Raw genomic sequence first — 121,896 nt, 5'->3', positions numbered from 1 at the left:
AGGCTGAAGAAAAAGGAATAGAGCAGGTAGGTGGAAAGTAGGGGGCGGGACAAAGAGCGCCTAGAGTAGAATCCAAGAGTCCCAGCGGTGTGTGTGTGTAGGGGGGAGGGGGAGGCGGAGCGAAGGCTGGCCAGGGGCGTCGTCCGCGCTCTGGCTCCCCAGCGTCTCTGGCGCACCTGTTGCGGAGCCGGGAAGGGGCATCCTGGTCCCCGAGCGAAGTCCAGAGGGGCTGACTTCCAAGAGGCCTCCTCCCATTAGCGGTCAAAGACGGGCAAGTGAAGGGGCGTGACCCTGGTGCTCAGGTTTCTTCCTCTATACCTGGGAGAGGAGGGGTGGGGGCCAGGACTTCCGGCCCAGGTGAGTGTCCCTTCGGTGACGTCAGGTCACCCTTGGCCGCCCCTCCAGTTCCGCTCCCTCTGGCGCTCCTAGTGCCCGCGGGGGCGCGCCCCCGACGCCCTACATATACTCAGGTGCGCCGCACCTGTCCGCCCGCATCTACCCGCTCACCGCTGCCTCCACTTCAGCCTCGGGCCGACAGCCCAGGGTACTTTGGGGACTTCCAGCACCCAGGACCGCCCATACGGTCCCTCCACCTTTTGTTTGGGAAGCGTCGCCGAGAGCGCCGAAGGGAACGGCCTGGACTTCGGGAATCGCCTTTGTCGACAAGCAGTCCTCCGGGAGTAACCTGTTCCCTCTGCTGTGAAACCCTCGCCCCGCCGGAGGGGCGATTTGTGTTTATTTTGGGTGATAAGAAATTTGCAGTTACTCTACCAAAACCTTTTTTTTTTTTTTCACTTTGGGCGACTTATAACTCCAACTCAAGTTGTCTTGTGGGGTTGCCCCTCAAAGTTTGTTTGTTCTACTGCTGAGGCACCCGCCTGCGCCCCCAGTCTTTTCTGAGGGCGGAATGGCCAATTCGGGCCTGCAGCTGCTGGGCTTTTCCATGGCCTTGCTGGGTTGGGTGGGCCTGATCGTGTGCACCGCCATTCCGCAATGGCAGATGAGCTCGTACGCGGGCGACAACATCATCACGGCCCAGGCCATGTACAAAGGGCTGTGGATGGACTGCGTCACGCAGAGCACGGGAGTGATAAGCTGCAAAATGTACGATTCGGTGCTCGCCCTGCCGGGTAAGGCCGTAAGACAGACGGGGCGAACGCGCCCAGGGCCGAGGTCACGGGGTGGGTTGCGAGGCAGGGCCGGGGCCCCGCGGTCTGATGCCCTAGGTTGCCTGGGAGCCGTCGGGGAGAGGAGGGAGTGGAAGAGGTCGGGACGGGACAGTGGGGCTGGCCGGAGTTCCAGCGGCTACACGTGGGCCTGCAGCCCATCGGCTGTATCCTTCTTCTACCCCCAGCTCCTCAAGGGGTAGCTGGGTCCTGGGCCAGGGTCTCTTCCTCACCGCACTAGGCGGGCAATGGCCTCACCCACTCCCGCCCTTTTCTTTCGGACAAAGGGTGGTTCGGGGTCAGGCGAAGGAGCCGTGCGCTCTTGTCAGACGTGGGCAGGCGCCTGCGGCCTCTAATCTTATCGACCAGTTAGACGAAGTCACAAACCCCGTGACCTCGATAGTGGGGTCAGAACTGGGATGCGGGCCGTCTTCTGTGGCCCGTTTGGAGTCTTCAGCCCCCGCCTCCACTGTCCCCTTTCACCCTTCCCCCTACCGGGGATAGTTTCATCGAAACCTGGGCGCCCCGGGCGGGTCCGAGAGCCGAGATAGGGCGGGGCGGAGCTGGAAGGCCGCAGCACGGGGATCCACCCAAAACCAGCCCGGGACTTGGTCGCCGAGGGTATCTCAGACCGGTGCAGACCGGCTCCAGGGCTAGAGCCATCCGAAGGCTGCCAGCACTTCCAGCAATGAAAGTCCTTCCTCCTTCCTCACAGCGGCCCTTCAAGCCACTAGAGCCCTGATGGTGGTATCCCTAGTGCTGGGCTTCCTAGCCATGTTCGTGGCCACGATGGGCATGAAGTGCACACGCTGTGGGGGAGATGACAAAGTTAAGAAGGCCCGTATAGCCATGACTGGAGGCATCATCTTCATCGTGGCAGGTGAGTCACAGGTCCAAGGTAACCTCAAGGGCTCTGAGGAGCGAGGGTGGGCATGGTGCTGGTTTTGGGGGGGTGGGTCTCACAACATCTAAATTCTCATTGTCTTTCTAGGTCTTGCAGCTTTGACAGCTTGCTCCTGGTATGGTCACATGATTATCACAGACTTTTATAACCCTTTGGTCCCCATGAATATTAAGTAAGTATGGGAATCCTGCCTCCTAAGGGGACAGGTCTGGGGTGGTGAGAGGCAGGCCAGGGTTTTTGACCCCAATCCCCTCTCTCCACAGATATGAGTTTGGTCCTGCCATCTTCATTGGCTGGGCAGGGTCTGCTCTGACTCTCTTGGGAGGTGCACTGCTCTCTTGCTCCTGTCCTGGGAGTGAAAGCAAAGTTGGGTACCATGCACCCCGCTCCTACTCGAAGCCCAATTCTGCCAAGGAATATGTGTGAGCTGGGACTCCCTTGCCCCAACCTGGCAGCCTAGACACTTGAAAGGACCTGGGGCAGAGAGCTCAGCCCGTGGGCAGGATGTGCAGAAGCCACAGGTCACTGCAGTCCTGCACACCATGTACAGTTCCCTGGGGGCTGGGTGGGGGAGAACAAGAGGGGCGATGTGCTTTTTGTACAGTAATAAAAAGTATGTTTTGGAAAGTAGGTGTCTTTCTCCCCCCTTCAGGGCCTGTTTTCTTCCTACCGAGATCCTTGCAGGGAGCCCAGAACCTCAAATATACCTACTTCAGCAAAAATACACTGGGCACCAGCTATGTCCCCAGCACTTGTTATTCAGACCCCAATACTATTAACTCCAGAAGACTCAGGTGCTTGGTTTCCTTCATCTATTCCCATCCCTTTCCCTTCCACTCCCAACTCTTGTTTAAATAGCTACCAAAGTTTATTTTTTAATGAAAAGGTATTTTATTAGGCTGGGGGGGGGGGTAGATCTCCTAGTCTCTCTTTTTCCCCTCTGCCCCCACCCCAGTTTTTGTCCTGACTGGACGCTGCTCCCTGGCTCATGGGTCATAGGGTAGGGCATCCAGAGAGACAGGAAACAAAGATGGGTCAGGGATGAGGTAAGGTCAACTTGAACAATGGAACGATGGTTATGGACCCAAGGTCTTCCCAGAGCCCCCTTCAATTACAGTCTAGTCAAATATCTAGGTCATCATCTGGGTCCTCTTGGTCCAGGTCATCATAAGCATCTGGCTCATAGAAGATGTGACTGGTGGCCTGGCCTAGACCATGGCACAGTAGAGCCTGCTGTCTGAGAGATAAGAGAAGAATTGGTGCTGGTGAGGGTGGGTAACGGGTCCTGTCTTAATACTCTGTACCTGCTGACTGTGACTCTCTTTTTCCTCCATGCTTTCTTGGTCCAAGTCCCTTTCTCTGACCTGGTTTAATTAGTACTGAAGCACCATTTGATACTGGAAGTAGATACTCTAATACCTCTCTCCTAATAATACTCCACAAATTTTTATTCTTAGTGGCTTAAGGGCAAGGATCCTGACACAGTCTTGCTTCATCCACCCACACACAGGGCACAGAACAAGTATCTACTAAGCCCTTATTAACCTGCCTTTGCCCTCCCCATCTAGCTTCCTGTCCTAGCACTGCCATTTTCCCAGGGTCTAGTCTAGAGAGAAGGCCAGTTCCCCAGGGTTTGGTCTGGCTCAGCTTAGACCTAGATTGCTCTGGGGACAATTGTGGAGCTGGGACCCAAGGCTGTAATGGAGAAAAAAAAGAGACAAAGGCTTTTTGTTGGGGTATGGGTGGGTAGAGAACCACTCCCCAGACTTGGCTCTGGAGATGGACTTCAACCCTTATAAAGTCTGAGAGGTTAATCAATAACCTGCTGTCACCCCACCTCCTGGGCCCAGATGCTGGGCTTTATTCAAGGACTCAGACACATAGGCCAAAACCTTACTTTTCAGAGCTGAACTGGAAGGGCAGGGTCAAGCTATCTTTGGCTTCCTTCTCTTTCTTGGACAGCTGAAGGTTAAAGGTCAAGTGTGTAGTGGGATCCATCTGTAAGTACAAAGGATGCTGCCACTATGCCCCATCCTTGTAATCTGACCCCACCCCCAACCTCTGCAGTTTTTATTCTTTTTGCCAGACCCCACATCCTTTCTCTTGTTCTGGCCCTGGAACTTAGATACCCGGGGTATGTGAGGATCTGAGTGGGGCTGGGATTTTAGGGGAGACTCCCCTTGGAGATCCAGGCTGAAGTCAGGCAGGATGGAGAACCACTGAGTCTGGGGAAAAGAAAGGAGAGTATTAAAGTTGTTTTCAATCTTCCTGAATAAACCAGAGAGAGCTAAAGACCTAATACCTCTAGCCGCAATCAGCTATGCAACTGGCTGCTTTCTGTTCTTGCTCTCCACCTCTCACCCCTCCTTCAAACCTCTCCATATGGACTTGTTCCTTCTCCTCCCTAGTAACCACTCCCAGTCTTTTCTCTCATTCCATTTCCTGGAAGGCAGTAGCTTTTATTGGTTAAGCTCACGTGATCTGTCTCTCAGGCTGCAAAAAGGGGAAAATAAAACTATCTCACAATGAAACGAAAGCACAGAGAAGTGCTCCATTGTATCAGCTTTTTGTTGTTCTTCCCCTCTCCCTGACCCCAACCTCTAGCCCTCCCATGCTTCTCCTGACCTTATGTGTTGGGTGCTGTTGGGGCCTCCGATAGAGAATGTGAGCCAAGGTATGGCCCCCTGTACCACTCAGGGTCACCTCAGTCTGAGCAAGGGTGCTCAATGCTTCCACGGGGCCTGGGCCATGAAGCTCTTCATGTAGCAGGCCCAGCACATGCATGTGTTCTACTGGGGAGCTGTCATCTGGAGAGGAACAAGAAATGTAGGATACATAGGACAGTAGGGAGGCCTGAGATCAAATAGTGAAGAGGAGAAAAGGAGAGGCAGGCCCACATTCCATCACAGTTCTGCCACACTCCTGACTTGCTTGTTTCATGGTCCTGCACTGACCCTCTTTCAGCTCTCACCTTCTATGTACTTTTTAATTCTAATGTAAATCTGATCAAGGCACCACTCTGACTACAACCCTCAGAAACAACTCATGGCCTTAAAGATGAATCAACACTTTTATCACTTGGTCCCTGTTTCATCTCTTACATATTGAATTACTTGCAGGTTTTGGAACTTGCCAAGTTCCCAGTCAGTGCCTTTGATTCCCTCCCTTTTGGGGAACATTTACAGAGCGTCAGGCACTGCACTAAACACTTTAATATAACATCTCAATCCTTACAAAGGTCAACATTTTTAGATTGAACCATTTTATATAGTTCATATAAATGTCATATTTGACATTTGACTATACCTGAACTATATAAAATGGCAATTTCACACTTTTACAGAGGAAACCAGTGGTTCTCAACCTTCCTAATGCCGTGACCCTTTAATACAGTTCCTCATGTTATGGTGACCCCCAACCATAAAATTATTTTCGTTGCTACTTCAAAACTGTAATTTTACTACTGTTATGAATTGCCATTAGAAATATGTGTTTTCCACCCTGGCCGGTTTGGCTCAGCGGTTAGAGCTTCGGCCTGCGGTACAGAGAGACCCGGGTTCGGTTCCCACTAAGGGCACGTACCTCGGTTGCAGTTTGTCCCCGACCCTGGTTGGTCGTGCGGGTGGCAACCAATGTATCCCTTCACATCGATGTTTCTCTCTATCTCTCTTCCTCTCTCTCCCTCCCGCTCTGTCTGAACAAAAAAATGCAAAAATGTCCTCGGGTGAGGATAAAAAAAAAAAAAAAAAAGAAATGTGTGTTTTCCGATGGTCTTAGGTGGCCCGTGAAAGGGTCGTTCCACCCCTCAAGAGGTCGCGACCCACAGGTTGAGAACCGCTGGAGGAAACTGAAACACTGAGATATCAACTACCTTAATATAAACCTATGTTATCTTACTCCAAAGCCCATGCTAGTACCCACAGGGTGAAGCAAAATAGGTTTACAGTTGTTTGTATATGGAAAAGAATATAATAAATTAATAATACAGAAATAAACTCGTTTCATTTACTTACAACTATAAACCTACTTTTGCCCTACCATGTATTTCAAGGCTAGTCCTAGTGCCATGGGCCTGTCCAAATTTGCCAGGCTGACCCCTTGTTCCAAGACAGTTCCTTCCTTAAGGTATTCTTTACATATTCCTTTATCATCATGGCTCTTATCAGAGTATCTTGTAACTGCTTGTTTACTTGTCTGTATCCTTGATGAACTTTGAGTTCCTAGAAGACAAGGACATGACTACAGTTAGTCTTTACTTTCCCAGTATCTAAAATTGTATCTGACACAATGTATGTATTTAGCATTTGTTGAATGAATAAGTAAAATAGATTAGTAAAAAAGAACTTGGAAAAAGAAAGAAATGATTGGTAGGTGGCAATACAGAGAAATCAAGAACTGGTATAAAGGTTAAAGAGATGAAAGAAGACCCACTTGGAGATCCCTGATACTTTATTTTTAAAATCCTCACCCGAGGATATTTTTCCCTTTATCTTCAGACAGAGCAGGAGGAAGAGAGAGAAACATTGATGTCATCGATTTGGTTGCCTCTAACATGACCCCAACCAGGGCAGGGACAAACTGCAACTGAGGTGTGTGCCCTTGGCCAGAATCGAACCCGGGACTCTGATCCGTAGGTTGACGCTCTAACTGCTGAGCCAAACTGGCCAGGGCCCTGATGTTTTTTTAGGGTAGAAAGGGGCATGTTCCTTGGCAGGGGCGATGTAGGAGGGTTAAGTAATGAAGGAGGGGTCTCACCATGGCGGGAGTCCTGATGGCTCAGAGCATGCAAGGTCTGGCAGAGTATGGTGCAGGGAAGGTGAAGCAGCAGCCAGCTAAGTGAATCAAGAGCAATGGTAACAGGACCAGAACCTGTCCTCCTGCACATGGCTCTTAAGACTCCCAGGGCCCCTCCAGGAAGGGCTTCCCCAGTGTTTGACCAGTTAAGAGGGTCTCTGAAGAGGTCATGGTAAACCAGCCTGCAAAGAGAAAATAGGAGACAACATAATACTGTCCCCTCCCCCCAAACTTGAAATTCATCCTCTGATCTTCATTGCTCTGTTTTCTCAATTTTCACTAACATCTTTTTTTGTTGTTACAATTTTTTTTTTTTAATCCTCACCTGAGGACATTTTTCAATATTTTGTTCAGATAGAGTGGGAGGGAGAGAGAGAGAGAGAAACATCGACGTGAAAGGGACACATTGAGTGGTTGCCACCCACATGACCCAACCAGGGCCGGGGACAAACTTCAACTGAGGTACATGCCCTTAGCGGGAACCGAACCCGGGTCTCTCTGGACCGCAGGCCGAGCCAAAACGTTGTTACAATTTTTATTAATTCTATTTTCTTTTATCCTCACCCGAGGACATTTTTTTCGTTTTTTGTTCAGATAGAGTGGGAGGGAGAGAGAGCAAGACAGAGAGAGACATCGAGGTGAAAGGGACACATTGAGTGGTTGCCACCCACACGATCCAACTAGGACTGGAAACAAACTGCAACGGAGGTACATGCCCTTAGCGGGAACCAAACATGGGTCTCTCTGGACCGCAGGCTGATGCTCTAACTGCTAAGCCAAACTGGGCAGGGCTATTAATATATTTTTGTTACAGACGTTTCTCCCTTTTCCCCCATTGACACCCTCCTTCCCATCCTGCTCCCCACCCCCGCATTGCTTTCTATGTCCACTGGTTATGCATACAGGCATATAAATTCTGTGGTTTCTCTCTCTCCTCCCTCCTATCCCCCTCTTCTGAGGTTTGTCAGTCTGTACCCTACTTCTATGTCTCTGGGTCTATTTTGTTCATCAGCTTGTACTATTTGTTCATTATATTCCACAAATGAGTGAGATCATGTGATATTTGTCTTTCTCTGAATGGCTTATTTCGCTTAGCATAATACCCTCCAGATCCCTCCATGTCATCTCAAAGGATAAGAGATCTCTCTTGCTTACAGCTGCATAGTATTCCACTGTCCCCTTTTCTTCACACCCTCACCAACACTCGTTTGATGATTTGTTGTCAATTTTCACTAATATCTTAAATACCAGTGAAAGGTAATGACTAAGTAGAATATAGTGAATGAGTGCACAGACTTTGGCATCAGACAGCCTTGAGCTCAAAGCTTGGGTTTGCTAATTGCCCAAGGTCACCTAATTGATAAATTAGGTAATCTAAGACTCAGTTTCTTCATTTGTAAAACAGGAATACAAATATCTTGACGTTTAGCACAGTGCTTGAGACATACTAAATACTTCATAAATGTTACCTATCATTACTGTCAAATATGTTTTGAGTGGTGCCTAAAGTGTTTCATTCTCTGGATAAAAAGAAAGAACTCAGACATGGTTCCAGCCTGTAGAACAGCTTAGCAAAGGTCAAGAATTAAGTTATGTGGTAGTAACTACAAATAAAATAGTAATTTAGCCCTGGCCGGTTTGGCTCAGCTGTTAGAGCATCGGCCTGCGGTCCAGAGAGACCCGGGTTCGGTTCCCTTTAAGGACACGTAGCTTGGTTGTGGTTTGTCCCCGGCCCTGGTTGGGTTGTGCAGGTGGCAGCCACTCGACGTGTCCCTTTCACGTCGATGTTTCTCTCTCTCTCTCTCCCTCCCACTCTATCTGAACAAAAAATGGAAAAAATGTCCTCGGGTGAGGATAAAAAAACCTTTACTCTCTATTTCTCTCTCATTCTATCTCTGCTTTGGATTTTCCACATACTCAACACTCCTTATCATTCCTCTTACTAATTCTCACCCCCTGAAACTCATATCCATTCATTCAATGAACAAGTAGCTGCTACTACATACCAGGTTCTACTCTTGTTACTGTAAGGAAAATGTCTTAGCAACAGAGGTCCAACATCCAATTAACTCTTTTCCAATTTGTACTTACTGGCTGTTGATACTGGAGTCAAAACCTTCACGAAACTCTTCCTCGCTCACTTCACAGCCTAGTATATGGATCTGTTCTCCACTGAGGTACATATGAAGCAGAGTGTCAAAGAGTGGGGCCAGGCTTCCTTCCAGAATAGGGCGGGAAAATGCTGCGGGATACTCACCACAGCGCCGATTTCTTGATAAGCGCCTTCAAGAGACTGCGCCCCTCCCACTCCACAGAGTCTGGGGAGAGTGACGGGCGGATAAACAGCGTGAGAACGAAGGTTTCCGCCGTCACGAACCCGTCGCAACCGCCACCCCTAGCCTGTGACCCACAGCCCTTCCTCTCCACTTCCGCTCCTTGAGCCTGGTTCCGATGCCCCTGTGCCTGTGACCCTCACCCCGAAGCAGCACCAGGCCGCCAAGAGCCAACAGCGACTCCAACATCTCCAAGTGCCGTCCCGTCTCTTCTCCGACGCCCTCTGATGGCGTCACGGCCTGCTGCCCTAGCCCCTCCAGGGGAAAGGGGCGGGGCATCCATGATTCCTCCCACCACTGAGGCCATGTCTGCAATGAGAGGTCACATTATGTTCAATAATCTCAGGTCACAATATGTTCAGCTCACTCGGAGGGGACCCTCCCGTGCCTGGCGCACATAAGTACGGACGACGCCCCTCTCTACCTTTTTACCGTGACTAGGGCGGGAAAAGCGGTTGGGGCAGTTGTTAATGAGAGCCGGAGAGGGCCGTACAAGCCCGTCCGACCGCCCGAACTTGAGGTCAACTGGAGTCACTCCGCCCCGTTCACCCCGTTAGAGGCGGGGCCTGCTTCGCCACAGTTCCCGCCCCACCGCCAACTTCCGCGCGTGCGCGATACTGCGGCCTTGTTCGGGGCTCACACCGCTTTCCTTATCCCCACCCCCATAGACCGAGTGGGGAGTATTAGTCCGGGTGAAGCGAATACACGTCATCACCGGAAGTAGTGTCAAAGGGGAAGAGGAGGGGGGAAGAAAGGAGGAGGGAGCCCTCTGGGTGATAAAATGGCGCCTGTCAGAGTAGGAAATCCAGCTGCAGAAATTGCAGCCCCGCTTTTCAGCGGCTAAGGCGCCCCCGACCTCGGGGAGGGGGAGGCCGCTCTGGTTCAGGCATCCGCGCCCTTCGGCTCCCCCTCCCCCTCCTTCGCTCAGCTGGCCCGTTCTCCCGGGCCGCGGCCCTTCGCGCGCCGCTGCCCCCGCCCGCCCCTTTCCCGCGGGCAGCCCCCTAGCGCGCCTGCGCAGCGGGCCACCCTCCGCTTCCTCCTTCCCCTCCCCCTTCTTTCTCCCTAGCCCCCTCCCCCACTGCCCCCTCCCCCAATTCTCCATCCCCTTCCCTCCTGGTCTCGGAGGACCCCGTCCTACCCCGGTCTATCTCGCCCGTAATCTCCGCGAAGCCGTCGGTGCCACTCCCTGCCCATGTGGGCCCCTGCGGGCTGCCCACGCTTGTCCCCCAGCTCCTGGTTCCTCTGGGCTTTCCCCTCGCCGGGGGTGGCTTTCTGAGCCGCCCGCTCCGTGCCCCTCTCTGCAGCCTCTCCTGCCATTAGGGGCCCCCGTTTCCCCTCCCGGCGGCGGGGGGCTGCCCCCGGGGGGCTGGCGGAGCTGGGCCGCGGGGGCCCCGGGGCCGGCGGTGCCGGGGTCATCGGGATGATGCGGACGCAGTGTCTGCTGGGGCTGCGCACGTTCGTGGCCTTCGCCGCCAAGCTGTGGAGCTTCTTCATTTACCTTTTGCGGAGGCAGATCCGCACGGTGAGCCTGGGTGGGCGCTGGTCGTGATGGGGGACCTCTGTCAGCGGTGCTCACGGGTTTTCGGAAAGGGTCGGGCCTCTGTTTCGTCCTGGCGGCGGATTCTTCCTTTAGAGAATTAGGGCATCTTTAGCAGGGCATGGGGTGGAATGGGGAGGAGGGAGATCCTTGTAGCAGAACCGAGACCGGGGGTCTTAGACGGCGACAGGATTTGGCAACTCTTGGGGGCTAGGGTGGTGGGTGGGGCACTCCTAAGAAAGCTAGAGTTGCTGTTAAAGGAACCGACAGGCGGGGAACACCTGTTTGATGGCAGCAGATCTGTTAATGTGGACTTATGAAAGACCCCCCCTGTTATTAGGGAACTCCGTGTGTTTTTAGTCTTATAACAAGGGAGAGACAGGTTTGTGTGTCAAGAGTGGAGGTGGGTGGGAGGATATATGTGACAAACAAGATGGGAACTTGGGAAAGGTCCTGGGTATGAAGGAGAATCCCCTGCGGTTTGTATTAAGGGAACTCCTCCAAAAAGGCCCAGAAAACTTACTTCACAGTGTGAGTTTGAGTATCTGGATTTATTGAGGTCCTGGGACTAAGATGCTTTTTTATGTTGGGCTTCTTTATTTGTGGAAGGGAGCACATTAAAGTTTGGGTGTTCCTATCAGTAGACTGTGTTTGTCAGTTGTAGGCTTCAATCCTAGCGCCATTCACCCTTATTTCTCATGGAGACCCTGACATTGTGAGGGATACTGTGGGCAGTGGAGACTGTGCATGTATCCTGAGTATCTCCGGGTTCCCTCTCCAATAGCTTTTCTGCAAAGTCAAAGTTACTTAGGCTAACAACATTTAATGAATGGGCTCTTGTGTTCTCATCACCAGTGGGGAGAGTCCTCTGAAGGAGTCTGGGGAGAATTAAGTGAGCTGGGGTGCAGAGGTTTTGTGGTCTGTATTCTTTGACATACCTCAATAAAACTTGAAAGAATAAAACCAGGTAGGAGCTACCTAGGTCAAGAAATTTCTAGAAGACCCTGGGTGGTAGTGGTGGTAGACTTTATTGATTTGGGGGAATGGGCCTGGACTTTCATTTAGTGTCTCCTTTACCATTCTACTCCTTCCACTTTTGATTTAGAATGAGGATTGTTCTGGGTGTTCATGATTGTAGGCAGGACTGTTTCCCTGAGATAAGAGATGCCAAGAAGAATTTGGAATCAGAGATGCTAGGATGTGTGTGGGTCCAGCACCTGTGGTTTTCTTTACATGTTAACTGCCATTCCTCTGCCTGGCATTGCTCTAAGCATCCCACCTTCTTCCCCTAACACATCAGTTTTTGTTCTGGGTGCAGGGAGTAGTGCTTCAGCCCATCCAGAGGCTAGTTGCTTTCCTCTGAGTGGCACTGACCCCATAGCCTTTTGTCTTGTCTTCCTTTCCAACCTGGTCTTTTCCCCCACCCCCTTCCTGGCAGATAATTGGAGCAGTCCCTACATGCCCAGCATGTGCAACCCGAGATAGCAGGGCAGGACACCCGAGCTGTTGTGGCCCTCATGATGGCCCAGGGAGAAAAGAAGGGCAGATGCCTTGGGATTAGGGGTGAGGGCCCTTTGGTTTGCAAGGGGGGAACCTGGTTCTGGTGAGGCTTAGGGCCTGTGGATGGACTGAAGAGCATTTGTGCCTTAAAAGAGCAGAGGAGGGAATTGCCAGGCATTGCATGGGGGAGATTCGAGTGTTAGAAATAGGAGCTTCTGGAGAAGGCTTGGAGAAGCTGGAAGGCTGAGGTGGTCATGTCCTTGTTCCATCTTCACCTCTTACAGCCCTTACTTCACTCTGGCCTTCTCTACACCCTATCAGCCGGCTTGGCGGGTGGGGTTTTCCAATGTCCTCTGCTTTGCCCTGGGTATCAGGAAAAGGAGGTTGTTCAGAGGGCTGAGGTTCTTTGCAACTTGTGACTTGGCTCGTAGAGACAGAAATGGACAGGTGGCTGGTTAAAATAGGCCTGGTGGCCCCTCGCCAGAGGAACTTAGCTGACCTGACAACCCCTGGATTCCCTCATCCTCTGTTCCCTCTAGGGACCCAAGGACCTCCCTTCTTGACTCCTACTGCATGTCCACTAAGGAATCTAAGGCTGATGGAAATTGTCACAAAGAATCTTGGATGGTGGTGGGAAGAGCTGTGAATTTCTTTGTTCAGTGTAGCAAGATGATATCATGGTTAAGTGGGCAGGTTCTTGCATTGGACTGCATAGGTACAATCCTGCCTCCACCACTTCATCAATTCTAATATTAACTGACCACATTCTAATATTAACTGACCACCCCTGCTACAGTGTTCTAGGAATACAGCCATAGTGGAGACAAAATCCATGCTCTCATGGAGTTTGCATTCTAATTGGAACAAACAACTAAATAAGATAATTCCTAGCTGTGTAGCCTTAGGCAACATATTTAACCTCTCCAACTTCAGTTTCTTTAGTCTTGAAACAGAGATTATATTATTATTATTATTATTATTATTATTATTATTATTAGGGTTGTTTTGAGAAATAAGTGAAATAATCCTTAATCACATGGTGCCCAACATATGGTAAATGTTCATCATGTGCTACATATTGTTACTAGGGAAGATTTCCTTGTTAAGAGTTTTAATCCTCTCTTTTGTTCTCAGGTAATTCAGTACCAAACTGTTCGATATGATATCCTTCCGTTATCTCCTGTGTCCCGGAATCGGCTAGGTGAGTATCCTGGCTGGGAAGATCCTTTAAGGTGAGGTAGGGTTCAAGGTCTGTACTGGAGGTTGGTTGGTGTTATTCCTTCCTTTTGTGGTTTAGGCCAGGTGAAGAGGAAGATCCTGGTGCTGGATCTGGATGAGACACTTATTCACTCCCATCATGATGGGGTTCTGAGGCCTACAGTCCGACCTGGAACACCTCCTGACTTCATCCTCAAGGTGTGTGGGGTGGGAAGTGATGGAATGGTTATGTTTGTTGTTCTACTTAGACCTTTCCCAATCCCAAAATGTGTTATCCCCATCCCCATCTCCTGGTACTAGTGTCAGCCTGAAAGAGGGAAGCAGGCAGTAAGAGGGTGAGGGGTGTCTTTCAAACGGTGTTGTGGTCCTCAGGACTTCCCCCAGCCCTTCCCTGTTCCTCTACAGGTGGTAATAGACAAACATCCTGTCCGGTTTTTTGTACATAAGAGGCCCCATGTGGATTTCTTCTTAGAAGTGGTGAGTTTACAGAAGCCAAAGGGAGCTCTGTGATGAAGGAATGGATTTCAGGGCTCTGGTAATTTAGAGGATTTGGAGGCAGTAAGGGGAAAAGAGAAATGGGGAAGGGCAATTTTCGGGAAGGGAGGTTGTGGGATGGTTGGAGAACGGCTTTTGGTAGTTTGGGTTAATTTGTTTTGCTGGTATAATTCTATTCTTCCACAGGCTTTCTGCTTTTCTTGTTCTTGCATCTCTGACTCTTAAGGGTGTATGGTGTCTAAGACTCTGAGTTTGGAGGCACTCAGAATTTTGTGCTCTCAGAGATATTTAATATTGTTGAAAGTTTAGAAGGACTAGGTTGGAGTCCTAGTGAAAGGGAACTGTGTGTCTAAGTGAAGGATCATCTCTTCTGACACCCCCTTCTCCCCCTATCTATTTCAGGTGAGCCAGTGGTACGAGTTGGTAGTGTTCACAGCAAGCATGGAGATTTATGGCTCTGCTGTGGCAGATAAACTGGACAATAGCAGAAGCATTCTCAAGAGGAGATACTACAGACAGGTAAGGGGCTAGAATCCAGGTCTAAGAGTGAAGCTCTGGAGGTTGACCTCCAAGGAGGGATTTGAGTCTGAGGCAATTGCCCTGGAATGAGACCTTCTGGGGACATGAGGGAGGCATATTGCATGATCCCCTTTGTGGGAGTTTGGCTGCCCATGGTGTTGTTGGGATTGGGGAAACAATCACAGAGGGTGAGTCTCCTTTTGATACCCAGCTCACCCTGCCTTCCAGCACTGCACTTTGGAATTGGGCAGCTACATCAAGGACCTCTCTGTGGTCCACAGTGACCTCTCTAGCATTGTGATCCTGGATAACTCCCCAGGGGCTTACAGGAGCCATCCAGGTATGGGGGAATGTGAATCTGGCAGGACCAGGAAGTGGTTCTGAGGAGGTATTTTGAATGCATGGAGCTGGGATGCTTTACTGTAGGTTGAGATGCAAGTAGTTTCTCCCTCCCCCACATATCCATTTCATAAATCAGATTTTTCATAGCAGATTTGCTTTAGATGAAACAATGGCAATAAGTTTGATTGGAAGCCTCATACTAATATGAGATACAGTGATGGAAATTTAATTTTATTTTGGAGTATAAATCAGGAAGGTTTTTACTTAGGTTATTGATTTTGAGTGGGTGGGTGGTAGCGAGATATATACATGTATTTTAAAGTAATGATAATCCTACACTCAAAAGAAAAAACACCTTTTCCCTCTTGAATCCTTCATTTCTTCTAATGTGCATTTTCCACTCAACCTAGACAATGCCATCCCCATCAAGTCCTGGTTCAGTGATCCCAGTGACACCGCCCTTCTTAACCTGCTCCCGATGCTGGATGCCCTCAGGTAAGGGAAGCTAGACACTTAGATTCCTGAGGAAAGGGGGCGGTAGAGGAATCCCAAGAGGGAATAAAAGGTTGTCCTGTTTTACTTATTTCTCTCTCTCTTCCCTTAAGCATTTAGCATTTGAACCCAGGTCTTATATTAAAGCTGATCACTTTTAGCCATTGGGTTTTGGGCAGACTGAACCTCAGTCTCATGTGAAGTTGGTGACTGCCCCATGTCTCCAGTGAGGCTGCCTCACACTAGTGCTGTGGGGATATCAACTATAAGGACTCTACCAACGCAAATTATTGTCATCCCAGGTTCACCGCTGATGTTCGCTCTGTGCTAAGCCGAAACCTTCACCAACATAGGCTCTGGTGACAGCTGCTCCCCCTCCACCTGAATTGGGGTGGGGGGGAAAGGGAGGGTGAGCCCTCGGGATGCCGTCTGATGCCCTGTCCAGTGGTGAGGACTGCCTGGGCAGGGTCTGCCCCTCCCTCCCCTCTCTGCCCTTGGAGCCCTGCACTCCCTGTGGAGTCTGGATGGACACATGGGCCAAACTCTGAAGCAGCCTCTCTCTAACTTCGTCTTCGCAATCCCTGGAAACCCCAGACTGGAGGCCTAGGAGAGCCGAAACTGTCTGTGGTGGAGAGAGAGGACTGGCCAGAGTGAGACAGACATTCGATAATCCGGGAGGCTCAGAGAGAAGCCAAGCCAGCTTTGTTGTGATTTGATTTTTTAAAAAACTGTTGTACAAAACTGATCTAATTCTTCACTCCAAGGTCTGGGTTGTGGGTGGGAAACTGGGATTTGGGTCACTGGATTTCCCCCAAACTTGTCCCCCCCTTACTTTTCTCTATATTTTCCTTTCCTAGATTCCCTCAGACCTGTAACCAGCTTTCTCTCTCTGTTTTTCCTCACCTCTCCTCTCTTTTAAACCATGTATTATAACTTTAAAACCAAAGCTGCCCCAGGTCCTTCTCTGGGGTTTTGGGACATGAAGGGCAGAGGGGAGAGACTGCTGCTGGTCCTAGGGGTAGGGTGAAAAGGTGGGAGAGTGAACATCTACATCAAATGCTTTTGCGGGAAGCATCTTAGTGACAAGATGGGAGTCCTGGCTAGGAGTGGAAGGACAACTGTATGTCCTGAGGGAACCTGAGCTTCAGAGCAATAGGACACAGATGTATGAAAGGAGAAACCTAAACACCAGAAAAAGCATGTAGCTGGAGAAAGACCGGGCTGGGGGACTGAGGGACTTGACTAGACAAACTCAATGGGCTTTGCCCCCAGGCGCCTGGTGCCCTCGGGCCCTCCTTCCGCTCTCCCGGGTGGGCTGGGCCGGGCCAGCCTCCCATCTCCTGCTCCAGCAGTTGTGAGCTCCACCTCCCAGTGCCCTCCTCCCAGGAGCCGGCTCTACTTCCTTGGCACCCGCCACGTGACGCTCCGCCCTGCCCTTAGATCACATGATTTTGACGATACAAAGCTGAAAGTGTTCTTCCGCGCCGACGTAGTCCCCACCTTTCGGGCCTACTTCCAGTCGCTATTGGTCCACTCTCCTCAAACCCAAGCTTTCTGTGCTTCTCTCCAAACATGTTTAGTTTCTGCTGTCTATTTCAGACAATCTCCACTCGGGTGCTACTTTGTTTTGGTGTCAACGACCGCCTTGAGTGTACCAACACATTTCGTGAATAGCTGTCCTTGTAATTATTTCTGCTTTTCCTTTACGTTATGTCCAGAAAGAATTTAGGGGGAAACCGAGTCTCAAATTATGGTTACTGTATCCTAGCTTCTTTTACGTCCCAGCTTCGAAGGAGAAGGTCGGGGAATGGGTTTTCAGTTATTTTTGACGGTAGTAAAAACCAACCACCTTTGCTACGTCGCTTGCGTAGGCCACAAATTGATTCCAAAGAGATTACGCTGAGGGGGGGGGGGGGGGCACGGTCAATAGGTGGTACTAAGCGATCCGCGTTAGGGCTGCTGCGCTGGTGGCGTAATATAGCAAGCAGGGCGGCCCTTGATGGGCGGGGGCGGGGTTGGCGAATAGGGAAGTAGCGCAAGGCCTGGGATCGCTCCGCTGAATCCGCCTGCGCGTCGCCACCGTCGCTGCCGGCCCCCGTCCCGGCCCCCCCTCCCTGGGTTCCCTCATCCCAGTCCGGTCCAACCCGGATCCCGGATCCCGGGAGGATGAAGTTCGTGTATAAAGAGGAGCATCCGTTCGAGAAGCGCCGCTCTGAGGGCGAGAAGATCCGAAAGAAATACCCGGACCGGGTCCCGGTGAGGACGGTAGCCAGGGCCGAGGGAGCGGGGCGCTGGCACTGACGCCACAGCTCGGGTTTGGGTCCGGAATGGGCAGCGCGGCCATCAAGCTGCCGGCTGTGGTGGGGTTGGGAAGGAGCCTGAAACTGCTGTCTCTGGGACTGGAGGTGAAAGGAGGGGTAGTGGTGCTGGCTGGGGGTGAAGGGGTGTAGATGGGGGAAAATAGACCTTGGGATTTGTGTCGGAGGCAGTAGGGAGTTTGACAATCTGAATGTCACATGGTCATTCCCCGCAGCTAGCCAGGCTTTTGAGATTGAAGCTGTAGTGAGCCCAAATAAGTCAGCCCCGTCTGATTAATATAGTTGTTTATTATGACGCTGTCTATTCAGGAACGTGGATGTTTAGGCGAGTTGAGTCAGTGGGGTCCCGGGTCTCTACTCAGGCTGCACCACGTGTTCAGAAACAAAGAGAAATGAGTCTGGGGTAGGTTTGGGTGCTAGAAATATCGTTAAGCTTTAGTTCCTAACAGATGGACCTGTGGGGCTGTAATATTTAATGTCTTCTAATTTTCATCTTCCCTTTATCAGGTGATAGTAGAAAAGGCTCCCAAAGCTCGGATAGGAGACCTGGACAAAAAGAAATACCTGGTGCCTTCTGATCTCACAGGTGGGAACCTTACGGGATACCCAGGTTTGCTACCTGTGGGAGGAGGCTCCATATAGTAGTTGTTCTTTTGAGGGCATTTGTGATATCTGTAACTTTATCACATCTCATATTTTTGGCAGTTGGTCAGTTCTATTTCTTGATCCGGAAGCGAATTCATCTCCGTGCTGAGGATGCCTTGTTTTTCTTCGTCAACAATGTCATTCCACCCACCAGTGCCACCATGGGTCAGCTGTATCAGGTATGGTGATTGGAAAGTAGTGGTGGCTTTGGAAAGGAGTTGGAAGACCTTGAGGGGAAGGGAAGAAAGTTTTAGGTCAGCAGTTCTTGGATTAGCCGGGTAGTCCTGGGTTGGGGATTTGGACAGGGCAGTGGGAGTAGACAAGAAGGGAGAGAACAGTGAACTGGAGCAGCTGTTTTGATAAGAATCTTCCCCTATCCCCTCTTCATTCCAAGGCAGCAGAGAACAGTGTGAGTTGCACTCCCCACCCCAGGGGCTGCTTTTAGGGATAATCCTGTTAGGCTGTTAAGTCTTGGAACAGTGAGGGAGAGAATCAAGGCAGTGGTTTGGGGGGTCTTCAAAAAATGGTTTTTGAAGAATCTGTTTGGGTGGTGGATGGTTCAAGTAACTAAAGGCCAGATGCCTGAGCACCATTATTTTCTGCTTTCACCCCAGGAACACCATGAGGAAGACTTCTTTCTATACATTGCCTACAGTGATGAAAGCGTCTATGGCCTGTGAAGCTGCTGCGCCTGTGGTGGGGGGTCCCATTCTACAAAGAGAGAGGTGGCCCCCCCTTCCTTGACCTCCCTTCAGGACCTGCATTTCCTAATATTGGGGGCTCTTCTCCAGATCCTCTTAACAGGAGAGTTAATGGGGGAGATGGTCTCTAGTACCTCTCCTTTCTCCATTTTTCCCCCTTCTCTGCCATCTTTCCCACTCTGCTTTAGACTTCTTGATTGTTGATCTCTGTCACATCCAGTGATTGTTTTGGTTTCTGTTCCCTTTCTAACTGCCCAAGGGGCTCAGAACCCCAACAGTCTTTTCCTTTCACTACCTTTTTTGGGGGTAGGTGGAAGGGACTGAAATTGTGGGGGGAAGGTAGGAGGCACATCAATAAAGAGGAAACCATCAAGCTGAACTGGATTTTGCTTTATGTTGCTACCTTCCCCCTTCTGTTTTTTAGTGGTTGGTGGGAAAAGATGAGGTTGGAGGGGTAGTAATTATTTCGTTTTTTTGTGTTATGTTGGGTTTTTCCTTGTACATAAAAACGGTGCCTTTGTTGTGATGGATGGGATACTCTTGAGTATTGTTTCTTGAAACTTCAGTTGCATATATGTGTATGGGGTCCTGATATAAACAGTAACTTCTTTATTGTGGGTTCTTGTGGAGAAAGTTTGAAAGTACCTGCTTTAGATAAATACATCCAAGTTTGTTATAACCTTTTGGATTAGGGAACAGATTTTCCTATGTGGAGGCTCAATCCTCAGTTGCATGTAACTAGGCCAGACTTTGTGCGGTCATGTGGGATGTAGTGGAGTGGAATCCAAGGGAGGGAGAAGACTAGGAGGAGGGATCCATTATCCAGAAGAACTTCATCTCCCAGCAACGACTTCTCCGGCCGGAAGTGGGGCGGTCCCCTGGGGCAGAAAGAAGGTGCAAAATGAGGCAGTATGGTGGCCGAGAGGTCTAATCCCTTCTTTCCCCTTCCTTCTTAGTCCCGCCCAGCCTACGTTTCCCAGGAACCTGCGGGCGCTCTTCCGCTCTACCCTCTGCTCCCAATCTCCCCGCCACTCCCCGGAGGAGGGGAACGTTTTGGTGCGCCTGCGCGAGTCCGTAGCTTGCTGGGAAATGAAGTTCCCAAGGCTTATGCACTCCCCTTCTCGCTGCCCCCAGGTGGACTACAAGCCCCTTGATGCATTGCGCGTCAGCGCCCGCGAAGGGAGGGGAGGAGGGAGTGGAGAGGAGGAGGAGGAGGGAGCAGGCGGCCGGCGGCGCGGGGGGAGGGGGCTCGGTCCGGGAGTGCGGGAGGCAGTGGTAGAGGGAGGTGGCGGCAGCGGCTAGCGGACTCGAGTCATAGCCAGGCCGAAGCAGACAGCTCTGTAGAGCGAGGCAACAGGAACACCGAGCACCGGAGGCGGCACCGGGAATCCCGGCTCGGGAGGGGGCTCCGGACCGGGAGGAGGGGAGGGGGCGATGCTGGAAGCCATGGCGGAGCCCAGTCCCGAAGGTAAGCTCTCGACCGGCATTGAGCACTAATCCGGAGGGCGGCAGGCAAGGAATCAATTGGCAAACTTGGAGGTCGAGCCCCGGAGCCCAGCGAGGGAGCGTGGGGAGGGGTTCGGTGGCCTGCCCCTGGAGGTGGGAGAACGACGAGTTGAGAGACCTTGGAGAAAGAGGAGTGGGAGACTGAGCGGGGGGTAGTTGGAGATCAGATGCTGTGTATTGCGGGGTGGGGTTGGGGGGAAGCTGGAAATCGGCTTCGGGGGTTAGGGGCCGAGAGGGCCTCAGGCAGGTTGGGGCCCTGGAGCTGGGTGGCTGGGGGAATCTGGGGGCCGGAGAGTTGTTGAGAGAGGAGGTAGAAGAGGACTGAGTGAGGAGCTCAGTAGTTCACCGATGTGGGGAGTTTGTGGCGGTGGTGCCGGAGCTCCCGGTAGTTACCGCTGGAGATAGCCCGGTATTTGTTGGAGGGGTGGGAAGATAGTTGTGAGGAAAAGAGGGAGTCTGGGTATTGTCTGCAGTAGAGGGACCTGTACCGGGGGATAGTTGTGAGGAGAGAGAGCCCGCCGGGAAGCGAGGAGAGCTGGGTAGTTGAGGGGCGGTGGGGCGGGGTGGGGGGGATTAAGACCGGCGAGTTGTGAGGTGGAGTGGGGGAGTTGGTCCGCGAGGGTTAAAACCTCGGAGTTGCGGAGGGTGAGGGGGGCAGCGGCGGCTGCAGCTGGGGTGGCTGTGGAGGGAGAGAGTAGCTGAGTGGGGGGCTAGAGTTTAGGGGTCCGTAGCCTAGAGACTTGATGGTGAGTATGGGGGGGGCGGCTGGAGAGAGCTCCGAATTGGGCCTGGGGGCCCGGCGGGGAGCCCGAGAAGCTCGAGGCGGGGAGGGGCCAAATCCCCGGATGGGGGCGGAGGGACAGCGAAATTGTGGGGAGCGCGGTATGTGGGGGCAGGTGGGGCCGCGTCCGGGCGAGAGCTCTCTGGTCTGTCCCGGACGCAAAGTGGCGTTGGATGTCTGAGTCTGTGTGTGTTTAAGGTGGGGGTGAGGGGCGCGCCGGGCCTCGTGCTCGAGTAGAAGGGGCCGGAGGGCGGGGAGCGGTTCAGCGTGGTCATCCTGGACCCTGGGGGCCGGCGGGCGGAGTGTTCAGTTTCGGAGGGACCGAAGCGGTAAAGCGCGGCCGGACAGGAACTCGGGACACTGGACGCCTGCGAAGGATAGAGGCAGGCGGCAGCCCGGCACGGTCCCGGGAGCGCGGTATGGCGGGGTGGGGCGCTGAGAGATCGGAGTAGACAAGTCTAGAGAAACCGTGAGGGGGGCGGGGCGCTAGGCCTTCGGTTGGGGGAAGGGGAGCGCTATATCGAGGCCGGAGCGGGCGCCGCGCCCAGGCTCCGCCCCTCGCGGGGCGGAAGGGGGAGCAGGGGCGGGCCTGCACAGCAGGGGCTTGCTGGCGGGGCTCGGGGGGGACCTGGGAGAGCCGGGGGTTCGCTTAGGATCTCCAAGATTTAGAGGTGGGGTTTTACCCAGACTCTTTCCTAGTGCCTTGACTCAGCTTTTATTGCTTTCACAGATCCACCTCCGACCCTTAAGCCAGAGACTCAGGTAAGGTTTCCCTGACTTTTGCAGCCTAGTATTATTGTTCAACTATCTCCTCTCTTTTCTCTTTCCCGCTCCCTCCTACCTTTTCCAGATTCCTTATTCCTGGGACTATGCCTTTGGAAATGTCCTTCTTAAATTCCATGTGATATAAGTCTCCTTCCTTTCAGCCACCTGAGAAACGTCGGAGAACAATTGAGGATTTCAACAAATTCTGCAGTTTTGTCTTGGCCTATGCTGGTTACATCCCCCCTAGCAAAGAGGTAGGAACAGGAGATTAACCGACTTGAGGGTAGTGGCCAACAGTTGAGCAACTGGAACAGTACTTATTTATAGGAGAAGCCTACCAGAAATTATATGTAAAATTAAGGCAGTTAGAAACTTTAGTAGGAAAACTAATGTCTGGGGTGGAGGTAGGATTAGTAGAGATAGGAGGCTTGAGCAGAAGTGAATGGTCTTAGGGTGCTGTTAAAGGAAAGCACTTGGATAAATTTTTGGAAGCTGAAAATGGTAACCAATGAGGTTGTTCAGAAACAAAGCTAAAGAAATATGGCTCTTGTTGGGGGGCTTACAATGTTGCAAAGGCAGTGGGGATTGGGGAGATGGCTAGAATTTAAGGGCAGAAGTAACATGGAGGTGCTCAAGAGGAGATGCCAGTGGGAATTGAGGTAGGGATAAATTTTTGAGTACAGTGAGATTTGGTGATTTTGGCAGGGTATTTAGGGGTAGATTAGTTCCTAGTTTTTAAGCTGGGTTTGTAGACGAACTGAGAGAGATGATATTGGGCCCCCTCTGACCCTGGTCTTGTCCTCCTTTTAAGGAAAGTGACTGGCCTGCCTCCGGCTCCAGCTCTCCATTACGAGGTGAGAGTGCGGCAGACAGTGATGGCTGGGACTCGGCCCCCTCAGATCTCCGAACCATCCAGACCTTTGTTAAGAAGGCAAAGTCATCCAAGAGACGGGCCGCTCAGGCAGGTCCCACCCAACCAGGACCCCCAAGGTCCACTTTCTCTCGACTGCAGGCCCCTGACAGTGCCACCCTGCTTGAGAAGATGAAGCTCAAGGACTCTCTCTTTGATTTAGATGGTCCCAAAATGGCATCTCCACTGTCTCCCTCATCCCTCACACATGCCTCCCGGCCCTCTGCTGCTCTCACCCCAGTACCCCTTTCTCAGGGGGACCTCTCCCAGCCTCCTCGAAAGAAGGACCGAAAGAACCGAAAGCTGGGGCCAGGAGCAGGGGCTGGCTTTGGGGTGCTTCGGAGGCCTCGACCAGCCCCTGGGGATGGGGAAAAGAGGTCTCGAATCAAGAAGAGCAAGAAGCGGAAGTTGAAAAAGTCAGAGCGGGTGGATAGACTCCCACCTCCTGGGCCTCCCCGGGCACCTCCCAGTGATACAGACTCTGAAGAAGAGGAGGAAGAAGAGGAAGAAGAGGAGGAAGAAGAGATGACAGCAATGGTAGGGGGTGACACCCCAGCCCCTGTGCTGCCAACACCCCCTGAGGCTCCTAGGCCCCCTGCCACAGTGCACCCTGAGGGAGTCCCCCCTACTGACAGTGAAAGCAAGGAGGTTGGCAGCACTGAAACAAGCCAAGATGGAGATGCCAGCTCCAGTGAAGGGGAGATGCGGGTCATGGATGAGGACATCATGGTAGAATCAGGTGAGAAGGTTGGGGCTGTCCAGGGGCAGCTGGGATAATGGGTATGGGGCTATTGTGGATGCAACAGCTCAGGCACACCACCAAACTAACCTTTTTTCCCCCAGGTGATGACTCATGGGACCTGATCACGTGTTACTGCCGAAAGCCCTTTGCTGGGCGGCCCATGATTGAATGCAGCCTCTGTGGAACATGGATCCACCTCTCCTGTGCTAAGATTAAGAAGACAAATGTCCCTGACTTCTTTTACTGCCAGAAGTGCAAGGAACTGCGGCCAGAGGCCCGGCGATTAGGGGGTCCTCCCAAATCTGGAGAGCCCTGACATCACTGTCTCTAGGCTGGAACTTCCAAATGACAACATGACTTGGGAATTGAGCCTCAGGGTCCTCAGCCTATACCCTGAAGCTTGGATATTGTCCCACTTCAAGGCAGGAATTTCCAAGGGAGACTGGTTTGGAAATGAGTTCCTACTCTACTCTTCTTTCCGACCTTGTGGACTTGAACTGGGACCCACTACAGTTGGGGGTGGGAGGCTGTCTGGGTCCTTAGACACTTAATCTCTGTCCCTTGGACCTGCCACCTCTCACTTTCTGGGCCAGGGTTGGAATTGAGATGGAATGGGACAGTTGTCTATAAAACCCTAGTGTAAATATAGCACTTCCCTCCCTCATCTTTTCTTCTCTCTCTCTCCCCATTTATTCTACACTGGTTTTATTTTTAATTCTGGACTTCCCCCTTTGGGCATGGCAGCTCAGAGGTGGAGTACCAACCAGAGCCTGGCTGAGGGAGGAAAGAAAAAAGGTGACCATTCTCTCACCTCTTGTTTTTAATAATATTGGCCAGCTGTTTGTGCAGGCAGCCTGCGTGTTGTAAATAAAGCAGAGTGGGCTCTTTTGTGTTTATAGCCCTCACTGACTATCCTGTTTGGGAGGGAGGTTTTAGAAAAGCTGGCGAAGATGGCTGGCTGGAGGTGGTGCTGAAACCCACCTCTTTGAAGTCCCAGCTGAAAAATGACTGGGCTCTGTCTTGCCCATCAACTATGGCGTCAATTGGGCTTGCCCCATCTCATCTTCAGTGTAGGACCCCCACAACCCCATCTTCACTCCCCACCCTCCTGCATCCTCCAGCGGATCAGAAGTGCTTGCAGCTCCCCGCCTGAGGGGTTAAGAGGGGTGGGAGTGTGTTGCCTGCCCCCTGAGGGCAGACGCCAACTTGGCCCGGGTATTCGGAGGGTATGGGTGGAGATATATTTTGGGGGCGGGGCTACCGAGGGGAGACCGTTGCTGAACGTGGTCACATGGTGGGTTTGGTCACGTGGTGTGGGCGTCGCGACAGTGGGTGGGCCTGGCCTAGATCACGTGACATGGTGAGAGGTGGGCGGGGCGCTGGAGGGTGTTCGCAGCGGTGGCGGCCGAGTCCGCGGTTTTGGGTCGTGTCCCACGGCCCGCCCCCTCCCGCACCGATACCCCTTGGACCTCCACCTTCTCGCATCTTTCTTGCACCGGGGCGGTCCAGTCCGAGCTCGCGCGTTGGTTTGCGGGTGTGCGCAGGCGCGGTGGGGGCGTCTAGCCCCGTTGGGTGGGCGGTGGAGCCCGAGAGCGCGCGGGCGAGACCATGGCGGGCGGCGGCGCGGGGGGCGGTGGTGTCGGGGAGACGAAGGTGATTTACCACCTGGATGAAGAAGAGACTCCGTACCTGGTGAAGATCCCCGTCCCCGCCGAGCGCATCACCCTCGGCGACTTCAAGAGCGTCCTGCAGCGGCCGGCGGGCGCTAAGTACTTTTTCAAGTCTATGGATCAGGATTTTGGGTGAGCTCAAGGCCTAGACTGGGACAGATGGGGGCTCTGCTGGAATTGATTGGGCAGTATTGAGGGGAACAGGTCAGTCTGGGCCATACTGGGATTTTCTGGGCAATCTGGAGCAGATTGTACTATGTTGGGGTAGATTGGATACCCAGGACGGACAAGGTTATGCTTGAACAGATTGAGGAGCACAGAGTTGTAGGAGAAGGGCTGGGATATACTAAACCATAAACCAGATTAGAGAAGATTAGGTTATACTGGAATACAGTGGGGGCACATTCGTCTATTTTGAGATCTGGATTGTACTGAGGTAGATCCATCGATATGATAGTTCATTCTGAGCAGCCCTGTATCACATGGGATATTGTGAAATCTGATGTAGATTGGGCTATATTGGGGCAACTTGAGACATTCTGACCTATACTAGGACAACCAGGATTGTTTTGGGACATTCTAATATGCACTGATGCAGAGAGTGCTGTATTGAGGGTGTTCTAGGCTGCCCCATTGGGCTATTCAGGAGAAAGTTAGGCCATTCTGGTCTTGATTGGGTTGTATTGGTTGATCTTCATTTATATTGGGGCCTAGTTTTTATTGAGACATTCAATACAGTGCTCTTAGTGTCTATGCTAATACAGACAGCTGTATGAGGATATTCTAGTCTGTATTGGTGCAGACAGCTGCATGTGGGGACATTCTAGGCTGTGCTAGAATAGATTGGGCTATCCTGGGGTAATTTAGGACATTCTGGGCTAAACTGGACTTTAAATAAGAGTAAGCCCAGCCAGTGTAGCTCAGTGGTTGAGCATTGACCCATGCACCAGGAGGTCACTGGTTCGATTCCAGGTCAGGGTAAATGCCTAGGTTGTGGGCCAAATCCCTAGTGGGGGGCATGCAGGAGGTGGCCAGTTGATATTCTCTCATTGATGTTTCTCTCTCTCCCTCTCCCTTCTTCTTTCTCTAAAATCAATAAAGAAAAAAAATGAAATAATACAGAGTAAGCCCTTGTGTGTTTATAATTTTTGGTACTGAACCCTATGGGTCTTCAACCCCAGCTCTCTCTCTCTCTCTTTTTTTTTTTTTTGTCCTGACTGGTTTGGCTCAGTGGTTAGAGTGTCTGATGGAAGGGTTGCAGGTTTGATTCTTGGTCAAGAGTTCTGGATTTCAGGTTCAATTCCTGGCCCCTGTTGGGGTTGTGTGGGAGGCAACCAATAGATGTGTTTCTCTCACATGGATGTTTCTCTCTCTCTCTCTCTCCCTCCCTCCCTCCCTCCCTCCCTCTCCTTCCCTCCCTCCCTCCCTCCCTGCCTTTCACTTTATCTAAAAATTCAATAAAAAAATATCCAACGGTGAGGATTAACAACAACAAAAAACTCTTTTTAAAAAATCCTTACTCAAGGCCCTGGCCAGTTTGGCTAAGTGGTTGAGCGTTGGCCCATGGACCAAAGAGTCTTGGGTTTGATTTTGGCCAAGAGCATGTTCCTTGGTTGCAGTTAGTTCCTGGCCCTGGTCGGGGTTGTGGGGGAGGGAACCAATCAATGTGCCCATCTCACATCGATGTTTCCCCTCTCTCTTTTAACCCCCCACTGTATCTGAAGAAATCTGAGAAAATATCCTCAGGTGAGGAATAAAAAAATGAGCCCTGCCTCTGTGGCTCAGTGGTTGAGCATGGACCCATGCACCAAGAGGTTGCCAGTTTGATTCCCAGTCAGCACACATGCCCACATTGTGGGCCAAGTCCCCAGTGGGGGGCATGCAGGAGGTGGCCAGTTGATGTTCTCTCTCATCGATGATTCTATAAAAAGATATAATAATAAAATAAAATCCTCACTCAAGGATATATTTTTATTGATTTTAGAGAGAGAGGAGGGTGGAGAAATAGATGTCAATGTGAAAGAGAAACATTGATCAGTTGCCTTCCAGATGCACCCCAACCAGGGATTGAACCTGCAACTTTTGGTCCATGGGGTGACGCTCCAGCCAACTGAACTACCCAGCCAGGGCTCAACCTTAGCTCTTGAAGACATGCTAAATTAGGCTGGGATAGCCTGGGTCCTAGGAGAGCCGAATCAGCTGGGCTCTATCTAGAAAGATGGTTGGCCATTTGGGAAAGTGGTACTGTCTTGGGAGTTACCTTGGATTTAAATCAAGGTTCTTCTATTTGTCAGCAGTGTAACTGGGCAATTTAAAAAACCTTTGTGTCTTCATCTCATCTGTGAAAAGAAGATAGAGTAAAAATGCTTGGTACAGGTGCATGGCACACAGTAAATTCTTGGTCAGTGGTAATTGGCAGTATTGAGTCTGACTAGTCCATAAACTAGGTTATGGTAATACAGAATACAATAATTTGCTAGGCTGGGCTATGCTGAGACAGATTGGTATTTTGTTGTGAAGAATACTGCATTATGCTGAGACAGATTGGTAGTGACTGGGCTGTGTTTGTCACATTGAAAGGAAATGAGATGAAGTTGGCATGTATTCAGGCTTCTAGAACCATACTAGGCTAAAGGGTTAATCAGACAGGATGTTCTCATTTGGGGGTGAGGGTGTGTGTGTGTATGTGTGTGTGTGTGGGGGGGGAGAGATTCTGTTCAGGACAGAGAGCCTCATAGTTCATATAACTATTGGACAAGAATTCATTGATGTTTACAAAGTGTCAGGTACTTTGCTGTGTGGCCAGGACATGGTGTTGAATATTACTGATTTCATATGGTGGTTGACAAGAAGGGGCAAGTCCAGTCCATTGCTAGGAACCCATGGGAGAGGTGACCCCCAGGGTTGGTCATTGGAGTCTGTCAGGTGGAGCAGATGGTATAGTTCAGAGTTTTGTGCCAGGTAAGGCACAGGGGAATGGGAAGCTGAGCCTCCCCTCCCCTTGGGAGCTCTCAGCCTAGTGAGGAAGTACCATTCTTTGGTCTAATGGGTATTTTTACTTAGGCAAAGACAGTACACTTGAATAGTTCTCAGGAAGTGAGTTAGAGTAAACTAAAGAAAGCATAAAAGTAGATTCTTAGATGAGGACCAAAGACTTTTTTGGGGAAAGTGTGTGAGGAATAGGGTGGAGGTTAGGGGAGGGTGCCAGCAAGATTTCTAAGGTTAGCCCTGGCCGGTTTGGCTCAGCGGTTAGAGCGTCGGCCTGCGGTCCTGAGAGACCCGGGTTCGGTTCCTGCTGAGGGCGCATACCTCAGTTGCAGTTTGTCCCTGGCCCTGGTCGGTTGTGAGGGTGGCAGCCACTCGATGTGTTCCTTTCACATCGATGTTTCTCTCTCTCTCTCTGTTCCTCTCTCTCCCTCCCACTCTACCTGAACAAAAAATGGAAAAATGTCCTCGGGTGAGGATAAAAAAAAAAAAAAGACTTCTAAGGTTAGGTAGATTTGGGGCAGTTGGGGTAACCTTAGGGTATGGCCTTTTAAATTGGACCAAGAGGTTTGAATCAGACTCAAGAAGATCTTTGGAGCAGCATTGAGACCCTGAGGATGAGTTGGGGAGGGAAGGAAAAATGAGGAAAGGAAATTGAGTTTGGAGGTATTTTAGGTGTAAGAGCCAAGTGTTTTAGTGTGAGAGAAGAGAACTTGGACAGGGTGGCAGAAAATCTACATCCTTGTGCTGGATGAAGACTGGAAGAGCCTTTCTGGATCTCTCAGCAATACCATGGCGTTGTGCAAGAACAAGCACCTTACAAAAGGCTGCAAAAAGAGAGCCAAGAAGAAAGGGGCGGATCCATCTTCTTTTTTTTGCTTGTTAATCCTCACCCGAGGATATTTTCCCCCTTGATTTCTAGAGAGAGTGGAAGGAAGGGAGGGAAAGGGGGGGAGAGAGAAACATTGATGTGCAAGAGACACATTATTTGGTTGCTTCCCGAATGTGCCCCGTAGGGTGTAGGGTGTGTGGTGTGTGTGTGTGGGGGGATCGAACCTACAACCTAGATACATGCCCTTGACCAGAAATCAAACCCACAACCCTCTGGTTCAAGGCACAGGCTGACGCTTTACCCACTAAACCACACTATTTTCTAAGAAAGATTGGTATGATGTGAAAGCACCAGCTATGTTCAACCAAGGCACCAAAATCACATCTAATGGTCTCAAGGGTTGTTTTTTTTGAAGCAAGTGTAGCTGATCTGTAGAATGAAGCTGCATTTTGAAAACTCAAGCTAGCCCTGTCTGGTTTAGCTCAGCAGTTAGAGCGTTGGCCAGTGGGCCAGAGTCACAGGTTCGATTCTGGTCAAGGGCATGTACCTCGGTGCAGTTTGGTCCCCAGCCCTGGTCAGGGTTGTGCGGGAGGCAAACAATTGATGTCTCTCTTACATCGATGTTTCTTTCTCTCTCTCCCTCCTACTCTATCTGAGGATGACTGGAAAAATATCCTCCAGTGAGGATTTAAAAGAAAAAGGAAATTCAAGCTAATTACTGAGGATATTCAGGGCAAAAACTGCCTAATTTTTATGGCATAGATCTTAGCATGGAGACAAAATGTGCTCCATGGGGGAAAAAATGGCACATCATGATTGAAGCTCATGTTAATGTCAAGACTACTGATGGTTATTTGCTTTGTGTAGTCTGTGTTGATTTTCCAAAAAAAAAAACCCACAACAATTAGATTTGGAACACCTCTTATGCTCAGCATCAACAGGTCCGCCAAATCTGGAAGAATATGATGGAAATCATGACCTGAGAGGTGCAGACAGATGACTTGAAAAAAGTAGTCAATAAATTGATTCCAGATAGCATTGGAAAAGACTTGCCGCCCTGGCCAGTTTGGCTCAGTGATTAGAGCATCTGCCTGTGGACTGAAGAGTCTCGGGTTCAATTCCGGCCAAGGGCATGTACCTTGGTTGCAGTTCCTTCCCGGCCCTGATCGGGTTGTGTGGGAGGCGGCCAGTTGATGTGTCTCTCTCACATTGATGTTTCTCTTTCTCTCCCTCTCTCCCACTCTATCTGAAGATAAATAGAAAAATAGCCTTGGGTGAGGATTAAAATTTAAAAAAAGGCCCTGGCCAGTTTGTCTCAGCGGTTAGAGCGGCGGCCTGCGGTCCAGAGAGACCTGGGTTCAGTTCCCGCTAAGGGCATGTACCTTGGTTGCAGTTTGTCCCTGGCCCTGGTTGGGTTGTGTGGTAGGCGGCCACTCGATGTGTCCTTTCATGTCGATGTTTCTCTCTTTCCCTCCCACTTTGTCTGAACAAAAAATGGAAAAATGTCCTCTGGTGAGGATTAAAAAAAAAAAGACTTGCCAGTCTATCTGTTTTATAATGTCTTTGTTAGAAAGTCAAAATATTCAAGAAGCTAAAGTTTGAATTAGGAAAACTTCATGGTGAAGGTAGCTCTGGAAAAGTTATTGGGGATGAGACAGGTGCTAAAGTTGAATGGACTGATGGGTAGGAGCCCCCAGGCTAAGAATCTATTTAAATGCAGACTTTTAATGATGATGAATAAAAAAGTCCTATTTGTGATTTTAAAAAAAAAAGGGCTCTGGTGGTTTTGCTCAGCGGTTAGAGTGTTGGCCTGCGGACCAGAGAGTTCCAGGTTCAGTTCCCGCTAAGGGCACATACCTCCGTTACAGTTTGTCCCTGGCCCCCACCCCCCACCCCCCGTCGGGTTGTACGGGTAGCAGCCACTCAATTTCTCACACATCGATGTTTCTCTCTCTCTTTCTCCCACTCTATCTGAAGATAAATGCAAAACAAGTCCTCGGGTGAGGATAAAAAAAAAAAAAAACATTGGGAGAAACTTTAAATGGGGATGGGAGTGGAGGGAACTAGTCTAGTCTTGCTGACTTTCATCCCGTCTCTCGGCAGGGTGGTGAAGGAAGAAATTTCAGATGACAATGCCCGCCTTCCTTGCTTTAACGGAAGGGTAGTCTCCTGGGTAAGGAGTCCTGGTTGTGAAGGCCCAGTCCCTCCTGTATCACCAAGCCCCTCCAAGCCTTAGTCTGGCCTTGTAACCCAACCCCTGATTACTTGTTGGAGGCCCTGGTTCTTTGCTTCCCTACCTGTTTGGAGAGCCAGCTGGAACCCCTCAGTCTTCTCTTTCTGGAGGCTTTAATGCTTGCTACTGCTTTTTTGTGCTTTTCTCCAGGCTCTCTCAGACCCTGTCCCCTTTTAGTCCTTTTCCTTACTCCCATTTCATATGCCTCAGTTCCCCAGTAGAGCCTTTTTTTTTTTTAATCACTTGTACCCTTGTAGCTTGTGTCATCAGATAACCCTCAACCCGAGATAGCACCCCCAGCCCAAGAGCCTCGGACAGAACTGGCGCCTCCAACCCCACCATTACCCCCTTTGCCACCAGAGAGGACCAGTGGCATTGGGGACTCCAGACCTCCATCCTTCCAGTGAGTCTTTGGGATTCTTGAGTCCAGGGGAGGGAGAGGAGGAGGGAATCCAAGCCTCTTGGGAGGGGAAGCCAACGATTTGGAGCTCTGTCCCAGTGACTCGGGTTGGCACCATCTCTGCCCATCTAGCCCTAATGTGTCCAGCAGCCGGGAAAATCTGGAGCCTGAGACCGAAACAGAGTCAGTAGTGTCTCTGCGGCGGGAACGGCCTCGCAGGAGAGACAGCAGTGAGCATGGCGGTGAGGGGGGTCGGGCCCTGAGGCTGGGTAGAGTGGAGTCAGGAAGGGGTTGGGTCAGAATCAAGCCTTGATGAGGGTAAGGAGCATGAGGCTTGGTTCCTGAAATGGCTATTCATACTCAGCTGGGGGCCACAGGCCTAGTGGCCCCTCAAGGCTGGAGCGACACCTGGCTGGGTACGAGAGTTCCTCAACCCTCATGACCAGCGAGCTGGAGAGCACCAGCTTGGGGGACTCCGATGAGGACGACACCATGAGTAGGTATGGCTCCACAGATCTCTCCCCAGGGCACCAGCCCCTTCTCCTTCCTCCTCCAGCCAATCCTCTCAGTTTTTTTTTTTTTGACCCCATGACCACCTCAGCCTGTAAGTACTCCCTTCCCAACCCCCTGACAGGTTCAGCAGCTCCACAGAGCAGAGCAGTGCCTCTCGCCTCCTCAAGCGCCACCGGCGGCGGAGGAAACAGCGACCGCCTCGCCTGGAGAGGGTGAGGGGGTCTCATGAGACAACTGGATCTTGGGGAAGTTAGGGGCCTGGGCCTTGGTTTAGTGGGTCCAAGGGCACAGACAATCCCAGGCTTGTCCCTGGGTTGTTGAAGGCAGTCTAGCTTCTTCTTTTTTCCCACCACAGACATCATCATTCAGCAGTGTTACCGATTCCACCATGTCTCTCAACATCATCACCGTCACACTCAACATGGGTATGGAGGGAGCTGGGACTGGGGGGATCTGGGGACCTGGTCTCCAGGGCTTGGGATTATGTGGCTTGGGCTTCCCTCATCACATGGACTCCTTCCACAGAGAAGTACAACTTCCTGGGCATCTCCATTGTGGGCCAGAGCAATGAGCGGGGAGACGGGGGCATCTACATCGGCTCCATCATGAAGGGTGGGGCCGTGGCAGCTGACGGGCGCATCGAGCCAGGGGACATGCTTTTGCAGGTGTGCTGGGGCAGGGCACTCAGGCAGGGGCTCTCAGCCTCTTCCATCTTGCCTGCCTCTGACCACCTTCCTCTCACTTTCAGGTTAATGACATGAACTTTGAGAACATGAGCAATGATGATGCGGTGCGGGTGCTGAGAGACATTGTGCATAAGCCAGGGTGAGCCTCTGAGCTGGTCTTGGGTCCTCAGTCCTCTTGTCTTTGCCTTTTCACTTTTTAGTTTCATAATTTTAACATGTAGTGAAATAACACTTATCTAAAAAGTACATAAAATAAAAGATGTGTAATGTAATGAGTAATTCTAGAGTGGATGAGTACCCGTGTCACCACTGCCTAGATCATGAAATAGAAGATAGCTGATACCCCAAAAGTTCCCCCCAGTGCCCCTTCCGCTCCCACCCTCCACAGTGCCCCTAGGGGGGTCATCACTCTCCCGATTCTTTGGTCATCATTGTGGCAAAATCTTCCTTTCATTTGGTAGTTTTACCACCCATGCATGTATCCTTGAACAACATGGTTTAGTTTTACCTGTTTGGGGGCTTCCTCTGAATGGAACTGTACAGTGTGTACTCACTTGTCTGACTCAGTATGTTTTTAAGAGTTATCCATGTTGGTGAGTCACCCACATTGTGGATGGAGCCTTCCACCCTCACCTTCTCAGGTCCAGCCATGTCTGTGCTCTCTCCTTCTCTCCCCATTTCTGTCCCTCAACCCATTCTCATTTTAGGCCTCCACCCTCCTGAGGCCTCTCTTCCACATCCTGCTTGACTGGCCTTCTCTTCCCCACAGCCCCATCGTGCTGACTGTGGCCAAGTGCTGGGATCCCTCACCCCAGGCCTATTTCACTCTCCCCCGAAGTGAGTGATGCTCAAGAGGGCCTGTAGCTGAGAGGATGGGAGAGCTGGGGCTGGGTCCCAAGGCTATTGGGAATGGGTGGGGGAAGGTCAAATCTGAGTCAGGGAGGGACAGGAATGGCTCTCTGGGACTAGAAAGTGGTCATCTTGGTGGCTTTCTCTGTCCTAGATGAGCCCATCCAGCCAATTGACCCCGCTGCCTGGGTCTCACACTCAGCTGCACTGACTGGCACCTTCCCAGCCTATCCCGGCTCCTCGTCCATGAGCACCATTACATCGGGGTCCTCTTTGCCTGATGGTGAGCCCCTAGGCCCACCTCATCCCCCCTTCCCAGAAAACTGCAGCATTGTGACCCCATCGCTTCTTGGGAGTGGGCTCTGCCTCTGATTCCCTACTTCTCCTCTGTCAGGCTGTGAGGGTCGGGGTCTCTCCATCCATACAGACATGGCGTCTGTGACCAAGGCCATGGCATCTCCAGAGTCTGGACTGGAAGTTCGGGACCGCATGTGGCTCAAGATCACCATCCCTAATGCCTTTCTGGGTATGGCTAGACCCTGGGCAGGTGGCATGGAAAGGGGAGGAGGAGGAGGAGGAGGTGGCCAAAGCCCAGGGTGAAACAGAAGTCGGAAAGAACCTGAGGCTTTTGTCTGCTCTGGGTGAACCCAGGTTCGGATGTGGTTGACTGGCTCTACCATCACGTGGAGGGCTTTCCTGAGCGGCGGGAGGCCCGAAAGTATGCCAGTGGACTGCTCAAGGCGGGCCTTATCCGGCACACAGTAAATAAGATCACCTTCTCTGAGCAGTGCTATTACGTCTTTGGAGACCTCAGTGGCGGCTGTGAAAGTTGTGAGTGCCTCTCACTAACCCCAGACCTTGCCCAGAAACCAGCCCTGCACTAGGCCCCGCACTGGCTGCAATGGTGGGGGCTAACGTCCCCCAGTGTTCTGCTGGACAAGCTGTGCACCATGCACAGGGCTATGTCTGCTGGGGGCAGGGGTACCTTTTCCTGAATCTCTTAAAATCATATGGGACTTGTGGTGGCCCTGGCTGATTTCCTGCCCTGATAGCAGTGGTAGGTGGGGAATTTCCTGTCCGAGGCCCTTGTTATAACCCCCATTGTGGATGGTTCTGGGGAAATGGTTCCCAGTTCCCCTTCATTCAATGTCTTGGTGTCCTGGTCCCTTGAAGCAGTGACTGTTAGTCTCTTCTCTTTCCAGACCTAGTCAATTTGTCGCTGAATGATAATGATGGCTCCAGTGGGGCTTCGGACCAGGATACCTTGGCACCTCTGCCTGGGGCCACCCCCTGGCCCCTGCTGCCCACCTTCCCTTACCAGTACCCAGCCCCACATCCGTACAGCCCCCAGCCCCCACCCTATCATGAGCTTTCATCCTATACCTATGGTGGAGGCAGTGCCAGCAGCCAGCATAGTGAAGGTAAGTAACTGCCAGAACCAATACAGTTGTGGGGGGGCGGGCAAGGGGGAAACCAGGGAGGAGAGGCAGGAGCAGGGGCTAGGGAGGCTGAAGGACCCTAGGCTAGGGCTCAGTTGCCCCCCTTCCTTCTCCTCCAACAGGGAGCCGGAGCAGTGGGTCCACACGAAGTGATGGGGGGCCAGGGCGCACAGGGAGGCCTGAGGAGCGGGCCCCCGACTCCAAGTCTGGCAGCGGCAGTGAGTCCGAGCCCTCCAGCCGTGGGGGCAGCCTTCGACGGGGTGGGGAACCAGGGGGGACTGGTGATGGGGGCCCTCCCCCTTCCAGGAGCTCATCAGGGGGTGCTCCCAATCTCCGAACCCACCCAGGACTTCATCCCTATGGACCACCCCCTGGTATGGCCCTCCCCTATAACCCCATGATGGTGGTCATGATGCCCCCACCTCCCCCACCTGTCCCTCCAGCAGTGCAGCCTCCAGGAGCCCCTCCAGTCAGAGACCTAGGCTCAGTGCCCCCAGAGCTGACAGCCAGCCGCCAAAGCTTCCACATGGCCATGGGCAACCCCAGTGAGTTCTTTGTGGATGTCATGTAGAGCCAACAGTGTGGTATGTTGGATCTCTACCCTTGGCCTGTCCAGTCAGTGCCTTGTGCTCCTGTCCTGTGATTGGTGTCCTGTCAGTCACGTGCTCATTACTCCTCCAGTGGTGCCTGGGTGCCTGGGCTCAGCCTGTCCTGTGGGCTGCTGCCTACTGTGAGGTTACCACTGTGACTCTTACCAGCAGTGCCTGGTTCCTCCCCCTTCCCTCAGGGGTGTACAAGGGACCTTTGGTTACTTTTAGTTTGTTTTTTTGTAAGCTTTTTTGGGGGTTAAAATAGATTTAACATTTTTTAGACTGTTTTTTAGTAGGTATTTCCTCTTTTATATGAAGAATCCCTGTCTCCCAGGCCCCTTTTTAACCCCAAAATGTGACCTCATTCAGCCAGTCAGCTCTGTCCTACTACCCTTGGAGGAGAAGGGGGGTTGGTCACCCTTGACAGCAGTCAAAGGAAGCTGGGGTATTTGTTATTTGGGGGTATGTAGCTGCTTTTGTCACTCTATTTATTTTGGTCACTTATATAAAATACCAAATAAAGCAATAGGGGCAAACTCCCTACGCCTTTGGCTCCTTTCTTTGGGAGGGAGGCAGATAGCGAGGGAAAGGACTCAGTAGCAAAGCATGGCTTGCTAGAGACTTTATTTGTAAGGTAGTGAATGCTTCCTCTGAGCAGGCACAGTACTGGGGTGAGGCCACTTCAAGGGAGAACCAGGGCCCACAGGAAAGGAAGGGGCCTAGGCTTTGGCTTAAGAGAAGGCACATTACTGGCCAGGCCTTGGCTGGGAGTATTCAGAAGCCGAGGGGGTTGTTGGTGACCACGCCACCCTGCTCCACCAAGGCCTTGGAGATGCTTCTGAAATTACGGAAGAGCTCCTGTTGCTGGCGGTCAGACTGCAGAGCAGCCATGTTCTCCCGGATCCGGGCTGCAGCCTGGGGACAGGGAAAGAGGGATTCAGAACTGTGCCTTGAGCCCCCCACCTGCTCTTGGCAACCCCGAATCTCACCTCAATACACCAGCTGTCACAGAGCATTTTCTCATACTGGGCTGTGGGGTGGCCCTCACTCAGGGATTTTGAGGCCCTGGTGGGAAGCAGGAGGAGACAAAAAAATCAGGGCTCTGACCCTGGCCCAGGACCCCCCTGCAGCTCAGGCTTCTCACACTGCCTCTTCACCTGGAAAGCACCACCACCATGGCATAGAGGTCAATGGCACTGTCTGCCAGACGTTGAAGCACAAGCTGTTCATCTGTCAGGTAGATGGGATTGAGGGGAGGGGTGTTAGTTTGAGGGAGAGGGAAAGGAGGGGGTGGGAATGAGGTAGGGCTCACTCACTGACAATGTCCTTCTTGTGTTTTATCAGCTTGGCCTCCACCACAGTGGCAAACTGCTCCAGAGCCTGCACTGCCTAAAGAGATGAAGAAGGCGCCCAGGGCTCAGAGAGGGACACAGCCCCATCAGCTCTTGACACAGGCTGCCCCCCACCCACCCAAGCTTTGATGTCTTACCAGTTCACCGCTCCGACTCAACTCCGGATGGGTGGTGCCACTGAGACTCAGGCCACTGCCCAGCCCTGCCCGCCTTGGAAGAAAGGGGAAAGTGATTGGTTAGTTGCCATACACTGCCCTCCCTGCTCTGGCCCTTAAGCTTACCGCCTCAGCTGTTTGCCTGCCTCTCCTAGCAGGAGGCCGGCATTCCCAAAAGGATTCTTCAGAGCTTTGCCAAGCCCAGAGAGCTCCTTTCCTTTGTCCTGTAGGGAAGAGGGTCCAATAGTCAGGATTCCCTGTCTTTTCCACCTCCTCCCCTCAATTCTCCTCCTTACCATACAGCCCTGCAGAGCCACAAACAGCCGGAGAATATCATTCGTCCCCTCAAAGATCCGGAATATGCGAAGATCACGGAGCACGCGCTCTACCCCAGGCTCCTAACACGGGAAGATAAATCATACACTCCTGTTGAGTGAGGTGTGTTTGCCTACTCCTCCCAGCCCAACTGCAGCTAGCAGGAACAGAGAACTATCTTGTACCTTCATGAAGCCCATGCCCCCCATGATTTGGATGCACTCGTCTGTCACCTTCCAGGCTGCCTCCTAGGGACAAAGAACTGTATTAGATTGGTTTTGGAGCCAAGCTTCCGAACTGGGCTCTCCCTCCCTGCAGGCCTGGAATCTCACCGAGCCAAAGATTTTGCTGATGGCGGCCTCTATCTGGAAGTCCGTGGATCCCTGATCCATGTTGGCACTCACCATGTAAGCCATGGACTGAGGTTGTGTGGTTGAGATATGAGAATGATAAAGGGCTGCATCAGAATCAACCTGATCACCCAAATCTCCAAGACCAGATCTGCCCCAGCTCCCTGTAGCCCTGGCCTTCACCTTCTAACTCCACATGTCAGGCATATTGAGATATTTGGTCCCTGGAGTCAGTTCATCAGGGACTTTCTAGGCATTTGACTGGAAAAGGGTGATGAGGTAAGCGTGGGTGTGGGTGGGAGTAGAATAACCTTCAGGTACCTCTGGAAACCTCTGGAAAGCACCTCAGCAGAACAGTGTGGCTCTCCCTGTTCTGCAGTTGGCTATGCCTCCCCGCATCCCCTAGGGCATTGGTGTAAAGCTGGAGACCCACTGCCCCAGGTGCTGCTGGGGGTTGTAGTCTGACTCGACTGGGATGAAGGCCACAGGAGAAGCACATGGGAGGACCCTCACCTCGGTCACATACTGCAGCATAGCCATCCGGGCCAGCTTCTCCTGGATCAGCCCAAAGTTGTGAATTTTCTCCCCAAACTGGGTACGATTAGCAGCATGATCCACCTGGAAGAGGGCACATGTGTCCCACTGTGGTTCTCTAGTCCTTCCAGGAGAGGGGCTGGGCTGAGCTTGGAAGACTAGGCTTTGGCCACAGCCAAGAAGAGTTTAGGCTTGCTGGAGACTAAGCTATCGGGTCTGGAACTCTTGGTGGGGGAGGAGTCTTTGGTGGAGGGAGTGCTTGCACGCAGAAAGGAGGACAAAGTGACTTAGATTTAGGCTATCTAGGGACTCAGTCAGGGTACTCACCGCCTTAGCAATGATGCCCTTCATGGTGCCTGCAAGAGCTGCAGCCATGCCAAACCTTCCATTGTTGAGAATGTGCATGGCGACCTTGAAGCCGCCCCCCACCTCACCCAGCACATTCTCTGCTGGCACCCGTACTCCATCAAAGTACACCTCTGCTGTGTTGGAGGCCTTGATGCCCATTTTCTTCTCAGGGGGCCCACTGTGACAGGGCAGAGAAGCAGAGGTGTTTTCAACAAGTTGCAAGGAAAAGTGCCCCTTCATTCCCTATGAACCACGGAGGAACTACAACTCCTAGTCTGCAGACAACAATTCCCTGCATACCCAGAGTGCTATAGAGGCCTGGATCTGTCCTGCTGCCCTATACTGGGCTCACTGTGTTTTAGTCCCAAAGGAACACCCTGTCCAGCTGCGTTGACTTTTGCACACATCCCCAGGGTGACCTCTAACAGCCATCTGCCCCAGAGCTCAGTACTGCCCTCCTCCCTGGCTCAACCTTTTTCTTCCTCCCAAATCCACTCACTGGGTAACACCTCCAAACTGCCTCTCCACCACAAAAGCTGTGATCTTCTCCTTCACGGCCCCTGTGGCTGCATCTGTAACTGGTGTCTTGGCAAAGACTGTGAAGACATCTGCCAAGCCCCCATTACTGTGGAAAAACGAGGGCAGTCAGGGCATGGAAGATAGCAGTGTAGCCTGGAATTGGGCACAGGAGGGGAGAAATAGGAGAAAGATTGCCTGATCCAAATCTTGCTTCCGTTGAGGGTATAATATTTTCCACAGGGACTGGGTACAGCTGAGGTTCGGATGGAGGCTGCATCTGACCCACTCGAGGGCTCAGTTAGACAGAAAGCTGCTATAGTCTCCCCTGTTGGGCAGAAAGCTCTTTTATACTGAGCCCATTGCTGGGTCTTGAGAGCACTGAAGATTCCTCAGTGCACCACCCTGCCCCCCTAAGTCACCATTTAACACCTTGGGTAATACTCAGTTTCTTCCCGTTTCCCTATGAACACCCTGTCATGTCTTCCCCAAATCTCCCTCAACCAATATGCCCAACTATGTGGAGATCTAAATAGCACCTAATTTATGTCAACCCCAAAGCACCCCTAATCCCTGGGGCTACTAGGCCTGCCTTACCTGATGCCAGTTTGGGGAGGTATTTTTCTTTCTGGGCCTTTGTGCCAAAGAGCAGGATGCCTTTGAAACCAATGCTCTGATGGGCCCCCAGGGTGATGCCCACACCAAGGTCGTGCATGCCTACGATCTCCACCAAGCGGGCGTACTAGAGAGGAAGCAGGCATCTAGAGCTGTAACTGGCCATGCATACCTGCCCTTAGTAAAAAAGGTGGGCAGCAGGGCAGGGCCTGACCTGGGCATTCCCGGGAGAGAGAAAGTGGAGCCATGGCAGAGGACACTGGCTGGCTAGTGTCCATCCCAGGTCTTGATGGCTTCTTATCCCTGTCAGGTGGTCCCCACTTAGAGATTCATTAGGATTTGGAAACCTGGCTGAGGTCCATGGCCCTAGGGCACTGTATGTAGCTGTGGTGTGCTTGGAAACTGTATATATCCTAAGAGTCAATGTTCTATGGGCTTCCAGGGCAGATTCTTAGTGACCCTAACACCAGAAGTGAGGGAGAAACTGAACCTGCCAAGCTGAGTAAACTGCAGACCTGGATACTGGGAAGTGAATGAGGGGATCACTCACCTGGGTATTGCAGAGGCCCACGCCACCCAGTTCACTAGGCACTTGCAGACCAAAGGCCCCCAGCTCCTTGAGGCCCTGTATAGTGGTCTCCTCCACCCGCTCCAGCATGTCATTCTTGGCAGGATCATTCACCTCCTGGGGAAGGCACAGGATTCCACATGCAGTCCCCTTTAAAGGTCCTTAACATCTCTCCCACCCCATTAGGAGCTAAGCCCTATATTCCCCAGGACCAGTTATTCCTTACCTCAAAGAAACGGGACACAGGCCCCACCAGCTCTTTGAGAAACTGTGTCTGCTCCTCGTTGAGCACTGCAGGGCAGCAGAGACAGGCAGGTCAGGCCAGGTGATCAGGGCAATCTGCTCTACCCCTGCCCAGCTCTGACTACCCCTTCCCTTACCTGATGGGTAAGGGAACACCTGATCTGTAGTGAGCTGGCCCTTGAACATCCCCACAGCAAAGGACTTAGATTCCTGCGACAGGAGAAGGGGGTTTCAGGGAGCTGGCTGGGGTGGGTCCGTCCCTGGCTTGCTCCTCCCAGACTCAGGGCTACATACCGCCTTCGCCGGTTTTTCCTTCGTTGAAACCTCAGAGGACAGCGAATCTGACTTGTCCAGAACCGCCTAGGAAAAGGGAGAGTTAGCATGGCAGGGGAAGGGGCTGCCGAAATGCCAAGGAGAAGAGCTAGGTGCCAGGAAGGTCAAATCTGGTGACCTTTCGACTAGTTTCAAAAATAGGGCACCGTGACCTGACCTTTTCCCTACATTCATGCCAGGCCGGTCGGCAGGCAACTGGCACCAAGAGGGAGACCCCTGTCGGCGGCGGCAGGAAGGTGGGAGCCCTGGAGGACGCCCCCCCCACCCCCGACAAGGCCGCCGTCACTTACCTGACCGGTCACACTGGCATAGGGTCGTCGGGCAGGGCAGAGACAGGGCTGTCCGCGGAAAGCACAGGGCCACGAGCTGTGGGGAGTGGAGGGTCAGTCCTGGCCGAGTCCCTATGCCCGCTGCCCCCATCCCTCCTGACGTACACACACCCTTCGACTCCCAACCTCAGCAGCTGCCGCCCCACGCTCGGGGCTCTCCTCGCCGCCTGCATCTCTGAACCACTCCAGCCGCGCTGCCTTGGGCGCTGACCTCGCACTCTGGTTTGGTCGGTCTAAGTGTAGGTCTCCCAACGCCTGACTCATCCTCCACAATGCACTGGGAGGCGGGCGGAGCTTCCTGCCGCTGGGGCATGCTGGGAGCTGTAGTTTCCGAGCGGCCCCTCCCCCCTCGCCCCAGCTCTGCATTCTGGTTGACCTAGGGTGATCACCAAACGTCCATTGTCTCCCCCAAACTCCTTCATCCCGCCAGTCCAAACTAGAGAGTATCCCTCAGAAGGGGTGATGGGATGGGCCGGGACTGAAGAGGGAGGAGCTAAGGCAACTGCCGCCAGAGGGATGGAGGGGGGACTGAAAAGAGGACTTCCCAGGTGGAGTTAGAAAGGGTAGATGGGGCCCAGCAGGTGTGGCTCAGTGGATTGAGCATCGACCCATGCCCAAGAGGTCACCGGTTCGATTCCTAGTCAGGGCACATGACCAGGTTGAGGCATGTAGAAGGCGGCCAATCTCTCTGCTCTCATCGATGTTTCTCTCTTTCCCTCTCACGTCCTCTCTAAAATCGATGAAGAAAAAAAACATTTATTTTTAAAGAAAGGGGAGGTGGGAAGAGAGAAGGGTAAGATAGATGCCAGAGGCAGGAGCCATGGAACAATGACTCTTTGGTGTCCCTGGTGAATTTTACAAAAGGGAGGGAAATGGTGGGGTGGGGAACTCAAGCTGGGGTGTGAGTGTCCCAAGCATATTCTCCTAATACCTAGGAAGTGTTACTAACTTGGAAAACACCAAAATTTTCACAGTAAGAAGGACCTCCTCTTCTCTCCTGGAGTTAACTGCCTCCCCTTTAGGCCTCTGAGACCTTCCTCAACATCAACCTCTCTCTGCCTGTCTTCTGTTTCTTCCTGAGACATGTGCTCAGACTAGACCTCTGGACAGATGGAGCTTTCCCAGGCCTGAGATGAACTGTAGCAATTCTCATGTCTCTTCCCTCTCCCACACTTCTCTAGCCCTGGGTCAAGAAGTTCCAAGCAGCCCTGGGCAGTGTGGCTGTTGTGTGGAGCATCATTCTGTGCACCAAAGCTGTGGCAGGTTTGCTTCTTGGTTGGGGTGGGGTGTGAGAGGAGGCCCATTGATATTTTTCTCTCTCCCTTCCTCTCTAAAAATTAAATTGAAAAAAGTCCCAGGTAATTTATGCCCCTCTTTCTGCCATTCACAATGGGGACAGGCCCAAGAGGAGAGAGAGAGCTGTGCTCAGCTTCCTTTATTTTTGAGCTATCAGAGCCTCTTTGGGAGTAACCCTCTTCCTAAGTTCCTTAGGAAACTAGCTAAATTGTGCTTGGCTTTGGGGAGAAGGGGCCAGGGTGTGTAGAGCAAGGTGATGGTGGTGGTACCTGGAGACCTGGAGAAGAATGGGATATCTGGTTGCTTTGGAGTGTGCCCGCTTTACCTAACAGCTAGAATTGGGTAGGGAGAAGACAGCTCAGCTCCAATCCTGGAGGATTAGGGAGATTAAAGTGAGAGAAGAGAGAGATATCTGAGAGACCAAGAGGTGAAAAACAGGAGTCCTTGTGGAGGAGAAGCCTGGGGGTGGAATGAGGGGCTGAAACTCTGGGGATCCTTCTCCCTGAACCTTTCTACAGAGTCTAGGATGAAAGGGCAAAGGCTGGGAAGACCAGGTAAGTGAGTGTGTTGGTCTCTCAGTCTCTTTTAAAAAAAAATTTTTTTTCTCTATTGATTTTAGAGAGAGAGGAAGGGAGAGGGAGAGAGAGAGAGAAACATCAATGAGAGAAAACATCAATTGGCCGCCTCCTGCATGCCCCCCACTGGGGTTTGGCCCACAACCTGGGCATGTGCCCTGACCAGGAGTCTAACCCGTGACTTGGTGCATGGGTCAATGCTCAACCAGTGAGCCACACCAGCCAGGCTCTCTGTTTGCCTCTTGTCCCAATCCACCCTCACTTGGATTTCAATAGTTCCCAGGTCAGCCCTCTGGCTCCTGGCACCCCCACTATTGCAATGGGCACCTCCTCTCCTCACGGTACTACACAGTGACCTTTTCCAGGCCTTGTTGGGTGAGTAGTCTCCCAATTTCCTGATGAACAATGGTGGAAAGGGCTGGCCTGAGCCTGTGAGGGCAATTCCTGAACCTGGGGGCTGGTTGGGAGCCTGGAGATCATGTGGTCCAAGCAGGAGCCTCATACAGGGGTTATCCCCACAGTGCACCTCCATAGTGTCCACCAGCTTTGGCTGGAGGAGCTCCTCACTTACCAGACAGCAGGAGGCAAGGTGATGGCTGGGGTGGCCAGGGAGGCACAGGGTGGGGGAGAGTAACTCAGTGCTGTTCCTGTGACAGACATCCTGGACTATTATGAGGCTTCCATCTCAGAGAATCAGGTAGGTAAGGGGGTGGAGAATGGGGATCTAACTTCCTGAGGGACAGAGCAAAGCTGGAGGGCTGAACAAAGTACTGCTGATACTGAACTGAGACGTGGGAACCCTGGGGACAAAATCCGGAGTCAGGGGCACAGAGAATGCTCTCTTCTGCCCTTAAGCCCCTTTTCCCTCTTGCTTCCCCCTTTTCTTTGCCTGCCCCAATTTCAGACACTAAAGAGTTTAAGATATAGTTATTTTTCAGGCTTCCTCTTGTGAATCCTGAGGCAGAATTAGGCCCCTGGGATTCCCTTCTGCCAGCCCCTCCCTCAGTCCTACCCCTGCTATAGCCTCTACAGTATTTAAACAACCATGGGTGCTCCCAGCCCAACTATGGTGCTTCCTCCTCTAAGAAATTAAATCTATCCTTATTGTGTCTACTGTCATCTCTGGTGACTGGCCAGGTCTCCATGTTTGCTTCCGGGCCTCTCTGCTTCTGCTTCCATCTCCTTTCCCATTATCCGGGTTCCTGCCAGGACTGAAGGAGTTAACTCTGCCAAGGCACCCCCCCTTTCTGGCTCCTCGCTCTCTCCCTCCCCCTGCTTCCTCTCTCCTCCTCTCTCCCCTTCCCTCCTCTGGCTCCACGGCTCCCTCGGCCGCTGCCGCCTCCGGCCCCCCCACCCCACTCCTCCCACCAAGGCCCCTAGCCCCTGGCCAGTAGACAAGACACCCCCCCACCCCGGGGCTCCCCGAAATCCAGTTCCCCTCCCCCACCTCAGCTCATGCCCCAGCCCCCGAACTCCGGGGCTGCTAGCCCCCGGTGCCCCCGCCCCTCCTGAGAACTGGGGTGTGCTCCCCAGGCCCCCCCTCCATTGGGGACTCCCTTGTAGGGCCCCCTTTCCCTTCCTCCCACGCTCCTCTACCCTTCCCTTCTCCAACCCCCTCTTTCCCCTCTCACCCCTCCCCCCATCCTGGCCACCCCTGCAAAAGTGGGGTGCGGAGGGGGGAGGGGTGAGAACCCACGGAGGGGAGGAACGAAACTCCGATGAAGTCAGAGCCCCTTACCCGCTGCCGCGGCCAGGCCCCCCAACATGGACTGTCTCTGTATAGTGACAACCAAGGTAAGCATAACGGGGGGGTTCTAAACTGGGGGGTGGGTGTGAGTTTGTGTGGAGGGATTAGGCAGGCCTAATCTGGGGCTGGGGGCCCTGGAGTGAGAGCCTCAGATGTATTTGGGGTCCTAATTTAGTTTTGGGGTTCACATTTGAGAAAATGCTGGGTTTGGCCACAGGTGCCCCCTGGAGTCATCCCTTTGTACTTGTAGAGAAATAGAAAATTTGGGGTACTCTGGTTTGGGGGGTCTGGTAGGTTTTGGGGTTCACCAATCATGTTTGAGAGAGACTTATTTAAAGAGAAGCCTGGCTCACATGGGAGTCCTGCTCCTGTATGGTAGAAGGTGGACTATGTGGGGGGTTCTCTTTCCTTTTGGGGGACAACTGGCCTCCAGGTGCCTTGTCCAATTTAAGGGGGCTTCTGGCATGAGGTTCTGTAGAAGGTTATTGGTTGTGAGTGCCTGACTGCTCTGGGGGTGTCAGCCGGTGGGAAGGGGTGGGCCTTCAGGGTATAGAACCAGTGTCTTTTGGTAGATACATTTGGGGGTGATCTCTCAATTAGAGGGAACTGTTAATTTAGGGTTTGATCATGATCATATGGGATGGGGAGAGTTGGGAGTTGTCCGAGGGCTGGGGCCTGACATAGGATCACCTGAGGAAATGGACCAGGTAAGGTTAAGATCTGGGGTACTCCCATGAGAGGCAGGTTACAGCAGCTGAGGTTGCCAGTTCCTGAGGAGGAGAATGAGAGAGATTTTGGAAGAGAGGGGATTTGAGGAGGGGGACCAGGTGGGTGGTACAAAATTTGGGGGTGGCCCAGGCAGGTTCCCAATATCCCTCTCTCCTCTCACACTATACCTTCTCCTAGTTGAGAAAAAGGGAGAAGAGTAGATGGAGGGGAATGTTCCTGTTACCCCCTGACACTTTGGATCAAGGTGGGGGAGAATACCTGGATTTAAGGTGACTGGGGTGAAAAGGAGTAGGAGGAGGGCAGGGCTGGCAGCAGTGAGGATCTGTACCAGGATGTCCCTGTGGTTGGAGTCTGAAAAGGGCAGAAGATCTTAGATGGGGAGCACAAGCAAGCTCCTGGTGGATACAGAATACCTAGGTCTTCGCTGTGAGACTTTGGGATTGGAAAGCAGGATGCCTGGTGTGTAGAGGGAGGCATGGGCTGGTGGCAGGCAGCTGGGGGTTGGGGGGTGGGACAGGAAGTGGGGGCTGGGGAGGCGGGGTCTGGTGAGTCACGGGCTGAGGAGGGGGTTATATTTAGTGGGAACTGCTGCTTTTCAGGGGAGGGAGCTGAGGACACACATGTTCCCTGTCACAAACTCACACATGTGTGTACACATGCATCGTGGGTGTGTGTGCATGGATGGAAGAGATTGGGGCTGAATACCTTTATGTCTGGAGCCCCCACCCCCTCTTCAGGGCTACTTGCTTGTTCCTCTTTTTCTGAGCTTCTCCCACGCTACTTCTGCCCCCCCCCCCCCCCGTAGTTTCAGTAGATTTTTGGGGCCTCAGTTTCTCTGGCCTGCTCTCCTTTAATGTTCTCTAGTCCTTTGGTCCTCAGCTTCTCCTGTCTCCTGTTCTTAGCCTGCCTCTTAGTCTTAGGCTCCCTGACTGTGATCCTATGTACAGGTGTACACAGAAAGCCATGGAATGTGTGGGCTCTGCTTCCAACACATGAACATATATATGAGCGAGGGTGAGGGGCTTGCTAGCACTGGCAGCTATTCTGGGAGTGGAGAGCTTATCCATCTCCGTTCCAGACTCCTACTTCTTTCATGGAGCCCAGGGTTGAAAATACCTGAAGAAAGGAGCCTTGAGCAGAGAGGATCATGCATTTGGGGTTTGGGGTTTTACAGAGGCGTGGAGACTCAGGCTTGCCACATTCCTTGGCCAGAAAACTTGTCAGTTGCGGGATGGCGAGGACTCCAACTCCCATAAGGCCTTGAAGCACAAGATTCCCTCAGTGTTAGAGGACTGCTGTCATGGGGCTGTTGGGAGTTGTGGTTCATCTCTATCCAGGGCAGCAGAGGGTATCCCTGAAGGAGCCAGTAGGGGGCACATGGCTCTTGTCCCCCCAAAATGCTGCGTGGGGTAGGGGGTGCTCAGGTAGTTGTGCTTCCCAGCACCATCCGAGAGTACTCCATCTTCCATTGCCTATATTTAGACACCTGCTGCAGTGATTTAAGGAACGTTTATTGAATGTCTACCATGTGCCAGGCCCTGTGCTTTGTGTTAACTCTGCATTTATTTTTCTTTATTGTTGAAAGTATTACAGTACCCCCTAACTCTGCTTTTATAGTTATCACTTATTCTTACTCTGTGCCTCTCTCTGCAGGAGTCTCGGTCTCTGAGCATCTCTTTCTCCCACTCCACCCCCGTCCCTCCCCCTTATCCCCGCACTGCTGCCGCCGTTGCCATGGTAACCGGCGACGACTGAAGTTGCGTGGCGGACTTGAGGGCTGGGCGAAGGTGGCGGAGGGCGGAGCAGAACAAGTGAGGGAGGTGGGTGGTGAGGAAAGACCAGGGGTATTTGACCACTCGGAGGCGAAGCGGTTAATCCCTCCGGGTGGTCCTTATTGGGCAAAGCTAAAACGACGGGGGCGGGGCAGTTTGGCCAACGGCCTCATTCATTGGCAGACAGGGGCGTGGCGAAGGGACAGTATGGGCGAGGCCGGGGTAGCAAATGGGCGGGGAGTGGACGAAGGCGTGGTCTTCTGGAGGCAGGTGGGCGAGGTCTGGCTTACTCTATGTTGGCGGGCAAAAGTCCTCGGAAAGGGGCGGGGCCTTAGGGCTGGGTAACCTGACTGAAGTGAGGGCGGAGTTGACCTGGCAGGGGTGTGGCGTGGTCCCATGTGCCAAAATGAGACAGGGTTTGAGGAATTTGTCCAAGTAACTGTGGGGCGTGGGGGTCTTTGGAAAGGAGAATCCGGGGGTTGGGCCATCTGACGTCTCAATTTTCCTAAGATGGAGGCCTGTTCAGATTTCATCAGAGCACAACCTCCTACCTCAGCTCTGTTCCAAAGAGACGGTTACTAGGCGACAGCAAAGTCCTTGATAGCTGCGTTGCTAGGCAACCGGGAAACGGAAAATGGAGGGAAAAAGGAAATGGGGGTGGGGGAGGGTCTTAATGGGTCATAGCGCCCACTGGTGGAGAACTGTGATTTTTTTTATTTTAGAAGAAATTTCGAGTCCAGCTCCTTCCGCACTGGTTTCCTTTGAGGATCCAAGCATTCTATCCACATATGAAACTAGGGCATTGGGGGTCATCTTGGGGGCGCATCTAATAGGCTCCGGTCAACAGGAAAGAGGGGGCATAAGCGAGATTCTAGGGAAGTTTGTCCTTTGTGCCATGTGTGAGCAATTTAGAGGAGTCAGAGGAGCAGATTTGAGGAGACTGCTCACTGGGCTTTGAGTTAGAAAGGTGGGTGTTCAATGGCAGAATATTTGGAAAGAGATGCTTTCAGGTCCAGTTGTTTGGTAGAAAATGGAAGCCTCTGAAGAGACTTGAGGCCGTCGGTTTGGGGTGTTCTGGAAGATTAGTGGGTCAGTGCAAATTGGACCATATGTGCAAATTGGACCATATCTTACTTTGGTGAATATTTTTTGAGGCTGGGTGTAGGACAGATTGATGTATTTAGAAGCAATCTTCCATCGCAGTTGGACTTCGGAATCACAAAGGGGATGCTGAGATGTAGGAAGGGCATTCAGAAAAGGGAATAATGTATTAAAAGGAGGGGTAAAGAAAAGGAATAGCGCCCAGCCAGTGTGGCTCAGTGGATTGAGCGTCAGTCCCCATGGACTGAAAGGTCCTGGTTCGGTTCCTGGTCTGGGTACATGCCCAGGTTTCGGGCTCGATCCCCACAGGGAGGGAGGGGTGTGTGGTGGCGTGCAGCAGGCAGCCGATTGATGTTTCTCTCTCCCATCGATGTTCTTGTCTCTCTTTCCCTTCTTCTCTCTCTAAAAAAATCAATAAAAACATATTTTTAAAAAGAAAAAGAATAGGAAAATATCTCTTAATTTAAGAGCTTGGGAATGAATTGAAGAGGTTGCAATTTAACTTGAAGGGTACATTAAGTATTCTCTAAAGTTGGGGTCTGGTGGTATTGGGGATTGGTATATTAGAAAATCATAAGTATTTTATTAGATTTGGGGATTTGGATAGGGAACCAGAAAGGAATTTGAGAACTGCTTATTTGGATGTTTACATTAGAGCAAGGGTAATATTTGCACTAATTTCAAGGTTTCTGTTGGTGGATGGAGGGATAGATATGATTTTGAAAGGGATGATCTAAGGGAAAGATTAATTTGAGGGCACGACAAGGATCTGTGGTTCTTAAACTCCTGAAAAGCATTGTTTGGCTACCAGGTGGGGCTGGACTGCGGGTTAGAATAGGAGATGTCTTTGTATCTGATGGGATGCTGTCCACTTTAACAATCTTTGGGGGTGTGGGGGGAGGGGCTTGTGGGAGACAGTTTAGATTCCTTAGGGGTCCTAATGTGAGAGAAGTGCTGCTTCCTTCCCTGCACCCTTAGAGTCCAGTAATGATGAGCAGTCCGGTGAGGTTTTGGAATAGTTAGGAGTCTGGTGATTTTAGGGGTGGGAGATTAGGTAGAATAAAGGGTCCCTGAGAACCAGAACGGTAAATAGATAAATTTTTGAAGCGTCTCTACTTGTAGAGGGGTTGGAATAGGAGTAGACTGTGGAAGTTCGACCACAAGAAACAGCTAGAACCAGGAAAGTTAATAGCCAAGAGGGTCTCCCCTCACCCTCTCTCTCCCATCGTGACGCTCTTCCGCACTGCGCAGGCGCTGTCCCCCACCCTCCCCATTTCGGGCCGCAGCCTCCAGTTGCCGCGGCCGCCGCAGCCCCCGCCCCTCTGCCCCTCCCCCTCCCCAACCCTGGGACCCTTGCTCTCCCACCCATCCCCTCCCCTCTGTCCCCCTCCCCTTCTTCATGTCGGCTCGGAACAGAATCGCCTCCATGTGTCTCTGCGTGGTACGTGCCGCGATACGGGCTCCGGCCCGCTCCCCTCTTCCCGGACCCTCCAAATCAGGGTGCAAGCTTCAAGCGCTGTCGCTGTTCCTTCTGCTTGGCGCGGGGTCTCTGGGTTGCAATGTTTCGCGGACAAGAGCAGTGGGTTATCCTTCTTGTCATCATACACTTTCACTCACACCCCTCTATTTTGGGGGTGCAAGCCTCGGTTCCAGGTTATTTTGTGCAGCTGGGGCTACAGTGAGGAGGGGGCCAAGGGAGGAGGAACAACAGTGATCCTCAAAGCCTTTTACTTGTTTTATGTTCTAATATATTGGGGGATTTAGACTTGGTCCCAATAGCATTCAAGCTGTCGCGGGTCTGGGCCCTGAGTCCTAGTAGGGTAAAAGAGGGGATCCTCCTTTTCTGCCTGTCCTGCTCTAGTTGTCCTAATCTAGGACTGAGAGGTGTTGGCCCCAACCCCCACCACCTAGTTTGCAGTTTCAGAATTACTCTCCCCTACCCCCACCCCTCCAGTCCTGCCCCCCCCCCCCCCTTCCCCTTACTACAAGTACTTAGAAAATTTCCAAGGGCTGAACATATGCCCTAACCTCCTTCAGCCACATTCTGGGAACTTCAGATCCTTACCTTGTTCCTATTTCTGTCTCGTTGTCTCCCAATTTGGAGGAACTTTTCCCCCAGTCCTGGACCTCTTCTCCCCCCATGGGGGCAGGGCAGAGAGAGGTGACTGCAGTCTCACTATAATAAAAAATTCACCATTTCCTCTCTAGAATAAATGATGAAATGTCCCTTTCCATGCTTCCATTTTCTTTATGTGCACCTGGCATTTCATCATCAGATTCAGGAATTTTCTCTGAGATGGGGTGAAGATAGAGGGGCATTGGACTCAGACCCTCTCCCAGACTCCAAAACTTGAAGCTGCAACCGTTGGCCCTGCCTTATTTATCAGGGAGTTGGGGCCTTGTGAAGTGAGAGAGGAGAGCTGCCTGACCCTCCAGTTCTGGAACACTGTCCCTTAGCTGTCCAGGCTGAAGATCACCTTTTCAGGATGTGGAATGAACAAGCTCTTTCAATTCACTGAATTCTGTTATTCAAGATGGCTCAGTCTTTGAGGAGGGCTATTTAGCTTATACTCCCCCCTCCTTTTCCTTCTCTGGTTTTTGTGCCTGTGGTATTGAAACCTGGAGCTTAGGATACTACTTTCTTCACATCTGTGGGTCAGAAAACAGAGTATATCTTCATGAGCCCCTATTTTCCTTCTTTAAGGCTTCAAATGTATCAAGGTACTTCTCTGTGTCCTGGGTTTGAGAGTCTTCATGTTGTCAGCACCATTTCCCTCCCATTCTATAGCCAAAGTTGAGTTACATCCTCAACCCTCATCACCCTCAGAAATTTCAAAATTAGACTCTAGTATCAGACATTGACTTTGATAAGCTTCCTTCAGTTGGATCTTGCAACTGTTGCCCTCCAGATTTTGGGGTATACTCAGCTTCTCAGATACTTTTTTGAGATGGAAATTCTTTTTTTGTCCATGTGTATTGGGGACTGCATTCTGTCTTCCTCAGTCCCTGAGGGAGCCCTACATTAATTATCCTTCTCCTTTCCTGAGCCTGGAGTTTGGGAGGATCTGCTTCTGTGGGGGCCAACTCCTGAGGAAGGGAAGCATCATGAGGTCAGAGGCAGATGTGAGAGGACCCAGGCAGGGTTGCTGCCCTTCACTGCTGTCTCCAGCTGCCCTTTTCCTCTGTCTCTGGCCCTTAGTTAATCTCATTTACTGGTGTCCCTATTAAAAGCTAACACAGGAGATCCTTGAGATGGCAGGTGGCTAATTGGGAAGGGAGTTAGGAGTAATATTGGGTCTTTCACTCCTTAAGGCCAGATGGAGACCACAATTTCACCCTGAGGCTCAGCACTCCACCCTTTTCCTGTCAGGGAACCTGGAACCTGACACCCATTCTTGCCCCCTTCCTGAACCCTACTGCCTCTGTCCTCTCCCTTTCTCTCCCATCCTTTCTAGTACATCCGATTAGCTAGCTGAGCTGTGGGCATTTGTTGGGGTGGGGCTGGACTCTTGGGGCCCCTCTGCTGACTTCTTGGCAATCAGTGGGACCTTTGGAGAAAGCTGATCAGGTGTAGCTTTGTCCTGCTTGGAGGGCTGATGCCAAGTACCTGCTAGTTGAAGGGCCTGACTGAGGACCCTGCCTCGGGCATGGAAGGTGCCGGAGAGCCAGTCTTATGAGGTAGAGGCTGCAGTGGGGAGACTGAGGCAATGAAGGTGGGGGTGGGGTGGTAGGATGGAATGAGGAGCAGGATCTACATATGCAACATGGGGAGTGGGATTAAGGCAATGAGGGAAGTGGGATGGAAATGATGAGAGAAGCAAAGAATTTGGGGATGGATGTAGAGAGTGTGGGTACCACTGTCAGAGGAGCTGGAGCTCTGAAAGGATGGAGGGACTTACTATGAACGCCTGGGAAAGGGGTGAAGAAACAGGCCAGAGGAGGGTGTGTGTTGGGTAGAAGGCTGGGGGTTCCTAGCATGGGAGGAGGAGGAGTTGGGGGATGGAGCTGGGATTTGGAAAGAGACGAGAGGTGCCAAGGCCTCGGGCAGGAGAGGGGCTGTGGGGAGGGTGGAGAGAGGGGAACCAATGGGCTGGAGGGGAGGGAGGAGGAGGAGCTGGTCAGGCCCCAGGGCCTTCCGCACTGCACTGGCTTGGGTAAGAGGCGGCGGCGGCGGCGGCGGCGGGGGGGCGGGGGCTGGCTGCCTGGAGCCCTGAGGCACTGGGTCGGCCCCAGTGACACTTCCGTCCCTGTCCCCAGAAATACCGCTACCAAGATGAAGACACGCCCCCTCTGGAGCACAGCCCGGCCCACCTCCCCAACCAGGTAAACGCCCCCGAGTTGGTGCACGTGGCGGAGAGGAGCTTGTCCCACCTCGAGGCTGTCCACGGGGTCGTGGGCCACGCCCATCTCTCCCCCCTCAAGGTAGGAGACTCAGGCAGCAGCCCCTCCCCAGTGCGGCCCGCGGAGCCTCGGAGCTACAGCCACCCCCCAAGGGCCGGTAGGGCTATAGCTGAGCTGTAGGTGGGGGAAGGCTGGGACTGGGGACTGGGGCTTGGGCTTCTGGAGCCTAGGGAAGAAGGCGTTTGGGGGGCTGGAAACACCTTGTTCCTACAGAGGAGAAACAGAGGCCAGGCAAGTGGGAGTGGGTGTGGAGCTTAAAGCCAGGATGTGTATGTGCGTGTGCGTGTGCGTGTGCGTGTGCGTGTGTATCTATCTGCCTGCGTGCATGTGTGTTGAGGTGTGCAGGATGCTCACCAAGCCCAGGCCTTCTTCATTCCTTCACATTATCTACCTCTGTCAACGTTTTCTCTTTCCAGACCTCTATTCAGAGCTCCTGCTGCCCTCATTTGCTCTTTTTCCTTCCCTGCCTCCTTCCCCCACTTCCTGCTCCTGGGCTTGGCTCTCCCTGTCCCCCTAGTCTCCAGTCCTTTCCATCTATCTGGCCTGAGACTTCTGTCCCTGGTCCCAGCCTTTGCTCTGCTCCTGTGCTTCCTCCCCTCCTTGCTGCCCTTCCCTCCCTGCTGTCTGGTTCTTGATGCTGTCTCTCTCTTCCTCCCACGCACTCTCCTCCCTCTCCCTCATCCCCAGCTCAGGCCCTCTGTGGCCTGCTCAGTTCTCTTCATAGGTCAGCCAGCCCCTTTGCCCCCCTCCCCCTCACTTACCCCCTTCACTGTTCATCACTTCTCTCCTGTCCACCCATGCCTACCCTCTCATCCTCTAGGGCTCTCACCTCTGCCCAGATATTTTCTCTGTACCCTGTCTGTTCTCCATTATTATTTATGACCACCTGTTTCCCCTTCTATGTGCTCACCTCTGATTTTCCTTCTCCAGTCCTGGGGTGGCCTTGTTTCTTAGATTTTTCATTCTCCAGGCCACTTTCCATCTTCTTCCCCCTCAATCTCCTCTTTCAGGAGCACAGGATGGGGAGGAATGGAGAGCACCAGGCAAGCTGGGAGATTGAGGGTAACATTGTGGGGTCAGGGCTGGGTTTCAGGATTTTGTGGGATGCCCTTGGAAGGGGAAGGTTGCTGATAGCCCACTAAGAAGATGGGGATGAGGTTTCTGAGCTAGGGATGAGAAGCAGGGAGGGGCAGCAGCAGGTTCTGGGGTTAGAAGGAGGTGGCTGGTAGGAGAGGAGTTGGAGAAAAACCATTTTCTGGCTTGCAGCAAAATAGAGAGACAACAGAAGGGTAAGAGGTCCCAGGGCAGGGGACAGACTGGGATGAGACTGAAATCAGGGCAGCAGGGGGAGCTGATTGTAAGGAAGGAAAGACCCTGGTGATGGGGAAGTGGTATGGAATATTCCAGAGAAACTCTGGGGGCTGCGAAGAGTGAAGGAAAGAAGACTAGAGGTGCTTTTTTTGAGACTGGACCATTAAATCCCTGGGAGGGGGAAGATGAGAGAAGGGAGGCTTGAGAGGTGGCAGTTGGTATAGTAATAGCGAGTGCTGCAGTCAGAACTCAGGGAGCACAGGGAAGAGGAAGGAGAGAGTGCTAGAGGCCTAAGTGTGTGTGGGAGGTCTTAGGACCAGGCTTGAGCTGGCAGACAGAAGGAACCCCAATTTTCAGAGGAGATGGGGAGTAGATTGAGAATGAAGGGCTGTGATTTGGGGATAGAATCTTTAGGGTTTGAGGATGAGGTAAGGGGGAGTGTGCTGATCTTTCTGGGCAATCAGAAATTAGGATGGAGGAGAAGGACAGGAGACTAATAAGGGATGGGGCTGGAGGGTGGGATAGGGATAGGGAAGTGGATGGAGAATGGAGGAGGCTGGTGTTGGAAGATTGAAATTGAAGGGTGGGACAGGGATGTAGATGGAGGATGTGGGATGGGATAGAAAGGGAGGAAAGATAGGACCTCAGAAAAGGGGTTTTTGGATGGGGATGGGATTTGAGGACAGGCTACGGGATGGAGGATGGACACGTGGATGAGATTTTGGTGTCAGTGGCTATTGGTTGGATAACAGCATTTGCTGAGATGTGAAGGGTCAGAGAATGGTGTTAATAGATTTATGAGTATGACATTTATAATAGAGCTTGAAAATGGTAATGTGTAGTATTGGGAAACAGCAGTAGGAGAGAGAAGAGACCCTTTTGGAGGGGGAGAAAGGAGCCTGGGGAATTCGTGAAGACTGCCTCGTGTTTGGTAGGCTCCAAATAAATATTTGTTTAAGGAGGCGATAGGTTGGGGATCCCGGAAGAAGGCTCTGGGCAGCCTCACCCCATTGCCATGGAGACGTGACTTCTGTTGCCTTGGCAATTGGGGAAGCCCCTAGGACTGGCCTAAACAGTGGCTCCACCTGGGAGTCCAAAGACCCTGTATTTCGAGGCCACTGATGTCAGGGACCGTGGCACGCCCCACTTTAACTCTTTCTTTAATGAAGTGGGTTGTGGGGGAGGAATAGAAGAGAGGATAGGACCCGCATGTCTTTCACCGCTTTCCCTCCTGATGTCCTTTGCACTGCGTAGGGTGAGGGGCGTAGAGGAGGAAGGAAGGGAGGTTGTTCAGAATGGGCTGCTTCTACAAACCTCTGCAGCCTGGAAGTCTCTGGGCCTGGCTGGGGGGAGGGGGGGGGCAGACAGGAGAGGCGGGGCTAGCTGATTAGCTTAGCTGATCCCTTCTGCGTTGGAGAGTCTGGTCGTCTCTAGGCCACAGGCTCCACCTCCCTCCTGTTGTCCTGACGACAGGGCCTCCTGGCGGTGGGTCTCCTCTGGCCTTGGCTGGGCTTGGATACTCTTACTAGGCAACAGGGTCCCTAGAGGAAGGGGTGGATTAGATGGCTGGTGGGCAACAGGGTGGGAGTGGCCTCCATCTGGGGGAACCTTGAGTTCCCTTGGCCAAGGATTTAGGGTAAATGTATGTAAAGGTGAGAGGCAAATCTGAGGGAGGGTGATGAAGGTATCAGGGTGTATGTGGGCAGATAGGGACAAGGATGGGGGCAAGAAATGGGGAGCAGGACCCGGTGGACATAAGCCCTGGGGTTTATGTGTGTAGCACAAAGGCATGTAACACCCTGTGGTGTTACATCCGGTGAGAGGCTCCCCCCAGCAGTTCCCCCTGCCCCCACTCTTTACCATCTGCTGCTCCCCCGTCTGGCTGTCTCTCCCTTCTGGCTTCTCAAACATTTCCTTCTCCATGCAGGGGGCCTGGGCTCGGCAGAGTTAAGTCCATGCACGTGTGCATGTGTGTGTATGTATTATGGATTGAGGCTGGATCCTTGGTTAAGAGGCTGAAAGGGTAGCCAGTTTGGTGGGACTCTTAATTATGGACTCCCTCTTGAGCCAAGGCTCAGGCAGCTTTTCATCTCATTTTCTCCCCTCACAGGCCAATTCTCCCCCTGTGATTGTCAACACAGACACCCTAGAAGCCCCGGGATATGTGAGTTGTTTAGATTTTGGGGCCATTGCAGAAGGAAGGAGGGAGAGAGGGATAGCCTGGGTTCCAGTAGTAGGGGAGGGGCAGGTTCTCAGGTAGGAATGTCTGTCTCACTGTTTCTGTGTTTCTGGTCCGTGCTGGAGTTGCAGGTGAACGGGACCGAGGGGGAAATGGAATACGAGGAGATCACATTGGAAAGGGTGAGCAGGCTCCTCTGAGGCCCCCTTGCTCCTTGTGTGTGCTTCTCTCTGTGCCCATTTTAACCTTGCCCCTTCCTGCTCCCCAATCCATTTTTCTCCCCACTGGCTTTGCCAAGAGTGGGCAGTGAGGGGAGTTGACCTTCTTCCCCTCCTTCTGCCCAGGGTAACTCAGGTCTGGGCTTCAGCATCGCAGGTGGCACCGACAACCCACACATCGGTGACGACCCATCCATTTTCATCACCAAGATCATTCCTGGTGGGGCTGCGGCCCAGGATGGCCGCCTCAGGTGGGGAGAGGAGACAGGGGTTAGGATGCTGGTTCCCTCAAAAGGGAGGACCAGGGCGGCAGGAAGCTCCTGGCTCAGGCCCACCTTGCTGCCCTCAGGGTCAACGATAGCATCTTATTTGTAAATGAAGTGGATGTTCGGGAGGTGACTCACTCAGCTGCTGTGGAGGCCCTCAAGGAGGCAGGCTCCATAGTTCGCCTCTACGTCATGCGCCGGAAGCCCCCTGCTGAGAAACTCATGGAGATCAAACTCATCAAGGGGCCTAAAGGTAGTAACGTGTTATGACCACCCCTGTATCAACTGTACTTTGCCCAAGGCTTGCTTCCCAGGCACCCACCTCTGCCTTTCCCTCCATCTAGGTCTTGGTTTCAGCATCGCAGGAGGTGTAGGAAACCAACATATTCCCGGAGATAATAGCATCTATGTAACCAAAATTATTGAAGGGGGTGCCGCCCATAAGGACGGGAGGTTGCAGATTGGAGATAAGATATTGGCGGTGAGGACCCCTATTACTTTTCTAGTCCACACTTGGGTCTTGCCTATGGTCCTGCGCAGACCCAGGCTCTCTTATCAGCTCACTCCCAGCGCCTTTGTCTTGAGGCTGTTTCTGGCTCTGTCTGAGCTCTGTTTCCTTTGACCCCAGGTCAACAGTGTGGGACTGGAGGACGTCATGCATGAGGATGCTGTGGCAGCCCTGAAGAACACATATGATGTAGTCTACCTAAAGGTGGCCAAGCCCAGCAATGCCTACCTGAGTGACAGCTATGCTCCCCCAGACATCACAACCTGTGAGAGTCCTCCAAACCCAAAGCTCCCCATGACCCATCCCATTCACCACCATGACATTCCTGGTGACTGTTTCTCTTCAAATGCTCCCCATGAAATAGCTACAACCACTGTCACATCCTATGGTTGGAGAATAAATGGAAAATTGGTCACTATGGAAAACTAAAAAATATTGTCAGAAGTCTCTCCCCCAGAAGGCACAAGACCCAGATTGTTTTATGGATAATTTTATGAAATCCTCGTGGAATGGATTATTCTTATGCTCTCTCTGGGTATGGGAAAAGATAAAAAGTTACACATTTCATTTTATAAGGGCAGTTCAAATGGTCACAAAGATAGTGTAAAAGAAATTACAGGCCAATTTTGCTTCTGAATAGAGATGTAAAAGTTTATAATAACAGAGTAGCAAACCAGACATAACATTATATTAAAGGGAATAATATTGTCACAAAGTAGGGTTTGTTTCAGAAAACTAAAGGTGGTTCCATATTAGGAAACCTCTTAATTTGATTCATTGTATTAAAAAGTTAAGGGAGCCCTGGCTGGTTTGGCTCAGCAGTTGGAGCGTTGGCCTGCGAACCAGAGTCCTAGGTTCGGTTCCCGCTAGGGGCATGTACCAAACCAAACCAAATCCCACCCCACCCCATCCCACCCCCACCCCCACCCTCACCCCCAACCCCAACACCAAACCAAACGTCAAACCAAACAAGTTAAGGGAGCCCAGCTGGTGTGCCCCAGTGGTAGAGCATTGACCCATGCACCAAGAGGTCACTGGTTCGATTCCCAGTTGGGGCACATACCCAGGTTGTGGGCCCGATCCCCAGTGGGGGGCATGCAGGAGGCGGCAAATCTATGTTCTCTCATTGATGTTTCTATTTCTTCCTCTCTCTCTAAAATCAATAAAGATAAATTATTTAAAAAAAAAAAGTTAAGGGAGAGCCCAGCTGGTGTGTCTCAGTAGTTGAACATTGACCCATTGACCAAGAGGTTGCCAGTGGTATTCCTGGTCAGGGTATATGCCTAGGTTTTGGGCTCGATCCCCAGTGGGGGATGTGCAGGAGGCAGCCAGTTGATGTTTCTCTCTCATCGATGTTTCCGTCTCTCTCTTCCTCCCCCTTCCTATTTCTAAAAATCAGTAACAACATTAAAAAAAAGTCAAGGAAGAAAAACTGTAAGGTCATTTTAGATAGATGTGGAAAAGGCATTTGATGAAATTCAATATCTATTTTCTGATGAAAACTTACTAACCTAGGAACAGAGGAATTTTCCTTGATGTGGTGAAGTTATCAGAAACTAACAACCAACATTTCCTAATGATAAAATCTTAGCAGTATGTCCATTCAGTTAGTAACTAGGCAAGGGTGTCTCTCATTGCTACTGTTACTCTACATTGCTTCAGAGCAGGATTTCTCAATGTTGGTACTGTTGACATTTTGGACTCGCTAGTTCTTTACTGTGTGTGTGTGGGGGGGGTTGTTTTGTGCATTGTAGGATGTTTAACAGCATTCCTGGCCTCTGTCAGGTGACAATGGTACTCCTCCCCACTGGTCAGAACAACCAAAAATTCTTTAGACACTGCCAAATGTCCCCTGGGAGGCAAACTTACCCTGCTTGAGAATCACTGCTTTAGAGATTTCAGGTAGTGTAGCAAGGCAGAAAGAATAAATAGATGTTATATTTGAGATGTTTTAAAATTTTTATTTAAAAATATCACCTGAGGATATTTTTCCATGGATTTTTTTACTAAAAAAATGTTTTTTCCTTTATTGATATTAGAGAGAGAGAGAGAAACATTGATGAGAGAGAACATCGATGAGAGAGAGAGAGAGAAATATTGATTTGTTGTTCCACTTATTTATGCATTCATTGGTTGGTTTAGAAAAAATTTGTAGAAGAAATGGGCTTAGGAAACAAGTTATAGAGATAAAAGGAAGGACCCTTCATGCTTGGGAGAGGGAGGATGATAATGGTAACTTGCCAGTTGCAAAGGGGCAGGTTGAAGGGTAGAAGAGCAGGCAGAAGGGAAAGGGAAGGGCGAGGGTGCGCTCCCAGTACAGAGAGCATGCTGGGTCCTCAGTCTTAAGGTTTTCTTTTTGTTGTTGTTCTTAATCCTCACCTGAGGATATTTTTCCATGGATTTTTTTACTAAAGAAATGTTTTTTCCTTTATTGATATTAGAGAGAGAGAGAGAGAAACATCGATGAGAGAGAACATTGATTGGCCGCCTCCTGCATGCCCCCCACTGGGGATCAGGCCCACAACCTGGGCATATGCCCTGATGGGGAATTGAACTGGTGACCTCTCGGTGCACGGGTTGATGCTCAACCACAGAGCCACACTGGCTCCACTGATTTTTTAGATAGAGTGGAAGGGAGGGAGGGAGAGAGAGAAGGGGAGAGGGGGAGAGAGAAAGAGAAAGAAAGAAACATCAATGTCATATCAATTGGTTGCTTCCTGAACTACCCTTACCAGGGCCTGGGATTGAACTTGCAACCTAGGTATGTGCCCTTGACCTGGAATCAAATCTGTGACCCTTTGGTCCCCAGGCCAACACTCTAGCTGCTGAGCCAAACCAGCCAGGGCCATTGGTTGATTTATTTATTTTTTTATCCTCACCTGAGGATATTTTTTTCGATGTTTTGTTCAGATAGAGTGGGAGGGAGGGAGAGAGAAAGAACATTGAAGTGAAAGGGACACGTCGAGTGGTTGCCACCCACACGACCCAACCAGGGCCAGGGACAAACTGTAACCAAGGTATGGGCCCTTAGTGGGAACCGAACCCAGGTCTCTCCAGACCACAGGCCAATGCTCCAACCGCTGGGCCAAACAGGCCAGGGCCGGTTGATTCTTTCTTTTTTTTTTTTTTTAATCCTCACCCGAGGATATTTTTCCATTTTTTGTACAGATAAGAGAGAGGAAGGGAGAGAGAGACAGAAACATCGACGTGAAGGGACACATCGAGTGGCTGCCACCCGCATGACCAACCAGGGCCGGGGACAAACTGCAACCGAAGTACATGCCCTTAGTGGGAACTGAACCTGGGTCTCTCCGGACCGCAGGCTGACGCTCTAACCGCTGAGCCAAACTGGCCAGGGCGCTGGTTGATTCTTATATATGCTCTGCCCAAGGATCAAACCCACAACCTTGGCATATCGGGACAATACTCTAACCAACTGAGTTACTCAGCCAGAGCAATAGATGCTATATCTGAGAAGGGGAAAACAAACTTATCCTCATTTGTAAATTACACTATTGTCTGTCTGTGTTAAAATCTAAGTGAATTAACTGAAAAACTTAGAAATAATATGGAAGTTTAAGAATATGGCCATATGTATGACAAATGACAAAGAGTTAGTAACTTCTCAGCAGTAAGAAAATGTAATGGGCAAAAGATTCCTTTCATCATAGAAAAGATTCTATAAAATTCTTAGAAATATGAACTTGACAAGAAGTATGTAAGATTTTTATCCTCACCTGAGGACATTTTTGCATTTATCTTCAGATAGAGCGGGAGGGAGAGGAGGAGGAAGACAGAGAGAAACATCGATATGAGAGAGACACATTGACTGGTTGCCACCCACACAACCCCAACCGGGGCCAGGAACAAACTACAACCGAGGTACGTGTCCTTAGCCTGAACCAAACCTGAGACTCCCTGGTCCGCAGGCCGACGCTCTAATCACTGAGCAAAACCATCCAGGGCAGATTTAAAAAAAATATATGTTTTTATTGATTTTTTAGAGAGAGAGGAAGGGAGAGAGAGATAGAAACATCGATTGGCTGCCTCCTGCACGGCCCCTACTGGGGATCAAGCCCGCAACCCGGGTATGTGCCCTGACCAGGAATTGAACCGCGACCTCTCAGTCCATGAGACAGTGCTCAATCCACTGAGCCATACCGGCCAGACAAAGTGTGTAAGATTTATATGAAGAAAATGAGTGCACTTTACTGAAGGACATAAAAGAAGACTAAAAAATGGAGAGTCACACCATGTTTCCGAATGGAAAAACTTAATATGTTAAAGATCTCAACCCTCTCTAAATTAATTTATACATTTTATGCAATTCTAATCAGAATTTTAATGTTCTACCCCCACTTCCCTGGAAACTCGGCAGGAAAATTCAACTGGAAAGAACATTTGGGAGAATAAGAAATTTTGGAAAAGGATGAGGCATGACTGACCTACCAAATATGAAATCATATTGTATAACTATATTAAAACCACGTGGTAGTATTTCTACATACCATGACCTACCAAAAGGAACTTTGCTTGACTACTTGGAGAAAGGGCTGATTTCAAATCTTGGACAAGAAATGTAGAAGATGAACTCATAAGATTTTCATACTAGAAAGCAAGGGAGGTATCTAAGGCTGCTAGGGTCATGTCAAAGACACAGGAGCCAAATCGAAGGGGCTTCTACCGGCCATGTAACTAAAACTCATTGAATGTGTGAAAATCTGTGTCATAATGGTACTTCAAAACGATTGGGTACCTTTGGAGGATGCTAGGAATCCATTTTTTTAAATGAAAACTGGCAAATAAAGAGAGTCAAGCATTTATTCTCTCTTGTACAAACTGCACCTTAGGGTAATCAAAAGGTTGGTATGAGACAATTCTTTTTATTTTAAAAAAATTTTTATTTATGTATTTATTTGTTTAATGGGTGACAGTATTACAGATGTCCCCCATTTCCTCCCCCCCTTTTCCCCCTCCACCCAACCCCCACCCCACCTTAGGTCTTCCCCACACTATTGTCTGTGTCCATGAGTTATGCATATATGGCCCTTGGGCTGGGATGTTCCCTACCCCTGCTAGGGGAACTGATCCCTGATGTTACCTGGGAATTCCTGCCCCTGACATTGCTATGACCTGATTCCCAACCACCCTAGTATCTCTGGCAGAATAACTTCCCCTTCACCTGAGTCTGGCTCTCCTGGCTCCCTAGGGAGAAGGTGGGGTGGTGGGTACTGTCTCCCTTCATGCATTTCATGTCATCCTTTATTCCGTGTCTTCCCTCAGCTTATTCCCAGCACCTGGACAATGAGATCAGTCACAGCAGCTACCTGGGCACTGACTACCCCACAGCCATGACCCCCACTTCCCCTCGGCGCTACTCCCCCGTAGCCAAGGACCTGCTAGGGGAGGAAGACATTCCCCGAGAACCAAGGCGGATTGTCATTCACCGAGGCTCCACGGGCCTGGGCTTCAACATCGTTGGGGGCGAGGATGGTGAAGGCATCTTCATCTCCTTTATCCTGGCTGGGGGCCCTGCAGACCTCAGTGGGGAGCTGCGGAAGGGGGACCAGATCCTTTCGGTGAGAGAAGGCCAGCCCCTGCCCGCACCACCCTCTCCCCTCATGGCAGGGCTCAGGGATCTTGGGCAGGGGCTTGGGTAGGCTGGAGCCTGGTCCTCATCTCCAGTGACTCAGCCTCTCCTCCTTCCTCTAGGTCAATGGTGTTGACCTCCGCAATGCCAGCCATGAGCAGGCTGCCATTGCCCTGAAGAATGCGGGTCAGACAGTTACGATCATCGCTCAGTATAAGCCAGAAGGTACCAGGCCTGAAGTTCCCCTTCTTGGGGGCCAAGATGATCCTCAGGACTCTGTTTCCTCAGCTCTGGCTTTAGTGGGGACAGAGGGAGGGTGGCATTAGGATTGGGCCAGAGCTCAGGAACCTTCTTGTCCTTCCTCAGAGTACAGCCGATTCGAGGCCAAAATCCATGATCTTCGGGAACAGCTCATGAACAGCAGCCTGGGCTCAGGGACCGCCTCCCTGCGGAGCAATCCCAAAAGGGGTTTCTATATCAGGTTGGATGATTCCTGGACTGGGCTCCTCTTCATTCTGTGACCCCTCCACCCCAGACAACTCTTCCTCTAAACCCTGCCTAGCTTCCACTCCCCATCCAGTCCTGACACTCAGCTGGTGTTCATGGGCTTAGCTGCACAGATTAGCATTTTGAAATATTCTGTGTCAATTGGAAAAGAGTCTCAGCTGCAAGTATCCTTACTGCCTTATAGCCCCTGGTTACCCTGGCACTTTTCTTAGGACCTCCCCCCCTTCCCGCCAGTTACCCAACAATTTGGCAACTCAAAAGTTAATACCTGCCAGAACAGGGGGCCCCTAGGCTATTCAGAACATTGCCCGGGCCTGCACGTCCCTCTGGGATGATGTAGACCAGGAAAGGCAAGCTACAGCTCTCTGTCACTCCTTGTCTCTAGTGGCATTTACTTCCTTCTCAGGGCTCCTTCTCCCATCCTTCTCTCTTGCTTGCCCTCCCCAGGTGTCTTATACTTCTTTTTCTTCTCTCTCTCTGGCCTCCTGGCCACCTGGCCACCTGGCCACGCACTTGGTCTAGTCTGCTGCTCTACTCTGTAGGTTTCTCTCGGAGCTGTCAGCTGTGGCCTGACCTCTTCCCAGAGGTTCAGACCTGTGTTCTGGTCATCTGCTTTCTGGACATGTCCCCTGGGATGTCCCACAGGCATCTCACATTCAACATGTCCCAAACTGAGTGCATCTCTCTCTCCTGTGCACTTGTGCTCTCTGTCCTGCCGAATCAGTGTTTTGTCTCTCGTTGAATGGCACCACCATTCACCCAGACACCCAACTCAAACAGAGCCTTGCTCAGCCCTTCCCTCCTTGCTGGGGTCCAGTTGGCTCCCAGGGTTGGTCAGTTCTAACTCACAGACAATGCCAGATGACACTGGCGTCTCCTCTTTTCCTGTCCCGCTGTCTTGCCCTTCATCTTTGCTCTCTCAGTGGTCATTTCTCCCTTGTCCTGACCCCAGGGGTTGGGGCTTATTGACAGGAATTTGATGCTGTTAGGGTAACCAGAGTTTGCAAAGAGTGTTTTTTGTTGTTGTTGTTAATCCTCACCCGAGGATATTTTTCCATTTATTTTTTAGATAGAGGGGAAGGAAGGGAGGGGCAGAGAGAGAGAGAGAAACATCCATGTGAGAGAGAGACATTGATTAATTGCCTCCTGCACGACCTCGAGCATAACCTCGACCCAGGTACGTGCCCTTGTCCCGAATCAAACCCAAGACCTTTCAGTCCGAGGGCCCACGCTCGAAACGCTGAGCCAAACCGGCCAGGGCAACAAAGAGTGTTCTTTTTCCGATGAATGTGAGCAGATTGCAGGTTACCTCTGTGACTGTGACATGCATGTTACTGCAGACTGCTTTCCCGAGAGGGTGGTGTTCTAGGTCTTACTCTAGAAATTGCACTGAATGTATGGCTCGCCTGATTGCTGACACAGCACTGACTGAATGACAGTTAATAGTTGTGGCAGTTTTAACAGTAGAGCTTTTGGTTCCCACACAGTTGTTGGGTTCCTCAGAGTCCATGGCCCCTGTGGCAGTGCCATCAGCAGCTGTGCTTTGCTGTAGACCCCGGACCCTGAACCTCTGAGCTGGGTCTCAGGGTGGCTGGAGTCCTCAGCCAGGCTCTGACTGATGGCCATCTGTCCTCCAGGGCCCTGTTTGACTATGACAAGACCAAGGACTGTGGCTTCCTGAGCCAGGCCCTCAGCTTCCACTTTGGGGACGTGCTGCATGTAATCGACGCCAGCGATGAGGAATGGTGGCAGGCACGGCGGGTACACTCTGACAGCGAGACCGATGACATTGGCTTTATTCCCAGCAAACGGCGGTGAGGCTCCCAGGGCCTTCAGCCTTCCTGCCACAGGCATCAAATCTTCCAAGGCCAGTAGGGCATGGGTCTGTCCTTGGACTTCTTGGGGATCTGTCTGCTGGCCCTCTTGGGCACTATAACTCCTGTGAGCCTTTGGGGCAAATGTCTCATTTAGGACCACAGGCATCCAGGGGCTGCTGGGAGATGGGGTTGTCAGCTGGTCTAGTGGGTGGGGGTTATAGGGCCCCTCAGTGGACATTTCCCTATGCCCCCTTCCTCCATGTTTTCCATAGGGTTGAGCGACGGGAGTGGTCAAGGTTAAAGGCCAAGGTAGGTAGAAGAGGCGGGGGAGCTTGGGTGGAAGAGTCAGGGCCTCACGGGGTGAACTCTTAACCAACCGCATGGCCTGCTCTTTCTTCCTAGGATTGGGGCTCCAGCTCTGGATCACAGGGTAGGTGGGGTCAGTTTGGGAAGACCTGGGTGAGAGGAGTCCTGAGCTTCTCTTGATATTCTCAGGAAGGCAATGTGGTGCCCCAAGTCCCCTGTCTTAGAGCCCCTCACAGATGACCTACCTCTCATTAGGCCGAGAAGACTCGGTTCTGAGCTACGAAACGGTGACGCAGATGGAAGGTAAGCCTTGCCCCATGCTTAGGCCCCAGCCCTTCCTGCTCCCTGGCTCTGTTCTCCTCCTGAGCCAGCTCTTTCTCCTCAGTACACTATGCTCGCCCCATCATCATCCTCGGGCCCACCAAGGACCGTGCCAATGATGATCTTCTCTCCGAGTTCCCCGACAAGTTTGGATCCTGTGTTCCCCGTGAGTGTGGGGGGCCTGGGATGAAGGAGGGAGATGGGGGGGGGTGGGGCCCATGGATGGGAGGTGGGGGCTGAGCCACTTTTGGGTATTGGGGTGCAGGAGGACATTGGGATTCTCAGAGAAGGGGTGCTTCTCAGCCACTGTCATATTCCATGCATGTCACCATTTGAGGCCAGAGACTTGGAGGACAGCCCAGAGGGTACTGGGAGGGTCGTTCTGTCCCTCTCAGTCTTGGTCTCCCCCAGCAACCCCTTTTTACTGAAGCTGAGCACTTTGAGGGGCTGACATAGACAGTTTTTGAGCTAGAGGGATGGTGGTTAGATCTTTGGGGGGTGGGGTGACTTCCTGGCAGATACAACACGGCCCAAGCGGGAGTATGAGATAGATGGCCGGGATTACCACTTTGTGTCGTCCCGGGAGAAAATGGAGAAGGACATTCAAGCGCACAAGTTCATTGAGGCCGGCCAGTACAACAGCCACCTGTATGGAACCAGTGTCCAGTCTGTGCGAGAGGTGGCAGAGCAGGTAGGACCCGGTGGGCACCTCGTACTCTTCCTCCTCCCTTCTCCCCACCCCATGGCCTTCCTCCAGCTCTCTCTAACTCTCTTTCTCTCTGTCTCTTTCCCTGCTGGGTCTCGACTCCACTCCACCTCCTTCTCCTCTTGGGCAACTCTGTCTGACCGCCTGCTCTCTTGTACCCTGCTCCCTCTGCCGGCCTTCCTTGCTTCCTGACCCCAAACTCGGCGCTGCCATCTGGCCCTTCTTTTTTCCCCTTCCCTCCTCCTTGCCCCATTTCTCCTCTCTTCCTGTGGCCTGCCCTTGGTGGCTTGGCTTCCTCCATCTCGGTCCCCGCTTCTGCCTGACCCCTTTGGCCCTATACCCTCCTCTCGCCTGTTCCTGGGGTCTCTACCTCCCTCTCCCACCCTCTGCTACCTCCTTTTCCCTGCTGCCCCCACCCTGCCCTCTCTCCCTCCACGGATCCTTTCTCCATCTGCCTCTCCTCCCTCCCATCTGTCTCTCCTTGTTCCTTCCATCTGTCTGTCCTCTGTCTGTCCTCCCCTCCCTCCTCCCTCTATCCTACTTCCTTTCTCCCTTTCCTTTGCTTTCTTGCCCCATCTGTCCTATCCTGCCTTCCGTCCCCCCACTCTGTTCTGCCTGTCTCGCCTTGTGCTGCCTCTTTTTTTGGGTCTCCTCCCTGCCTGTTCCTCATCCCCCTCCATCTCTCCAATGCCCTCCTGTGCTGGCCCCTTCCCTTGCTCTCTGTCTGTCCCTTCCCTTTTTCTCTCTGTCTTTCACTCTGCTATACCCTCTTCTCACCTTGACTCTCTGCCAACATGTCTTTTGATATCCATATCACTTCCCTTTTGGTCAACGTCCTGTTCCCCACCTTTCCATGTACTGTGTCCTGTCCTGGTACCTCTGTCTGTCCTTTTCCTGCCACCTGCTGGCCCCCCTCCGCCCACCCTGCCTGCCCCCAGGGGAAGCACTGCATCCTTGATGTCTCAGCCAATGCTGTGCGGCGGCTGCAGGCGGCCCACCTGCACCCTATCGCCATCTTCATCCGCCCCCGCTCCCTGGAGAATGTGCTGTGAGTATGGTCCCAGGGGGCCTCCCCTCCACTCCCCCACACCTGTGGCCCTGGGCCTCAGAGGCCTCTGTGTTCAACTCTCCCCTCATATCCCTGGGCAGTGGCTCCAGCAGCCCTCGAGGGGGATCTGCACAGAGAGCTGGAACCCAGAGGATGCAGGAAATCTCAGGCCTCTCCCTTCTTCTTCCTTGGGCTAGGCAGGACTACAACTCCTAGCAGCCCCTGGGGCACACACCTGCTGGGGCGAGCCAGTGCCTCCAGGGCTGTTGGGAGTTAGAGTCTGAATCCTTTCACTGGGGCTGAAGGCTGGGAGGATGAGGCTCTGGAGAGGTCCCTGGAGTGGCCATACCCGGCTGGTGGGTTGCGGGTAGGGGCGGTCATCTGTGACCCCAGAGGATACTGGGAATTATTATTTTTTTTGCCTCATGCTCTAAATAAGAAAGTACCATTTGCAATTTAACATCTCTGGATGGAGGAGGTAAAAGGCAGAGGGTACCCACCGTCAGGTCTGTATCTCTCACTCTCCACAGAGAGATTAATAAGCGGATCACAGAGGAGCAAGCCCGCAAAGCCTTCGACAGAGCCACCAAGCTGGAGCAGGAATTCACAGAGTGCTTCTCAGGTGAGGCTGCAGCCAGCCCATTACCAGCACGTGATGCGCCTTTGCTCAGATTCAAAAAAGGAAAATAAGGTGGCAGAGGAGTGGGAGAGGGGAGTAGGGACCACTGGGTGGATGATTTAGAAACAGGTCCTCCTTTGGGTGGTTGCAACCCCAAGGCTCATGGCCTAGAGAACTAGAAGAAGGTGCTCCTTTCTCGGGGCTGTTGCCAACCCTCTGGCCAGGCATTGGGCCTCACTCACTGTTCCACCCCCCCCCCCCCCCAGCCATCGTGGAGGGCGACAGCTTTGAGGAGATTTACCACAAGGTGAAGCGCGTCATCGAGGACCTCTCAGGTCCCTATATCTGGGTCCCAGCCCGAGAGAGACTCTGATTCCTGCCCTGACTTGGCCTGGATTCGCCCTGCCTCCATCGCCTGGGCCCTTGGTCTGGACTGAATTGCCCAAGCCCTTCGCATTCCCCAGCCTCCCTCCCACCCCTTCTTATTTATTTCCTTTCTAACTGGATCCAGCCCATTAGAGGGGGGACACTCCTCTGCATGTATCCTCGCACCCCAGAACTGGGTTCCTGAACCCCAGGAACCTGGGGTCTGGGGGGAGCCAGGCTCCTGGCCCCCGGCCCTTGCTCCTTAGGATTCCTTGCCTCTGCCCCCCCTAACGCACACACGAACCCACCGGGGGCCACCCTTCCCCCATCTTCTCCCACACACATTCCAGAAGTCAGGCTTCCCCCTCAAGGAGCACCCTGCTGCAGGGATGCAGGGCCACAGGCCTCCACTCTCTCCTGAGGCAGGCGCTGGGGTCACCCCTGCTCACATCATAACTCCCCATGTCCCTTGATTTCTCATTTATTTTTTCCTTTTTTTTCTTCTCAAAGGTGGTTTTTGGGGGGATAAGTAGGGGACTCCACTGTGGGCCCCCTGCCTTCCACATGCCCCCCACCTTTTTTCTTTGCTGGTTTGCATGAGTGGAAGGTCTAACTGTGGCTTTTTTTTTCCCCTGGGATTTTTTTTTTTTTTTTTGGGGGGGGAAAGGGAGGGATGGGTCTAGGGAGTGGGAATGTGGGAGGGAGGGTGGGGGGCAGGGGTTGGGGGTTGGGTGTCCAGGGGAAGACTGGAAATGCTGCCGCCTTCTGCAATTTATTTATTTTTTCTTTTGAGAGAGTGAAAGGAAGAGACAGATACTTGAAACCTGGTGTGTGGCCTGATTATTTGGGACCTGGGTGAGGAGGGAGACAGGGTGGGAGCTCAGGGATAAGCCTGGTAAAGTCAGATCCTTCTCTACGTCCCCCTCTCCCCCTGAGAAGGTAGAGGGGTCTGAAGGGGCCTTGGAGGGAACGTGCAATCAAGAATGCAGGGTCAGTAGTGAGGACTGGGCTTGGAGGGGATGGAGCTCTGTCCAAGGTCACCGATAGACCCACAAAGAGGACAGATTTGGGATAGGTTTCTGAAAACAGCTCAGCCTCGATCACTTCCCTGGGCTGTCTTGGTCCTGTTAGGCAGCATGATGGTCTATAACGGAAAATACAGAGGACACTTTCTTAGTTCATGTTCATGGAGTTGTGGACGTAGCTGGGCTCTGGCTATGATCTTTACAGAAGTTTACTGATAAGAAATGCTGTATAAATACTTTATTTTCATTGGATTTCTTTATGCCTCATCTCTATAGGAAATATTTGAAGTAGTTTTGCAAATAATAAGGTTAGGAAAATAGAACTTAATACCAAAGATAAAAGTAGGAGAAACAGTTGCTATAGCTATGAGGATAAAGATGATTTCTGAGCTTCTTGGTAGACCAGGCAAAAAATAAATGGTTCATTACCTATTATTATTTTTTCGTTAATCCTCACCCGAGGATATTTTTTCCATTGATTTTTAGAGAGAGTGGAAAGGGGGGAGGGATGGAGAGAGACAGAGAGAAACATCGACATGAGAAAGACACATCGATTGGTTGCGTCCCACACAACCCTGACGGGCCAGGGATGGAACCTGCAAACCAGGTAAGTGCCCTTCACCTAGAACTGAACCCAAGACCCTTCAGTGGGTGGGCTGATGCTCTAACCACTGAGAAACACTGGGCAGGGCTCATTGCTTGTTACTATATTTCATATACACACTTTTATTATTAAATATAAAGACAGAATTCTAGTCCTTTAATTTTTTTTTTAGTACGTGCCCCCTAGCGGGAACCGAACCCGGGACTCTCTCGTCCGCAGGCCGAGTCTCCAACCGCTGAGCCAAACCGGCCAGGGCGAGTCCTTTAATTTTTAATTTTTTTATTTTAGAGAGAACATGAGAGAAACATGGATTTGTTGTTCCACTTATTTATGCATTCATTGTTGCCTCTTGTATGTGCCCTGACTGGGGATTGAACCTGTAACCTTAGGGTATTGTAACAATGCTCTAGTCAACTGAGCTACCTGGCCAGGGCCTCTAGTCCTTTCAGGGAGTCAGATTTTCCTGGCCTTAGGTCCTAACAAGCTCCTCAGACACGGCTACGTAGGGTAGTGGTTCTCAGCTTTCCTTCTGCCACTGTTCATAGTTTGACAGGCTCCCACCATGAAGGCCTCAGCTGCAGCATAAATGAGCCATTGCTGGTACCTGCTGTGATACAGCCCCTTTCTCTCTCTGACTCAGGGGCCTTGGGGGAACACTGAGGTAGAGGGTACTAAGCGTTGTAACAGTGCAAAAGGGCAGTTTTTATAGCAACCCGACAGAAGTTGAGAGTTGAAGGCAGAAGACCAACCCTCAGCCTAAAGTGATCCCTGGACAGAGGCGGAGCTCTCCAGAGGTGTGTCATTTAAACCACTGTCCTCTGTGGATTGTCCTGCAGTTTCTGTGCAGTTCTCTCTCCAACAGAACACAATCCTGGGGATGGGGCCCAGCGGTCTGCATTTCAGGAAACCTCCCAGGCAATTGAGAAAGGCTCCCTAGAGGTCTGTAATATTGACCTGGTAGAACAAGTAGAATTTTATCAGTGGGAATAAGCAAGTGACTCTTGGGGAGAGGAAACAACTAGAAGAGAAATGGCCAGATGGGCCTTGAATCTCGGGGTGAGATGTTTTGTGTTTTGTTTCTAAGATTTCTACAAATTGATTTTTGGAGAGAGGAAGGGGAAGAGAGAGAGAGAAACATGGTTGTGAGAGCCCAGCCTCTGTGAATTGCTCTCTGCACACTCCGCATCCTGCAGGGAATGTGCCCAGAGGGGATGGGTTGCTTTGTGTGAAGTATGGTGGGAAGAGTTCTCAAAGTGGCCCCCAAGATTTCATGCTATCGTCCTGGAACTGGTGAATATGATGAGATCTCACTCTCAGAGTTATGATATATATAGTTGATCTTATATATGATTACATATACAGTCGGTCCTTGAATAATGTTTCACTCGGTCATTTTGTTATAACATTGATGAGATAAACTAGGAACTTAACTCTTGTTTATATCAATTAGCCTATGGTAAAACTGGTTTCTTTATACATCATTTAAAGTCACAGAACCTACCGATGATGTTAAGTGAGGACTTACTGTGTATATATATATGCTGTATACACAGTTGGCCATAAGACAGGAAGATTATTCAGGAGGGTCTAATCTCATCACAGGAGCTCCTTTAAAAGTACAGAGGAAGTCAGGGAGATTTGAAGCATGAGAAAGATTCCAATCACTGTTGCTGACTTTGAAGGTGGAGGAGCCATTGATGAGGAATACAGGGCCTCTAAGAGCAGAGTATGGCCCCTGGTTGACAGCTGGCAAGAAAATAGGGACCTCTGGGGCGGTGAACACACAATACAGTGTGCAGATGATGTTTTGTTGAATTATGCACCTGAAACCTGTATAATTTTGTTGACTGGTGTCACACCAATAAATTCAGTAAAACGGGAAAAAATATTGAGAAACACTGGGGGACTACAAGAAAAAATGGGGATCTCAACCCTACAAGCTGCAAGAACTGGATTCTGTCAACAACCTGAGTGGGCTTGGAAGCAGATTCTTCTCATTTGCTTCCAGATATGAATACAGTCCTGCCAGCACCTTGACCTCAGTTGGACTTCTGCCCTACAGAGCTATGAGCTAATGAAGGGTGTGTTAAGGCACTACGCTTGTGGTATGTTGTAATTCAGGCATAGAAAAAGCATGCAAGAGGCTTTGTCCCTGAAGACTTGCATAATTCAAGGTATGCTTTTTTGTTTATTGTTTTGTCTTCTTTTTAATCCTCACCCGAGGATATTTTTCCATTCATTTTTTAGAGGGAGTGGAAGGGAGGGAGGGGAGAGAGAGAGAGAGAGAGAGAGAGAGAGAGAGAGAGAGAGAGAGAAACATTGATGTGAGAGAGACACATCGATGGGTTACCTCCCCACATGACCCCCACTGGAGCCAGGATCAAACCTGCACCCCACGTATGTGCCCTTGACCAGAATCAAACCAGAGGCCCTTCATTCCTCAGGCTGATGTTCTAACAGCTGAGCCAAACTGGCCAGGGCAAGTTTTTAATTTTTTTTAACCCTCACCTGAGGATATGTTTTTTTTTATCCTCACCCGAGGATATTTTTCCATTTTTTGTACAGATAGAGTGGGAGGGAGAGAGAGGAAGGAGAGAGAGAGAGAAACATCGACGTGAAGGGACACATCGAGTGGCTGCCACCCGCACGACCAACCAGGGCCGGGGACAAACTGCAACCGAAGTACGTGCCCTTAGCGGGAACCGAACCTGGGTCTCTTGGGACCGCAGGCCGACGCTCTAACCGCTGAGCCAAACTGGCCAGGGCAAGGTATATGTTCTTAAAGGAATAAATATAAAGGGCAGTTGATTTCTCTGAGTATGTAGATCTGCCACTATTGCGGCATAGTTTTGTTTTTAGCAACTTTTTAGTTTCTGAAGATTATCTTCAGTATTTTAAAGAGGGCTTGCTTGTAAATCAGCAACCTGATGTTCCATGTCTGGTTTTCTTCACAGTGTTTTATCACTTCCAACTCCCATTCTAAAGTTACTGGTTTTTGGGGGCGTTTTTCAGCACTGGTCCAAGAACTGCTCCCTAATTATGGGTTTGGGGAATGTGGTTCTAGGCACTTCTGTCTATGTAAGTATACCGCTTTCTGCAGTTTTACACACTGAACACACTCATGCAACCAGAGTCTAGATCAAGAAGCTAGACATTTCCAGAACCCCAGAATCCCTCTGTGCTCCCTTTCACTCACTGCTCCTGAGGGGTAACCACTATTCTGACCCAAACGGCATGGGTTTATTTGCCTGAATAAACTACATTGTAAGTGATAATATCAGAGATTGCTCAAGCAACAGCCCAATAGCCACCAAAATTACTGGCCATAGTCCCAGGGCATGCAAACAACAGCTTTTCAAGACAGACTGACAAGGGTGTAGCCAAGGCTTACACACTTTGTGCAAGGGACATGTTCTGTTTCTCATCATGTAAAACTCACAACTCAAGTCCAGTGTTTTCAGGAAATAGGTGTAACAGGATTTGCATGACTTCACATTTGGGGCCTAAAATAAGACTTATGAGTGTCTTTAATATTGCCCCAATTTCTAATTTAGCATACTTCAAATTCGCACACTCCTCTCTGAACATAGCCTTCTCTAAACACCCCCCCCCCCCCAGGAGCTGTGAGGGACTGCTCTCTGGGACCTCGGGGCCCAGCTATGGTGGCTGTACAAGGTCCTGGAATCAGGCGGCCCCAATTTCAGTTCCCCCTTTGCTGCTTCCCTGCAGTGTGAACCTGGGTAAGCTCTTACCTTTCAGGGTCTGGATTTCCTCAGCTGCAGAGAAGCTCTGGGGATAATGACAAGAGTTAATGAATAAAGAGCCCCAGGCACACCGTAGGAGTCAATGGAGGATAGTTGGCACCAATCTCTGGTGAGGCAGGGAAAGCATGCTCTTCTGCCTCTCCCCACATCTTGTTTACCATGCTGCTGGGGAACTTGACTTCACAAGAGATTGAAGCCAGTCAGCCTGAGCTGGGGAGTATAGAGGCTGAGCCCCCAAGGAAGCAGGGGCCTAGGCTCAGATGCCAGGGTCACAGGCCCAGGTTGGGCAACAGCAAAGTGTGAACAGGTTCCTCTGATCATAGTCGGGGATATTTGGGGACATCAACAATTCTAGGAATTCAGAGGCAGGAAGTGATAGAGGGGGAGGGGCAGAGGGGAGACTTGGAACTGCACCCTGGCCCTCCAGGCTTCCCTCCCAAACCATGCAATAAGGAGTGAGGTGACCAGCATATAGAGGTAAGGGGGACAGACTTGGAGATTACCCCTCCCTGGAGAGGAAAGCAGAGGCAACCCATCCCCCACACTTCCACCCCCACACATCGCACATCCCGAGTTCCAAATCCATTTCCACCTCTGTTTAAGTCCAAAGTCCCTGGCACTGGAGATGACAGGTTCGGCACATTAGGAACACACAGACAAGCAGACACGCATAAACACAGGGCTTGGGGTCCTTGTATGGACCCTGCCCCTTCCTCTCCCATTGTCTGGGGCTGTCTGCACACCCCAATTCTCCAGGCTTCAGCTTCCTTCTTGGCCTGGGATCTGCACAGCATTGAGGGATCCAGGAGTCACCCTTGAGACCACCAGCAAGTAAAAGGGGAAGAAAGGCAGGGGGACTGACTGGGGGTGGGTTGGGGAAGGGGTGGAGGGGACTAGCTGTCAGGAGAGGAGGAGCTGGGTGGGAAAACTTCAGAGGATGGATTTTGGGTGACAGGCCTGGGAGGGAATAAGGGAAAGAAGAAAGGTCTCCACGTAGCCACTGATCACTAAGAAAGGGAAAGGACCCCATACCCCAACTCTATTCAGTCCCGATCTCAACCCTAATTTCAGCCTTGACCTAGTCCCAGGTCCAGCCAGCCCTACCATGACAAAGATGTATCAAGATCTTCAGTATCTGGACAACGAGGAGGATCATCATCAGATCAGACAAGGTGAGGGGGTGCCTCCCTCTATTTCTGAAAGGCCAGCCTTAGGTGCCTCTGGCTTCCTTGCCTCAGCTCCTCCTTTCTGTGACCCTTGACTGTCTCTGGGTCTGCCCCTGTCACAAGAACATAGTGCCTGAGCTGCCCCTCTTAGGGGAGGTGCAGGGTATGGGGCTGGAGTCCCTTCCTTGGTGATGGGTACCTTCTGCATGCCTCTCGACCCTTGCCATGTCACTCACTTCTCAGGATCTTGGGGACGGGGTGGGCCTGTGGGCATGGGGGTAATGAAAGAACTTAGGCCCCTCTTCCAACACTGGTGAGCCTTTGGCTATGTGTGTGTATGGTCAGTTTGGTCAAGGGGTAAGATTTCTGTGAAGAGGCTGAGGGATCTCTGATCTGAGGAAGTATGAATTCCTCCTACATAAAAACAGAACCCTGTCCTGTCCTTCCCTCCCCCTCCCAGGCACTGAAAAGAACTGCTGCCCTTTTAACTGGGTGGAGCATGAAGGCAGCTGCTATTGGTTCTCTGTGGTGGGGTTCAGTTGGTTGGAGCGTGGGCCCATGCACAGACTGGTCATGGGTTCCATTCCTGGAGGGTTGGATCCCTGGTCAGGGGTGTATAGGAAGCAATCAATTGATATTTCTCTCTCACATTGATGTTTCTCTCTCTCTCTCTCCCCCCCATCCTCTCTCTCCAAAAATCAATAGTAATAAAAAAAAAAAGACCCTCATTTTTTTCTCATGTGAGCAGGGATGTTGTTGGGGCTGAGTGAGGATCCAGCTCTGGGGGGATGGGAGTGGGCTGTGCCCTTTGATGGGGAAAGGGGTTATAGGAGAGGAGAGAATGGAGGGAAGACCTCCCACATTCCAGAGCAACTTGAGGGACCCGAAGTCTGGCTACTCTACCTTTTCTTCCTTCACTCAGCCAAAGAGCAGTGGGATTCATGGAGAGAGAAAGGAACCGCCTTCTCTTGCCCCACCTTCAGGGAGAAGCAGTGATTCCCCAGTTGGTCTCCCACTCCACCCACCAGTTTCCAGCTCACAAACTCCATCTTCAAGGCTCTGATGAAGTTCATCAGCTGCACTGACACATCCAGGCCACTAGGTGTCAGCAAAAGCCCAGGGCCAGGGTAGGGCTAGGGCAAGTCAAAGCTTTTCTTCCATCTGTAACCCTCTTCCCCACTTCGTTACCTCTGGCCCCTCAGTTACCCATTGCCCATATTTCTTTATTTTAAAAAAATACTCACCCGAGGATATACTTTTTATTGATTTAGAGCGAGAGGAAGGGAGAAGGAGAGAGAGAGAGAGAGAGTGAAATATAAGTGTGCAGGTGAGCATGGATTGTGTGCTCGCGCCCCTATTGGGGATCCAACTGCAACCTGGATATGTGCCCTGGCAGAGAATTAACCGGTGACCTTTCAGTGTAGGGGAGGACACTCCAACCGACTGAGTCACACTGGCCGGGACATGCCCATATGTCTTTATGTGATTCCTCTTAGCCGACTAGAGGAACCTTAGCCTGCTCTCCTACTAGGACCCCAGAGCTGCCCTTGTCCCTGAGACCCTGATGCCCTCTCCTCTTGCAGGGCCGCGTCCTCGCCAGCCACTGTTTCAGCGCCTCTGCTCCGGACCCCGCCTCCTCCTGCTCTCCATGGGCCTCAGCCTCCTGCTGCTGGTGGTTGTCTGTGTGATTGGATCCCAGAGTGGGTGCCCCAGGGGGGGCAGGGAAGGGAGCAATGTTGGGGGAGTTGGTGGGAGCAGAGGTGGGGGGACTGTTGGTAGCTGTGATAGTGGACACAGGCCTCTCATTTTGTGTAATCCACACCTTCTCCTGTCCAGACTCCAAGCTGCAGGAGGAGATGCAGGTCCTGAGAGAGACATTCAGCAACTTCACAGTGAGCACAGAGGCCAAGGTCAAGGACCTGCATACCCAGGGTGAGGGGACCAGGGCTGAGGCTGAGGGGGTGGTGCTGTGGACTGCTAGGGATGTTGGGACATTGAACAAGTTTCTTCCCCAGGAGGAAGTGTGGGCAGAAAGGTGAAGTCCCTGGAGTCCCAACTGGAGAAACAGCAGCAAGACCTGAGTGAAGGTCAGAGGGGAGTCTGTGTGCCAGTGCATATGTTAGAACACTGGGCATCTCTCAGGCCAAACCAAAGGGTCTTGACAGCAATTTTCCCCCTGCAATTTTCAAACGTTTTATTTATTGACAGCAATTTTTTTTATCTCCCCAAAACCAAGGGGTCTTGTGGCAAGGTCTTGTGGCAGGATCTGCTGTCCTGCATATAGAAGCAGACCCTTCCCAACACCTAGTGTTCACAGTGACCTCCTTGCCCTCTTCACTCTCATCCTCCCCCACCCCTCTGTCCTCTGTCTCCCCAGAGCACTCCAGCTTGCTGCTCCATGTGAAGACCTTTATGTCTGATTTACGAAGCCTGAACTGTCAGCTAGCCATCCTCCAGGGCAATGGTGAGGAGGCAGGGATGCCCAACCCTGCTTTCCTGCCTACTTCCCCTTCTGGCAGCACCTCAGCCCCTCCACCCACACTCTGCTTCCCTCCCCCCCAGGCACTGAAAAGAACTGCTGCCCTGTTAACTGGGTGGAGCATGAAGGCAGCTGCTATTGGTTCTCTCGTTCTGCAAAGTCCTGGCCCGAGGCTGAGAAGTATTGCCAGCTGGAGAACGGGCACCTGGTGGTGATTGGCTCCAAGGAGGAACAGGTGAGGGCTCTGGAGGGCTCATCTGGGAGTCTGGCTGATCTATGGAGAGGTCACCATCCTCTTCTTTTCCCAGAAATTTGTCCAGCACCACATGGGCTCTATGAACACCTGGATGGGCCTCACAGACCAAAATGGGCCCTGGAGATGGGTGGATGGGACAGACTACGAGAAGGGCTTCAAGTGAGTGTGTACACCTGCACTCTGTCCCTCCAGCCTGGGTCCAGCTGTCCCCGTGGGTGGGTCCAAAGGCAAGAGGAGCTCCTCGGCTTGGCTGAGGGTCTGGCCTCCTGGGGCCCAATCTGTCTGGTCTTCTTAGGAACTGGAGACCAGAGCAGCCGGATGACTGGTTCGGGCATGGGCTTGGGGGAGGCGAGGACTGTGCCCACTTCACAAGTGATGGCCGCTGGAATGATGATGTCTGCCAGAGGTCCTACCGCTGGGTCTGCGAGACAAAGCTGGACAGGGACAGCTAGGGGCCTCCTCTCCCCTAATTTATTTCCTTAATGCCTTCACCTGTCCAAGGGCCCTCCTTTGGGGATCCTCCTATCTGGGGTCCTCCTGCACATTCTTGAGGATTTTTACCTAGGATTTTAAGGGAAGGGAGAGAATGGTGTCTGAGGAATGCAGAATGATATTCGGAGGGGGTGGGGAGATGAAACCCATGTCACTTTCTGCAGTTTGCAGGTTGTTATTGTCAACTGTTTTTAGAGTAAAAAGAGAAATATATGAAACATTCTGAGTTGACTGGTTATGGGGGATTAAGACTGGGGAGTGGGCTTGTTGGCACCAGGAAGCCTTGGGCAGGTAGTGGGTTATCATGAGAACTGTACGGGCTTTGGGCCAGATGGCGGGATTTGTTATTTACAGGTGTGGGATTTAGGGCAGGTTACTCTGCTCTCTGAGTCTCAGCTGGAAAACAGTGTTGTTATTGGGACCATCCTCCTGCCACAACCCCCCAGGAACAGAGCCACCCTTCGGTGTTGAGTGCTTCCTAAACTTCAGATGAAACTCCTTGGTGTCCGTTGTATGTATCGCAGTGAAGAGAAGCAGCGTCCACAGGCAATAAGTGCAATGAATCAGAGCTGAGCCCCAACCAAGAGTCACCAAACACATGAGAAAAACCAGTTCCATGGCAGGGAAGACCCCAGCTAAATAGAATCCACAACCCAGGACAGTGTTAACAGGACAAACAGGTGAAGACTTTACAGACACAGGTCTATCAACAAAAATGTCCAATTAGCCACAAATAAGTCCCCAACTAATTCTAAAAAGGAGCAATGCTCTAATCACAAAACACAGACATGAAAACAAAAGTAGAACCAAAAATGACCTACAATCTATGCTGTTCTCACCATCTTTCTAGATAATTAAAAAAAAAAAATTTTTTTTTAAATGTTTCCCTCCCCCCCCCCCTTTTTTTTTTTGGTACGTGTCCCTAGTGGGAACCGAACCCGGGACTCTCTGGTCCTCAGACTGATGCTCCAACTGCTGAGCCAAACTGGCCAGGGCTGTCTAGATAACTTTAAGAGAAAAATCAAAGTAAACTTCTGTGAATTAGAAATGAACAAGGAGAGCACTGCACGCTGAGGTTGTGGAATGGTTTAAAGCAGTTCGCAGGAGGAACTGTATGGAGCCTGCGGCACGTTTATTAAGAACAAGAAAGGCAGACCTGAAATAAGCTAAGTTTTAACTCAGGAAACTTGAAAAGAATAACAAAAGGAAGGGGTTTATTTTTTTAAAAGCAAAAATTAATGAACTAGAATATGAAAATGTAGATATGAGCAATAAAAGAAAAATCTGACTCTTGGAAAAGGTGAATAAAATAAACAAATATGAAGGAGAGAAAGGAAACACACACATGATGTTTGAAAGGAGAAAGGTCAAAGAAGTACAAATGTGGAGGATGTGATCATAGAACACTTCCAAGTCTGAAACAGCAGAGGAAGGACAGCGTTTCCCCACCATTGTGATTTTTAGGTTAATCCCTTAGAAACAGAGCTGATGCCTCTCAAACTTAGTAAGGGGAAAAAAATGAAGAAAAAATGTTAATTTAAAGGAAGGCAGGAAAGGAGGAAATAAGATATAAAACTGGTAGATAAGCCCTGGCCGGTTTGGCTCAGCGGTTAGAGCCTCAGCCTGTGGTCCCGAGAGACCCGGGTTCGGTTCCCACTAAGGGCACGTACCTCCATTGCAGTTTGTCCCCAGCCCTGGTTGGGTCGTGTGGGTGGCAACTACTCGATGTGTCCCTTTTACGTCAATGTTTCTCTCTTTCTTCTCTCTTCCTCTCTCTCCCTCCCACTCTATCTGAACAAAAAATGGAAAAATGTCCTCTGATGAGGATAAAAAAAACAAAAAACAAACAAAAAAAAAACTGGTATATAAGAAAAGGCACAAAGTAAAAGGTTAGTGCTGAATCCAAATATGTTGCTGATCAGATTAACAAGACTAAATTACCTTGTTAAAGGACAAGAACTTCCAGACAGAATAAAAAATAAAGTCCAACCATATGCCCAAGAGACACATCTCAAACAGAGAGGTTGAAAGCAAAAGCATGAAAAAGATATGCTAGGCAAATTCTAACCAAAATAATTATTATACAAAGTACAGCTTATAACAAATATTATTAAAGATAAAGAGTGTTGCCCTGGCTGGTTTGGCTCAGTGGTTAGAGCACAGGCCTGTGGACCAGAGTCCAGGGTTGGAGTCCAGTCAAGGGCAGGTACTTCAGTTCCGATTTGGTCCTCAACCCTGGTCCAGGTCCATTGGGAGGCAACCAATGATGTGTCTCTCTCACATCGATGTCTCTCTCTCTCTTTCTCCCCCTGAAGATAAATGGAAAAATATCCTCGGGTGAGGATTAAAAAAAATAAGTAAAAATAAAAATAAAAGATAGAAGTGGAGGTCCTGAGGAGACCAAATTGGTATGGCATTGGCCTCGGGGCTGTGAGGCAGGTGCTGGCTCGCCCCAGACTGCTTGGCCTTGGGGGCTGTGGGGCCCCCAGGCGCAGGGGGTCCGCTCCACATGGAAGCCCGAGCCTCCTCGCCTGGACAGGGTGTAGGAAATCCCTGGACTGGAGCCCATCACCTACGCAGAGAAGATGCACTTCATGCCCGGGCTGGCGTGGCCGGTCTTCCCACCCTGGGATTGCGGCTGGACGCATCCAAAGTTCCGCCGGATGCCCCTGATTCACGAGCATCACCTGCCACACCTTCCACCAGCGCTGCTGCCTCCTCCAGGGTGTAAAGCAGCCCTCTGGCTTACCAAGGCCAAGTTAAGAGAAGGCCTTCCCGAGAAAGTGCTTAGCCTTCTTGATGACCCAAGGAACCACATAGAGAACCAAGATGAACGTGTTCTGACTGTGATCCCTCATGTCTGTCTCTGGCACTCCACTGAAGACATCACCAAGAGACAGACCTATTGCCCAGTCATTGTGAACGGTCTAATGCAGCTGTGTAAATCCCAGATTTTAAAGAATCCTTTTTCTGGCCAGACGTATCTGTGTAGAAAACTACAGGTTACCTACCACCTGGAACCGAGAGTCTATTCTCCTTCAGGTCCATGGTACTAATGGAGTCCCACTGACTGCTGAAGAGCCTCTGCCCACTATCGCCTCCAGAGAGGAAGTTGAAGCTACTAAGAATCATGTTCTTGAGACCTTCTATCCTATACCTCCCACTATTGGTTTTCAGGAAAGCAATATTTATGATGAGAAAGAAGACACAGGATTCCAGGAGGGTTTTCCTTACCTCTATCCCTACATCTTATATTTGATGGAGTCAGCCAATTTCCATCCACACCGCTTTCAACCAGATCAGCTGAGAGCCAAGATGATCCTGTTTGTCTTTAGCAATGCCCTGGCTCAGGCCCGTCTCCTCTATGGGAACGATGCTAAGGTTTTGGAACAGTCGGTAGTTGTCTAGAGTGTGGGCACCGATGGACATGGCTTCCAGTTCCTAGTGTTACAGCTGAACACCACAGATCTGGCCTCTGGTGTGGGCATCAAGAATCTCATCTGGGTGGACTCAGAACAGCTCCTGTATCTGCATTTTTGGTGTCTCTCAGTGATCAAAAAGAAAGTGTTTGTGGAATCTGTTGGGTCAACTGGTTTACAGCCAGAGATGTTCAAGAAGTTTTTAGATCTGGCCCTGGCCGGTTTGGCTCAGCAGTTAGAGCGTCGGCCTGCGGTCCGGAGAGACCCAGGTTCAGTTCCCGCTAAGGGCACGTGCCTCGGTTGCAGTTTGTCCCTGGCCCTGGTTGGTCGTGCGGGTGGCAGGCACTCGATGTGTCCCTTTACATCGATGTTTCTCTCTCTCTCTCTCTCCCTCCCGCTCTATCTGTACAAAAAATGGAAAAATATCCTCGGGTGAGGATAAAAAAAAAAAAAAAGAAAGAAGTTTTTAGATCTGTATTTGTGTGGTGCTGTGTGAGCCAAGGACCTACCTGAGGCCCGAAGTCCCTTGCTGCTCCCCACTGAAGATCCTGCATCCTGGGCTGAGCCCGGGGTCCCACTGAGAATAAAGAGTGCTTCTGTTCCCTGGAAAAAAAATTATATAAGATAAAAAGTGTCACTTTCTACAAGTGCTGGCGAGGGTGTGGAGAAAAGGGGACTCTAGCACAGTGCTGGTGGGAATGCAGACTGGTGCAGCCACTATGGAAATCATTATGGTGTTTCCTCAAAAATTTAAGAATTGAACTTCCATTTGACCCAGTGATCCCAGTTTAGGAATATACCCTAAGAAGCCTGAAACACCAATCAGAAGGAATATATGTACCCTTATGTTCATAGCAGCACTATTTACAATTGCTAAGATCTGGAAACAGCCCAAGTGTCCATCAATAGATGAGTGGATAAAAAAGCTGTGGTACATTTACACAATGGAGTACTATGTAGCTGTAAGAAAGAAAGATCTCGTATCCTTTGAGACGACATGGAGGGACCTGGAGAGTATTATGCTAAGCGAAATAAGCCAATCAGAGAAAGACAAATACCACATGATCTCACTTATTTGTGGAATATAATGAACAAAAAAAGCTGAACAAAATAGACCCAGAGACATAGAAAGGAGTACGGTTCAGACTGACAAACTTCAGAGGAGGGGGTGGCGGGGAGGGATGAGATAAACCAAAGAACTTCTATGCGTAACCAATGGACATAGACAACAATGCTTGTGAGGTGGGGGTGGGGGGTGGGATAGGGAGGAGGGTGTCTGTGGGAGAAAAGGAGAAACGTCTGTAACAAAAATAAGTAATAAAAAAAAAAAAAAGTGTCACTTTCTGCCCAGCCAGTGTAGCTCAGTGGTTGAGCATCTACCCATGCACCAAGAGGTCACCAATTCAATTTCTGGTCAGGGAACATGCCCGGGCTGTGGGTCCAATCCCCAGTGCGGGGCATGTAGGAGGTGGCCAATCGATGTTCTCTCTCATTGATGTTTCTATCTCTCTCTCCCTCTCCCTTTCTTGCTCTCTAAAATCAATAACAACAAAAATTTAAAAAAAAGTGTCACTTTTTTTTTTTTTTTATTATTTTTTTTATTTTTATTTTTATTTTTTTTATCCTCACCCGAGGACATTTTTCCATTTTTTGTTCAGGTAGAGTGGGAGGGAGAGAGAGGAACAGAGAGAGAGAGAGAAACATCGATGTGAAAGAGACACATTGAGTGGCTGCCACCCGCACAACCCAACCAGGGCCGGGGACAAACTGCAACCGAGGTACATGCCCTTAGCGGGAACCGAACCCGGGTCTCTCAGGACCGCAGGCCGACGCTCCAACCGCTGAGCCAAACCGGCCAGGGCAAAAAAAAGTGTCACTTTTTAATGATAAAATGTTTAATTCAACAGGAACATACACCAGTATTAAATGTGTGCACAGAATTACATGACCCCAAAATATATAAAACAAAAACTTTGAAAGTACAAGAATAAACAATTCTTTAATGATAATTAGGAGACTGTAATACATCTCTCTAATAATTGACAGATAAAACAGATAAAAAAATCACTAAATAAACATGTTTTGAACCCCTAGATTGTGGTATTATGATCCAACAGACATATTTAGTACACTGCACTCATTAGCTACAGAATACTCATTCTTTTCAGGAGATATTTTATTTATTTATGTTAATCCTCACCTGAGGATATTTTTCCATTGATTTAAAAACATTTTTTTTTATTTAGATAGAGTGGGAGGGAAGGAGGGGGAGAGAGAGAGAGAGAAAGAGAGAAGGAAACATTGATGTGAGAGAGACATATTGATTGGTTGCCTCCCATGTGACCCTAACTGGGGCTGGGGATAGAACTTGCAACCCAGGTATGTGCCCTTGACTGGGAATCGAACCACAACCCTTTGGTCTGAGGGCCAATGCTCAAACTGCTCAGCCAAACCAGCTAAGGCACATGGGACATTTAAAAAAATGTGAGCAACTACTGGGCCATAAAGCAAGTTTTAACCACTTTCAAATAGAGAATTTTCACTATAATGACTAGAAATGTAAAATTCCTATATAAAACATTAGCTAACTAATCGAATGGTGTATTAAAAGAGATATGTTCAAGTAGCATATATGTCAAGAATTCAAAGATAGTTTAACATCAGAAAACATTTATTAGTAAGGTGGACTTAGGGAGTGCAGAAGACTAGATTAATGGAGTGCAAAAGAAAAAAAATCACTGTGCAGAAAAACCACGTGGCAAAAGTTCAACACCTATTTTTGATAAAATCTTTGAGGATCTTGGCTGCTTCTATTTTGTTGCTCTATTATTTTCTACACATGGATTCTATCATGTTCCAAGATGTCTGCTCCACTCCAGCCACAACACATTCCAGGCAAGAGAAAGGAGAGAAGAGAGGAAAATGGCACGTTCTCCCTCTGTGTGAGGACACTTCGGGAAGTTGTGTGATGTTACATTTGTTTGATCAGAACTAGTCCCAGGGCCACAGTTAGCTGCAAATGTGGCTGAGTAGTGTACCATTTATTCCAGATGGCCAATTTCAGCAAACAATCAAGGCATTCTACTGATGTAGAGCAGAAATCAGCAAACCATGGCTCTCACCTGTTTTTGTAAAGAATGTTTTCTTGGCCCTGGCCGGTTTGGCTCAGTGGTTAGAGCGTCAACCTGCGGTCCAGAGAGACCTGGGTTCAGTTCCCGCTAAGGGCACATATCTCAGTTGCAGTTTGTCCCCGGCCCTGGTTGGGTCGTGTGGGTGGCAGCCACTCGATGTGTACCTTTCATGTCGATGTTTCTCTCTCTCTCTCCCTCTCTCTCCCTCCCACTCTATGTGAACAAAAAATGGAAAAATGTCCTCGGGTGAGGATAAAAAAAAAGAAAAAAGAAGAAAAAAAAGATTGTGTTCTTGGAACACAGCCATGCTCATTTGTTTACATATTGCTTATGACTGCTTTCATGCTGTAAGCAGAGTTGAGTAGTTGCAACAAAATTGGCAAATATTTGTCATGTGGCCCTTTACAGGAAATGTTTGCAACTCCTGGTGTAGAGAAGAGGGGAGAAGGAATATTGGGGTCATTTAGAAGTCTCTGCCACACTGCTATTGCTGCTGCTGTTTAACATCATCCTGGGCATATCGGCGAAACTGCACAAGACAGAAAAAGGCATCGGGGTTGGAAAGGGAGATATAAAACAACATGATCATCTACACAGAAAATCAACACCATCAACAAACAATTAGACCTAATACCAGGCTTCAGGTGCACCAGGCAGCAATCAACACTTTAATGTATAAAGAATATATAAAAATATTAAACTACTTCTAAATTAATACAAAAATTCAATGCAATAAAACATTAACTTCAGTTGGTGTTTAAAAAGCAACTTAAGCCCTGGCTGGTTTGGCTTAGTGGTTAGAGCATCAGACTGCGGACCAAAGGGTCACGGGTTCTATCCCAAAGGGGCACGTACTTCGGTTGCAGTTCTGTCCCGGCCCTGGTTGAGGTTCAGAGGGAGGCAACCAGTCGATGTGTTGCTCTCACATCGATGTTTCGCTCTTCTCTCTCTCTTTCTTTCTCCCTCCCTCCCACTCTATCTGAGATAAATAGAAAAATATCCTTGGGTGAGGATTAAAATAAATAAATAAATAAATAAATAAATAAATAAATAAGCAAACAACTTAAGCTCGGATGATGTGGCTCAGTAGATTGAGCGTCGTTCCATGGACTGAGAGGTCATAGTTCAATTCCCAGTCCGGGAGCATGCCTGGGTTGTGGGCTCAATCCCCAATAGGGGGCATGCGGGGGCAGCTGATCCATGTTTCTCTCTCATATCAACGTTTCTATCTCTTTCTCCCACCCTTTCTCTCTGAAAAATCAATAAAAACATATTTTAAAAAAAGGTGAAAGGTCTAAAAAATAAAATAAACTAAAATAAGAAGCAACTTAATCTACTTAAAAATTTAGATAAGCCCTGGCCAGTTTGGGTCAGTGGTTAGAGCGTCGGCCTGCAGTCCGGAGAGACCTGGGTTCGGTTCCCGCTAAGGGCACGTTCCTCGGTTGCGGTTTGTCCCCTGCCCTGGTTGGGTCATGTGGGTGGTGACCACTCAATATGTCCCTTTCACGTCAATGTTTCTCTTTCTCTCCCCCTCCCACTCTATCTGAACAAAATATCAAAAAATGTCCTTGGGGTGAGGATAAAAAAAGAATTTAGATAAGAAATAAAAGTCAATTTTTGGAGAAAAAGCTAAAACTGGAAGAATGGGAAAAAAAAGACATTAGAATGTATTACAAAGCCATATTTATAAAAACAGTACAGTGATTATACAATAACAGACTAATAGACAAATGGTATGAAATAGGGAGCTCAGATCAGAACTATGCATACACGAGAACTTAATATACAATTATGGGGCACCATAATATACAAATGGGTGGAGGAAAGATATTGGGAAAACTGGCTCTCCATATGAAAAAAAGAACTCCATGCAAAAACTTTATCACATGCAAAGGTGGGTTGGATAGATTCAAGACCCCAACATAAAAGGTAAAATTATAAAAGTAATAGAAAAAAAGATGAAAAATGAATATTTTCACCTAGAGGTACAGAACGACTTTATAAATAAGGTTTCCAGAGCACATACAAAACAACAACAACAACAAACCAAACCAAACAACAACAACGAAACACACATAAAAAAATAGAGCAACAAAAAAATTAGTAAAACTGACTTCATGAAGATAAAAAAGTTTCAGCTCAATGACAAAGTATCAGTTAGGGTTGTAGCAAGAAATAGCAAACATGAAATGGATAATTGAAGGATATTTAATAAAGGGACAATTTATGACGGTGTGAACAGGATTAGGAAAGCCATAAGAAATAGGGTTTCCCTGAAGTGGGGAGTTGTTCGCACCTCCAGGAACCCAGGGACAGAGAAAGCTTTGTGGAGAGGGTCTCCTGACAGGAGCCTTTGTCAGTCTGCTGTGATGTTGGTTATAGGAGGCAGCTAGCCTGCAGCTACTCTGAAGGGAGGGAGCTGGGGGAGTCAGTGTCCTCACTTCACTCTTCTTTTCCCTCTGATTTCCTGCTAGTGCTGGAAGCCAGATGGAAAACAGCAGTTTGATGCAGCCATACAGCTCTGCCTTTAAGGCCACTGGATCTGGAGGGACACATGGAAGGTATCCAGCAGAGACAAAGAAACACATAAGAAACCTATTAGAGAAGTAGCAAAGGCTATAAAAGGCAGTTCACAGAAGAGGAACCCCTGGGGTCTACTAATGTGCATATGAAGACATGCTTATAATTACTAGTAATGAGAGAAACCCAATTTACAACATCAATGAGACATCTCCTTACACTCATCTGATAGACAAAAATTAGAGAGAAGTCAAGTGCTGGCACGGATGTGGGGAAAATGAGAACCTTATTCCCTGCTGAAGGGAGTATAAAGTGGAATAGCCATTCTACACATGCTAGAATGCCTGAAATCCTACTTCAGGGTATACATACCAGAGAAATTCTCCCATGGGTCCTCTATGGGGCACTGTGAAGATGTTCACTGCAATGCCGTTTGGGAAGCAGGAACTGGAGGCGACTTAGGTGCTTGTTGATAGAAGAATGTGGTGAGCATGCCTAATGGACTGCTGTCCAGCCTTTAGAAATATTGAGTATGGAGTAATCACTATGGAAAATAGGATGGAGGGCCCTCAAAAATTAAAACTAGAGCTACCATATAATCTAGCAAACCCCCTTCTGGGTATATACTCAAAGGAAATGAAATCAGTATCTTGAAGAGATACCTGCACCCTTGTGTTTATTGCAGCATTATTCACAATAGCCTAGATATAGAAACAATTGTCGTAGACCAACGAGACAGATCAGACTCAGACTCCGAACGGGATTCAAATTAAGAGAGCTTTATTAGCTGCGTGGCGACTGTCCCATCCTACACAGAGGATAGAGCAGCTCCAAGCTCAGGGGGTGGGTTGCTTATATAGTTTTATTAGCCCCTGTTAAGAAATTGGGCTAAGGGTCTGCAAGCAAGCAAGCATGTACAGAAGCGGATATCTGCAGTTAGCCATTATGTCTGAGGGGTAAGCAGTTCTGTTTGCACAATGTAGTGGTCAGCTCTGGCTGATGCCTATCTCCTTCCCTCCTACCTAGTTCCTGTAATCCTTTTGGGGTCCAGGGCAAGGTCTACCAAGTGGGAAATTTTTAACTACAAGTTTTCACAGTACTTTAGCTCTATGTTCTTTCTGTTTTATTGCCCTGTTGTCTGTCCTTCACACAACCTAGCTGTCTGTTGATGGATGAGTGGATAAGAAGATGTGGAATATATACACACAAAGGAGATATTATTCAATCTTAGAAGAAGAAGAAGAAGAAGAAGAAGAAGAAGAAGAAGAAGAAGAAGAAGAAGAAGGAGACCCTGCCATTTGCAACAACATGGATGAACCTGGAGGGAATTATGTTAAGTGAAGTACGCCAGACAGAGAAAGACAAATACTGTATGATCTCATTTATATTTGGAATCTAAAAAAGTCAAAGTCTTAGAACCAGAGAGTAGAATGGTGGTTGCCAGGGGCTGGGGGGTGGGAGGGGGGTGAGAGAAATGGAAAGATTGGTCAAAGGTACAAAGTTTCAGTTATTCAGGGTGGAATTCTGGATACCTCATGTACAACATGATGATTATAGTTAATAATACTCTATCATGTACCTGAAATTTGCTAAGAGAGTAAATCTTAAGTGTTCTCACCACACACCAAAAAATAGTAACTGTGTGAAGAATTAACTTGATTGTGGTGATCATTTCATAATGTATATGCATATTAAGTCATCATGTCGTATACCTTAAAAACCGCATCACACAACCTAAATATGTACACTTTTTATTTGTCAATCACACCCCAGTAAAGCCAGAAAAATATAACCAAGTGTATTGTACAGAAAAAAGAGACACAGTGACTACATGTATATACAACAATATGGAAAGACAAAATCAGTGTTGCATGAAGAAAGTAAAAAGTGGAATGCAGTCTAGAACACAATCACACTGATAAAAATCAATAGTTCATACACACAACAGCACCACAGAGTTTTCAAGGATCCATACACTTTCAAGGACATATCAAATCCATTCACATGGTTACTTAAGGGAGGGAGGAGAATACGAGGTACAACCAGCATGAAGGGAAAACATAAAAATGAGAGGAACTTTGAACAGACTGAAACTGAGAGCGTGCCTTGAACTGAGGAGTGGGAGGAAGAAAGGGTGTCTATGCACACGTCAGCCCCCTCCCCCCGCCACCCTTTCCTTAGTGGGGAGAGCTGAGAAACATTCTGCTGGGGACAAGACCAGAGAAGGAGGTGAATCATCCCCTGGATTTCCAGAGTAGAAAATAAGACTAAAATTATTAGAAAGGAGAAGTAAATTAAAAAAATGGCAGACATTAGGTAACTCCATTGTGATGCAGTGGGGTCTACACAGCAAGGACTATGAAAAGTTTTTGTCAGAGAACCTTGACCCTGACCCTGACTCTCATTAAACTTCTAGCATTAACTGCCAGCTTATAGGGAATTCACTGGGGAGAAGAATACACACACAGGTGTGCATTTCTTCAAATCCGGATGTGGAAGATGTTACAGAACCAATTTCTGGCTTATTCAACAAATAAATGAGAAGGGGAAAAAGAGGTAGGGGAAATTTTTCTAGATTAAAGAGCCTTATGAGACCCAGTACATGTGATGTGGGGACTTTTAAATCTGATGTGAACAAATTAAGTGTAAAAAGACATTATAGGAGCCTTGGCCCATGTGGCTTAGTTGATTGGAGCATAGTCCCATACACCAAAAGGTGGTGGATTCCATCCCCAGTCAGTGAACATGTGGGAAGCAACCGATGCTGTTTCTCTCTTCGCTCTCTCCCTTCCTCTCTTTAAAATCAATTTAAGGAAAAAAAAAAAAAAAAGAGATGGGCAAGATGTGTGTGAAAACAGCTGTAAAACTAATGAAGGTAATAAAAAAAACTGAATATAGCTGACTTATTCAAGGCTAGGGAGTCCTAATAGTGAAATAATGTGACCTTTCCTAGATTAATGTATAAATTCAAGGTTATCCAAATCAAAATTCCTTTGTGATGTTTTTTGGAATTTGACAACATGATTCTAAATTTATTTGGAAAAGTAAATGTGTGAGAATAGCCAGCAGAAAATTTAAAAAAGAACAACCATCGGGATTTGTCTTATTAGATATTAAAATACATTATAAAGTAAGTAATTAAAACATACTTGGCACTGGCACAGGAATGGGCAGATGAATCAATGACATGGAATAGACTCCAGATATGGATCCAGGGAATTAATTGGGGCTGTTTTGTTTGTAAGTGATAGAAATCCAATGGAAACCAGCTTAAGTAAAGAGGGGGAGTTTATCGGGATTGTGGAGTATCTGGTGGGATCTCTGGCCAGGGATGCAGCTGGATCTCATGAATTGAAATGGAGACTGGTGTTCTGGAAGGGACATGAGAAGTTCTCTCTGTGTATTAGCTCTACTTTAAAAAAAAATCCTCAAGCCAGAGTGTTTACATGGCTTGCCATGTCTGCATGCAGCTTGCCTTCTCTGCATGCACTGGATTGTAACTCTTACTTTAAAATTAAAAAAAATTTTTAATTGATTTTTTTTTAGAGAGAGAGGAAGGGAGAGGGAGAGAGAGAGATAGAAACATCAATGAGAGAGACACATGGACTGGCTGCCTCCCACAGGGGATTAAACCTGCAAACCAGGCACAGGCCAGGTATGGAACCTGAGATCCTTTAGTGGTGGGGGACGCTCCAACAGCTGAGCCAAACCAGCCAGGGCTCTGCTTTTTTTTTTTTTTTTAATCCTCACCCCGAGTGGCTGCCACCAGCACAACCAACCAGGGCCGGGAACAAACTGCAACGGAGGTACCTGCCCTTAGCGGGAACCGAACCCGGGTCTCTCTGGACTGCAGTCTGACTCTCTAACCACCGAGCCAAACCGGCCAGGGCTGCTTTGTTTTTTAATCAGCTATTCACCAGCAACTGTTGCAGGAGTCCATTAGCATTCAAGAATAAAAACAAACCCAGGATAACATAAGGCTCTCCTAGTAGTCCAACTGATCCATTTCCTAAACACAATTAAAAAAACCTTTCCCCCCCTTTATTGATTTTATAGAGAGAGGAAGGGAGAGGGTGAGAGAGACAGAAACATCAATGGGAGAGTACATCTATTGGCCGCTTCCTGCGTGCCCCCCATTGGGGATCAGGCTCACAGCCTGGGCATGTGCCCTGACCAGGAATCAAACCAGCGACTTCTTAGTGCATGGGTCCACGCTCAACCAGTGAGCCACACTGGCCAGCCTTAACACAATTTTAAAAACCGCAGGACTAGGGGTGTGAAGAGGAGCCTGGTGTGCGTGTGTGTGCGCGCGCGCGCCACAACTTTTCTAAATCCACAATTCCCTTTTTAAGGAAAGGATATATAATAAAAATCTAAAAGAAACCACATTAGAAATCAGAGGTCTGCAAAACAAGAGGTTTCTTTCATTCCAAAACAAAATAACCCAAGGGGAGAGAAATGAATGCAATGGATACGTGTGTGCCAAAGTTTCAATCCTGTCCCACGGAGACACTGCACTGGCACAAATTTTGAAGAGGAAAGTAACGGGGGTTGGGGGGAGAGAAAGCGAGCGCGGGAGTGTGTGGCCTGCAAACTGCAACAATGCAATATCCATTTGAACGATGAACCTCTTTCCTCTGGTAAATCTTTTTTTTTTTTTTTTGGTCACTTGAGCTGTCGCATTTCCCCCTCTGTTGCGGGGAGGTAGGGGTTGGGGAGACCAGAGAGGACAAAGGAGGTGAGGAAGGAGTCTGCAGCAACTGTGCTGGGTGGGTACCTGCAGGGCTGCTATACATACGTGCTGTGAACCCTGAGAAGAAGAAGGAAAAAAAAAGATGCTTACTAAGAAGTGCTTCTGATGGCTCACTGGAGTCAAATAAAACAAAAAAACAAAGCAGAGCCTAGCAGCCATTTCAGCACAGGGGCCTCTCACACAAACTGTACTTTGCCGAGAAGCCACTGCCCGCCTTTCACGAAACTACCTGCCCGCACTGTTCCTTCAGCTGAGCCAGCCTTACAAGGGTTTCCTGGCGTCCCATTCCAACCAATAGGACTGAGGTTTCCCCCAATCGAAGCTGCGCAATTCCGACCAATCAGAGTGGCTCTACTTTGACCAATCAGGACAGTGCCTTTGGACCAATCAAACTCATGAATTCGGTGTCCTTATTTGCATTATGACACACCAATCAGGGACCAGGGGCGGGGACTCCTGTCTATCCGAGCCGGCGCCGCTCTGGCTCCAGAGCGCCTTTTCCTCTCAACGGAAGACTGGAGAGTTCGTTACCCTGGCTGGAGCAGTTGGAGCTGAGACTTCGCAGACGTCTCACCGGAGAGAAGGGGAGCAGATCGGAGCGGACCATCACGGAGCGAAGCTGCCTAGCTGAAGAGGGACGTGCCTATACAGTAGCTCCTTCTCCTAATTGCCCTGAGATGACACTTGACATCCCGAGCAGGTTCAGAGTCGGCATCCACCTGGCAATTACCGTAACTCAGCAACCAGACATCTGGCACAGTTCCTCCCACGGATGAACAGAACGCCGCCACGGCCTGTGTGAGTTCTGCACTTGAAGTGATGAGACGCTGTCGCGCAGTGGTCTCAGCCCCCAGCAGAGGCTGCTGAGCGCCTGTATCAGAGCCCCAAACCGACACTTGTTCTCTGCATCCTGCTTGACGGGGCAGCCTGTTCCTCGAGGTCATCCTGGGCTTTCCTCATTTTCCCTAAACCCGTTGACCGACTGTCTCTTTTTATCTTTTATTAACGATTCCTTATCTAAATTCTTCTCCTTACTGTTGTTCCCCCCTCGCTAGTCTTTTACTTGACCTCTACTCCCTCTACTTTTGCTCCATCCTCTTTACACGTGGTCCTCTCCCCATCTTATTGGCGGTGATACAAGCAAGGGGTTGAGTAGAGATTCTAGAGTCAAAGTGACTGGGTTTGAACTCAGATATGTCATTTATTAGCGTTGGGACTCAATTTTCTCATCCGTATAATGAAAATTATGATAGTTATCTCATAGGATGGTTGTGAGATTTAGGTGAGTTAATATATGTAAAGCACTTTTATCAGTGCTTTATTGACCCTGTAAAATTTATTATTATTACTGGACCCCTCAGTTATGTCCAGAACTCATCTTTGTCCCCTGGCTTTCCATATATATCATCCATTTTGTGCCCAACGCAAGGCTAAATACTGTGGGAGCCACAGAAGTATGACATTGTCTATAAAACATAACAATGATAGGTGGGAAAAAAGGGGGTGTGCATAAAAAGGGAGGTGATATATAATTACGTACTAAAAGAGATGCAGACCAGGGGTACTATAATTCACCAGAATCTGTAGTCACTTGGGTATGGAAGTCAGGGAAAGCTGCATGGGTAAGCTAGAACTTTAGCTGGAACATAAAGGGAGTCTATGATTTGTTAGAGAAAAAATAGTGAGTACAGTCTAGGCAAAGGTGTGGTTGCAGGAATGATCAGGACTTAATAGACCAGTCTGGATGTAAAGAATTGCTTTCGGAAGCAGTGAGAAATATGATTATGAAAACCCTTGGCTGTCAGCTGTAGGGGTTTGGAAGTTACACTGAGATAGGGAGAGCCAGTGAAAGTTTTCAAGTGAGAGAGATGATTAAGAGAATTATTTTAGATTCCATAGGTAGAGTGGAAAGCTTGATTTAGAGAGAGCAAATAGAATACTCTAGCAAAATCTATAAGTAGTGAGAAGGTGCTGATTCAGAGTGGTGGTAATAGTAGAAAGAAAATCCTGGGAACACTATAAAGAAAGAACTGACAAGATTTAGTAACTAACTGAAGTTGGAGGAATGGGATGTACAGGAAAGAGAAAGATCAAATTGACCCTGTAAAATTTCTGTCCTGCAGGATGAGGAGAATGATGGTGGTCTAATAGGTGGATGTATAGCAGTTGGGAAGGAGAGCTAGTTAGTTTGAGGGCTCAGTTGGAAATGTCTACTAAGCAGAGGAACAGACAGGTATTTGTTTGACTTTTTCTGACCTTCCTGAAATGTGTATATAAATGGAATAGGTAATTGTTGCTGAGGGAAGAGGACAAAGCTAAAGCTAAAGATTCAAAGTCATTCACAGAGTTAGTGGTTGAAACTGAACTTCAGGAATTTAGCAGCTTCTTTTAAACACTTGAAATTCATGGATACAGTCTCACTTTTTTTTTTTTTTTTTTTTAATGTCACAGAAGTATATAGGATAAAATGTGAAAATCCTACCCAACTCTTTTTTTAAAAATTCTTTTTCTTTATTGATTTTAGAGAGAGGAAGGGAGAAGGAAAGAGAGATAGAAACATCAATGAGAGAGACCATCAACTGGCTACCACCTCCTGGGCATGTGCCCTGACCAGGAATTGAACTGGTGACCTCTTGGTGCATGGGTCGATGCTCAACCACTGAGCCACACTGGCTGGTCCTACCCAACTCTTTCTACCACTTCTGTTACCATTTTGCTGTGTGTCTATCCTTCCAATTTCTCTCTTTTTCTTTTTCTCTCTTTTTCTTTTTTTTTCTTTTGCATATTTCTCCTAATGAGCCAATACTTGACTCCTTACTCAGTAATCTGTGCTTTTCCCTGTCAGTTATGTCTATCAGAGCTTCCATATTAGTCCTCTAATTTCTAAGTGCCCTTATCATTTTAACACCTGCAGAGATTTCCACGGAGGGCATTGAGCCAAAGCTTTGGTGTGGCCTGGGCATAAGGTTTTTTTAAAAAAATATTAATTTGCTAATAATTATACATTGTCATTTTTCTGTTAAATTATTCTTTTTTTTAATCCTCACCTGAGGATATTTTTCCATTTTTTGTACAGATAGAGTGGGAGAGAGAGAGAGCGAGAGAAACATCGACGTGAAGGGACACATCGAGTGGCTGCCACCCGCACGACCAACCAGGGCCGGGGACAAACTGCAACCGAAGTACGTGCCCTTAGCGGGAACCGAACCCGGGTCTCTCCGGACCGCAGGCCGACGCTCTAACCGCTGAGCCAAACTGGCCAGGGCTCTGTTAAATTATTCTTTTCTCATTGATTTATAGACGTTATTTCAGAAAATTGATTTTGGAAAGAATGCATTCAAAGTAATGAACTGGCATTACCTATCCAAGAGAAGTCTAGGATCTGAGGAGATTCCTCCCTGTGCCAGGGCCCCACCTTATATATATCTTTACTAGTTGTGCAAATGAGAAGCTGATAGCTGTGGAAATTAGAAAGCTGGTATTTTCTGCATTTGAATATTCCTCACAAGGTTGCCATGATTGTTTTACTTATTCTGTTCATTCTTTTTCTGCCTATTCAAGGATATTAACTATGTTTCTTCACAGAAATTTCCAAGGAAACTCTGTTTCTTATATTGTTGAAGGAACATGGATGCCATGACATTTGGCTGAGAAACTGTGAATATATTCTCTTCAAAAATGAATACCAAAAACCTAACTGCATTGTAAGATCCTTCTTAGTCCAGAATTTTGAGGTCAGTTGCTCTGAGAAAAGGTATTTCCCCCTCCATATTCCAAATCAACCTCTATTGATTGCAGCCTTTTTTAGAAATGTTTATTCTAAAAATTAAATTTGTCAGGCCCTCTTTAAAATAAGAGTCAAGCTTTGGTCAGTTTGGCTCAGCGGTTAGAGCGTCGGTCCACAGACCAATGAATCTTGGGTTCGATTCTGGTCAAGGGCACGTACCTTGGTTGCAGTGTGTCCCTGGTCCTGGACGGGAGTTGTGTGGGAGGCAACCAGTCGATGTCTCTCTCTCTTTCTCTCTCTCTCTGTCCCTGCCCCCCCCCCTCTCCCATTTTGAGATAAATGGAAAAATATCCTCAGGTGAGGATTAAAAAAAAAAAAGTCAATTAAAACATTTTTTATTATAATAAGAAATACATGATTATATTCTCAATATATAAAAATGAAATAACTGGTATAGTGGAAACCCTGTTTGTGCCCTCATCCCCTACCCTTAAGGGAACCGCTACTCTGAGTTTACTATATATCCTTCCAGACCTTTCCCCCGCATTTGCCTACATATATATTTACATGTGTGTGGTGTGATTTTCATATCTTTTTTTTTTTTTTTACATAAATGATAACATCCTACAACTTGGTTCTTTCACCTCATGGTATGTCTTAGAATTGTTTTCTTCTTGGAAAATAGAAGGTTACTCAATTCATTTAAACTCCTGCATAATATTCCATAGTATTAATGTATTACAGTTTAATAATCCCCCCTGTTGATGGTGTTTAGATTATATCCAGTTTTCTTGTTATATGTACTGCAATGAACATTTTTGTACATGCATCTTTGGGAACATGGGCGGTATTGCTGCAGAATAGATATTTTGAAATGGAATTGTTATGGTGAAGACTATATTGATATAACATTCTTTTTTTTTTTTTTTTTATCCTCACCCAAGGACATTTTTCCATTTTTTGTACAGACAGAGTGGGAGGGAGAGAGAGGAAGAGAGAGAGAGGGAAACATCGATGTGAAAGGGACACATCGAGTGGCTGCCACCGGCACGACCAACCAGGGCCGGGGACAAACTGCAACCGAGGTACGTGCCCTTAGCGGGAACCGAACCTGGGTCTCTCCGGACCGCAGGTGGACACTCTAACCGCTGAGCCAAACTGGCCAGGGCTGATATAACATTTTAATTGCCCTCAAAGAAGTTGTGGCAACTTACACTCCAGTCAGTAGGCCACAACAGCATTCGCTTCCCTCTACTCTTCCACCACTGCACAGTTTCTGTTATTTGACTGACTTAATGGGTGAATAAAAGGGATCCTGATTTTAATTTTTCTGATTACTTGTGAATTTAAATATCTTTATATATTTATTGAACACTTGCATTTCTTCTCTGAATTTGCCCTGTCCTTTTTTTGCCCATTTTTCTGTTGTTTATCTTTTTTTTTTTTTATCCTCACCAGAGGACATTTTTAAATTTTTTGTTCAGATAGATTGGGAGGGAGGGAGAGGAAGAGAGAGAGAGAGATAGAGATAGAGAGAGAGAGAGAAACATTGACGTGAAAGAGACACATCAAGTGGCTGCCTTCCGCACGACCCAACCAGGGCCAGGGACAAACTGCAACGGAGGTACGTGCCCTTAGCAGGAATCAAACCTGGGTCTCTCTGGACCGCAGGCCGACGCTCTAACCGCTGTGCCAAACCGGCCAGGGCTGTTGTTTACTTTTTAAATTGATTTGTAGAAAAACCAGTTTAGGCACGTAAGTGATTTGGGAAAAAATATTTACATTCAAAGTAATCAACCGGCATTTTTCATGACAGTTTGTGTGTCATATTAGTTCAACGTGAATAGATAAGTCATAAATGAGTTCTGAATTAACAATAAAAAAAATAATAGTCACTGTAATCTAAAAACAGGATTTATGACCACCCTAAAAGACCAAATTAAAAATGCTAGAGCCAGGCGGTTTTCTTTAAATTTATGAATTTCTTTAAAACTATATATAGTTTATATTTTCCATGATAGTATCTGACTTGGAGATTTTATTTCTCAAACTTGTAAGAAAAATGAAAGTCATGCCCTGGCCGGTTTGGCTCAGTGGTTAGAGTGTTGGCCTGCGGTCCAGAGAGACCCAGGTTCGGTTCCCGCTAAGGGCACGTACCCCGGTTGCAGTTTGTCCCTGGCCCTGGCTGGGTCATGCGGGTGGCAACCACTCGATGTGTCTCTTTCATGTTGATGCTTCTCTCTCTCTTTTCCTCCTACTCTATCTGAACAAAATATGGAAAAATGTCCTCGGGTGAGGATTAAAAAAAAAAAAAAAAAAAGTCATTTGGCACAAGAAATAAATTACATTAGTTTCTGTAATGTAGTCTGGAAGATGGTGTAGGAAAAACTTTGGGTTGTGTACGATATACCTTTGGTATTCTGAGCCATGATAATATATATTATATATTTTTAAAGTAAATTGAAATTTAAACATTAATTTTTAAATAGATTGTGTTTAGGAGTTTATCCACAATAACATGAATCTGGCAAGGTTTGAAGATTTCTAAGTCAGCTTGAGATTTATACTTTGTAAGGGAGAGGTTCCTAACTTAGGGTCCATGGACAGGATTTCTTAACCTTTTTTTCCCCATGTCTCTTTGGTGATCTACAGAAGCCTATGTTTTTGAGGACTATGTTTTTAAATGATTTATAAGTTAAAATATATAAGAAACCTATTACTGAAATACAGTTATCAAAATATTAAAAAAAGATTATTGATATAGTAATCTGCTTCTCTTAACATATTAAATAACAAGCTATAGTCGTAGAGCTAATAACTTATAACTTCAAAGTAGTGATGAGAATGAATAAATGATATTTTGAGATATCTGCAACAAATATGTGATATGAAAATATCTGTGATTTTTATTGGGGACAAAATGAACTACTATACTGCTAATCTCCTATGGTTTGTTGCCTACATTCATAATGCAAGGCAATGATAATTTTAGTTAGAGGTTTGTGAAACTAGAGATGTAATTTTATTTCCCATTAAGATTTGGATTCCTGAATTCAATCCATTTAATCCTAGTCATCGACCTCTGCCCTAAAGGGATGATCCACAAATGGAAATTACATGCACACTTTTGCATGTATTCCAGAAAGGGCAGTGTTTTAGGGAAAGTGTCCTTAGCTTTTATGAAATTCTCATAGGGCTCTTATCTCAAAAGACTGAGTCACAAATGTAAGGGATAAGAAAGACATTTCTTTTCCTGTAAAGCTGTACTTAACCCTCATGAGTGATAATAAATGGATGATTTGTTTTAAATAAAACTAGTATATCTGAATATTGATAACTGTCACTTTCTGAATTCATTAAATGACTATTTATGGAGCATCTGCTATGTGCCAGGAACTATTTTACATGCTAGGGTTACAGGCCCAAGAACAAAACAGACAAAATACCTCAGTTCTCAAGGGGTTTGCAAGTATATAATATAAAAAGAAATATCTAAATACGATAAATAGATAGATGTAATTTCAATTATTGGTAAGTTCTTTGGAGAGAAAGCAGGCCGGGGAAGGACAGCAAATCAATTCTAGAATGGCCTATTTTCATTATGTGTAGTGTAGGTACTTGTGGTACATAGGAAAGCTATTGAGGTTTGTATATTGGTCTCTTAATTTCAGACTTAGCCATTTTACTGAATTGTCCTATTACTGCCAATAAAATTTTAGTCAATGCTCTCAGGCTTTTTCAGTTGTGCATCATCCTATGTGCAAATATATTTTGTCTCTTTCTTTCCAATACTTCATTTTGCTTACTAAGTTGATTAGGACCTCCTTAACAAGTATGAATAGTAACAGTAATAACAGACACCCTACTTTTATTCTTGACTTTAAAACAAAGATGTTGTGTAGGTTTCTGGCGGGTAATTTAATTTTATCTTCCTACTTCTAAGAGTTTTTATTAGGAATTATCTGCTAAATGTCATGTAAAACAGTCAATAAAGTGCTTTTCGAGTGAATGCAAGATCCTCATTTAGGGACTATGGAAGAGTCAAAGGACTGTTCTCAAGAAAGTTATCATCTCATTTAAAAGGGAATGAGTAGCGATTTAGAAATAGTGGTCATTGTGATGAATTATCATGATGTTTTCTTCCAAAACAGATTTATTGTCAGAGACCAGCATCAAAAGAAGGTAAAGAAGGAAGTTCAAGGTAAATACAAGTCTGGCAATTTCTAAAACAGAAATTTAGAACTAGAGGAGCTTCCTCTTCCTGTACGCAGCCTGACGTGCCCTCTGAAAATGGTTCACTGTTCATTTTCACCCAGAAAACCCTACAAAATCATGCAAATCAGGGGCTTCAAATCTTCATGTTCACTTTAAGAACACTTGTGAAACTGCCCAGGCCATCAAGGATATGCATGTCCGAAAAGCCACCAAGTATCTGAGGATGTCACTTTACAGAAGCAGTGTGTGCCTTTCCTCGTTACAATGGTGGAGTTTGTAGGTGTGCCCAGGCCAAACAGTGGGGCTGGACTCAGGGTCGGTGGCCCAGAAAGAGTGCTGAATTTTTGCTGCACATGCTTAAAACTGCAGAGAGCAATGCAGAGCTTAAGGGTTTAAATATAGATTCTCTGGTCTGAGCACATCCAGGTGAACAAAGCTCCCAAGATGCTGATCCCAAGATGCGGTACAGAACTTAGAGCTCATGGGCAGATTAACCCACACATGAGCTGTCCCTGCCCATGGAGAGGATCCTACTGAAAAAGAGCAGATTGTTCCTAAATCAGAAGAGGAGGCTGCACAGGAAAAAGGATTATCCCAGAAGAAACTGAAGAAACAAAAACTTATGGCCAGGGAGTAAAAAGGACTAGAGGAGAACTTAGAACTTATCTATTTTAATCTCATTTTATGGTGTGAGGAAACCTCCACATTTTGAAAGAATACTTATTTATCCTGTTTTGCCTGGACTTTGCAAAATTAGCTCCCTAGGCAAAGCTCAGACAGAACGGGACTGGCACAGATGCATCTGCTGTCACTTGTCCTTGAAGGAAATGGTGCAGGAGAGGCATTGGTTGTACCTGTTCCTGCTGATGGTGGAGGCTCTGGGGCAGGGGAAGGGAAGGGCACATGGTGTTAGGGTGCGAGTCTCCTTCAAGGCTGATGAAACGTAGAATATATGAGTCCTTCCTGTAAAGTAGCAAGAAAATTTCTTTCTCACCCTACTGGCTTCTGGGCCCCTGTTCTCTCTGTTCCCTTTATCCAAACTTCATAGAAATTTAACTGGGAGAGACCTTAGACAGTAGTTTGTTTTTTCCTTTAATAATAAGGAAAGCGGAAGGGAAAAGGGAAGATATCGTGCCCCATGGTCACGATGCTAGTGAGGGTCAAAAAGATGGTTCCTTCCCTGTGGGGACTTCTCCATTGATGATACTGTGCCATGGCTGGTAGCTACATTTTATGTCACAACTCAGTACACACATACTATATAGACATTAGTAGTTTAATATATATATTTATTTTTTAAATGTATTTTTTAGAGAGAGAGAAAGGGGGAGAGAGAGAGAAGCATTATCAATGAGAGAGAAACATCCATCGGCCGCCTCCTGCATGCTCCCGACTGGGGATCCAGCCCACAACCTGGGCATGTGCCCTGGCCCGAAATCTAACTGGGATCTCTCAGTCCATGAGACGACGCTCAATCCAGTCAGTGAGCCACACTGACCGGGCATAGATATTAGTAGTTTCTAAAACAAAACTATTATATACTGTGAATTTTTTTCTATTCTGTTTGTATTTAAAAAGAATATTTTGTATTTTGGTGCTGGTTATGACCTTTCAACTGATTTCGCAACTCCCTTGTCAATGACAGCTTGCAGTATGAAGGTCAGCAAGCCAGGTAACTTTGCTAGTTGGGCTCAGGCATTTAGTTGGCTTGATTTAACTTGTAGGATAACGCAGCTAGGAAAATAAAAGCACCCCCCACCTGCGCCGCCCCAGCAAATGATGCATGTGAGATTAAGTCTAAAGGGGACCCATGTGAAATGCTTCTGGAGAGAGTACACTGTTTTGCTCAGTGTGATGGTGTATTTTTCACTGCACGAGGGTACTTGGCCAAGGGCCAAGAAAGTGAGTGGGGCTGAAAATCCTGCCTACACCCTCTGCCAAGACATTGTGGGTATTGTAAATGAACACAGAGAACTTCTGTAACCCAGCATGCAAGGAATCATTTTCAGGGCCCCAAGTCTGTGGTGGTTTTGTCGTGAAAATGGACCCAGGTACCCACTGAGTCCTAATAAGACCAGAGTTTCACATGTGAGAGACATGGAAAATGGCATGAGCACTAATTGCCTATGCGTTTTTCCTTCATGAGGCTCTGCTCTATGTCTTCAGCATAAGATATGCTCACTAGAGTGCGAGGTGGAGATACATTTGAGGAGAAGGCCGTACTGTAGCGGGACAAAGCAGGGGAAGCGCAGAGTTCATGTTTCCCTATTGGTTTTCCAGGATGTTTTCCGGAGAAGGAAGCTGCTTTGGCTGAGGAATATGTTTGGACCTCTCAGTGCCACGTGCATAAGAAACATGGCACAGAAGCTACAGATTCATCTGATGAGGACGAGCTCTTTGACAAAATGTAAATGATTGGGAATAATTTAGAATTCTTGTCCAAAATGAGGAACGGGTGAATAGTTTAATTGTTCTTTTCAAGAGTAAAAGCCTTGGCCATATTCTCATCCCGCGTGCATGATGAATTCACAGAATAGAGAGTCAGTGAAGAGCCAGGTAATCAAGTGAGATGACAACATGTGACACCCCCACCCAGTGAACCCTGTCCTCAGGCTACCTCCAAATTGCATTTGGAAATGTTGGCTCAGTATTGCTGATAAAATACATATTTTTCTCCTATTGAAATGTATAAGTTCATAACCAACTCTACCACGAGTTGAGTATTTATATTCAAATGATAAGGGCCTTAGGCAAGAAAACAGGCTGAAGCTGGAGTCCCTGGGGTGGCCAATACTTCCTCAAGCTGCAGTTTGGTTCAACAAGGGTGCAGAGGGGTTCCTTGTTCCCCCAATATAGTACCTGCAAATGTTATTGAAATGTTGGCTGTGGATCATTGTTTTATCCATTTCATATCATTTAATACTATTTTTACTGAGGTATCAGGCTCAGAAAGCTCTTTCCCACCACCAGATAGGCTTACAGAGAGAAAGTGACTTGCCCAAGGTCTCGGAGACCTGTGACTGCAGGGTTAGGGTTGGCCTGTGGGCCTCCTAAGGCAAAGGGTACATACTCCCCATTTCTTGTCAACACTTCTCCCCAAAGACAAGAAGTGTAAGAGATGTGGGATCCTTAATAAGGGTGAATGAGTCTGTTTTTTATGTATGGAATCAGAGATCCTCAAACTGGTTTTCCAGCACAGTCATGCATGAGACTAATGCTTGCACAGAGGCCTTCATTCTCTGCAGATTCTGCTGTTACTGTGGACAACTTTATGCCAAAAGTTAAACCAGTGAAACAATGGAAATACCACAGTGTGGATACTGACCTTCCTCCAAGTCCACAGGCTTCACTTCCCATTGTTCTCATCCCTGGGTGATCAACTTGAACCTCAGCTAAACCAGCAGCTACCGTCCTTCATCCCCAACAATGACGTGAGAAGGCTCATTTCTCATGTTATCTGGACTTTGAAAATGGATGGCTCTGAGGTCAATGTGCATCTCGCCTGTGCCAACCTCACCTGCAGAACAGGCCTCCTGATGAAGCTTCTAAGTACACAAGAAGAAGTAAATGTTTCTAGGCAGAGTGGAATACAGAACAATGGAAAAGTGAGAGGATGGAAGCCCAGGGTGAACAGAAAGAGCAGGAGTTGAGTGAGGTGAGGACAGCCCCCCAAACACAAGACCTGGACTTCTAGTCAGTCAGGAAATGCCATGAAAGCACCCAGACAGGAAGACCAGGGGCACCTAGTCTAAATCTTATCTTGACCACGTGAACTTTGGCTAAGATAGTGATCTTTCCTCATTTAGAGAATGATGGCATTGTTCCTAGGGTAGACAAGGAGAGGGCCTGACACACAAGGTAAACTGTACAAGAAAATGCTAATGCTAAGATTTCATAACACATTAGAATCAATAAAAAATGTGTAAAAAAACCTGTAAGCTATTCACCTGAAAGAATTTTAAAGTAGTAGTTAAAAATAGTTATTCTTTAGAATAGTCTTAAGAATAGTGTATATCCTTTCCATCTCTCTCTCTTTTTTCTTTTCCAGCTCACAAAAGAAGTTCGAAGATATAGCTATAAAAACAAACTCATCTTGGCAGTACCTGTGAGTGCGGTAGTAATGATTTTTTAAAACATGTATTTTTCTTTATTGATTTTAGAGAGAGAGAAAAAAAGAGGGAAAGAGAGAGAGAGAAACATCGATTGGCCGCCTCCTGCATGCCCCCAGTGGGAACTAGGCCCATAACCTGGGCATGTGCCCTGACCGGGAATTGAACCGATGACCTCTTGGTGCATGGGTTGATGCTTAACGACTGAGCTACACTGGCTGGGCAATAATGATTTTGATTATAATTTTCTGTCTCATTGAGATAAGACAGCAGTTAATTCAGTTGACTGAGACTTGGGTTTCTTTCCTGGAAACAGGAGAGCTGCCCTCAGGGCCAGATCAGTTTGTTGTTCCACATCAGGACATGAATGACAAGTTCACTCAGCACTGAAGGCTTCCAGAGGTGGCCCCGATGCTAAATTAGGATTAGAATCAGGCTATAATTCTGTCTCCTCGACGTAAAAGTAAGATTCAGACTGTAGCTGTAGATCAGGCTATAGATCACAATCATTTGAAATACTCGTTCCATCTCTAGAAAACAGGAGTTAAAAACCAACAAAGCTTATTGTTTCATCCTCAAACCTCAAGCAAAATCTAGCTCACCATGGAAGGCTTGCCAAAATTGCTGAAACTCCAAGCCAATTGGCAAAATCACCTCAGCATCTAGAATGACAGTTGCCAGATGATAATTTCAATCCCAGTATGGATATCCTTTGTGTTGAGGAGAACCTCCCTATGGATGTCTGGGGGGTGGTGGTGGTGGTGGTGGGGGCAGATAAACCTCCTGAGTCCGCTGAGGAGTTTGAAATTTCTTTACTCTGGCAGGAAGCCTGAACTCATCATCCAGTTTCCTAAGGAGACTGAATTTTCACCCCAGCAAGAGGCCTGTCTCAGTATCCACAGACCCCTGAGGAGGTGGAATCATTTTCAGTGGAGGCAGAGGCCCAGGCTCAGCATCCAGAGCACACTGAAGCGATAGAAGCACCTCCACTTTAGCCGGAAGCTCCATCTCAGCCTCCAGAGTTCCCTAAGGAATCTGAAAGTTCTGCTAATCCTCAAGAGGTCCCAGCTATACCTCCAGAGTCCCCTGAGGAATTGAAACTGTTTTTGAACTGGCAAAATTCCCCACCTGAGCCTTCAAATACCTCTGAAGAGGTTGTGTAACCAGAAAGGGACTGGGACCAGGTGGGACTGAGCATCATCTGAAATGTGTGGGTTCTTGATTTTGTACAGAACAATTTTATGACTCGAGTCCAGGTGATTTTTGAGAGTACATTTATTTTTTATTTTTAATCTTCACCCGAGGTTATGTTTTTATTGATTTTAGAGAGAGAGAGAGAAGAAGGGGGAGAGAGAGAGAAACATTTTTGTGAGAAACATTGATTGGTTGCCTCCTGTATGTGCCCCGACCAGGGATTGAACCTGAAACCTAGGTATATGCCCTGACCTGGGAATGGAACATGCAGCCTTCTGGTGTATGGGATGACATTCCAACCAACTGAGCCACCTGGTCAGGGCAAGTACGTTTGTTAAAGCTGGGAACAGTGAAACAAAGGAAGGGCTTAAGATAGAAGAAGCAAGATCATAGCAACAGCGTAGAGCCTAGGCAGAGCTGCCTTGGCCCCTTATAAAGAAAGAAAGAAAGAGGCAAAAGTGAGCCAGCTGGTCTGCATAGACTCAGGAAACTAGTTACAGAGGCAAAAGGAGGGCCCTTGGAAACAGGTTCAGGGGGTTAGCCTGGTATGAGCTGCCGCTGCCAACTGCTCCCTTGGTTGCAAGTCTCCTGGGAATCTTTAGAGTTTAGGAGAAAGCAAAGATATATGCCTGAGGAAAGAAAGAAGGGGGAAACCAGGGGTGTGCTCAAAGTAGAGTGCACATTGGGTCTTTTCTCTCTTTTTTTAAATTTTTTATTCTTCACCCAAGGCTATTTCTCCACTTATTATCAGATAGAGTGGAGGGAGGGAGAGAGAGACAGACAGAGAGAAACATCGATGTGATAGAGCCTCATTGCTGTCTGCCTCTCGCATGACCCCACCAGGGCTGGAGAAGAACTGCAAGCGAGGTACGTGCCCTGGATTGGAATTGAACCCATAACTCATTGGTCCAAGGGTCGATGCTCTAACTGCTGAGCTAAACCGGCCAGGACTGGGTCCTTTATCTTAAGGAATTTTTTCTGAATCCTCACCTGAGTATATGCTTTTATTTATTTTAGAGAGAGGGAGGGAGAGAGAGAGAGAAAAAAAAAACACATTGATATGATTGGTTGCCTCCTGCACATGCCTTGTCTGGGGATCGAACCCACAACCTAGGTATGTGCCGTGACCGGGAATCAAACTCGTATATAGGATGATGCTCCAACCAATTGAGCCACGCTAGCCAGGGCTGTTTAAAGCAGGGATTTTAGGGGAAGTCTCAATCAGAACATTCACCAGCTTTCCAGGTGCGTTGTTTGATATGCTGATGTGTCAACATGAGCATATAGAGGAGTCAGTTGCACCTTCAATGAATGTCACGGGAAAGGGACCGGGAGAGGTGGGTCCTCCCCAGCGTGGTCTGGAATGGGTAAACCATTTGCTCCTAAGTGTACTTGGTTAGGAAAGACAAGATCTTGTGATTTATTAGCTGGCTGTAAATTGCTCAACCCGTTTGTTCAGTTATCCATTTCAGTTTCCCCATTCCACTTGCCAAGGAATTTTCCTAGCGTCTTACTAACCTGCCTCATTGAGATGAAGTGAGGTGAAAGATGTAGGCAATATAGTGTTAGGCTATATTGATCTTAGATGATGTGATAGGAGGAGGATCATTTGCTTCTGGTGATCCTGGATCATCAAGCCATGATGATGTGGATGAGAGAAATCTAAAATTTTTGGACTGTGGTTGACACAGGTAAACCGAAACCACAGAAAGTGTAACCTTGGATTAAGGGAGGCTACTGTAATCAGAAAGAGTGTAGGATTTGAACTAGAATAAATTAATAATAGTTAATAAAAGAAAAATATAAGAGGAAAAAGTTGCCAAATTGCTTTTAGAATTTTATTTGTCCAAAAATTATTTTACAAAATGAAACAAAAGTTTGTTTTTTGCAATACCTCCAGTAAATTACAAAGGAAAATGCTAAACTATAGCATATAACTTTTCAATATTTAACCAGAGTACTTGTAATAAATATGCAACCTGAAACAAGATAAGAGACTACATTTTGTCAAGCATCCTACAAAATATGTCCAGTTTTCTGCAACGTTTCTGTGTGGGGCAGGGGGCAGGGGGCAGTGTAGGAAGAGGTTATTGTATGTTTTCTTAAGTGATGTGACAAAAATTTCTTTTACATTTTTTGGGGAGCATTTTTGAAATTGCTTAACTGTACAAATTAATAAAAGTGTGTCTATGTAAGAAATATCCAAATCTGTAAAGAATTTTTATGAATTTATTTGAGTCAAACTGATGACAATTGCCATGAAGAAAATCTCAATAGATTGAGAAAATGCTCCAGAGAATGGCAGTTTTTTTTTTTTTCTGATACAGAGGAATTTATTTATTTTTAATTTCTTTATTGTTGAAAGTACTACAGATGTCCCTCCTTTTTTCCCCATTGACACCCTCTTTCCTGTCTTCCCCAACCCCGCACCCTTGCCTTCACTGCACTGAGAATGGGGGTTACATGAAATTCATTGGTGGTAGACTAGGGAAATCTCTGAGACTGGATAAAGAGTAAAATGAAGAAACAAGTACTCCTTTCTGGTGTGTGTAGGATAGTTAACATTTTTTAGCACATAGCGATGGTATTTGGGCAATAAGATAACAATGAGGGGTTCCATGGTCTCTGCTCTGGGGTCTGGAATAAAGGGGATTACTCTGGTATTCCAAAGATATGTTATTGTAGATGCAAAAAAAAAAAAAAAAAATAGACTGGCTTAGTTAAGGTCAAGATTAACTTTTTTCAAGGAAAATACTGATATAGTAGGTAGGTAACAGACATAAGCAGAGGAGGAATGATAGGCCGGATACAGAAGGTCACCAGGGGAAAGCCCTGGGTGCCTAGCAAAGGGCAAAACTGGGAAAAACAAGCACTGCAGGGTGGGACCTCACCCCCAGTGTGCACTTTCCTTCCCTAGCATATTGTTGACCATGCGGTTTAGATCCCCTGACCTTTCATATTGATTGTCATGCAGTTCAGACCGTCCTCTGACCATTCCTCGCCTGGCATGTTGCTAGTCATACGGTAGACCCCCTTACAGGAGGAACAAGGAGGCCAGCTTCATACAACTCTCTTAATCAATAAGCCCTCAGGACAATGAGATTCTGACACGCATGAAATAATCTTAGGAACAAAGCCTCGGTTCTGTTGACCATAGAGACAGAGTTTTGGTCAAACTAGAGATCATATCTAGGCCTCAGTGTGCTTTAGCTCCAGGCCCAGAAAAGCAGCAAAACAAGATGAAGCGATGCCATGGCTGACATCAGGATCAGCTGCAATAACTAATGACCCTCTATCTTAGTGCCAACTGACCAACCAGTAGGAGACCATGACCCTGAAAGAACACACCTGGGATTTCTGGTCAAAATGGTGGCCTAGGTGAACACAATCTTGCCTCCTCCCACAACATCAAAATTACAACTAAACTGTAGAACAACCATCTTTCAGAACAGCCTGACATTGAGCTGAGTGGAAGTCCAACAACTACAAAATTAAAGCAGCCACATCGAGACTGGTAGGAGGGGTGCAGGCACAGACAGGCTGGTCCCACACCCACGTGTGGTGGAGAAAAATCAGGAGGGATACCTCAGCTGTGAAGGTCCTCCCTAAGGAGCAAGGGGTCCCCATGTCACACTAGGCCCCCAGCTCAGTTTCCAGTGCCAGGAAGAGAAGTCCCCATCACTTCTGGCTGTAAAACCAGCGGGAACTGAGGCTAAGGGAGGCTGAGGCTTCTAGAGGCAGTTCCTCTTAAAGTGCCCGCACATAAACTTACTCAGACTCTCTCCTCCTGGGCGCCAGCACTGGGGAGGCAGCTCAAAAGGTACCAGAGACATACGGGGAAGAACTGAATTGTTTGGCATTAGGGCGAGATCTGGAGGAGCATCTTTCTCCTGGAAAGACTTGTTGTAGGAGGCTGTTGTTCCTTTGGTGAGCCTTTCACTGGGGCAGCAGATAGCAGCTATATCTGGGACTCCAGCAACCTAGCTCACACTGTTTGCCCTGCCCTCATGATTCCACCCAACCTTTGGGCTCACTCAAGCTGTTTCCAGTGGCTTTACCACAGGATCGGCCTATCTTGGTTCCTGCTTCAGATTTCTCTAAAATCTCTCAAACAAGCAGCATTTGGTCTCAGCGAGACCCATACCTCTCATTAAGTGACCCCAGGCCTGGCACTAGAAGCAGTCAGCCTTGGTTCATAACTTGACTTTACCTGGGCACCTCCGAGCCCAGCACAAGAAGCAGCCATCAACAGATCACTTTGTAGCTTATGCTGGGTGGCTCTGGGTAGAACACAGGCAGAGGCTGACCTTGCCCCAGAACAAGCACAACCAGTGGACAGCTTCAGAACACATCGAAGCACCACCACCCAACCACCTCCACAAGTGACACACTCAATGAGTGGACTCAGAGGTTACCAGAGCCCTGATGAAGTAAATCGTGCTCTGTGTGTTGGACCCCTACATAGACCGCTGATCTTCTAAGGTAGTCAGAGGCCAGTGGTCAGTGGGCACAGCCAGTCCTTGAAGGTGATCAGCCTGGGTAAATCCCTCCCACTGACGTACCAACAGCAATCAAGACTCAATTACAACAGAAAGGTGTACAGTCCACACTAGAAGTTTACCTCAAGGACCCAGCTGAGGTGATCAGGGAGGCTGTGCCACTAGACCCTACAGGACACCTACAACAGTAGGCCACCTTATGAAGCCTAGGAGACATAGCAACTCTACCTAATACATAGAAACAATCACAGGGAAGCAGCCAACATGAGGAGATGAAGAAACATGTCCCAAGTGAAAGAAAAGAACAAAACTCCAGGAAAAGAACTAAACAAAATGGAGATAAGCAATCAAATGCAGAGTTCAAAACACTGGTTATGCCCTGGCCAGTTTGGCTCAGTGGTTAGAGCATCGGCCTGCAGTCCAGAGAGACCTGAGTTCGGTTCCTGCTAAGGGCATGTGCTTCAGTTGCAGTTTGTCCTCGGCCCTGGTTGGGTCATGTGGGTGGCAGCCACTTGATGTGTCCCTTTCATGTCAATGTTTTTCTCTCTCTTTCTTCCTCTCTCTCCCTCCTGCTCTGTCTGAATAAAAAAATGAAAAAATGTCCTTGGGTGAGGATAAAAAACACAAAAAACACTGGTTATTAGGATGCTCAAGGAATGTAGTGAGACCTTCAAGGGACTTAGTGAGACCTTTAAGGAACTTAAGGAGAACTCCAAGGAACTTAGTGAGAACATTAACAACATAAAAAAGGGCCAGTCAGAAATGAAGGATAAACTAACTGAAATAAAGAGTAATTTACAGGGAGTCAATAGTAGAGCAGTTGAATCCAAGAAGCAAACCATTGAATTGGAATATAAGAAAGGAAAAACCACCCAATCAGAATAGCAAAAAGAAAAAAGAATCCAAAAAGTGAGGACAGCGTAAGGAGCCTCTGGGACAACTTCAAGTGTACCAACTTCTGCATTATGGGGGTACCAAAAGGAGAAGAGTAAAAGCAAGAAATTATGTGAAAATCTATTTGAAAAAATAGTGACATAAAACTTCCCTAACTTGGTGAAGGAAATAGACATACAAGTTCAGAAAGCAGAGAGAGTCCGCCCTGGCCAGTTTGGCTCAGCGGTTAAAGTGTCGGCCTGCGGTCCGAAGAGACCCGGGTTCGGTTCCCGCTAAGGGCATGTACTTCGGTTGCAGTTTGTCCCCGGCCCTGGTTGGTCGTGCGGGTGGCAGCCACTCGATGTGTCCCTTCACGTTGATGTTTCTCTCTCTCTCTCCCTTCCTCTCTCTCCCTCCCACTCTATCTGTACAAAAAAATGGAAAAATATCCTCAGGTGAGGATAAAAAAAAAAAAAAAAAGAAAGCAGAGAGAGTCCCAAACAAGATGGACCCAAAGAGATCCACGCCAAGACACATCATCATCAAAATGCCAAACATTAAAGAGAAAAAGAGAATCTTAAAAGCAGCAAGAGAAAAGTAGTTCGTTACCTACAAAGGAGTTCCCATTAGACTGGCAGCTGAATTCTCAAAAGAAACTTTGCAGGCCAGAAAGGAGTGGCAAGAGATATTTAAAGTGATGAAAAGCAATGACCTACAACCAAGATTACTCTATCCTGCAAAGCTATCATTTAGAATTGATGTACATATAAAGAGTGTCCCAGACAAAAAAAAAAAAAAAAAAAAAAAAAAAAAGCTAAAGGAGTTCATCATCACCAAACTAGTATTATATGAAATGTTGAAGGGTCTTCTTGAAAGAGAAGAACAAAAATATGAACAATAAAATGGCAATAAATACATATCAACAATTGAATCTACAAACAAAATGAGCAAGCAGAACAGAAACAGACTCATAGATACAGAGAACTTTTTGTTGCTTGCCAAATGGGAGGGGGTGGGGGGATGGGTGAAGAAGATGAAGGAATTAAGAAGTACAAATTAGTTGTTAGACTGATGAACCTCAATGGGAAGGAGGGAGGGAGGGCAGGAAGAGATAAATCAAAGAACTTCTATTCATATGTGCATAACTACTGGACACAAACAATAGTGTGGGGAAGGCAGGAGAGGGGCAGACTTGGGGAGGAGGCAGTATGGGGGATAAAGGGGGGGGGCATCTGTAATACAGTCAACAATAAAGTTAAAAAAAAAAAAAAAGAACACACCTGGAAAGCTAATGAATATTCTATTGAGATCCTTCCCTGAGGCCATCCCTATAATCAGCACCCCCCACCTTTGGAAACCAGATAAAAACCCTTAAGACAAAGGACCCAGTGCATGCACACTCTTTCTCTAGAGCATGCCCCTGCCTTTTCTCCCCATTTCTTCCCTCAAGGCATGTACCTTTGCTTTCTTTCTCCTAAGGTTCAAGTGCTCTTCTTTTGCCTCTGTAATTTGTTTCCTGAGTCCATGCAGCCCAGCTGGCTCACTTTTTCTATCTCTGTGATATTCTAAATAAACTTTTGCTTGTATTTGAGTTCTTGGCTCTGAATTCTTCCTTAGCTAAACTCAAGGACTGAGGTCTAACTTCACTGGTAACATGGGTACCATTTTGCTATTAATACCAACCTAGGATGTGACAACCCATCATAACTCACCGTTAGTGAAGAAGTTTTAAATTCAGAGCTTCAGGTTTAGTGTGTGGCTCCGTTTTCATCCACAAGTAACACCAGCTTGAAAGGCATTTTTGCTTTGTGGTCACTGGTCACCATTCAATACAGATGAACACATCATGCAAAACAGCCAATCACCCTCTGAGCCCAGGCAGCCCTGCAGTACATGGATTCTGTCAGAGCAGGCCTATACTTTTAATTATGAGTGATCTCTTTACTATTTAATGTTTCGCTTTAGCTATATGAAGGTAAGCATGATAGTAAAAAAGTTCAGGGTGGCAGGGAGTCTCCTGCCTCATAGATTGGAGCATCACACAGGTGTGACCACTAGGTGGTGCTGCCATCCTGAATGTTGGGAACTTAAGAGAAAACATAGCTTCTTTTTTTTTTTTTTTTTTTTTTATGAATATTTTTATTTATTTTTTTGTTACAGATATTTTACCTTTTTACCCCATTGGCACCCCCCACCCCACCCCACCTCCGCCCCATCCCCGGCTTAGTTGTCCATGTCCATTGGTCATGCATACATGCATATAAGTTCTGTGGTTTATCTCTTCCCACCCCCACCCCCCCACCCCCTCTTCTGAGGGATGTCAGTCTATGCCCTACTTCCATGTTTCTGGGTCTACTGTATTCCTCAGACTGTTATGTTCATTATATTCTGTATATGAGTGAGATCATGTGGTATTTGTCTTTTTCTGCTTGGCTTCTTTCACTCAGGATAATACTTTCCAGGTCCCTCCATGTCGTCTCAAAGGATAAGAGATCTTTCTTTCTTACCGCTGCATAGTACTCCATGGTGTATATGTACCACAGCTTTTTTATCCATTCGTCTACTGGTGGACACTTAGGCTGTTTCCAGATCTTAGCTATTGTAAATAGTGCTGCTAAAAACATAGCTTCTTAAATGAAAGAGTAAATAAACCTTAAAAACACAAAGTAAAAATTTTTTGGTTGTTGACACTATCGCAGATGTCCCCCATTTCCTTTCCTCAAAGTAACTTTTAATACCTATTCAGGAACTTGCTAACATGAAAAAACTCCCTTCTTCCCTACTGTGTTTCTCCTTTACTTTTACATAGAACACTTCATTTCTGATACTTCTGGTCACCAAAAGTGCGGAGGTTTTTCCCCCCCCCAACAAGCAATTCTCTGGATGTCCTATAATTTAACTCATTTCTAACATTAGCTACCTAGAGATAGGGTCAGAACCCACAGGTTAAGGGCTCAGTCCCACAAGACTGCTCCCCACCCACTGCCAGTTGAAAGCCCAGAATCACCTGTGCTTCTAACTGACCAGCTATAGATTGGAGCTTTCTATGACCCTTTTCTTGAGTTCAATTAATTTGATAGAGCTGCTTACAGTTTAAGAGAAAAACTTACTTACGTTTACCAGTTTATTAAAGGATATGATAAAGGATACAGATGAACAGCCAGAAGAAAAGACCCATAGGGTGAGGTGGTCTGGAAGGACCCCAAGTGCGGGAGCTTCTGCCCACGTGGAGTTGAGGTACATTATCCTCCCGGTATGTGGATGTGTTCACCAACTTGGAAACTCTCCGAACCCCATATGATTGGGATTTTATGGAGGTTTCATCACATAGGCATGATTAATTATTAACTCCACTTCCAGCTCCTCTGCCCTCTCTGGAGAGTGTGGGGTGGGGCTAAAAAATCTAAGCTTCTAATCATGGCTTGGTCTTTCTGGTGACCAGCCCTCGTCTGGCAGCCACCGAGGAGCCCACAATCACCTCATTATAACAACAGATGCTCCTAGTGCTCTTATCGCTTAGGAATTTATAAGGGATTTTAGGAGCTCTGTGCTAGGAAAGGGAGTTGGGCAGAGACCAATACATACATATGTTTTCTATTATCTGCATAGGTCAGATTTCACAAATTGAACACATACCAGAAATCTGAGAGCCCCTTTCCAGTCATGGCTCTCTTTCTCTCTCTGACTTCTAGCAGCACAGGTTGATTTTGCCTGTTTTTGTACTTAAGTAAATGGACCCATACATATGGCTTCTTTGACTCATCATTGATTGTGAGGTTCATCCGAATTGTACATGGTTATAGATGGTTTACTCTCATGGTTGTACAGTGTCCTATTGTGTGGCTACACCCCAATTTGTTTATTCGCTCACTGCTGATGGGCATTTGGATAGCTTCCCAGTTTTGGCTAGTAAGAAGATTGCTGCTAGAACATTGTACACGTATTTTGGTGAACATATGGATGGTTTCTGTTGGCTATACCTCTAGCACTGGCATTTCTGGGTCATGTGTCCAGATTTAGTAGATGCTGCCAAGCAGGCTTCCAAAAACGGCTGCACTCTTTACGCTCCCACCAGCATGGAGGAGAGTTTCAGTTGTTTCATATCTTCCAAAAATTTTTTAAACACAATAATTTTAAACATTATTTCTTCAAACAAAAATGTTAAGTCAACTAATATGTCTTGAGAGCCTACTATGTATCAATGCTGTTCTAATTGGTGGGGACACAGCAGTGACAAGACGGTAACCTCTGCAGCCTGGGACCTCAAGGGTACTATGGGTCATCTAATAAACCGAACATACTTGGAGGTGCTGAGGCAAGAGGGGGGCAGGGGAGATGAGGCTCAACAGATCTCTGGGAAGCTGTTGGCTGAAATTCTGCCTCCCCCTTCTCCACAGCAGCTTCTGCTTAGTCTGAGCAAGGCTGAGTGAATTAAAAGATACAAAGGATTTTAAATCTGGTAGAAAAATCCCAATGTTGTATGCTTTCGTTGTTTTTATTTTAATTTTATTATTATTATTATTTTTGTTAATCCCCATCCAAGAATGTTTTTTCCATTGATTTTTAGGGAGAGTGGAAGAAAGGGAGGGAGGGGGAGAGAGAGAAACACTGATATGAGAGAGACACATTGATTGGCTGCTTCCCACACACATCCTGATTGGGGCCAGGAATGGAACCTGCAACCCAGGTAAGTGCCCTTGAGCAGGAATTGAACTGGAGACCCTTTGGTGCACGGGCCAGCGTTCTAACCACTGAGCAACTGTCCAGGGCTGTTGCATGTTTTTTGATAAATTGTTTCCTCAGACTTTTGCAATGTTTGTATCAAAATGCTAGCTATCCTCTGTCTAGACTTTAAAAGCAAGATGGAGGAGGGGAATCCAGGCAGCTGTGTACCAGGTTCTGTGCAAGGTGTTAGGGACATGGAGGTGAAGAAGCCATGGTTCCTGCCTGGAGGGTTGTCAGGGTGCAGCAGGGGAGACAGACAGTGCCCAAAGCAATGACAGAATAATATGCCTGGCAGGGAGGTGTCACTGAGGAGGGGCCATGTAGGGAGTCAGGGAAGGCCTTCTGGAGAAGGGGAAAGATGGATGTCTGGGCTGAGATTCCAGGACAGTGAGAAGCTCGTGTGAAGGAACAAAGAAAAAATAACTGCCTGTGCTCTGGTGGCTACAAGTAGTGTGCTGCAGCTTATAAGAGGTCAGCATATGGGGAGGTGAAGATGTCCATGTGTGGAGCTTGGAGGTGGAGCAAGGAGTTTGGACCTTTTCTTATGTTGTGCTTCTCAAACAGATCAAGTCAGTGATGCAAGGGATGTACCCTAGAGGTGCATAACAACAAGAGCATTGGCTCTGGAGTCAGAAGGATGTGGGTTTACATCCTGGCTTGGCCACTGATTTGTGAGTGACTTGAGAGAATTTATGTTAATGTCTCTATGCCTTAGTTTGCTCATCTGTAAACTGGGCATAATAGCAGTACCTTCTCCATAGGCTATTGCTAGGATTCACTGAAATAGTGGAGGTAGAGCAGGTTGTCCAAAGCCTGGCACACAATGAGCTTTCAATAAATGTTAAACTAGTATGATTTTGTTATTACTTGGTAAAATATCAGTGCATTTTCCTCTGAAAAGTCCATTGACTCAGCAATATTCAGTTTACAATTATTTTTATATTAAAAAAACACAAACATATTAAAATAAACACTATGTATGGCAAATGGGTCTCCCAGAGTTAACTCTCCTCTGACATTAGGGGAGGGTGGCTGAAAAGTGTGGAGGGTGAGGCTTCAGGCCGAAGCTCCTCCAAGGGCAGCGGAACCGCCGTCTTCTCCAGAAAGCCCTCCCTGAACGCCCCCTCTCATCCCGAGCTTCTGCTATTTATGATTCCGTGTTTCCCTCTCATCTGTCTTCCTGAGGGCATGGTCCCTGTTCATTTCTGTACTCCTGGCACAAGCCCTGAGCTGCACACATCTGATACCATCGCCAGGACCCTCTACTTGTGTTTGGCCTCAGAGAATCTTGCGATCATGTCGAGGAGACAGAAAGCAGTCTGGCTGAAAGGGTCTGAGAACGGTTCCTGATCGTTGCCTTTCTCACGTCCTCTTTGGCATTTCACATCTCTAATACCCCCAGCATGGCTGGCAATTTGAACCGCTCCAGCTTCCCAGGGTGCTTGTGAATTTTAAGAGCATACTTGTCCTCTCAACATAGTGTATTCATCTCACAGCAAGTCCTGGGGGACATGGAGTTCATACACCAGGCAGGGAGAATGAGGGCTCTGTCACAGGGCTGCAGAAAGGGCGGATGTAGTAAGTGTGGCCTCTGTGATTAAGTGACGTATGATATCAACAGGGGCTTTCAGGGAGGCAGAGAGCACTGCTTTACAGAAAGAAAAAAAAAAAAAGAGCACAGAGCTTAAAAACCTGCTAGCCCCTCAGCACAGTTTCTTCAAATGGGGGTAGTGGGTCAGGCAGGGATATCATTACTCTCAGGGAACATCAGTCCAAACAGCAGGGTAACTTTCTGAGTTTGAGCTGCAGTTTTGGATGTCTTCATGGGGCTTCCTTTCCCCATGCTTCCTTTCCCAGTGCTTCCACCAGAGATCCAGGGACACAGGCTTTCCACACATGCCTCCTCGCCCCTACCGGGGATCACCGCTTGGAAGGAGACACAGACCCGCTACCAGCATAGCCAGTGGTCAGGGATTAACCTGGCGAGAGCAGGATTATCTCTCCAGGATAATGGGGGTCATGGGATTGGGATGAATGTGTGTGAGTGTGTGTCCCTGCCCAGATGGGATGATTTTGACTCTCCTCCTCCCTGGTAAGTCTTCCCCCCTTGTCCCTTCTTGTTGGCTCTCCTGGTTCCTCATTTTGTGACTTAGGAGTGTACAAACTATCCAGAAGTGGCCAGGAGTGAAGGTTGCTGTTTCCCCTTTGCCTCATGACTCCTTTCACTTCCTGTCCTGGAAGTTCTCCAACTTACTGGTTGCTTCTGAATCCCCAGACAGTCTTACTGGAACAGAGACCCAGTCTTCTGTTCCCATCCCCTTCCTGAGCCACAGGAAGTTGGGGCTTTATTCTGGGGCTCAGATGCTTCCAGGCTCCCCAATTCCTGTTGTGGCATCTACCTCAGGGAAGTGGATGCAGGTTGGGTGCGTGGAGATCAGGGGGAGGAGGAGGGTGTTCTCTGCAGCAAGTGGAGGCGGCAAAAAGGAGTAAGGGAATGAATTTTTATTGAGCACCCACTATGAGATAGGCTTTGTGTAAAGGCTCAGTGTTTGACACCTTTTCTTCCACTAACTCATTCACTTCCCACAAGGACAAGAAAGGTAGGTATTATTATAATATTCATTTCCAGCTGAAGAAACTGAAGTTCAGAGATCTTAAGTAACTTGCCCGTGGTTCACTTAGAGCTGGTAAGTGGCAGGAACAGAATTCCAACTTGTGTTTGACTCCAAAGGCCACGGTCTTCTCCATACTACCTTCAGACAGGGTGTTGCTCTTACATAGGTTGGGCTCCCTTTCTCTCCCTTTATGTGGGGGCATGGTGCCGGGCATGGAGATTGAACAGTGAGTAAGGTAGTTCCTGCAAAGATCTGGAGTCCAGACAGGGAGAGAGACATGTAAACAGACAATGAGGATCAAGGGCCATCTGTCCATTCATTCATGTAGTACACACTTATTGGAAGCAGGCCATCAAATACTGTTCTAGACCTGGGGAGTTAGGACTGAATGAGACAAGGTCCTGCTCTCAATCTGCTTGCATTCTAGTATGTGTCAAAAGATGATAACCTATACCCAAATGCATAATATATTAAATGCTGACAAGTGGTATGGAGAGAGAGTAGAGGGGAGGGACAATTGGGTGGTGATGGAAACAGAGTCTCCTGATGTGGGAACACAGTGGCCAGGGTGACCTTCTCGGCTTCTTAGGCTGGCATTTGTGGAACTGCAAATGTTCTGCCAGTGTATTTGCTTGGCAAGAGTAGAGTTCAGGGTGGGCTCTATTACAGTGTTCTTGGCATGGGTGGTGCATTCTTGTAGACAGCTTGCCCTGGACTCCAGCCCCCTAGCATGTTAACCTTGTTTTCAAGGTGATTTTTTTTTTTTAATCCTCACCTGAGGACATTTTTGCATTTATCTTCAGATAGAGCGGGAGGAAGAGAGAGAGAGAAACATCAATGTGAGAGAGACACATCGAGTGGTTGCCACCCACACGACCCCAACCAGGGCCGGGGACAAACTGCAACCAAGGTACGTGCCCTAAGCGGGAACTGAACCTGGGTCTCTCTGGTCCAATGGGCCAACGCTCTAACTGCTAAGCCAAACTGGCCAGGGCTCAAGGTGAATTTTTAAAAAAAAATTTTTTTTTATCCTCACTTGAGGACATTTTTCCTTTCTTTTTTTTGTTCAGACAGAGTGGGAGGTAGAGAGGGGAAGAGAGGAAATTAAAAAATGGCGGCGGAGTGAATGGAAGCTACACAGACCGTCTCCCAGGACCAAACTGGAATTACAACTAAAACACAGACAAATCGACGGGAAAGAACAACAGAAAAGCAGCTTGTGAGGACCATATAACCAGGGACACTGACTCGATCCTGGTAGTATTGTGAAGGTGCCAGAGGGGGGCTGGGAGCCCACAGACAGCAGTGGCCTTAGATGTGAGCAGCACCCTTGGGTTAAACTCCCAAGCGGCTCCACAGCGCAGAGCGAGTACAGAGGCTAAAATAGCCACAGCCACTGACCTTGGGCTCTGGCAAAGGGAGGGCAGACTGGACTGGAACTGTGTGGGGACACTCAGGATTTGGAGGGTGCTCAGAGCTTTTGCTGAGTTGCGGCCACGCAGGATGGTGGCCATCTTGCTCCTTCCCAGGGATCTAGGGAAAGGCAGCAGCTCCTTTCTCAGAGGTTCAACGCCACCCAGGTGGGCCATTGAAATGCAAATTGAGGCTCGCTCACAATCAGCATCTGCCCTACCCTTAGGAAATCCCCTTAAGCTGAGCACCTGAGGGAGTTTTTCAATCAACTGACAACCCCAAACTCTTCAAGTAACCTCTACTGCTAGCCTCCAGGCAAAAAGCTAGAGGATAACTGTACCATTCCTGGGCCAGCAACTCTATCCAGAAAAGTAAGACTTGACAGTGGTGTTTAACGTGGGTCCTCACTCACTCATCTAAATCCAGGAGAGGGAGCCACAAACAGTAGAACACCAACACCCACAGGGAAAATTTGGCAGGCTCCAAAGTCCACTGTGATAGCCAAAATGATGAAACACAGAAACTGAAGCCAAATGAAAGAACAAGAGACCTCCACCAAAGATGAGATCAATGTGGAGCAGTTAGGCAAGTTAATAGAGCTAGAATTCAGAGCCATGATCTTGAGGAAGCTCAACAGCATGAGTAAGGACATAGAGATGCTGAAAATCAACCAATTGGAAATTAAAAACCACCAAGAAGACATAAAAAATGACATCAGAAATGAAAAACACATTGGAAGGTCTAAAAAGCAGAGTAGAGGAAGTTGAGGACCAGATCAGTGAATTAGAAGACAGGGTAGAAAAAATCAACCAATCAGAAAACCAAAAGGAAAAAACAATTAAAAAACAGGAAGACAGCTTAAGAGAACTGTGGGACAACTGGAAACATAATAATATTTGCATCATAGGAGTCCCTGAAGAAGAAGAAAATGAGCAAGGGTTGGAGAATATATTCAAAGAAATAGTGACAGAAAACTTCCCTAATATGGTGAAGGAAGAAGTCATTCAAGTTCAAGAAGCACAGAGAGCCCCAACTAAGAAGAACCCAAACAGGCCCACACCAAGACACATAGGAATTAAAATGCCACAAATTAAAGACAAAGAGAGAATCCTAAAAGCAGCAAGAGATAAGCAACAGGTTACCTACAAAGGAAACCTCATAAGGCTCTCAGCTGACTTCTCACAAGAAACACTACAAGCCAGAAAAGAATGGCATGAAGTAATCAAGGTCATGAAAAACAAGGATCTGAATCCAAGACTACTCTATCCAGCAAGGCTGTCATTCAAAGTAGGTCAAATAAAGAGCTTTCCAGACAGAAAAAAAAGGCTAAGGGAATACATTAGCACCAAACCAGCACTGCAAGAAATGTTAAAAGGACAGTTGTAATTGTAGAAGAAATAGGAAAAAAAATATAACCACACTAAACAAAAATGGCAATAAACAAGTACATATCAATAATCACCTTAAATGTAAATGGACTGAATGCTCCAATAAAAAGACACAGAGTAGCTGATTGGATAAGAAAGCATGACTCATCTATATGTTGTTTACAAGAGACCCACCTCACAACAAAAGACTCACATAGGTTGAAAGTGAAGGGATGGAAAAGAAATTTTCCAAGCAAACGGAAAACGAAAAAAAGCTGGGGTAGCAATACTCATATCTGATAAAATAGATTTCAAAATAAAGATCATAACTAGAGACAAAGAAGGCCACTACATAATATTGAAAGGATCTATCCAACAGGAAGATATAACCTTGATAAATATATATGCACCCAATATAGGAGCACCAAAATATATTAAAAATCTTCTGGAGGACTTCAAAGGAGAAATCTTTAGCAATACAATCATAGCAGGGGACTTCAACACCCCGTTGACACCACTGGATAGATCCTCTGGACAAAAAATTAGCAAGGAAACAGAGACTCTAAATGAAGCACTAGACTAAATGGATTTAATAGATATCTACAGAAAACTACACCCCCAAACTACAGAATTCACATTCTTCT

At 48.6% G+C, this 121,896-nt stretch overlaps 9 protein-coding genes and 1 pseudogene across 24 annotated transcripts; 8 read left to right on the top strand and 2 right to left on the bottom strand.

Annotated features, from left to right (window-relative positions):
• Nucleotides 1–383: 383 nt before the first annotated feature.
• Nucleotides 384–2,651, top strand: CLDN7 (claudin 7). The gene is made up of 4 exons (XM_036268855.1): nucleotides 384–1,130; nucleotides 1,882–2,046; nucleotides 2,158–2,242; nucleotides 2,334–2,651. The coding sequence occupies exons 1-4, from the start codon at nucleotides 908–910 to the stop codon at nucleotides 2,494–2,496; spliced, it is 636 nt and encodes a 211-aa protein (XP_036124748.1). The 5' UTR covers nucleotides 384–907; the 3' UTR covers nucleotides 2,497–2,651.
• A 311-nt stretch (nucleotides 2,652–2,962) lies between these two features.
• Nucleotides 2,963–9,506, bottom strand: ELP5 (elongator acetyltransferase complex subunit 5). Its single transcript, XM_036268857.1, has 8 exons — nucleotides 9,341–9,506; nucleotides 9,122–9,182; nucleotides 8,956–9,036; nucleotides 6,826–7,046; nucleotides 4,696–4,877; nucleotides 4,200–4,295; nucleotides 3,968–4,068; nucleotides 2,963–3,307 (listed from the first exon to the last, which is right to left on the bottom strand). The coding sequence occupies exons 1-8, from the start codon at nucleotides 9,474–9,476 to the stop codon at nucleotides 3,193–3,195; spliced, it is 993 nt and encodes a 330-aa protein (XP_036124750.1). The 5' UTR covers nucleotides 9,477–9,506; the 3' UTR covers nucleotides 2,963–3,192.
• Nucleotides 9,507–10,192: 686 nt separating this feature from the next.
• Nucleotides 10,193–16,548, top strand: CTDNEP1 (CTD nuclear envelope phosphatase 1). Of its 3 annotated transcripts, XM_036268858.1 has the most exons (8): nucleotides 10,193–10,719; nucleotides 13,369–13,435; nucleotides 13,532–13,650; nucleotides 13,858–13,929; nucleotides 14,350–14,466; nucleotides 14,695–14,806; nucleotides 15,219–15,303; nucleotides 15,603–16,542. In XM_036268858.1, the coding sequence occupies exons 1-8, from the start codon at nucleotides 10,618–10,620 to the stop codon at nucleotides 15,661–15,663; spliced, it is 735 nt and encodes a 244-aa protein (XP_036124751.1). In that variant the 5' UTR covers nucleotides 10,193–10,617; the 3' UTR covers nucleotides 15,664–16,542. The 3 variants fall into 3 exon arrangements, with proteins under 3 accessions (XP_036124751.1, XP_036124753.1, XP_036124752.1); XM_036268860.1 differs by lacking the exon at nucleotides 14,695–14,806 and having other exon boundaries at nucleotides 10,567–10,719; nucleotides 15,603–16,548; XM_036268859.1 differs by lacking the exon at nucleotides 13,858–13,929 and having other exon boundaries at nucleotides 10,567–10,719; nucleotides 15,603–16,547.
• Nucleotides 16,549–17,350: 802 nt separating this feature from the next.
• Nucleotides 17,351–19,343, top strand: LOC118633999 (GABA type A receptor-associated protein). 2 transcript variants are annotated; one of them, XM_036268301.1, is made up of 4 exons: nucleotides 17,351–17,556; nucleotides 18,126–18,204; nucleotides 18,324–18,442; nucleotides 18,878–19,343. In XM_036268301.1, exons 1-4 carry the CDS (start codon nucleotides 17,467–17,469, stop codon nucleotides 18,941–18,943), a joined length of 354 nt encoding a protein of 117 aa, XP_036124194.1. In that variant the 5' UTR covers nucleotides 17,351–17,466; the 3' UTR covers nucleotides 18,944–19,343. The 2 variants fall into 2 exon arrangements, with proteins under 2 accessions (XP_036124194.1, XP_036124195.1); XM_036268302.1 differs by lacking the exon at nucleotides 17,351–17,556 and adding an exon at nucleotides 17,610–17,705.
• An 880-nt stretch (nucleotides 19,344–20,223) lies between these two features.
• Nucleotides 20,224–24,332, top strand: PHF23 (PHD finger protein 23). Its single transcript, XM_036269829.1, has 5 exons — nucleotides 20,224–20,432; nucleotides 21,982–22,013; nucleotides 22,178–22,270; nucleotides 22,828–23,665; nucleotides 23,770–24,332. Exons 1-5 carry the CDS (start codon nucleotides 20,399–20,401, stop codon nucleotides 23,982–23,984), a joined length of 1,212 nt encoding a protein of 403 aa, XP_036125722.1. The 5' UTR covers nucleotides 20,224–20,398; the 3' UTR covers nucleotides 23,985–24,332.
• Nucleotides 24,333–25,016: 684 nt separating this feature from the next.
• DVL2 (dishevelled segment polarity protein 2) lies at nucleotides 25,017–36,340 on the top strand. Of its 2 annotated transcripts, none has more exons than XM_036268596.1 (15): nucleotides 25,017–25,470; nucleotides 31,259–31,328; nucleotides 31,646–31,791; nucleotides 31,921–32,030; nucleotides 32,153–32,288; nucleotides 32,423–32,513; nucleotides 32,657–32,726; nucleotides 32,827–32,966; nucleotides 33,050–33,126; nucleotides 33,757–33,824; nucleotides 33,991–34,119; nucleotides 34,231–34,362; nucleotides 34,488–34,667; nucleotides 35,039–35,257; nucleotides 35,398–36,340. In XM_036268596.1, the coding sequence occupies exons 1-15, from the start codon at nucleotides 25,277–25,279 to the stop codon at nucleotides 35,844–35,846; spliced, it is 2,211 nt and encodes a 736-aa protein (XP_036124489.1). In that variant the 5' UTR covers nucleotides 25,017–25,276; the 3' UTR covers nucleotides 35,847–36,340. The 2 variants fall into 2 exon arrangements, with proteins under 2 accessions (XP_036124489.1, XP_036124491.1); XM_036268598.1 differs by having other exon boundaries at nucleotides 25,277–25,470; nucleotides 31,921–32,018.
• Nucleotides 36,341–36,472: 132 nt separating this feature from the next.
• ACADVL (acyl-CoA dehydrogenase very long chain) lies at nucleotides 36,473–41,785 on the bottom strand. 3 transcript variants are annotated; one of them, XM_036267826.1, is made up of 20 exons: nucleotides 41,650–41,785; nucleotides 41,485–41,560; nucleotides 41,156–41,221; nucleotides 40,999–41,071; nucleotides 40,845–40,909; nucleotides 40,601–40,735; nucleotides 40,033–40,177; nucleotides 39,634–39,763; nucleotides 39,419–39,544; nucleotides 38,899–39,097; nucleotides 38,551–38,655; nucleotides 38,020–38,106; nucleotides 37,873–37,935; nucleotides 37,669–37,770; nucleotides 37,499–37,596; nucleotides 37,355–37,427; nucleotides 37,182–37,254; nucleotides 37,023–37,095; nucleotides 36,855–36,930; nucleotides 36,473–36,780 (listed from the first exon to the last, which is right to left on the bottom strand). In XM_036267826.1, exons 1-20 carry the CDS (start codon nucleotides 41,694–41,696, stop codon nucleotides 36,640–36,642), a joined length of 1,953 nt encoding a protein of 650 aa, XP_036123719.1. In that variant the 5' UTR covers nucleotides 41,697–41,785; the 3' UTR covers nucleotides 36,473–36,639. The 3 variants fall into 3 exon arrangements, with proteins under 3 accessions (XP_036123719.1, XP_036123717.1, XP_036123718.1); XM_036267824.1 differs by having other exon boundaries at nucleotides 41,629–41,783; XM_036267825.1 differs by having other exon boundaries at nucleotides 41,635–41,783.
• Nucleotides 41,786–43,245: 1,460 nt separating this feature from the next.
• On the top strand, nucleotides 43,246–69,729 carry DLG4 (discs large MAGUK scaffold protein 4). Of its 10 annotated transcripts, none has more exons than XM_036267817.1 (22): nucleotides 43,246–43,373; nucleotides 43,671–43,769; nucleotides 44,051–44,091; nucleotides 53,001–53,066; nucleotides 56,566–56,619; nucleotides 56,766–56,816; nucleotides 56,979–57,103; nucleotides 57,202–57,371; nucleotides 57,463–57,599; nucleotides 57,747–57,891; nucleotides 62,910–63,205; nucleotides 63,339–63,441; nucleotides 63,583–63,697; nucleotides 65,361–65,537; nucleotides 65,813–65,849; nucleotides 65,943–65,970; nucleotides 66,102–66,149; nucleotides 66,232–66,333; nucleotides 66,686–66,858; nucleotides 67,812–67,921; nucleotides 68,452–68,543; nucleotides 68,807–69,729. In XM_036267817.1, the coding sequence occupies exons 1-22, from the start codon at nucleotides 43,346–43,348 to the stop codon at nucleotides 68,911–68,913; spliced, it is 2,304 nt and encodes a 767-aa protein (XP_036123710.1). In that variant the 5' UTR covers nucleotides 43,246–43,345; the 3' UTR covers nucleotides 68,914–69,729. The 10 variants fall into 10 exon arrangements, with proteins under 10 accessions (XP_036123710.1, XP_036123708.1, XP_036123707.1 ...); XM_036267815.1 differs by having other exon boundaries at nucleotides 56,757–56,816; nucleotides 68,807–69,723; XM_036267814.1 differs by having other exon boundaries at nucleotides 53,001–53,165; nucleotides 68,807–69,723.
• A 4,440-nt stretch (nucleotides 69,730–74,169) lies between these two features.
• On the top strand, nucleotides 74,170–78,851 carry ASGR1 (asialoglycoprotein receptor 1). Its single transcript, XM_036268701.1, has 10 exons — nucleotides 74,170–74,275; nucleotides 75,056–75,130; nucleotides 75,371–75,471; nucleotides 77,049–77,165; nucleotides 77,302–77,397; nucleotides 77,481–77,552; nucleotides 77,843–77,929; nucleotides 78,028–78,179; nucleotides 78,253–78,359; nucleotides 78,496–78,851. The coding sequence occupies exons 3-10, from the start codon at nucleotides 75,405–75,407 to the stop codon at nucleotides 78,650–78,652; spliced, it is 855 nt and encodes a 284-aa protein (XP_036124594.1). The 5' UTR covers nucleotides 74,170–74,275; nucleotides 75,056–75,130; nucleotides 75,371–75,404; the 3' UTR covers nucleotides 78,653–78,851.
• Nucleotides 78,852–78,996: 145 nt separating this feature from the next.
• LOC118634885 lies at nucleotides 78,997–87,773 on the top strand (annotated as a pseudogene).
• Nucleotides 87,774–121,896: the final 34,123 nt, after the last annotated feature.

Source organism: Molossus molossus, unplaced genomic scaffold (genome assembly GCF_014108415.1).
Source record: "Molossus molossus isolate mMolMol1 unplaced genomic scaffold, mMolMol1.p scaffold_m16_p_19, whole genome shotgun sequence".
NCBI classification, from domain to species: Eukaryota; Metazoa; Chordata; class Mammalia; order Chiroptera; family Molossidae; genus Molossus; species Molossus molossus.
This window is presented reverse-complemented; position numbering and strand designations above follow the sequence as displayed.

What these genes read in the sequence shown, in the direction of transcription:
- CLDN7 (XM_036268855.1), top strand. Translation starts at nt 908, where the DNA reads ATGGCCAATTCGGGCCTGCAGCTGCTGGGCTTTTCCATGGCCTTGCTG. An exon ending in TTCGGTGCTCGCCCTGCCGG is followed by an intron (nt 1,131 to 1,881) that starts GTAAGGCCGTAA and finishes CCTTCCTCACAG; the next exon opens with CGGCCCTTCAAGCCACTAGA. An exon ending in TTGGTCCCCATGAATATTAA is followed by an intron (nt 2,243 to 2,333) that starts GTAAGTATGGGA and finishes CTCTCTCCACAG; the next exon opens with ATATGAGTTTGGTCCTGCCA.
- ELP5 (XM_036268857.1), bottom strand. Translation starts at nt 9,476, where the DNA reads ATGCCCCGCCCCTTTCCCCTGGAGGGGCTAGGGCAGCAGGCCGTGACG. An exon ending in CGGCCTGGTGCTGCTTCGGG is followed by an intron (nt 9,183 to 9,340) that starts GTGAGGGTCACA and finishes CACTCTCCCCAG; the next exon opens with ACTCTGTGGAGTGGGAGGGG. An exon ending in CCATCAGGACTCCCGCCATG is followed by an intron (nt 4,878 to 6,825) that starts GTGAGACCCCTC and finishes GTTCCTCTCCAG; the next exon opens with ATGACAGCTCCCCAGTAGAA.
- CTDNEP1 (XM_036268858.1), top strand. Translation starts at nt 10,618, where the DNA reads ATGATGCGGACGCAGTGTCTGCTGGGGCTGCGCACGTTCGTGGCCTTC. An exon ending in TGCGGAGGCAGATCCGCACG is followed by an intron (nt 10,720 to 13,368) that starts GTGAGCCTGGGT and finishes TTTTGTTCTCAG; the next exon opens with GTAATTCAGTACCAAACTGT. An exon ending in AGAGGAGATACTACAGACAG is followed by an intron (nt 14,467 to 14,694) that starts GTAAGGGGCTAG and finishes CCTGCCTTCCAG; the next exon opens with CACTGCACTTTGGAATTGGG.
- LOC118633999 (XM_036268301.1), top strand. Translation starts at nt 17,467, where the DNA reads ATGAAGTTCGTGTATAAAGAGGAGCATCCGTTCGAGAAGCGCCGCTCT. An exon ending in AATACCCGGACCGGGTCCCG is followed by an intron (nt 17,557 to 18,125) that starts GTGAGGACGGTA and finishes TCCCTTTATCAG; the next exon opens with GTGATAGTAGAAAAGGCTCC. An exon ending in CCATGGGTCAGCTGTATCAG is followed by an intron (nt 18,443 to 18,877) that starts GTATGGTGATTG and finishes CTTTCACCCCAG; the next exon opens with GAACACCATGAGGAAGACTT.
- PHF23 (XM_036269829.1), top strand. Translation starts at nt 20,399, where the DNA reads ATGCTGGAAGCCATGGCGGAGCCCAGTCCCGAAG. An exon ending in GGCGGAGCCCAGTCCCGAAG is followed by an intron (nt 20,433 to 21,981) that starts GTAAGCTCTCGA and finishes TTGCTTTCACAG; the next exon opens with ATCCACCTCCGACCCTTAAG. An exon ending in GGACATCATGGTAGAATCAG is followed by an intron (nt 23,666 to 23,769) that starts GTGAGAAGGTTG and finishes TTTTTCCCCCAG; the next exon opens with GTGATGACTCATGGGACCTG.
- DVL2 (XM_036268596.1), top strand. Translation starts at nt 25,277, where the DNA reads ATGGCGGGCGGCGGCGCGGGGGGCGGTGGTGTCGGGGAGACGAAGGTG. An exon ending in CACCGTCACACTCAACATGG is followed by an intron (nt 32,727 to 32,826) that starts GTATGGAGGGAG and finishes CTCCTTCCACAG; the next exon opens with AGAAGTACAACTTCCTGGGC. An exon ending in CAGTGGCGGCTGTGAAAGTT is followed by an intron (nt 34,668 to 35,038) that starts GTGAGTGCCTCT and finishes TTCTCTTTCCAG; the next exon opens with ACCTAGTCAATTTGTCGCTG.
- ACADVL (XM_036267824.1), bottom strand. Translation starts at nt 41,696, where the DNA reads ATGCAGGCGGCGAGGAGAGCCCCGAGCGTGGGGCGGCAGCTGCTGAGG. An exon ending in AGGAAAAACCGGCGAAGGCG is followed by an intron (nt 41,072 to 41,155) that starts GTATGTAGCCCT and finishes CTCCTGTCGCAG; the next exon opens with GAATCTAAGTCCTTTGCTGT. An exon ending in CTGTGTCCCGTTTCTTTGAG is followed by an intron (nt 40,736 to 40,844) that starts GTAAGGAATAAC and finishes TGCCTTCCCCAG; the next exon opens with GAGGTGAATGATCCTGCCAA.
- DLG4 (XM_036267813.1), top strand. Translation starts at nt 43,346, where the DNA reads ATGAAAGGGCAAAGGCTGGGAAGACCAG. An exon ending in AAAAGGGGTTTCTATATCAG is followed by an intron (nt 63,698 to 65,360) that starts GTTGGATGATTC and finishes TCTGTCCTCCAG; the next exon opens with GGCCCTGTTTGACTATGACA. An exon ending in GTTTGGATCCTGTGTTCCCC is followed by an intron (nt 66,334 to 66,685) that starts GTGAGTGTGGGG and finishes ACTTCCTGGCAG; the next exon opens with ATACAACACGGCCCAAGCGG.
- ASGR1 (XM_036268701.1), top strand. Translation starts at nt 75,405, where the DNA reads ATGACAAAGATGTATCAAGATCTTCAGTATCTGGACAACGAGGAGGAT. An exon ending in TCATCATCAGATCAGACAAG is followed by an intron (nt 75,472 to 77,048) that starts GTGAGGGGGTGC and finishes CTCCTCTTGCAG; the next exon opens with GGCCGCGTCCTCGCCAGCCA. An exon ending in GCAGCAAGACCTGAGTGAAG is followed by an intron (nt 77,553 to 77,842) that starts GTCAGAGGGGAG and finishes CTGTCTCCCCAG; the next exon opens with AGCACTCCAGCTTGCTGCTC.